This window comes from Chanodichthys erythropterus, chromosome 23, assembly GCF_024489055.1.
Source record: "Chanodichthys erythropterus isolate Z2021 chromosome 23, ASM2448905v1, whole genome shotgun sequence".
In the NCBI taxonomy this organism is placed as follows: Eukaryota; Metazoa; Chordata; class Actinopteri; order Cypriniformes; family Xenocyprididae; genus Chanodichthys; species Chanodichthys erythropterus.
The window spans coordinates 12,795,946-12,940,124 of NC_090243.1; the positions used below are offsets into that span (position 1 = coordinate 12,795,946).

General features: G+C 37.2%; 2 protein-coding genes across 5 annotated transcripts in view; one reads left to right on the forward strand and one right to left on the reverse strand.

Moving 5' to 3' along the window:
* Window positions 1-24,182: 24,182 nt before the first annotated feature.
* col11a1a (collagen, type XI, alpha 1a) lies at window positions 24,183-112,443 on the reverse strand. Of its 3 annotated transcripts, XM_067377592.1 has the most exons (68): window positions 112,323-112,443; window positions 109,171-109,173; window positions 105,224-105,388; window positions 103,815-104,028; window positions 101,211-101,373; window positions 91,038-91,163; window positions 88,469-88,555; window positions 86,128-86,217; window positions 83,867-84,175; window positions 82,839-82,901; window positions 81,107-81,148; window positions 80,882-80,944; window positions 79,215-79,289; window positions 78,001-78,084; window positions 77,515-77,571; window positions 76,018-76,071; window positions 75,880-75,933; window positions 75,705-75,758; window positions 75,548-75,601; window positions 74,456-74,509; window positions 74,327-74,371; window positions 74,117-74,170; window positions 73,988-74,032; window positions 72,859-72,912; window positions 71,137-71,181; window positions 70,700-70,753; window positions 69,759-69,803; window positions 67,091-67,144; window positions 66,959-67,003; window positions 66,099-66,152; window positions 65,894-66,001; window positions 65,675-65,728; window positions 60,356-60,409; window positions 58,738-58,782; window positions 58,583-58,636; window positions 58,457-58,501; window positions 56,917-56,970; window positions 56,779-56,832; window positions 56,178-56,231; window positions 55,968-56,075; window positions 53,873-53,962; window positions 51,125-51,178; window positions 46,868-46,975; window positions 46,539-46,646; window positions 45,498-45,551; window positions 44,875-44,928; window positions 44,682-44,789; window positions 42,536-42,589; window positions 41,295-41,348; window positions 41,108-41,161; window positions 40,411-40,464; window positions 39,660-39,767; window positions 39,471-39,524; window positions 39,292-39,345; window positions 38,462-38,515; window positions 35,202-35,255; window positions 33,935-34,042; window positions 33,260-33,313; window positions 33,079-33,132; window positions 31,404-31,511; window positions 30,493-30,546; window positions 29,675-29,710; window positions 29,530-29,583; window positions 29,199-29,445; window positions 28,615-28,727; window positions 27,161-27,229; window positions 24,459-24,692; window positions 24,183-24,369 (listed from the first exon to the last, which is right to left on the reverse strand). In XM_067377592.1, exons 1-68 carry the CDS (start codon window positions 112,441-112,443, stop codon window positions 24,223-24,225), a joined length of 5,451 nt encoding a protein of 1,816 aa, XP_067233693.1. In that variant the 3' UTR covers window positions 24,183-24,222. The 3 variants fall into 3 exon arrangements, with proteins under 3 accessions (XP_067233693.1, XP_067233691.1, XP_067233690.1); XM_067377590.1 differs by lacking the exon at window positions 109,171-109,173 and having other exon boundaries at window positions 83,879-84,175; window positions 105,224-105,385; XM_067377589.1 differs by lacking the exon at window positions 109,171-109,173 and having other exon boundaries at window positions 83,879-84,175.
* A 29,949-nt stretch (window positions 112,444-142,392) lies between these two features.
* rnpc3 (RNA-binding region (RNP1, RRM) containing 3) overlaps window positions 142,393-144,179 on the forward strand; it is a 17,055-nt gene continuing 15,268 nt past the window's right edge. For both annotated transcript variants that reach the window (XM_067377794.1, XM_067377793.1), the window contains exon 1: window positions 142,393-142,430. The gene's annotated coding sequence lies outside the window, so the exon portion shown is untranslated. The remainder of the gene's footprint in view (window positions 142,431-144,179) is intronic.

Sequence of the window (144,179 nt, forward strand, 5' to 3'; positions counted from 1 at the left end):
AAGTCGCAATTGTGTGATAAAAAGTCAGAATTCTGAGATATAAAGTCGCAATTGCGTGATAAAAAGTCTGAATTCTGAGATATAAAGTCGCAATTGCGTGATAAAAAGTCAGAATTCTGAGATATAAAGTCGCAATTGCGTGATATAAAGTCAGAATTCTGAGATATAAAGTCGCAATTGTGTGATAAAAAGTCAGAATTCTGAGATATAAAGTCGCAATTGTGTGATAAAAAGTCAGAATTCTGAGATATAAAGTCGCAATTGCGTGATATAAAGTCAGAATTCTGAGATATAAAGTCGCAATTGTGTGATAAAAAGTCAGAATTCTGAGATATAAAGTCGCAATTGTGTGATAAAAAGTCAGAATTCTGAGATATAAAGTCGCAATTGTGTGATATAAAGTCAGAATTCTGAGATATAAAGTCGCAATTGTGTGATAAAAAGTCAGAATTCTGAGATATAAAGTCGCAATTGCGTGATAAAAAGTCCGAATTCTGAGATATAAAGTCGCAATTGCGTGATAAAAAGTCCGAATTCTGAGATATAAAGTCGCAATTGCGTGATAAAAAGTCAGAATTCTGAGATATAAAGTCGCAATTGCGTGATATAAAGTCAGAATTCTGAGATATAAAGTCGCAATTGTGTGATAAAAAGTCAGAATTCTGAGATATAAAGTCGCAATTGTGTGATAAAAAGTCAGAATTCTGAGATATAAAGTCGCAATTGCGTGATAAAAAGTCTGAATTCTGAGATATAAAGTCGCAATTGTGTGATATAAAGTCAGAATTCTGAGATATAAAGTCGCAATTGTGTGATAAAAAGTCAGAATTCTGAGATATAAAGTCGCAATTGCGTGATAAAAAGTCCGAATTCTGAGATATAAAGTCGCAATTGCGTGATATAAAGTCAGAATTCTGAGATATAAAGTCGCAATTGCGTGATAAAAAGTCCGAATTCTGAGATATAAAGTCGCAATTGCGTGATATAAAGTCAGAATTCTGAGATATAAAGTCGCAATTGCGTGATATAAAGTCAGAATTCTGAGATATAAAGTCGCAATTGCGTGATAAAAAGTCTGAATTCTGAGATATAAAGTCGCAATTGCGTGATAAAAAGTCAGAATTCTGAGATATAAAGTCGCAATTGCGTGATATAAAGTCAGAATTCTGAGATATAAAGTCGCAATTGTGTGATAAAAAGTCAGAATTCTGAGATATAAAGTCGCAATTGTGTGATAAAAAGTCAGAATTCTGAGATATAAAGTCGCAATTGCGTGATATAAAGTCAGAATTCTGAGATATAAAGTCGCAATTGTGTGATAAAAAGTCAGAATTCTGAGATATAAAGTCGCAATTGTGTGATAAAAAGTCAGAATTCTGAGATATAAAGTCGCAATTGTGTGATATAAAGTCAGAATTCTGAGATATAAAGTCGCAATTGTGTGATAAAAAGTCAGAATTCTGAGATATAAAGTCGCAATTGCGTGATAAAAAGTCCGAATTCTGAGATATAAAGTCGCAATTGCGTGATAAAAAGTCAGAATTCTGAGATATAAAGTCGCAATTGCGTGATAAAAAGTCAGAATTCTGAGATATAAAGTCGCAATTGCGTGATATAAAGTCAGAATTCTGAGATATAAAGTCGCAATTGTGTGATAAAAAGTCAGAATTCTGAGATATAAAGTCGCAATTGTGTGATAAAAAGTCAGAATTCTGAGATATAAAGTCGCAATTGCGTGATAAAAAGTCTGAATTCTGAGATATAAAGTCGCAATTGTGTGATATAAAGTCAGAATTCTGAGATATAAAGTCGCAATTGTGTGATAAAAAGTCAGAATTCTGAGATATAAAGTCGCAATTGCGTGATAAAAAGTCCGAATTCTGAGATATAAAGTCGCAATTGCGTGATATAAAGTCAGAATTCTGAGATATAAAGTCGCAATTGCGTGATAAAAAGTCCGAATTCTGAGATATAAAGTCGCAATTGCGTGATAAAAAGTCAGAATTCTGAGATATAAACTCTATATAAATTGCGACTTTATATCTCAGAATTCTGAGTTTTTATCACGCAATTGCGACTTTATATCTCAGAATTCTGACATTTTATCACACAATTGCGACTTTATATCTCAGAATTCTGACTTTATATCACGCAATTTCGACTTTATATCTCAGAATTCTGACTTTTTATCACGCAATTGCGACTTTATATCTCAGAATTCTGACTTTATATCACGCAATTGCGACTTTATATCTCAGAATTCTGACTTTATAACTCGCAATTGCGACTTTATATCTCAGAATTTAGTGGCGGAAACAGGCTTCGATATAATCCTCTTCCGTAATGAAAGCATGTAAAAATGCAGTAAAAAGCCGTTAACAAGTAGCAAGTTCCTTATATACAGGGGGAAACTGTAATTGATCTAACCTGACATTTCATATAATTTTACAGTAAAATACTATTCAGTGTATCAGTTTGGAAGAAAAAAAAAGAATAAATCATGATATAATTTACAGTGAAAGCCATAAAATGACATTCCAAGAATTCCCTGACACTGATGGTTTTTCATTTAAAGTTGCAGTCCGTAACTTTTTTTGGTTAAAAATTATCCAAAATCAGTTTTTGTGTGTTCAAAACTATCTCCTTAACTTAGCCCGATTCACAACAGTAAGCTTGTAATAATATTTTTTAATTCAAGTTGTATTGGCCAGTTTCCGCTGGAAATTTGTACATGCAGCCATTCGTCTTTGCATCATTACGTCACATCTGTTTACATAAAGAAGCAGCAGCTGCAATAATTAAACTTATCATTTTGATGGCGGATTATAATCCAGAAAGGTCTAAATGACCATCATCAGTGACAACTGGAGATTCACCCGTAGTCAAAAGCAAACGTCGGACTATGGAGTGGCTACAGAGATTGAAATCTGCAGGTAACGCTAATACACACTAAATACACATAGTCACGCAATGCTGATGTTGTTAACATTAAAAATTTGAGAACAATGTATAACAATAATAATAATTTGCATTATTTGACATGATCCGAGCTAAGCGATCGTTAGATTTAATCACCATTGGCAGCACGATTTATTGTAATGCTTTTTTTCTAAGTTGGTCTCAACAAAAGTGGCAGACATGTTACTTGTTCAGATGACATTTTCCGTTGAAAATGTTTATTTTGGTCATACCATTCCAAGACGCAGAGTCTGTAATTCCGAAGTGACAGCAAACATTAAATTCATCCACGTTGAGGAGCCGTGCTGATGCACAATCCACGTAAAGATGATAATTCCGCAAATAACTGCAATTGCAGGTTTCAAACAGAGATGGCGACAAAGAGGCAAAACTTACAGATTGCAGCTTTAATAATTATGTCTTTTTTTGTTTTCAGTTATATATGTGGATTTTATGGTACATTTTATGTTGTTTATTGCATTACTTTAATGTCATGTATGTTACCATGACGGTGTTTTATATTTGTGTCCATGACATTGCCCGCACCTGTACATTATTATTTAACTCAGCTTGTGAAAGAGCTACTTGTGATGAATTTTGATTCATCATGTGACTTTCTCTTTGCCACCAGTGTTTTTATGGTGGATTTCGGTATATCTCAGACATTGTAGTAGCAACATGGCCTTGCTAATGCAGCTGAAAAGAGCAGTTGGATTTACTATTTTGTTTGTGTGTAAATTATAGTTTTAAATTATGAAATTTACTGTTTGCTAGAGCCAAATCAAAGCAAGTTTGACCTGTTTACTTACTAGGATTATAAAAGTGTGTTGAAATATTTTAGGAGGTTATTCATAGCTGGTTGCAGGTTTACATTTTGCTGTAATATTGCAGGTTATTATGTGCGTTACCCTTATTAAGATTTTTACTCCTACGAAGTGTATTGCTAGCAATGATATTAAAGAGGAAGGGTTTATCTTCTGACTTTTGGAATCTTAAAAAAAAAAAAAAACATTTAACGTTAATTCTGTAATTTCTGGGAAAAGCATATACTTTAAGTGCATAGTAAAAGTATGTGATGTCTTGTGATGTCAAATCTTGTGATGTAGACGGCATTGTTGATTATAATGGAGCAATCTTGTTGTCACATTGCTTGTATACACTTTAGACACAGTGTTATATATAAATTGAGGCCACGGGAGTCATTCAAACACAAACTCATAAAATATTCCAGACAGTCTGTGATACACAGCTGATTGATTTTTGTTTTTCAGTGTTGTTTGCCTCCTTTGACATAACTGTGTCTGGGATGTGCATTCATCAGCCATCTAATCTTTTTAACATGAGCAGGGAACTGCAGTCGGGCTGGAAGATGCCCTGTGATTGTCGGTGGTTAAAGCAGAGAAAGACCCTCCTATGGTTTGTGGCTCCTATGGTTTGTTATCCACACAAATGCCACATGTGCACATTTATTTAAATATGAATTCATGCAAATGCTCGTTATTCCATGCAAAAGACCTTGTGCATTTGCAAACTATACTTTAAATGAGGTCAATATAATTTCCTTGTTCCTGGAAGTGAGTTTGAAAACACTATTGTTTTCTTCCTTTAAATTAATCATTTTGCTTTTAGTTTCAAAACTGAGAGACCTTCAAATGAGTGAGAAGACAATAGAGATTTCAAACTGCTTTCTGAAACGTCTCGTGTATTTGAAATTAAATTTGATCCTATGCACGTAATTACTGTGCATGTTTCATCAGTGCACATTTATCCAAAAAAAAAAAAGTGTTTGTCTTTGTAATATTTCATTGAAATGAAATTACTACCTGACTTTTCTTTTTAACTGACATCATAGTTTACATGCATTGATATAAAGGGCAATGATGCTATGCTTTAATTTATTCATTCAAAAATACTTTAAAAATGCAAATCTTGAAGATACCTTTTCTATAAAGAGCATGTTTTTTTTAAATAATTAAATTAAATTAAAAACTAATTTTAAGTATTATTAATTCATGGTATTTGTTTAAAAAACCTTGAAAAATATAATAAGATAAGCTTAAAGATTTTAGATATTGTTTCTGTATGAAGTGTGCCAGGTCTGTGGTTTTTATGCGGAATATGGCTACTTTAACACTGTTGCTGCGGGTTGTTTTTCATCTCCGTGGGTTGAAGCGACCCCATATAACATGATATTTAGCCCCTGGAATGCAAATTTTATTAGAGGAACCGTGCCAAAAATGCAGATTTTACCCCCCGGAACACGCTTTTTTACCGTGGGACCCCCTGAAACGCAATTGGGTGGGTTTTGTAATGAAAACCTGTCCAGACATGATATGTGAGAAAAAAATATTGTGGCCACGAATTAACAACTCGTTCCCACGACTTACTAATACATCAGCATGTTTTAATTTGTTCCCTCGTTCTAAGTACTTTGCACAATGTAATAAAATTCCCTTATTTTACTATCGTGTCCACATAGTAATAATTTGTTTTAGTTAAATCAAAGCGAATGATACCCCTGCTTTCAAAATGAGTTGGAAAACGCATGGGCTAATTTCGCGAACCGCGAATTTAAGGTTTTCACATTTTTGTGCCTTTTTTTTCAACAACTATCCTAAAATGTCACATTACAAACGTAAAATGGGTTGCAGATAATTTAAACTCTTTGTGTTTACACTGAAGTAATCAACTTCCAAAGAACAATTTTTGCTAATGACACTGAGCAACCATGTTTAATTCTTAATACAGAGAGCAGTAATTACTAAGCCATCTAAACACAGCCTTTCATGGTCATCAATAATTCAGCCAATCAATTCCAACAGCACTTGGATAGCAGCAGTTTGGCAGAAGATTTATACTGATCTATAGAGCATAGCTAACTCTCGCAATGTCAAATAACCGCTGGATTCTGGCTTAACTGCTCTGAGACGACACAATAACACTCTCTCCACAGCACGTCACATTAGATCTTTTTGTGCCATTGTTTAATGTGAGTCTTAACTTCAACAGTCAGGCAGTCTAAAACTAGCCACTGATTCATCTTCAGACCATTGATACGGGTTTAATGTAACTTTAATGTTATGTATTGACTGCTGGCCGAGGGCCAGAAGTCAATTTTTCTTCTACTGGCTCTAAACCAACCTGGAATATAGGGTTATTTTCTCCCAAATAGGATCCAAACCATAATAAGGTTCCTGGAACATCTGAAAAATCGAAATTCTGGGTGAGTGTAATTTTGTAAAGACTGACGCTGTATCATATAAAAGTCAACCCAAGAGGACATCCTTGAAACATCCATAAAAAATCCTTTCACAGAATATTCTATGATGAGAGCCACTTTGCATTCAGAATCCTCCTACATGGACTCTCAGTTCCCCATCTTTTGATTCGTCCTTTGATCATAGTTGTCAGGTGATACGGCTCCTCGCTGGGCGAACACAATCTGCTCACCTGTCCTTTGCGTGCCCAGCGCTCGACCGTCCCGCTGGTGTTGCTGACCATCTTCTGAGAGCCACTAGCACTGAGCTGGATGAGCCTAGGGGTTTGAGTGTAATTCGTCTCGACGCTCTGCTGCATCACGTTACAGTCCGTGGCAGCAGGACCTGATTGAACTTATTCAAATGCTGGGGTGTCTTTGAAGAGGGTAGATGGGAAGCTTTGTAGGGCAGCCCAGTGGGGCTCCGTGTTGACAGTCTCTCAGGTCTCTAAGAGAGGGAGACCTTGCGGAGCGCCTCGGGCCCTGTTCAGCATCGGTTTTCTTCTTTCTCTGATCACCTCTCCTCTTGTCTCAGCTCTAGCCTTGAAGTCCGTGCGCGCTATGAAAGACAAACAAGTGATGAGGGCTCACTTTCTGCCAGATTCATGTCAGTGGCAGCATCTTCCTTGCTCCTCGAACTTGGTATCCTTGAGTACTCATGGTAGTACTTTGCAGAGACATCACATCTGGAAAAGAAAACTTTACAAGAAGAGAAGATGTAAGGCTTCTTGCAGCGTTTCGTCACCTACTTGTCAGGAGATGGCTATTTTTTCTTATAACTTCTGAACAGGTTTCTTTTGAATCAGTGCAGCATACTCAAGTGTGCCACACAAGTCCTGAAAAGTGAAGCGGAAAGATTTTGATCACCTCCAGGTGGCTGGATTCAGTATAGGTGATAAACCCCGCCTTCTTCATGTAATCTAATGAGACGTGAGATAAACTAAACAATCAAATTAGGCTTCGAATAATTTTTTCGAAAAATGGTTTCTGTCATTTTAGGCAGTTTTTATCATGCTGATGTAAGTTCAAGTGTTCATTTTTTTTTAAATTAGTTTGGTTTGAATTAGTTATTTGATGCAAATGGGGGTGTGACGTCATGATTGACAGCTGAGATTGACAGCTTCTCTGAGTTAAGTAGTCACTGAGGCACCAACAGACATTTTTTGCAGGATCTTCGGGAGGAGATTGGACCTTGATACCTCGGCTCCACTCCACTTCCGCGGCTCAGAGTCTGCGTAATCAGCGCAAGATGTTAGTGCCATAATGGGACATTGGCGGCTTCACTTTTCTAAAAAATGACCGTGATTTTAACAGTAAAAGACTGTAAAAATGCTGCAGTGAAAAACTGTCAATTGGTTTACAGAAAGTTTCCGTACTATATACGGTGAATAACTGTAATAGATCTAACGGTACATTTAATGTAGTTTTGCGGTAAAATTTTGGAAGTGAAAAATAACAATTCATTGTAAAAATTTACAGTGAAAAAACGTAAATTGACATTCCCACAATTCCATGCGTGACACTTCACATTTGATATATTTTCGTTGAAATAACTGTTTTTTCTTAGTTTTTCTCATTTTTTACTAATCAGTTATGTAAATTAGGGTTTTATGTTACATCTAATGTTGTTAAATTAATGTTTATTGCATTTTTTTAATTTCATGCATGTTACCATGATGGTGTTTAGTGGGTGTGTGAATGACACTGTGTGCACCTTCTGTATGTTAGTGTTGTCTTTCTCAGCTTGTGGAAAGTCTGCTTGTGATGAACTTTGATTCATCATGTGACTCTCATCGTCACTGTGTTTGGTGACCATCAGTGTATTATAAAGGTACAAAACAGATATTAGTACTTCATTAGGTTGGTAAATTAACATTATGTCACTTAATGAAATATGTTATTTTACCATAAATTAATTTTTTTTTTACGTTGTTACTGTATTTTTTACGGTAAAGTTCTGGCAACCACAGCTGCTGTTTTTTTACCGTAAATTTTACATTTTACGTATTTTTTACAGTGTATGGAAGAGAGTGAAGGTGTGTCGTCCATCTTTTTTTTACAGTCTATGAACATACCAAGTCGAATGATACACAATTTTCCCTTATCAGCCATTTTGGGCATCTGCCATTTTGAATTGAGACAAACTTGGAATGTATGCCCTGAATCCATGCCCTGAACGTACTCAAATAGTTGTGAGATTTTATCTATTTTATTGAACCTAGTGTTGATAGATTCCTTGAGTCATACCAAGGATAAATGTAACCAATTATGCCATAGTTGGTTGAAATGTATGTCCGCCAATTTGAAAGTTCTTGAAAACCTATTTTTTCGAACTGCTCTTAGACCGTTGGTCCGATTTTTCGCCAAAATTGCCTTCAGATCTGCCATCTTCAGACCATGCTTACAAGACATTATTAAAAGCTTTTTGATTGACTAAACCATTCTTGAATAACATCAATGAAATTGATGGCACGATGCCAAGCTGATTCTGAGGCTGTAAATCTGCATCTCTTTAGCATATTGACTCTAAACTTTGTATGTGTTATTATCATCTCACATTGTCCACAGCATCACCTAATGGTAAAAAGTGCTAATCAATGGAATTACAGTATATTAATGGTGGTTGTATATACGATTTTCAGCAGTTTTGCCAAAAAAATAATCTAAAAATGTCTTTTATTACTTGTTGTTGCAGTCTGACAATTCCACATAATGCCTCATTTGTGGTTGGACCCTTAATTGCTGTTTGCAGCTATATTTACATATGCTTTTGTAGATTATTGGAGGTGTAAAAAAAAAAGGGTGTTGGTCTAAATCGACTAATATGCAATTTTATTAATTTTTATTTTATTCATAATTTTTTTCATCTACCCATAAAAAACAGGAAAATTGCAACTCACTTCAGTTTACCCACAAAAAATATCCTATTTTTTATTAGTTTATAAATGGAAAAAATACATGCAAATTAATGTGGAAAGTGCAACAAAATCATTTTGTGGACATTATTTAGTGTTTGTTTAATATAATTTAGTCTAATACAAGATATATTTATATGCTCAAATAACACACATAACCAATTTGCCTAATTTATCTAATTTTAATTGGTCTATGTTGATCAGAGCGATATTTAGAGAGCGATCAACACATTAGGAGTGCCTTATTTAAATGTATGCATTTTGGAGCAACATTCAAGGTATGCGTTTCATTCAAGCTGTACATTTTACATCATCTTCCTCCTCTTTACATTTAACTTCTGCTGCAGTTTTTCTTTATTTATTCATTGTTTGTTTGTTAAAACCATAACTATTTAAAAAAAAAAAAAAGTGTTTTAAAAATGTGTGCTGATTGTGCCAGGACTGTTATTGCCTCAAAAAGCATCCGTGCATGACACCACTGGATGCAGCCATGCACAAACACCGACCCCATTGCTATCACACACTCTCAGATGTACACAAAAGCTGTGATTACTGTGTAGTTCAAAGATCAGATGCTGTCTTTGGATCTTAATGACATTTGAGAGCAGTAACGGCTCATTAGTCGATGCCTCTTCCATAATGAATGCTTTTCCACCCATTAAACTCATTCATTGTCCACATGAGAACACAGGGCAGGTGAAAAAGATTAGCAAATCTTCCCCACTAAATGAAAGCCATTGGCTGGTCCTCCCACTCACACTTGCAGTCTCTTAGCTTAGCTGCCCTGACCCTTAACAGGCTAGCAGATCATTTGTGCTTGTATCTGGGTGTTACAGCAGACTCATCAGAATGTGGCCATATAGTAGGGAAATATGTGATTTCGGATGCAGCTAGATTTAAAAAAAACTGTGACTGTTATGAATGGTTTGATGAATCATTGACAGTATACTCAACTGATTGATTCAAAACACTGTTTCATTCAATGTTGCAATGGTTTGGCTGTGGCTTTGGTTGAAAACTACTGTATTTTCATTGACACAAAACAAAGTAAATGTCAATATATTCTGTCTAAAATTAAGTCCCTAAAGGCCTGTTCACACCAAGAACGATACTATAAAGATAACGATAAAGACATAGTTCTAAATATAAAAGAATAGTAGGTTCTCACCACAGCTATAATGATAACAATATAGAAAAAAGATCATTGGGATCACTTTCAGAACAATTTGTTTCAGCCTTTGAACGATAAAACATTGAAAGCCAATCAGAATCCATTCTAAGTCAAGGGCTCACGCCTTTAAAATGGCCGACGACATTTTGGAGAAGTTCATTTCGCTTAGCTCTAGAAAAAGCGACCGCTGTTTGACAAGTAAAAAAATGATATTGTAATATGCCAGGCTAGCAAACGGTGTAATGTAAAATTGCCTCAGGTATCCAGTGCTAGTTTCAACAGCATTATCTTCCTTCTTTTGAAGTTGCAGTGAAAAAGACTAGCCATTGTTTTTATTCAGTTATGTTACTTTACTGTAGATTATATCGATTACACTAGCTATTCACTCGAAACATTGCATGCTGAGGACATCTGCTGGTTAAAGTCATATAAATGCAAGAAGAACAGCAAGAACATGTTGTAGCCTGCACACTTTGAAACCACAGCGCATAAGCTTAGAATAAATAGGCTGTTATTACAATTACCAATTGTAAAAGCGCTATATAAATAAATTTGACTTGACTTGACTTGACTGTTATCGTAATGCAAATATAGTTATCGTTCTTGGTGTGAACGAACCTTCACACCTGACTTTATTTCTGCAGTGTACAAAAGTTCTTGTTGAGAATGAAAAGAGGTTTAGATGTTGATGTTTTATTAAAAATAATAGTTAGGTTTGCAACCACCATTATGGAGATCAGTGTTTGCTTTAATTGGGCAGTTTGACCTGACATTGAAATGTTAGTTTTTGTTAGGCTGCTACAACTGTGTTTGTTATATAAAGAACAGCCAAAGTAATTGTGATCAGATGATGTTGACTTCTTGTTGATGATAAATATATGATCATCATAGTGGGCCAGAATCCAATCTATGTTATTAATTTAATATTTTTGATTGTGCTGATATTTTTCTACAGCATGACAACCAGCAGTGTTTTAATCAAATAATCTGTGTAATAAAAATAAAAAAATCACTGTACACAAATCATTTTGAACTACTGAGCCACTTAAAAACACAGAGACATCAAGAATCAGCATATGAATCTCAACAAAGGTGACACGCTTCATGCCACAATGCGTTCTGGGATCCATGGATGAGCTTTGTATGGTGCACCCATAATGCATTGCGGCATGAAGCATGTCACCATTGTTGAGAATCACACACTGATTCTTGATGTTTAAGTGTGTCTCAAACATTATAAGATCTAATACTATAGCATCACAGAGTTGTTATAACAAATAATGGGAAATGCCATAGATTGATTAATGCCATAGATTAAATTGGGTGAAATCAGATTATGAAACCATTAAGTGATGATAAAAACGTTATCAACAAATAACTAACATTATCTGAGCACCTTTTTTTCATTTTTGTTGTACTTGCCATAATAAACAATTACAGCAACCAAAGAAAAACTAACATTAAAAAGTTAAAGGAACACTCCACTTTTTTTGAAAATAGGCTCATTTTCCAACTCCCCTAGAGTTAAACAGTTGAGTTTTACCGTTTTCGAATCCATTCAGCCGATCTCCGGTTCTGGCGGTACCACTTTTAGCATAGCTTAGCATAGTTCATTGAATCTGATTAGACCGTTAGCATCGCGCTTAAAAATGACAAAGAGTATTGATATTTTTCCCGTTTAAAACTGGACTCTTCTGTAGTTAAATCGTGTACTAAGACCGACGGAAAATAAAAAGTTGTGATTTTCTAGGCTGATATGGCTAGGAACTATACTCTCATTCAGGCGTAATAATCAAGGAACTTTGCTGCCGTATCATGGCTGCAGCAGTGCAATGATATTACGCAGCGCCCGTGAGCCCCTGCTTGCACAGGGAACTTGCCTTGCAACCATGGAGACGTATTTGAGAGAGACGCTGCGTAATATCATTGCGCCTGCTTCAGCCATGATACGGCAGCAAAGTTCCTTGATTATTACGCCTGAATGAGAGTATAGTTCCTAGCCATATCAGCCTAGAAAATCGCAACTTTTCATTTTCTGTCGGTCTTAGTACACGATTTAACTACAGAAGAGTCAAGTTTAAAATAGGAAAAATATCTAAACTCTTTGGTCATTTTTAAACGCGATGCTAACGGTCTAATCAGATTCAATGAACTATGCTAAGCTATGCTAAAAGTGGTACCACCAGAACCGGAGATCGGCTGAATGGATTCGAAAACGGTAAAACTCAACTGTTTAACTCTAGGGGAGTTGGAAAATGAGCCTATTTTCAAAAAAAGTGGAGTGTTCCTTTAAGTCGAACTACCCAACTAATGCAAACACTGGTCTCCATAATGGTGACACCAAACCAAACTATTACTTTCAAACAACATCAGCGTCTAAATCTCTTTTTATCTCAATAATAACTTTTATACACATATGACAGAAATAAAATCAATCTGGTTTGTATTGCTGTTTTTGGAGTTGTTTAATGACATTGAAGCTTGGCGTCAAAACAATTTTGTGTTTGGACATCAACCTGACTTTCATTTTCGATTAAAATTTGACTTCTATGGGTGATGTCAGAGTCCACATCCAGTGTCCGATGGGAAACTTCCCTCTAAAAACGTATGTTAGGGGATAGTGTTCTAACAATGTTATCACTAAACATTTTTACAATGTTTTAAATAATGATATCCTACCTTTTTAGGAGAATATTCTGCGAACAAAAATAAAACATGCTGCTGAAAACATTACCAGAGCATAGCATAATGTTCTCAAAACAACAATAACATTTATAGCTGGGTTAAATCTATTAAATCTGCAAGTATTAGTGATAGCTTATGTTCACTAATACCAAACATCCTTAGCAAAAATTGGAATTTGAACTAGACAAAACAAGCTTATATTAGACATATTACTTGTGGTACAACCAGCCCCAGTCTCTTTTACAATTGTAATAACCTAGTTTTCATCATATTGTCCCTTTTATACACAGTGAGCTCTGCTTGGACTGTTTATGAAATTGTCTATGAATTCTGATACCCTGAAGTATAAAAGGAATATCTCAAAATTCTTTTTTATATTCCAGTATCAGGCCTCCAGTAATAAAGCCCAACCACCATTATATACAGAGAGCTGATGTCTCTCACAGTGACGAGATGTTAGTGGCCATGAAGTTCTGAAGGTTATGTGTAAAATTACATCTGCCCACCAGGCGTTAAATGCTTGTTTCTGTAAATGGCACCAAATCCATACACCACCTGCTGTACTTCCCATCATAATCAGTGTTGCTTTTACAACACCTCTCACTTGTGAATTTTTCTAATAGCCAGACTTAATTACCTGCATAGAGCTTCATATCCTCATGGCAGTAGTTAAGAAACATCCCGGTTATGTTGAATTTCTCGTTAAGTTAGCTTTAGAGTCTTTTAATGCACGGCTACCTTTTAGTTGAGCTATTCAGAATATCTGGTGCTTTTCTTTCAGCTTTTCTCTTTGAGGATCGCCTTGACTGACAGCGATGGAAACTCTCCTGCTTTTTATTGCTCAAAAAGGGTGGCTGTTTTATGATTTGAGGCTTACCGTTCCTTTTGAGGGAATTATGGGCTGGCAGTTACGGCGTCTTTCTGTACCCATGCAGCTTGAATATTCAAAGTTAATGCCATTGGCCAGCCTGTTTGATCTTTGTTCATCTGCCTTTGAGAAGACGGCGAAAAGACAGGCAGGTCCCATACGGCCCCTGAAGAGAGATGTGTGGGTGTTTTTCTCCCCTTCCTTAATAATGCCCAAAAGACAGCACATGCAGAGAATTAATTGAACATTTTCACTGTTGGACAGCTCAGGTAATCACTGACAGAGTGAGGAGATGAAACACAAACAAACACCACAGTTATGGTTTATCTTTTGAAACAGATTAGACAAACTATATCTTTCAAGTGTCCATGCACCCAGCAGAGCAGTGCAGGGGATGCAGGCTTATAGTCACATCATCTCGTGATTGGATGGTACACGTGTCAGTCAGACAGTGGAGTTCTGTTGGAGAGTGTCAGAAAACTGACATGACCAGAAATAGTTTCTTTTAATTTTATACACTGTAAAAAAAAATAATGTAAAAAACTGTGAAATGAATGGCATTAAAGGGTTAGTTCACCCATAAATGAAAATTATGTCATTAATGACTCACCCTCATGTCGTTCCAAACCCGTAAGACCTCCGTTTATCTTCGGAACACAGTTTAAGATATTTTAGATTTAGTCCGAGAGCTTTCTGTCCCTCCATTGAAAATGTATGTACGGTATACTGTCCATGTCCAGAAAGGTAATAAAAACATCATCAAAGTAGTCCATGTGACATCAGTGGGTTAGTTAGAAGTTTTTGAAGCATCGAAAATACATTTTGGTCCAAAAATAACAAAAAACTACGACTTTATTCAGCATTGTCTTCTCTTCCGGAATCGTTTCCATTGAACTGATTCCATTGAATCCTTTCATCTGTCTGCGTTGGTTTTCTTTTACATCGCTGTGGTTGTTTTTGGCGATTAGGACATCCACGACATTTTGAAGCATCAAAATTACATTTTGGTCCAAAAATAACAAAAACTACGACTTTATTCAGCATTGTATTCTCTTTCGGGTCTATTGTCAATTCGTGTTCACGACTCCGCTTCTCCTCCTTCTTTCCTGTTTTACGGCGGTTTGCATCCAGCTTATTGGTGCATTACCGCCCCCTTCTGCTCTGGAGTGTGGTTCACGACTCCGCAGTGACACTGCTGATGTAAGACGCTGCTGACGTGTTTTCTGGTGCGCCCGAGCTTCGTTTACAGTCTGAGGGAGACGCACACTGGATTCAAGCTATTCTACATTGTTTGTAATTTGGTATTGCTATATTTTTTTAAAATGGTGCGTAGGTGTGCATGTCGCGGATGTCCTAATCGCCAAAAACAACCACAACGACTTAAAAGTGCATTACCAATGCCGACAGATGAAAGGATTAAATGGAATCAGTTCAATGGAATCAATTCAATGGAAAGGAATCCAGAAGAGAAGACAATGCTGAATAAAGTCATAGTTTTTGTTATTTTTGGACCAAAATGTATTTTCGATGCTTCAAAAACTTCTAACTAACCCACTGATGTAACATGGACTACTTTGATGATGTTTTTATTACCTTTCTGGACATGGACAGTCTACCGTACATACATTTTCAATGGAGGGACAGAAAGCTCTCGGACTAAATCTAAAATATCTTAAACTGTGTTCCAAAGAAGAACGGAGGTCTTACAGGTTTGGAAAGACATGAGGGTGAGTTATTAATGACATCATTTTCATTTTTGGGTGAACTAACCCTTTAACAGTTAAAGATTGTTAAAAAAGAAACTGGCAGAAGTGTCTGCCATACATTTTACAAAAACTGTAAAATTCAGATAAAATATCCTAATTCATATCCTAATTTTCTTTAAATGTTTTACAAAAAAACAGTAACTTTTCAAATGTTTCTAAGAGTATTATTGTGAAACATTTTCTGTAAAATATAATATCTTGCAGATAACAATTAGGAGAAAACAACAAACATGAGCTGATATTATTATCACTGCATCAGCATTTACACCATTACTGTCTTTAAATAAAGCAACATGCAGCAGAACATCAGTGTTTCTGGATCATCACTGACTGAAGCACAGGCACTACTCTCCAGCACAATGATAACCTCACAAAACTCAATAACAACATTAAACACTAACAGATCTCTCTATATGTCAGCATCTTCACTTATAACAAACCACTCTGGCTTTATTTCTTTCAAAGCTTCTTATTAAGAATTAACAAAGGTTTAGATGTTGATGTTTTATTGAAAATAATAAAGTTTGAAGTCACCGTTATGGAGATAAGCGTTTGCACTCGTTGGGTTCTTGACCCTTGACTTATCAGTTTTTCTTCTTTAACTGTGTTTCTAAAGCCCGACAGTTATAACAAAATAAATAAAAAATAACTGAATCGTTTACTTTTTGATTATTTTTAAGTCATTGTGCAGAACTGATTTGGAAGAGATCACGTAGACACAAAGAGGCATAAAGAATCAGCGTATGAACCTCAACAATGGTGACAAAACTCTGAGCATCACAAAACAAGCTACTAAAGTCACAAAAGGCTTTTTATTGTCACCATTGTTGAGGTTCATACGCTGACTTTTGATGTTTGTGTGACAAAGACAAAGCTGAATAAAATTTGGAGCATCTGAATATCTGATTTTTTTTTTTTTGTCTGGTAATCTTGTATGACAAGGCTGCTTTAAAGCAAAACAAACAGTTCATATGCTTAGAGATAATTAAAACAGCCAAAAAAAGTAATAATGGTGACTTCAAACTTTATTATTTTTCAATAAAACATCCACATCTAAAAGTCAATCAATGCTTAAAGGTACAATCTGTGATATTTTTTTTCCGCTAGAGGTCGCTAGAGGCCTATTCAAAACAAAGGCGTAGTTTGATGACGCCAAGTTTTAGAGCGGAAACTTGGGACATGTGGTCTCCATCTCAACGGACGGTGCAAAAGAATAGGGATTGGAGTCTGGAAGAACTCATGTTCGTGGATGCGATTATTAACGTTACTGTAGTATGAAGCAGAGCAGGGCCGAGTGTTGCGGGAGCTGAACGAGGAGCTGGAGCGATTGATCAACACACGCCTCACGAGCAGCGGGACTTTTATTATGACATAGTCGCCGGCAGAGGTGGAGATTCCAGGGGTCAGAAAGTAAAAGTCCTGCCATATTTTTATTCCACCCACTGAAGCATTAATGAGATAAATAAGTGATTAATTGAGTGATGATTGAGCATTATTGAAGACACCTGATGATAACAAGCAGAATCACCAAAGGAGAAAAACACCATTTTTAAGTTACCATCATCGAGGTCAGGGTTTGTTTTAGTTGAGCTCTTGACCCTCGCCTTTTTAGTATTAGATTTTCTTTGGGCAGTTTTAACTGCATTAAAACCAACCAGACAAGCAAAGTTAAAAGATGATCAGGTGTTGGTTATTTTTTCTCAAAATCATTATTTGATCTGAATCATGAGCTCATTTAGAGCCCAATCTCTGAGTTAGTTTTACATAATTGATTACAGCAGCACTGTGATTGTACAGAAGATCAGCTTATACAATACAATTTATAAAAAAAAAAAAAAAATACTTTTAGGCGCACACAAACATCAAGTATCAGGCTGTGAATCTCAACAATGGTGACAAGCAACATATTCTGATCAACAGATCAACTCTGAACATTAGAAAACAAGCTACTAAAAAGTCACAGAAAAACAGCAAAATTTTAATAGTGAGAATAAATTAAATTACTAAGACAATTAAGCTCATAATTTATTCATGCAGCAATGCATGATGGGAGCCATGGATGAATTTTGATTGGTGGCTCCCAGAATGCACTGCAACATGCTTTATGATGGCCACCACTGTTGAGATTCACAGGATGATTCTTGATGTTTGTGTGTTTAAATGAGCTCTACTTTTTTTTAAATCAGAACTCTTAAAAAATCTGTATTGTAAAAGCTGATCTTGTGCTGTAGAATCACAGTTCTGCTGTAATCAATAATGTAAATCTAACTCAGAGATTGAGATCAGTGATTAAGATCAAATAATGATTATGTAAAAACATAACCAATAACCCCTAAATTAAATTTTTAACTTTGCTTGTTTGTTTGGTTTTAATGCAGTTTAAACTGCCCAAAGAAAATGTAATATTAAAAAGGCAAGGGTCAAGAGCTCAACTAAAACAAACCCTGACCTCGATGATGGTAACTTAAAAATTGTGATTTTCTCCTTTGGTGATTCTGCTTGTTATCATCAGGTGTCTTCAATAATGCTCAATCATCACTCAATTAATCACTTATTTATCTCATTAATGCTTCAGTGGGTGGAATAAAAATATGGCAGGACTTTTACTTTCTGACCCCTGGAATCTCCACCTCTGGTCGCCGGCGCCGCTTCCGCTTTTCCGGTCATGAGTTTACGGGAGCTGTCCTTGTCGACAGAACCAGCGGCAGATGGTAAACAGTAATTATGTTCCATAAGTAACACAATCCACCATAAAACGAGCAAGAAGTAAATAAGGAACTGCTTGAAGCAAGCTAGTGGTTTGCTGGACACTAGACTCTACTTCTGCATTTGTCCACGGCACTGTTGTCATGTGGTTTCTACGTCAGTAAAGGCGGTAACAAAGGGTAACTGACGTCATTGACAGGCGACTGCACTGCCCCGTGTCACTGTTTAGAATGGGAATTTTCTCATGATTTACAAGTAGTTGAAAACATTAGAGATATTGTTAGTAATCAGCTGGACAAAATATATAACACTAGCCTAGTGGTTTTTGGATATTTTACTGCAAAAATTTTACATATTGTACCTTTAATATGAAACTTTGAATAAAAGAAATAAAGTCAGAGTGGTTTGTTATAAGTGAAGATGCTGAGATATAGAGAGATCTGTTAGTGTTTAATGTTGTTATTGAGTTTTGTGAGGTTATCATTGTGCTGGAGAGTAGTGCCTGTGCTTCAGTCAGTGATGATCCAGAAACTCTGATGTTCTGCTGCATGTTGCTTTATTTAAAGGTTGCAGTAACTGTGTAGTTGCTGATGCAGTGATAGTAATATCAGTTCATGCTTGTGTTGTTTCTTAATTGTTAAAGGGGACATTGAATGCAAATATCAATTTACATCATAAATGTGTGTTAACAGTGTCTATGCAACCGCTCTATAATGATAAACAATCTACCCAGTGTTTTTTTTAAATCCCCATATATCAAAAGCACTTTTGCTGCGTTCACGCCACCTCATATTTACCGTAATCTTGAGATGACAACACGTGACGTTGTATTCGGGGCTGTTCACGTCCTTTGACTGGGAATTATGCATTTCTATGGCACCTCTATCAATGCCTAAATTAATATGCAGCGGTCAGGTGGTACATGTGGGAGCTTTCAGAAAACTCACAGCTTACAAGCTGTAATTACGAGCTTTACGAGGACTTGAGCGCTTTTTACGAGCCAGAATCTCATAGTCACAGTAATTGCGATATGGCGTGAACGCACCTTTAGTCAGATCAAGCCGTTCATAGATTCTTGGCAAAGTGACATCATTTTGCACAGGCCCCTCCCACGACTCTTGACGGACACTGCCGTTTTAGCATAGACCCACCCTGAGTGAGCTGTAAACAGTCCACCATTGTTTCGATGCCGGAGCAGGTGTAGACAATAAAACCAACCATTCAGGAACGTTCTGATCAAGCCTTACTTGCAGAAGTTCTTCGGAGGCCTCCTCTTGTTCCGGGTCTGACTCTGGCTCAAATAGATATGCACCGAAAAAAATTATAATTTGGACCAACCTAAAAAAATTACTGTAATTTGTTACAGCTACATTTATTTGTTTTTCTCAAACTATATTTTTGATTTGGTTAAAACTTAAAAATGTAATTTAATATCAATCAAAATAGTACTAAAAAATTACATTCACACAAAGTTAAAATATATTTTTTTAGAGACCATAAATTATTTATTTGTTTTATTTTAATACAACTTACATTTTTACTGTTAAATTCAAATATATATTTTTTAATACAAAGTAATTACAAACACAAATCTGATTTTGTTAAAGTTAAACTTATCTCAAATAAAATTTCTGAATCTGTACAGTTGGATTAACCGTATTTCACACCAGTATGCAAAATCCATATAACAAAACACTAAATAAAGACAGTTATTAGTATTGTGTCCACAGCATAAGCACAAGCACTACTCTTCACCACAATGGTAACCACAAAATTGGAAGTGGCAGTGGATCTGTAGTTCCCAGCATGCTTCATTAGGAGAGTAAATTTAGGGATTAAGTGTTATTTTATGTGCTTTTCAGTAAAGGGAAAGATGTTAGTAGTTTATGTTAATGTTTAGTGTTCAGTTATACATTTAGAGGAGTTTCTGTTATTGAATTTTATGTTACCATTATGGTGAAGACTAGCGCTGTCAATTTCGATTTTCTTTGATGCAACTTAATGTGTTAAATAAACCTAAATCATAGTTTCTTGTTGAAGCAAAATTCACAGCTCAGTATAGAGTAGGTGCTCATGTGTTGAATGTGTCAATCTTGAGCTTTAATGGAAACTCTATATTGTGTCAGTGTAACTCAATTAAATTAAAAAACCTAAGTTAATCAACAGACTAGGTAAGCAAGCAAGGACAATAGTGTAAAATGGCAGATGGAGCAATAATACCTGACATGATCCATGATATCATGATATTTTTAGTGATATTTGTAAACTGTCTTTTTAAATGTTTCGTTAGCATGTTGCTAATGTACTGATAAATGTGGTTAAAGTTACCATCGTTTCTTACTGTATTCACGGAGACAAGACTGTCAATATTTTCATTTTTTAAACACTTGCAGTCTGTATAATACATAAACACAACTTCATTCTTTATAAATCTCTCCAACAGTGTGTAATGTTAGCTTTAGCCACGGAGCACCATCAAACTCATTCAGAATCAAATGTAAACATCCAAATAAATACTATACTTACGCGATAAGACATGTTGCATGACGAACACTTTGTAAAGATAAATTTTGAGGGTTATATTAGCTGTGTGAACTTTGTTTATGGTGTTTAAGGCAAGCGCGAGCTCTTGGGGCGGGGAGCACGAGATTTAAAGGGGCCGCGTCCCCTGAATCAGCGAATTTATAATGATAGGCAGTTAAAAAAATCAATTAAAAAAAACAAAAAACTATGGGGTATTTTGAGCTGAAACTTCACAGACACATTCAGGGTACACTTAAGACTTATATTACATCTTTTGAAAACATGTTCTTTGGCACCTTGTACATGTTCACAGATACCTAAATACCCAAAAGAATCATAATAACTTGTGGAAAATGGGCATCTGACGTCCCCTTTAAGTTTTTGTTTTTTTCAGAAAAGTAGTAAAGTACAAAGTCAAATATTATGCTTTGGAAAGTAGTGAAGTAAAAGTTTTAAGATAAAGAGAAGATTCTTGAAAAATGTATTATCAATGTGATATCTGAAGCAACCAACCAGTTTGTTTAGGTTTTCTCTTCAATTTGTAGATATAAGTTTTGTGGAAAAAATGCTTTCCGGCGTTTTTCTTGGCTGTGTGCTTGGGATGCACAATGTCTAACCACCAGAAAAAATAACATAGAGAAGTTAGGATGCTCCATTACAACAGTGTGAACTGATTTTTAAGCATTAAACATGAATATTTGCTTTGGCTCTTGTGTTGTTTAAGAACAAACACACTCCCACAGACACATGGTCTTATATGCCTTTTCTGCTTTAGGTTTATGAAGTTGACTAAGCATGTATTGTAGGGAAACCATTTGCTTTTATTTAGACTGTAAAGAGGTTACCAGTCTTTGGTTGGGCAACAAGCCTCCAAGACATGTTTTGAGAGTGAATTTGCTCAATCAATTCCTCTTCCACCTTAATGTTATATTTTTCAGTCACTGTTACCAAACGTAACACCATACCTCATATAGCCTATATATATATTAGCAGTTTGAAGTCCTGTCATGCAGAAGAGTTCTTGAAGAAACTGAGATGCTGGCTCAAAAGGAGTCCATCTAGAGAGAGTTAAAACCTTTGAAAATCTTTTTAAATGCTAAGTAGAGAATGCCTGCCACAAAAGCTCATGGTGAAATGGCAAACTCAAAGTCTTTGCCTAAAGAAAAATATCAAACTGGCATTCCTTTGAAAGCTTGAATAGAAATGTCCAATAACAATGCAGAGAATTCATTGCTGAGGTTGAGGATACACACAGACATCAAACAGCGGATAGACAGAGCTAGATAGAGGCTGAAATGGAGAGGAGGCTTTCATATTAAACACAATGCCTAATGAGATGCCATGTGTAGGTGCCATCAGATTGTGTAGCTTCCAGCGCTCGATTAGGAAAGGAGCCAGAGGGACCTGTATGAAATGAGTATGAAAGTCTTTCTAAAGTAAACACGCTGTTCTCATCCTGTTCAGACATCCCAGATGACCTGCTAATGAGCTGTAATGCATGATAAATGATACGAGGAAGTAATTAATTAAACAACGTGTTATGCATGAGTTAGCAAACATTTATTTTAACCAGTGCATTTTTGGGATAACACAGCTCACTTATTGACATAAAACTGAAGGTATCGGTCAGACGAAATGCACAATGTTATTTGAAACCTAAAATCACACAACATGCACATATTATGTTAAGGACATTGTCTAGTAATGTTCCCAGAGATGGTCACGATGTTGAGTTCTTTTAAGGTTTGTGGGACATTATTTGGTGGACCTTCAGGGAACATTCAGCATGTTTTGGGACTATAGGACGTTCTGTTAACTTCCCAAATGTCCAGTAACATTCTCACGCAACCACAAAAAATAACCAAAATAGAACATCCCCCTAAACCCATATCTAACAGAGGACCATGTGGGAACATTCTGTTAATGTCCCAAATGTCCTCTTTGTAACGTTCTTATGTGACCATAAAATAACCGAAATGGAACATCCCCCTAAAGTCATAGAAGGAACCTTGAACCACAGCACTTTCATAACCAAAAGAGGATGTTTTAGGAACGTTGTGAACTTTCGTCACCTTTAGAGAACTTTTAGGGAACGTTGGCGCAAGGTCACGAGAATGTCGCCTTCTACATGGGTATGAATCAATACGGTAACCATCTGACCTGAAAATGCAAACAAACAATCCACACTTCAGTTTCATGGTTGGTTGGAATCCAGTTTTTAATAATGAAATGAACCATAAAAAGCACATTTAAAACAATTTCTCATTTTAGTTACAAAAATGGGTCACCGAAAAGGCCTTATCATTGCATTCACAGAAGGTTTTGAACAAAAAGAGGCCTAACAGATATGTATTTTCCCATTTAAAAAAAAAAAAAAAAAAAAAAAAAATCCCCACCCAAAATATATAAACTTAACTGTATAACCAAGGTATATACAGGGCACACCATACTTGCATCGGTATGGTTTTTTTCAAGAGAGATTGAGGTATACGACTGACCTACAACTGAAAAAAAAAAAAAAAATCCTAAAACAAACAAATAACAAACAAAAATTAAATTAAAGCGAATGGCAAGATTACTTAAATCAAGCACAGGAGACAACATTAGTTGCGTTGCATGTGCTGTTGAATCTTCCTCTTGAGGTGTCCAGTGGGCCGAACTGCGAGCGATTTCGGGATGGTCAATATATACAAATGACTTACATTACAATTAATAATAGGGAACTGTTTGAATGCTGTCTTTTATTTGCTTAATAATAAGTACACAGTATTCATCCACAAAATATCATTATTTAATTCTTTATTTATTCAGTTCTATAACTTATAAACGGAAATTTGAGAATTTAAGAGCCAGATGTAATTGTGATACACATGCAAGTTTTGAAAGTGGATTCAAAAACATCAACAATGTACAAAATAATAATTACAGTTTTATTAAAATACATCCTCTTTCTCATAGCACCTCTTTTTTTTTGTATTTTGAACAAGCACCATTGTTGTCGTCTTTTTTTTTCTTTTAATTTATTTTTTTTGCACTGCACCGATAGACTCCGGATGAGAGGTCCTCCCTTTCTCCAACTCGTGGACCTCCTAGGTTCACCGTTTGCCTTGGCTTGACGTTGTCCTTCACCTTTTCGTTCCATAACAGGTTTCATGTCATGTGATCCTTGCCCTACAAGGGCAACAAGTATTTTCCTGGGTAATACATACATACATGGTAAGACGTGTTCGCTACCCCATTTTTAAAATTCAAAACTTGCATGTGGCAGGAACAGGCTTGATGGTTTGATGACGTCAAGAAAAAAGTCTCGACTCGTGCGCTAACCCGTCCTACCATGCCAAGTTATTGGTATTTTTTTTCTTTGTCTGTGTTTTTTAGCCAAGGAAGCAGACAGGACCAACTTCGAATCCAAATTTCTGGTTGGGATCCCCAAAGTCAGTGAACATCACATCGATGATCGGAACCTGATCGATTTTGGGAGTGTTAATCTCCAGAACCGTCTTTCCGTAGCCCTTCCTCACCTGTGGGACGAGAAAAAGACCATCAGAACTGTGTGGTCGCGTATTTAAACGACTAATTCATTTGTACAGATCTGTGACGGAGGTCTTACCGCACAGCCGTCTGACAGGGCCGTGATGAAGGGGTTGTTGTCAAATGACATCTCCTCGTCATTGGAGCCAAGGAAGCGTAGTGCCCTGTCATAGTTGTCCGTAGTGGCGTCGTGCCAGGCGACCGATTGGTGGCAGTTGTAGGTCAGGTTTTGCCTGGCGGAGGCTGTCAGTAGTTTGAGGAACGTCATCTGGACCATGTTTATCGGGTTGCCTTCTGCGTCCACGTACGAAAGCTTGAGGGTGAAAACAAAATGATAGAAAGGTTTTCAGGACTTTATTTATTGAGCAGCAACATTTTTACTTGCTCCACCAAATATGTTTTTGCATATTTTTTTTTTTTTTAAGTTGCAAAACATAATAATAAGAAGAATAAGAACAATAATTATTAGATATACTTTATCCTTGTTTATGTTTTACCACAAAATAGTCCTGACTTTTTTAAAGAGGTGATTGTATCCATTCCAGCAACATTGTTTCTGTTATTGTAAGCAATCATACAGAGATAAAATGAAAAACAAAAGTATAATATAATATATTATATAATATAAAATTATAATCAGCTCTCATTAAGAAAAAATAATGAAATATTATCCATATATTTAATGCTAAAGGGATAGTTCACCCAAAAATGAAAATTTGATGTTTTTCTGCTTACCCCCAGTGCATCCAAGATGTAGGTGACTTTGTTTCTTCAGTCGAACGCAAATTATGATTTTTAACTGCAACCGCTGCCGTCTGTCAGTCAAATAATAGCAGTAGATGGGAACTTCAACTATAAGAGTGAATAAAACTTGCGTAGACAAATCAAAATTAAAACCTGCGGCTCGTGACGACACATTAATGTCCTAAGACACGAAACGATCGGTTTGTGCGAGAAACCGAACATTATTTATATCATTTTTACCTCGAATACACCACTATGTCCAACTTCGTTCAGCTTCCTGTTAGTGAGGTCAAAAAACGCGTTCTGGTGACGGAAGTGATGTCTCGCCCATATACTTCAATGAGCGCGAGACATCACTTCCGTTGTCAGAGCGCGATCAGACCTCACTAACCGGAAGTTGAACGAAGGTGGACATAGTGGTGTATTAGAGGTAAAAATTATATAAATAATGTTCGGTTTCTCGCACAAACCGATCGTTTCGTGTCTTAGGACATCAATGTGCCGTCACGAGCCGCAGGGTTTAATTTGGATTTGTCTATGGAAGTTTTTTCGACTCTTATTGTTCAAGTTCCCAATCACTGCTATTATTTGACTGACAGACGGCAGCGGTTGCAGTTAAAAATCATAATTTGCGTTCGACTGAAGAAAAAAAGTCCTCTACATCTTGGATGCACTGGGGGTAAGCAGATAAACATCAAATTTTCATTTTTGGGTGAACTATCCCTTTAAGGTAGGCTTTCAAGCTTAAAATACTGCATCTTCCCCACTCCTATAGAAATTTCAACTCATTTTGCACCACATGACATATTTTTATACAATTTTTCACCACATATTTACACAAATTTTGTTTTTCCCTCATTTTTAAATACTATATGGCATTTTTTTTAGTTGGTTAGGTTTGTGATATTTTACTTGAATGTTGTTTGTATGTATAATAAGTTTTGGTAATAAAATAAAACATTTGCTTATTTGCAGATACTGTACAATACAATGCAAATGTCTTCACTAATCTTTCTTGACTAGTGTATGATAGATTATACAATAAACATGGTTCATTGATCAATACTTTATGCTTTTAATACAAGAATCATGTACTTTTTGTACTTTTACTCAAGTAAATCTTGAGTAAAAGTAAATCTTTACTTTTACTGGAGTAATATTTGATTAGTTTTTTAATACTTTTACTCGATTACTTGATTTGTGTAAATGTTAAAGGGTTAGTTCACCCAAAAATGAAAATTCTGTCATTAATTACTCACCCTCATGTCGTTCAAAACCCATAAGACCTTTGTTCATATTCGGAAAACAAATTAAGATATATTTGAGAAAAAAAAAAAAAAAAACACTGCTTCATGAAGCTTTGAAGCTTTACGAATCTTTTCGACTCAGTGGTTCAGAGCGTGTATCAAACTGCCAAAATCACATGATTTCAGTAAACAAGGCTTCGTTATATCATAAGTGTTTCAAAATTTCAATGGTACACCACTGGGGGGCGTGACTTTGGCAGTTTGATACACGCTCCGAACCACTGATTTGAAACAAATGATTCGTAAAGCTTCAAAGCTTCATGAAGCAGTGTTTTGAAATCGACCCATCACTAGATATTGTTGAATATTATTGAATAGTATTCTCGTCACTTCTTAACATTAAGGTTGAACCACTGTAGTCACATGAACTGTTTTAAAAAATAGAAAACACTCAGAATAGACACCAGAAACACAAAGCTGTTGCGTTTCACAGAGGTGCAGCGATGCCTTTATAATTCTCCATTGCATCAAATATAAATGCGGCGTGTGTGTATGTGCACAGTTGTGTGTGTTTGTATGAGTGTTTGTGAGTTCGCTCGGCTTGTTGATGGATCCAGGGCTATGATGACAGCATCTTTTAAAAGCAGAGCTCTTACTGGTGTCTGTCCAATGGTTGAGTAAAGAAAAAAAAAAAGACGAGGCAGAACACTCAGGTCCTTTTAGTTTAGAAGGACAAGATGATGTTTTTCATAAAGGAGTAGATGAAAGAAGGACGAGAAAGTGCACTTACTATTTTGCCACGCTTAAATTCACTGAACCAGGAGCCGGGAACTTCTTTGGGCCATGAGGATATTCTCACCTTAAAAACCACACAAAGAAAACAGCAACAAATTAAATCCAGCTATTTTTTATACAGCCTCTGTTCCAACAATTGGAATGAAATGAACATCCTTCTCATTGAAATTACTGCTTTGTTTAACACAGCATGAGAAAAGCAGATTATTTTAATATTGAGAATGAGGTTTCCCACAAATTTGATTTAATTTTAATCTTTTTCAGATCTGAGTGCACAAATAAATATTACAAAATAGTGTTGGAAAGACACTCACAAAGTCTTTTAAAAAATATGTTCTGGACATATATTTCACTCCATATATACAGTGGGTACGGAAAGTATTCAGACCCCCTTCAATTTTTCATTCTTTGTTATATTGCAGCCATTTGCTAAAATCATTTAAGTTCTTTTTTTTTCCCCATTAAAGTACACACAGCACCCCATATTGACAGAAAAACACAGAATTGTTGACATTTTTGCAGATTTATTAAAAAAGAAAAACTGAAATATCACATGGTCCTAAGTATTCAGACCCTTTGCTGTGACACTCATATATTTAACTCAGGTGCTGTCCATTTCTTCTAATTATCCTTGAGATGGTTCTACACCTTCATTTGAGTCCAGCTGTGTTTGATTATACTGATTGGACTTGATTAGGAAAGCCACACACCTGTCTATATAAGACCTTACAGCTCACAGTGCATGTCAGAGCAAGTGAGAATCATGAGGTCAAAGGAACTGCCTTGAAGAGCTCAGAGACAGAATTGTGGCAAGGCACAGAAGTAGTGGCTTCACAACAACTCCGTGACTGTTCTTGAATTGCCCAGCCAGAGCCCTGACTTAAACCCAATTGAGCATCTCTGGAGAGACCCAAAAATGGGTGTCCACCAACATTTACCATCCAACCTGACAGAACTGGAGAGGATCTGCAAGGAGGAATGGCAGAGGATCCCCAAATCCAGGTGTGAAAAACTTGTTGCATCTTTCCCAAAAAGACTCATGGCTGTATTAGATCAAAAGGGTGCTTCTACTAAATACTGAGCAAAGGGTCTGAATACTTAGGACCATGTGATATTTCATTTTTTGTTTTTTTATAAATCTGCAAAAATGTCAACAATTCTGTGTTTTTCTGTCAATATGGGGTGCTGTGTTTACATTAATGAGGAAAAAAAAAACTTAAATGATTTTAGCAAATGGCTGCAATATAACAAAGAGTGCCCACTGTATATATATATATATATAAAAATCCCACCTCCAATAACCAACAAACATCTCTTTGAAGTGACTGCTTCATGTACTCATATGGTCTTTATGAGAAACCTATTGTATGTGACAGAGGTAAGCTGTTGTGATCATGTCTGGCTGTTATTGTCTAGCTCCTCCTTAGGGGGTTTCAAAATGCCACTCACTCCATTTGACTTTTTATCAGGGAAGATGCAGGTCTCGCCTCCCGCTGTGAAGTTGCAGTACACTTTGAAGGAGTCCCCGGAGCATCCCTGGTTGGGATCGATGTAGTATTCACCTGAGGGAGACAAAACCCATCAGACATAAGGGTCTAGAATGATGACAGATACAGTATAAACATCAAGAAATCATATATGAAGATATCTTCGCAGCTTTTTATTAATTTCTGCAGCTAAAAAAACACTCTTCATGGGCATGAGCAGTGGCGATGCCTAGTGTAAATAAAATAGCAGGCTAATGCGAGTGCGGTAAAAGCAGCTCTGAAAGGTCAGTGTAAGAGCTGGCATTTTGTAAGCCATGATTTGGGAGGGAGAGGTTAGCTCCCGCTGGAGTCCGCAGAATGCTAAACATCTTCCCAATCAGCCGTCGGCTGCTGCTGTTGTTATTCAAATCCTCCTGAGTGACGGGCTTGGAATTTTAGAAGCACAGCCAATACCTACTGAGTACCTCGAAAAGCAGTGAATGTTGCGTGTTTTCTGGATTCATCTGTTCAAGTCTGTCTCCTTTACCCCCCACCTTGCTCACTTACCATCTGGGAATTCTGGGTGAGCGAGCTGAAGGTCTTTACAGCTGCGTGCGGGGTTGTTTTGCGTGCCCATGGGGTACTTCATTCGCTCGATGTCCTGTTTGAGATTATTCAAAGAGCTGAAGATGTCCTCCATGCCCTCTCCGTAGTCCAGCATGGTGCCCGCCTCGTCCGCTTGCATGTCGATGGAGCGACGGGACTTCTTGGGCATGTGCATAGGCAGAGGCTGGATGATCTCACCAGGAGGACCCTAGGAAATGAGAAAATGAGTGTGTATCCATGCATTTATTGTATATAATAAAATTCTCCTCGAAGCATCCAAAAGGTCACTTACAGGAGGACCAGGAGGTCCGGCCGAGCCAGTGTCTCCCTTTTGACCGGCGGGACCCTGCAGGAAGATGATTTAAAAATCATAAGCGCATTTTCTAACACCATTATAACAAGCGTACCAGATCGATCGGCGATAAAGCGGTACTTACAGTCGAACCCTTGGATCCCTTTGGCCCTTGTGGACCCTAAAAGAAAATGGAAATGCATTCTGTTAAAACTGACTTACAAAATATGACTGAGCTTGGCAAATGCAGTTAACATTAGAAAATGTGTAGAATTTTAGAAAACCGAATAAGATAATTTTTTCCAAAAATAAAACTAATATCAGTTTGGGGTTTGCGGACTGTAAGATTTTTTAATGTTTCACCATAGCTACATAAATTTGATTAAATACAGTAAATACTGTGAAATATTATTATAATTTTAAATAAGTATTTACTATAGTAATATATTTTAAAATGTAATTTATTTCTGTGATGAGAATACTTAATTTTCAGTATCATTACTCCAGTTTTTCAGGATTCTTTGATGAATAGAAACTTTAAAAGAACATAATTTATTTTAAATAGAAATCTTTTGTAACATTATAAATGTCTTTACTGTTACTTTTAACCAATTTAATGTGTCCTTGGTATTATTATGTTATTTATTTTTTAATATCTTACTGATGGCAAACTTTTGAAAGGTAGTGTATGTCAAAAAACATTTAAATGGTGGATACAGTTAATATTGGCAAGACCGCTGAGGTGTGACAGACCAAATTCACAATTTTAAGAGGGGGAAAGACATATGATGTTGACTTTTTTCATGCTAAGTTAATTTTTTTGTAAGATCACAGTTTTCTAACACATCTAATAGTTAATCATGATGCTTTAAATAGGTAATGTGACACCAATTTGCACCTTGGTGCCATGTACAGTTTGACGATAACACAACATTGGATGCAAGCAACAGAGAAATGACTCACAGGCAATCCAGGAGGACCAGGTGGACCAATCGGACCAGCAGCACCACTGATACCCTACAGTTAAAAGAGCAGATGGTTAGAAAGCAGAACTTCCTATGATTGATATGTAAATGGATCTATAAGAAAAGCATGTAAGATGTTGGTTGGTGATGTGAGGTGATCAGTTTGATATTCTCTCAAAAGAATTTTTTTTATAAATTACTATTCTTTTGTCAGAGGGATGAAAATGACTTTTGCTAATCATATATTTCTCTGGTTTGTATTACACACTGATCATTACGCTTCATTAGATTCAAGGACGTTTGAGTTAATTCTGTGGGGAGAAATGCAGCCTCTGTTACTAAACGCAGTAACAGATCGCAAATCTGTCCAGTGGGAAATGTTAGCGAGATGGGATCGTTTTCGATTTTTCCAAACGCACAGAAGGGGAGACTACAATTTCATTAAGTTAAATCGTAATACGTTTAAAGCTGCATTGCTTTAAACCACTGAGAAAGAGCCATGGATGGCCAATGCAAGTTCTAATTGATTATTCAATCAACTTTTAAAGGTTTTCTATATATCTGCTGATTGCATTGGATATGTGTTGCGTGGTTCTTCAACGAGGCAAAGAAAAACAAACAGTTCACAGTTTGACTGTGAAAAAATGTAATCGCACTGGTGTTTGATGGGAACGTCTGGTGTAATAGAATTACTGCAGGCTCTGAGAACCTTTCATGACAGCTTCATCCATAACACGATTATGATGATGTACACAGATGCAATAAGTGCAGACATTATTGTTTCAGTCGGTCGTTACTTTAATTTGCAAGCATTACAAGAGGGGGGAAGTCCTGATAGGTGCGCTGCTGGAGGTACGACATTTGTTGTGTGGTGGGGTAGAAAGGACAAATAAATCATTAGTGACTCACAGAATCTCCCTTGCTGCCAGCAGAGCCCTGAGGACCAGGCAAACCACGATCTCCCTTCTCTCCCTGCTCACCGGGGGGTCCGATGAGGCCGATAAGACCGGGGTGACCCTGAAAGAAAAAACGCAATTTACATTACATTATACTAAAGGCAATTTACATTATACTAAAGGCACGTTAACACCAAGGACGATAACAATAATGATATAGTTCTAAAGTCTTTCGAAACAGTGCTTGACATTAACTTTTTGCTCAACAGCCACTGTGGCTAGTGGTTTTCCAAAGTTACTAGCCACTCAGCATTTTTACTGGCCACAATTTTGACATCGATACTATAGGGAAAAACTATATACCATATAGATATTTTTAATATTATCTCATAATTTGGCAGCAGGTATATTAGGCTGCTGTCACTTTAAGACCTGACATACGGATCCATTATGCTGTTTTCTTTCTCAACTGTTTATGTTCACTTAAAAAATAACTGACAGTGTATACGTAAATACTCGCCAAGACCGGCATTTTGACATTATTTTGTGCGTATTTGACTGTTTAAGCGCAATAAGCGGCAAAATAGTACTCAGTTTAGTACTGAGAGGTGGCTTTATGTGCGTGCACTTTGGGTGTGAGTACAAAATCTGTGGGAATGAGTAAAATTATGCACTATACACATAATCGTACACAAAATTTAAGTCCTGTAACATCAACAAAATTCGTCTGGAGCAAAAGAAATAAGTAAGTACGGAGAGGCGGGTTTGTGTGTCAATTCGCTGTCGGAGAGATGAGAGATCAAGAAAGCGCAGCTGGTATTGTGTATCTATTCTGAGGAAAATTATTATTTCGGTATCAATATCTATCGAAAAAAATCGATATTTCTGACAACACTGCATTGCACTTAGTTTATTATTTCAGATACCTTTTTAAAAGTATACAATTGTATATATGTTAACAAAATGTATATATTATATATAAAATTCAACCCGCCGAAGTGGCTAGTAGGAGTGACCGCGTCACATGCCACTGCTGAAATCTACCCGCATGTGGCGGGTGTTAATGTCAAGCTCTGGTTTTAAATGTACAAGAATAGCAAAGTTCACACCACAACTGTAACAATAATGGCAGAGAGAAATAATATCATGGGAATCACTTTAAGAACGATTTTTCCCAGCTGAATAATAAAAACATTGACAACCAATCAGAATCCATCCTGCTTTAAAGATCTTGAGCATTTAAAGACGACATTAGCAGACAATAAAAAAGTAAAAGTGCACGCTAAGAAAAAAACGAACGGTATCTTTATAGTTATCCTTCAAAATTACTTGAAAAAACTGAAACTAAACTACATAATATATTATATACTATATTTAAATAAATACATTTTCATGTATTTACTCCAACTTGTGACACAAAAAGACAAAAATAAACTAAAAAAAATGACGAAATGATTAGATACCTAAGAAAATAATCAGTAATAACTTCAGAAAGGATTCCTACATGTATTAAAACATTTAAAATGAAACAACAAGACTTCTGTACATTATACTGAAACTTTTCCCCTGCTGTGAAACTTTTCTTTTGGCTTCCTGCAGTGACCTAGTCTAGTCTTTATCTTTGACCTTGAGCCTCTTTGAAACCACATTAATAAAAATGGCAGGAAAAGAAATAGAATGTCACTCACCTTCTCACCCTTAGATCCAGGGTCTCCTTTCAGGCCAGGGAGACCAGGAGGTCCCTAAATATCAGAGAACCAATAGTGAGAATTCAATTTGTGCACATTTACACGCACACACAGAAAAAGAAAGAGAGGATAAAAGGTTGACAGAAAGAACGAGCAAAGGGAATGGGGTCTCTCCTCTTACCATTGGTCCAGGAGGGCCGTCTTGTCCAGGAGCACCAGGAAGTCCTTGTTCACCCTGTGAAAATCCATCCAATTACAAAAGCCATTATTGCATTGTTTTTTGCTTATGGTTTGCCATTGATTTACTCTGGGCTGGACAATGATTAATAGCCCAGATGCTACAAAAAGTATTGTCAAATAGACAGTAAGAAACGGATACAAACTATACAAGAGAAAGATACAGATACGTGATTTATTATTCCTTGAGGTGTTTCAAATAATTCTATTTGTGTGTATGTGTGTATTTAGGCTATTCAGTGGCCACACAAATTATTTGAATACTTAAAAATGTATGAATGCCATTGCATTGCTTGGCCGCAGTGTAAAGAAAAAAACCTCATGGCTACACCAACAAATTTAAGACCACACAAAAGCAAATAGCATTGGCAGATTGTTAGAATAGCATTGTTAGAACTACTAGGCAAATGCCATGTAACATAATTAATATTCATAAGCAATGCTGGAGAAAGTTTAGAGAAAGGTCAAGCATCATTTGTTTGCAGATGCACTTGGTTTCATATATATACAATATTACATTTGCAGTACTTCTAAGTGTTCTAAAAGTATTTGGGGCCACTGTATTTATGTATATGTGTAATGGTGGAATTATTAGGTGATGAGTGACATGGGGACCCACCACAGGACCAGGGATTCCTCGTAGACCTTCAGGACCAGGCTTTCCAGCGGGACCCTGAGGGCCAACTGGTCCAGTTTTACCTGGTGGACCCTCGGACCCTGCCTCACCCTAAAGATAAGGAGGAGAAGAGAGGATTATAGAAACTATTTCAATTTTTAATGCATAAAATTGGTATCACTGAAATATCACTGATAAAGAAAGAAAACTAAATAATGCAGCCTTGGTGAGCATAAGAGACTTTCAAAAACATAAAAACCAAAACTTTTAAAAGGTATATATATATATATATATATATATATATATATATATATATATATATATATATATATATATATATATATATATATATATATATATATAATATAATATAATATAATATAATATAATATGTAAGCAATAAGGTATGAGAGGCTGTGCTGTATCGTGAATAAGTCACGGCTGAAGGGCGTTGTTAGACACGACGCGAAGCGGAATTACCATACAATGGTTACCACACAATACAAACATTAAAGCCAAAAATATGTATCAATGCAACTTTCATGAAGTAAACTTTCAATAAAAGCTTTCCTTCCGCCGGAAAAAATAGTCCCCGACCATGAACAGCAACAGAAGTTACATTATTACGCCCTTAGATGGCGGCAAAGACTGTCTTTATGAGTGTGTCAGTCAGTAACGAAGACTTTTACATTGAAAAGACTGAATTGTTGTGAACACGAAACAAGACACAACTGACAAATGCTTTGATTAGCGCCGTCAGTCACGGGAAAACCCATAAATGTTAAAAGGATAAGATATTACATCGGACATTTAAACAGATTTTTTTATTATCAACATAGGACTGACCAGAAGATAATGTTAAATCTGAATGCAGGTAATAAACTCGCTCAATCGACCTCTTTCTCACAATACTCTTCTATATAATACAGTAATATAATATAATATAATATAATATAATATAATATAATATAATATAATATAATATAATATAATATAATATAATATAATATAATATAATATAATATAATATAATATAATATAAAAGACTCTGAAGGTAACAACATTGCATTACAAATCTTTGCATTCTTCTAATTTGATGAACTAAAACAACCTACACACTTCAATCCCACAGTGACAATCTTTCCACATGTATTAACAGTGAGTCACTCTGTCAGAGATGTTCTTTCTCCCAAGGCTCGCTGTGCTTTAATTATGGCAGTGGAGGCTGCAGTATGTGCCTGGGTTGAATTGATTTGGAATGATACGTTACCTTGGCGCCCTTCTCTCCTTGTCTGCCTTCAGCTCCAGCAGCCCCCGGGGGTCCCTGCGGACAGAGAAAAGGACGTTGTATTTGAGCATTTTTCTCTACTGGGCTATAAAACAAATGGGAAAAAGGTCACGGAGAGACATCACGGTAGCACTTGGGGGAACTTGCTTGATGGCTATTAATGGGCAAATGGATCCACTTGCATTTTTCTGAAGGTCTTTTGTGTGAGAAAACATTCACTGATATTCGTAAAGGTGACCGGGGCTAGTTGTCACACTGAATATTTCCTTAAAACATTGGTTATTGAAAATTTCAACCATTATATCCAGATTAAAAGCCCATTCATGATAAAACAGAAAAAATATTAAAGGTAATGTACAAAAAATAATATATACAATGTGACAACTTGCCCCGGATATTTTATGAAAAATATCCTTGCTCTGAGAACAGAGTTCAACGTTTCAGTTAAAATCTATTGTCATTATATTGCATTTGAACCATTGAATGTATATCAGACTTGGAAAAATGGTTGAATTTTAGTTGGATGATTAAAAAAAGAACTCCAATTTAAAATTGGGTTTGAACTAGATGTTTGAAACATATAGAAAATATAGAGAACCATCTAGAGAAAATATACCTTTGTGTAATTGAACTTTTGAATCTGAACTTTATAATTATTGAGATAAAACCAGGAAGCAGGAAGAAATCAAATAATAACAGTTGGAAGATTCAGCAAATTCAATAATTCTCAATAATTCTTAACAGTCTAAGGACTGTCTCACGCATCCAAGACTGAACAGAGTCCAAGAAGTAAACAGAGAGAGAGAAAATAAGCAAGGGAATCTCCATATTCATTTCCAACTGCGGTCCTTAAACTGCTGAGAAAGCAGAACGTCTCTGTGTTTGATGCAAAATAAGCTCCAGCCAGAATTATTGATGCAGGAGACTTAATTCCACGAGATCAGTCTTCCTGCGACCGTCTTTCTCTCGCAGGATTAAAACACCTTTGCTGATGAAATGGCAGTTTCTCTATCCACAGTCCGTCAGCCATTGCTATCCGTGTATGCTGATAGGGTGTATAATTTTCCCAGGGAGAGTTCCATCAAGCATATTGGGAAAGCGAGTGGTTTTTCCTCTACATTTTGTATGAATAATGGATGTGTGTGCACAAAGAGATGCTATAAAGCTTTATGAAGAAATAATGGGATAGCACAGTGTTGCAAATAAAATTCAACCAGGCCTGTTTGCCTTATAGCAGGAGGTTTTAACAGAGGGTTTATGCCCCCGAGGGGCTCCAAAGTGGCACTATAGGGGGTTCAGCAGTTATTTACACCTGGTATTAACATCCGTCCTGGGTGATCTGGTCAAACGTGGTATACAAAATAAATACATGGTTCAAAACGTCATAACAGGTGGCTACAGCGAAGAACCACCTACTAAGATGTCAATAAACCACTGATGATTACACTAGGTTAAGTTTTTATTTTAAAGGGATAGTTCACCTAAAAAGGAAAATTCTGTTATTAAGTACTCACCCTCATGTCGTTCCACACCCATAAGACCTTCGTTCATCTTCAGAACACAAATTAAGATATTTTTGATAAAATCTGATGGCTCAGTGAGGCCTCCATTGACAGCAAGATAATTAACACTAACACAATGCCCAGAAAGGTACTAATGACATATCATACGACTAGAGTGGTTCAACCTTAATGTTATGAAGAGACGAGAATACTTTTTGTGCGCCAAAAAAACAAAATAACGACTTTATTCAACAATATCTAGAGATGGGCAATTTCAGAACACTGCTTCATTAAGCTTTGAATCTTTACGAATCTTTTGTTTCGAATCAGTGGTTCGGAGCGAGTATCAAACTGCCAAAGTCATGTGATTTCAGTAAATGAGGCTTCGTTACATCATAAGTGTTTCAAAACATTTCAAAATGTCAATGACTCACGTGACTTTGGCAGTTTGATACACGCTCCGAACTACTGATTCGAAACAAAAGATTCGTAAAGCTTCGAAGCTTCATGAAGCAGTGTTTTGAAATCGCCCATCTCTAGATATTGTTGAATAAAGTCATTATTTCGTTTTTTTTGGCACACAAAAAGTATTCTCGTCACTTCATAACATTCAGCTTGAACCACTTTAGTCACATGAACTGTTTTAAATACGTCTTTAGTAGCTTTCTGGGCATCTGAAAGTGTTAATTATCTTGTTGTTGTCAATGGAGGCCTCACTGAGCCATCGGATTTTATCAAAAATATCTTAATTTGTGTTACGAAGATGAACAAAGGTCTTACAGGTGTGGAACAACATGAGGGTGAGTAATTAATGACAAAATTTTCATTTTTGGGTGAATTAACCCTTTAACTAAGGTTAAGAACCTTCATTGTCTTTCCACATTAAAATGTGGTAAGTAAAATTAAAATGTTCAATTATATGACTTTGTACATCAATAAAGATCACAAAGGATCTACAGCAAGTTCAGTGTAAATGCAGTAAAACCGATCTTGTGCAAAAAACAAGAGGAAATAATATTTCAGTTAAATAGACTGCCGTGAGAAACTTCTCAATTCTAAATTGAAAAAGTTAACTTTGTTCCTGTTCAGAAAAATTATCCGTTATTTTCATGGCCAGTGAAACAAAACTATTTTCTGCAAGGCGATGAGGTGTCATTTGGCTGAACAAATTTCTTTTGATGTGGCAGTGGGAGAGGATCTCTAATTCCTGTCCTGAATGTGACAGTTATATTTCCTCTTCCTCTGTAACATCCTTTACACCGCCGTCCCCTCATCACTGTCACTCAAACAGGCCCGGGATCAATATAACGTCTGGACTGATTTTCTTCTTTCATCCTGAGAGAGATGTAGGACTACAGTGGAGGAAATGAGTTCTGGCTCTGACGCCATTTAAAACGCTGTTTTCGATTTCAGACTGATGATTTAGTATGCGCTATTCATCACACTGTGAAGGACTTTGTTTTTTCACTTTGCCGTTGAGCGGTACGACCCTGGGTGAAAAACAACTGATCATCTGTGCTGATGAGGACGAGTCTTAAACAAAAATGGTGACTGTTTTACACAGGTCAGAATCTTCATTCAATTAATCAATAGCAAAATTTGTTCCATTCTTAGTAAGAAAAATTGTCTCTTGCTTGGAAAAATATTGATCATTGTTATCCATGCCAGAGATGAAAAAAAAACAAAAAAAAAACATCATTATGCTGCTGCTTAAGGTATAATAGTGAAGACTATACATACTCTTTTGCCAGGAGGTCCTGGTGGGCCAGCTTCTCCAGAAGGACCAGGAGGTCCCTAAAATAGAGTGAAGGAAGAAAATGAATCTAAAACAACTGAACCAGCCTATTAAACTAAATAACAGACTTTAGGTTTATAACTAAACTTTTTGTAACAAAACTTTCTTTCCTTTGCCTTGCCAACCTTAACCAATTTTGTGAAATTAACTGAACACAATTAAGAGACACTGGGGTTTCAAAAGCACGCCAATGTAGGCTGGATACAATTTAGCGAAATTATTCAGCTGTGTGATTGATTTGATTTTAAAATGATAAACTTCTAATCGGAAAAAGGAAGCTGTGTGTATTTCTGTGAAAGTTTGTTGCTCAAAACAAACCTCCCCTCATTAAACTTTCATAGAACTGTAGCTCATAAATGGGCCTTGCAATGAGACTTTCAAGTCTAGACGTTCGCATTTGTAAACCTGGAGATTCAGATACATTGAATTTAATGGTAAATTAACCAATTTCCCTGCTCTGGAAAATCCAAATTACTATAATAAATGTTAATAAGGACTGCAATTTATGGGCTGCCACTGTAGGCTCAGACAATTATGTTTGACTTCCGTATATCCAATTACAGTTTATTAATCTATTTGTACTGTATATATACTTATGCAAGAGAAAAACACAGTGCTCTGCAATTTAAATCATTATATTTTAAGTAATTATTGCCTGAATAAAACGACAAAGTATGCATACAGCAGGAAATTATAAAGGCGGTTTATAAAAAAAAGTAACATTTTTAAATAAACTATAGTCAAAGCTATTGCACCTAATATTGGTAATACTCACAGGTTGACCAGACTCTCCATCCTCTCCTTTTTCTCCTGGGCCTCCATCTATTCCCTGATAATTTTATAGACAAAAAATGTTAGAGACAAATAAACTGACAATTGACAAAACATTCAAACACCTTGCTGTGTATTTACCCTGCAAATGTTTTAATCATTTAAATGGATTTTGGCACTTACAGCAACACCTGGCTCACCAGGTGGACCAGGGTCTCCAGGAAATCCAACAGGGCCCTATAGTAACAGATTGAAAACAGGTTTTAATTGAGTAACATATATATAAAAAAAAAAAAAAAAAACTGAATTCTAATGTGTGCATAATTTCCATAAATATTAGGCTCTACTAAACTAAATAAATGCCACACTTACAGGGTTACCCTTGGGTCCATCATCTCCAGGGGGTCCTTTGGGACCCGGAGGTCCAGCAGCACCAGGGGGACCAGCTTCACCTTTCTCTCCTCTCTCACCTTTTGGGCCCTGCAGAATTTATAACAAAGATGAAAGGACCGGATAAAGAGCCCTGAGGCACTCCATGAACAAAAGCACCCTGAGAACAATGAGTGCAGCTACACTCTACATTCTGAGATTGCAATTCAAAAGAGTTAATCAACCATTCATGTCAGTATGGACAGGCTGAATTTCCATCTGTAATTCATACAGTATAATAACAAAGTTAACATTATAGCTTTATTCAGTAAATTTTGTCCCCAGTTGATTTTTCTGAACACCAACCAATCATTGTTGACATTAATGCGACAAGTCATATATTCTGATATCAGAAATCCAAGAAGCTGTTGTTTTTTCAGTTTAGTTTCAATAAATGGATGTTTGGAGTATATTTTACAGTATATTTTTCATGCATGCCAAAACCTAAAGGGAAATTTGATTCCTCATGATATGACCCTTTAAAGTTGACAACAGTGTGAGCAATATTTATTACAAATGTCACTGTATTAAGCTGTTCTTTGTATGATGAAAGGAAATACATTTATTGAAATCATTCCTGCAATTTAGCGACTCACTTAGTGTGGCCACTTAATTCAAGACAATCAATAAAGCCTGAAAAGCTTACAGGAAGTGATTACCCGCACCATCACACAGGTCTCTCCTAAGAACTTACCCCAGGTCCAGGCTCGCCAGGAGGTCCAGGGTTGCCAGCTTCTCCTTGTTCACCCTGTGAAGGATATTACTAGTTATAAGCTATAGCAACATAACATATGATTGTGCTGAATGTTGAGCTGTTGAGAATTTCCAGCTGTCAAACTTCCATTTTGGAAACTTCCAAATTCCAATTCAAAAATTTCTTTGACAAACACCGGCAAAGGTAACGGTATCATTTTATTTCCTAGTATGTCATCTTCTGTGCTTTGAAAAATGGAACACTTTTTGAAGATCAGAGATACCAAATAGGAATATGCCACATTTGACTTTTGAATAGATTGAATCAGAAATACTATCTACAGTAAATAAAGCTGCATTATATTTCTTAGCTAACAATATCTAGTCTGGGGTGTAGTGGACATAACACTCAACTGCTAATGGATGGAACATCATGGTGACCTGTTACATATTCTAAATTCATCTCCACAGCCAGCCAAAGCATTAAATATTGATGGCCTGTGGGCCTGCCAAATAGCAGTGAAATGGAGGGGTATTATCAGAACTGCAGTAATGTAGGCATTAATCGTTTTGTTATACTAATTCAAATAAAAGGATGACACGAATAATAAATTAATGAAGTCTGTAAAAGAGATTTGAAATAGGACTGTGGGCCCAATATTTTTGGGAATAAACACTGGAGCTAGGAATACTCTTACCTTCTCACCCACTGATCCCATTCCTCCTATTCCACCAGGGGGACCTTGTGGACCCTTCAATAAAAGAAGTCAATTTGTTAAAAGGCATACGTGAAGACCATTAACGCTAAAGCAATTAAGGTAAAGTAGTGTAATTTAGTGGATTTGCTGATTGGAGAAAACGTTCAATGTTGAGAGATGCCCTTACATCAGCACCAGGAGGACCCTGAGGACCTCTGGGACCAGGTGGGCCAGGGGGACCCTGTGGGGAAAGAAGAAGAGAGACAAATGAGATTTCACTAATAGTTTTAGGTCAATAAAGTAAAATAATAAAAAGGCAAACTAAAATTAAAATTAAAAGGCTTGATGAGCACAGTTATAGCTGCATTCACGGCATGTCGTAATTACTGTAATGATCCCTTTACGTGCTTGTAGAACTTGTAATAAGGACCTATAAACTTATTTTCACATTTCGAATGAATCAGGGGAACCAATGATTCAGTTGCCCATTCATAAAGAGAGCCATTTACTTCATTCCTGAATGAATCAGCCGTTTGAATGAATCGAATGAATGAATGACTCAATGACTTACTCATTTAGACATTTACCACCACCTATTGGCAGTTTTAGTTTCTTATTTAGAGTATTATTTCATTAAAAACATAACTCCATATTCCATATTAATAAAAAACCCATTACAGATATAGTTCAATAAAAAGTTCAATGAAAATTCTGTCATTATTTACATCATCATGGCCATTTTAGCCTAAAAGCTTATGTGTAATAAATGTGACCCTGGACCACAAAACCAGTCACGTCGCACAGGTATATTTGTAGCAATAGCCAACAATACATTCTATGTGTCAAAATTATTGATTTTTCTTTCATGCCAAAAATCATTAGGATATTAAATAAAAATAATATTCTGTGAAGATATTTTGTAAATTATCTACCGTAAATATATCAAAAATGTATTTTTGTGAGTGGATATGCATTGCTAAAGACTTCATTTGGACTACTTTAATGGTGATAGTTTTACCTCGGCCAAATATACATCAATGGAAATCTTATTAATTCAGATGAAGTATAAATCTCAATTTCAAAATTTCTGAAATTGACCCTTATGATTGGTTTTGTGGTCCAGGGTCACAACTTCTATGTTGAATCAAATATAATATTTCTTTCCAAAGCTACTTTTTGTAATCTCTATTTGATGCTTTTCTCTTTTAAAAACAATAATGACTTTAAATGATATTTTGGTGGTAATTTCTCAGCCAGATTTGATGTGCGATTAATGAATTGCCAAATGGTGTAATTAATTAGATTAAAAACTGTAATCACTCGACAGCCCTAATTTAAATAGTAAATTGGGGAGAGACATGTCAAAGGCATTTCTTTTAAAAACAAAACAGCAACAACTGTAGTTAATAACTGGTTAAATCATCTTACCATGGGACCAACATCTCCATTTTCTCCTTTCTCACCAGGTGGTCCAGGAAGACCCTGTAAAAACAAATAGATATTATTGTAGTTACATACATTTTCAAAATGTCCATACATTCATATACTAAAGTACACTGATGTCAGTAACTGTACAAAGAAATTTGTAAAGAGACTTTGTTGCACTGAGGCACCAAAATTACCCTCTGAAGAAAAGAGAAAAATAATCTGGCCCAGACGCAGTTACCGGAGGACAGCAATAATGCTTCATTTCAGAATTGGCGGAGAAAGGCAAAAGGGCCATATGGCAAATGGAAGAGGCAGAGGCGGAGTGCGGGAGTGTTTATTGAGTTTCAGTGTCTGTCATCTTGAAATCTAAGAGAGCAGCTAATATCCTTTGTCAGATTTTTAGCTCATGTTCAGTGCGAACACTATATTATTTGTCACCTTTTCATAGCTGGCACAAAGCGAGGGGTGAAAAACATAGATGACTTTCAACACTAAGCACAATCTGAAAGATATTTTACCCAGCACAGAATGTCATCTATGCACATTTGCCCAAATATATCTCCCCAGAGCGGCACAGGATTCATTTGAACATTTGGAGGAGGACACGTCCCTCATCTGACCATTATTACACCCTAAAAATGCACCTAGGACTTAAGAGCAATCCGGAACATTACGGGGAATTAAATGGGCAACCAAAAAGAAGTTAGACAGCCTGCAGCGTGCAGCATGCACTTCATTTCATGTGATGCTGCTCTCCGCTAAGGGGATACAGCTGAAAAATTCATGCCGTTTTTCAGCTTAATTAATGGCCAATTAAATGTTTTTCCCAGTAGGAAAGGTGAAACATCTATCAGCGAGAGTAATCAGGGAAGCATTTGTGTTTTAAAGAAGTCCAAAACACTATATCATCAGAGAACTCGGATAAAACACACCTGCATTGGCGAATAAACAAGCTAGGTATGTGACCCCGGTATCATACGTGTTTGATCCTTGACATTTACTCCCTAATTGCCTCACTGAGCGGCGACTTCGGGGGCAGCTCATTCAAAGGCATTTCTTCGTTAGCCATAACATGTCAGGAGTGAGGACATCTAAAGTCTAATTTTGTCTGATATTTACTCGCCCAATACCCACATGACCTGCAGACTTGGCAGACCGACACATTCTCGTGCTGGTAAGAGATCTCATCAGGGCAGAAGCCCTTAGTCAGAGACCATTAACATAAACACTCATTATAGCCTGAAGGGTGTGTGTGCACTGTCCTAATGTCTATTGGACCGGGTCACTAAATGCAATTAATAAAATCCAAATGGAAGTGCATTACGGCCAATTAAAACTCAATTGAATCAAATGGCTCAGAGATTTGGTGGCGTAAGAGGACTACAGGAGCAGTCGATGTTTCTCCATTACCACGATGACTTGCCTTCAGAGGAATCAGCTAATTGATGGATAGAGGAATAGCAGAACCTTGCTCAGAACACTGGCTTCAGATCATAATATGATCAAATAGAAAGAGAAAGATGAGATGATTAATATAAATCTTCTACAAATACAGCGTGTTTACCACTCAAACATGACATGACCGCTGATTTTAATGGTTTTCAAAATGGCAACCAAACTATATTCACTGACAGTTCAAAAGAATAAACAAAAAAAATTATATATATATATATATATATATATATATATATATATATATATATATATATATATATATATATATATATATATATATAATGATTTCTTCTGGACTGATATTGTGCAAAAAAAAAATGTTTATAAGTTCAATTATTCTTTAATTCTCTTAATTTCTTCTTTTGTTTTCTCTCTTTAATTATTTAAGTAGAATAATTAAATCAGTAGTAATTATACCACCAGCAAAGCAAAATTTGAACTGTTCATGTAATGGACCCTGCACGTCTATAGAGAGTGTGAACTTATTCACAGAGCAATTCCAGCAGAAGGGGAATCAAAAGGAAATCAATTCACATCTCAAACACCGCCCAGTGCATCTACTGCCTCGGGCCAACAGCTAATGTTGTTTGTGCTGCATTAGTCTGGGTTACCATGGGATTGGGGACTCAGTGCTACACAAAATAAACATGTTAGCTCGAACTTGGGCCTTGAATGGCTCTGTGGGACTCACTTGCAGACCAATGGGACCAGGAGGTCCAGGGAAGCCCCGGGATCCTTCATCTCCCTTCTGTCCAAACATACCCTGCTGTCCACGAGGACCTGGTTCACCATCACCTCCCTGAAATAAGCATTAGTCAGAGTCTCAATGTATTTCATATTAAAAATGACTGAAATAATATTCTGGATGTGCAGTCAAGACGTACAGCAGGTCCAGGAGCTCCAATAGTTCCCTGAAGACCAGGTGGACCTGGGGGACCCTAGTGGACAACACAATGAAGAAGGTGATCAGAACAACAGAGCTGTACTATGAGATGGGAAATTAAAAGGAATTTAATGATTCTGGTTCCTCAATAATTTGAGGAAATAATTTGATGGAGTTGGACAAGATACAGTAGTAAAGACTTCAGTGCATAAGTCTGAGAATAAAGTGATTTACAGTTCAATTGTGTAATTCATGTGTTCAAGACTGGCTCTTTTAGATCAATGAAATAAAAGAACCAGTTCATAATTTGTAAATCGGACTATACTGGTTGCGCTGCATGTTTGTTGTTGCGTGCAACCAGCAAGGACAACACTAAATAATTCAATTTAATGTCTTTGTTTTTTTTTTTTTTTATTTGTGGAATCAGTGAAAGAGCACATATGTAAAAAAAAAAACAAAACAAAACAAACAGTCTTTAAAATAAAGCAGCGGCTATTTGCATTAAAGGCATTTGGTAATGGTTTTTAAGTAGAATCAATTCTGCATACTAATTCTACTTAACTACTGTATGTATAAATAAGGATTTTGAAAGTGAAAGTGAATTTTATGACCGAATTTACCCACCTGTTCACCTTTGTCGCCTTTACTTCCCTTCTGTCCTGGTTCGCCCACTTCTCCCTGGAAAGAAGTTTAAAATCAGTCATGCAATATCAATTTTGTCTTTTAAAAACCATATGATGCATAAATCACACTCTGGTGATTCTAAATGAAAGAAACTCCATTTTGAAGTAAACCATGTGCAGTAAAAGATATGACATTGGCAATGACCTGCATGGAGTTTTACTGTAAATGAAATGTCAAATATTGTCTCTGAAGTAACAGACATGGCCAGATAAAGCATTGCTACAACATATTCTTGGCACGTAAGCCATGAAGCTTGTTAGAGGATACTGATGGAGAGACAACGTTTATGGTACCCTGCGCTAATTTGATTATAGGCTGCCTTTGCTGATGATGATGGATTGGCGGCAGGGGAGAGCGACTGAGAGATAGGCGTGCGTTTCAGATTGTTGTGCAGTGCGTGTTTGTGATGATGAAGAACGATCTCTGTCCAAAAAGTGAGGGTGAGGAATTCTGGGAAGATTTGTGAGATATACTAGGGCGATAGGAGAGAAATTATTTTCTTATTTTCTAGTACAAACATTTAAAAAACATTTAAAACAAGAAAAAAGCAACATCGCACAAGACTTTTATCTTGAATTAAGTTTTCTTACATGAATAAAAATTCATACTCTATTGGCAAATAGTTTTTTCTTATTTTAAGCACAAAGTGAGGGCAATTTAGTGAGATTTATGCTTAAAAATATTTGCCAGTAAGAAAAGATATATTGATGTACTGATTTACTGAGATTTTTCTGCGTGGTAAGCCTGTTAATGTAACTTTAGAAGTGTTGGAACAAAAAAACTTTCTTCCATTTAATTTGCATTGGTGTTAAGATTAAGTGAAATCCATTACGGTCCTGTCGTGGTGATTGTGAATTGGCTGCAGGAACGGACACATGAAGAGAAGCATTTTATTAATGTAATGTAATGTGATAATGTTTGGTAATGTAATGTCCACTCTACTGTCTAAGCATATTAATGTGAACTAAAACTGCAATTAACCTTGTCACCATCTTCTCCAGGTGGACCCTGAGGTCCTGCTGGACCCGGCAGACCGACTGGACCTTGAACTCCATCCCGACCAGCTGGACCCGGAGGACCTCTCTCTCCCTGAACAAAGACACAGATTTTTCAGTTCGTGTCGGATTACATTCTGAATTGACATTTTGATCATATTTTTTTTTTTTTACATTTACTGAAAAAAAGTGGTACTAAGTTCGAGAGTATGTGGTTGCTGTGTTGTAAGCAACCTTAAACTGTCACTAATAAATGTCTTATGTAATATAAGAAACAACATATTGATCATATTTATAATTAAAAAGTGCAATTACCGGTGCACCCTTCTCTCCAGCAGGTCCTGGGGGTCCCTGAGGACCAGTACGTCCAGACAAGCCAATGGGGCCAGCAGGTCCTGCTGCTCCTCTCTCACCAGGGGAACCCTATAACCATCACAGACAATACAATTGAACGTATCTGACACTGAGATACACCATACACATATACACACCATACACAAGTCTGATTTATTGAAGCATATACTTCATCAGGGGTTTTCAAAGTGTAGGGCGAGAGGAGGTGCTGGGCGATATGAGCTTTTCCATATAGTTTATCTGTATGCAAATATCTCTGTGCAGTGCAGGACTGCTTAAACACATTACAGCAGCAAAGAAACAGAAACATGAGAAGAAAGAGCGGGACATCCTTGATGAGGAGTTATTAAAAGCACAATAAACCACGAAAGAGAAGTGAATTTGGTACAGGCAGCTTAAATTTAGCTTATTTTCACAGCTTATTGCTTGTAAATGGTCAAATAACATGCATATCTATCAAAATGCCTGTCTTGGTGAGTATTTACGTAAACATAGCCAGTTATGTCTAAAGTGAAAGTAAACAGTTGGGTGAAATTATCATTATATTGGATCCATGCATGAGTCCTTAAAGTGACAGCAGCCTCATATATGCATACCTTTTATGTCATTAATGTTAATCAAACAACAAAAGAAAAGAAAATAATCCACTCCTCTTATATCTTTCATGAAAACATCACTCACTGCTCTTATATCATTCATAGCTTTATTAAGAAGGCAGGTCTACTGTCTTTGACTTTGAAAACCCCACCTCACTCATTAGTCATGTGTAAAGGATTTTCCCAAGTGAGCACTTCCTTTCAAGGATGTACTTTTAGTGCAGAAAATCCAAATGAGGAGCTTTAGCTTTTGAACGATTATGCTCTAGCCCCAAAAACTAAAACATTTTTGACATTTTTCAGATAGTTTCTTCTGTCAACTGCATAAACAACCCATGAAAGCATAGAAAGCTATAAACACCTCTCTGTAAAGGTATGGAACGTCTTCCTGATATTTTTCAACACTGTCAGAACTACTCCAGACTAGCTGAATATGAAGGACTCAAAACAACTCTGAGGAACTAGATGTTTACTAGATGTCTAATGCTGATGTTAGGGTGTTGCTATGCGGTTGCTAAGGTGCCTTCTGAGTGTTTTAAGATGTTACTCTGCAAATGTTAGGCTGTTGATATGAACCTGCTAATGAGTTCTCTGTGTTTTTTAACATGTTGCAATGTGGATGTTAAGACTGTTGCTGTGCAGTTGCTAAGCTGCTCTGATTGTTTGTAATGTTGTCATGCTGATGTTAGGGTGTTGCTATGCGGTTACTAATTTGTAATGTTATGATGATGTTAAGGTGTTGTTATATTATTAAGGCATTCTGAGTGTTTTTAACATTGTTATGCTGATGTTAGGGTGTTACTGTACAGTTACTAAGGTGTTCTGAGTGTTTTTAACAGTGTTATGCTGATGTTAGGGTGTTGCTGTGCAGTTACTAAGGCATTCTGAGTGTTTTAACATTGCTATGCTAATGTTAAGGCATTGCTATACAGTTACTAAGTTGCTCTGAGTGTTTTTAACATTGCTATGCTGATGTTAGGGTGTTGCTGTGCAGTTACTAAGGTGTTCTGAGTGTTTTTAACATTACTATGCTGATGTTAGGGTGTTGCTGTGCAGTTACTAAGGTGTTCTGAGTGTTTTTACCATTACTATGCTGATGTTAGGGTGTTGCTGTGCAGTTACTAAGGTGTTCTGAGTGTTTTTAACATTACTATGCTGATGTTAGGGTGTTTCTGTGCAGTTACTAGGATGTTCTGAGTGTTTTGAACATTGCTATGCTGGTGTTAGGGTGTTGCTATGCAGTTACTAATGTGTAATGTTATTATGCTGATGTTAGGGTGTTGCTGTGCAGTTACTAGGATGTTCTGAGTGTTTTGAACATTGCTATGCTGGTGTTAGGGTGTTGCTATGCAGTTACTAAGATGTTCTGAGTGTTTTGAAAATTGCTGTGCTGGTGTTAGGGTGTTGCTATGCAGTTACTAATGTGTAATGTTGTTATGCTGATGTTAGGGTGTTGCTATGAGGTTGCTAAGGCATTCTGAGTGTTTTGAACATCGCTATGCTGGTGTTGCTATGCTGGTGTTGCTATGCAGTTACCAATGTGTAATGTTATTATGCTGATGTTAGGGTGTTTCTGTGCAGTTACTAAGATGTTCTGAGTGTTTTGAACATTGCTATGCTGGTGTTAGGGTGTTGCTATGCAGTTACTAAGATGTTCTGAGTGTTTTGAAAATTGCTGTGCTGGTGTTAGGGTGTTGCTATGCAGTTACTAATGTGTAATGTTGTTATGCTGATGTTAGGGTGTTGCTATGAGGTTGCTAAGGCATTCTGAGTGTTTTGAACATTGCTATGCTGGTGTTGCTATGCAGTTACCAATGTGGAATGTTGTTATGTTGATGTTAGGGTGTTGCTGTGCAGTTACTAAGGTGTTCTGAGTGTTTTGATCATTGCTGTGCTAGTGTTAGGGTGTAGCTATGCAGTTACTAATGTGTAATGTTGTTCGGCTGATGTTAGGGTTTTGCTGTGCAGTTACTGAGGTGTTCTGAGTGTTTTGATCATTGCTATGCTGGTGTTAGGGTGTTGCTATGCAGTTACTAAAGAGTAATGTTGTTATGCTGATGTTAGGGTGTTGCTCTGATTTTGCTAAGGCAACCAGAGTGATTTTAACATTGCTATGCTGGTGTTAGGGTGTTGTTATACAGTTACTAAGGCATTCCGAGTGTTTTTAACATTGCTATGTTGATCTTAGGGTGTTGCTATACAGTTACTAATGTGTAAAGTTATGTTGATGTTAATGTGTTGCTATACAGTTACTAAGGTGTTCCGAGTGTTTTGAACATTGCTATGCTAATGTTACGGTGTTAGGATGTTGCTATGCAGTTGCTAATGCATTCTGAGTGTTTAACATTGCTATGCTGATGTTAGCGTGTTGCTATGCAGTTACTAAGGTGTTCTGAGTGTTTTGAACATAATATGTTGATGTTAGGCCATTACTATGCAGTTGTTCTAAGAGTTTCTCTGTGATTTTAACATGTTTCCATGTGGATGGTAGGCCATTATATGTGGTTGGTAAGGTGTTCTAAGTGTTCTTAATGAAAGTCTATGGGATTTAGCACCCATTTAAAATCTTAAGTCCCACACCTTTCCACAACTAACCGATACATTTGTTGTATCCTACCATGTTCATGGTACAAACCATTATGTGGGACAATTTATACACCAAAGTGCACCAGTGATCTTTTCCTTTGCAAGCACTGCAAAATAAATCAGTGCACAGGGTCAGTGAATTTATTTCAATGAAATGGCCTAAACAACCCTGAGGATACATATGTGGTCCTTTGTGGCTAACGAGTGCAATAAGCTACTGTGTGGTGAGGACAAATCAAACGATCAGAACAACACAGAGACAGCTCTGAGGGGAGCTGTTCAACGACCGTAAAACTTTCTGTTGGATGCCAAATCTACACTTACTAGTGGGCGAACATGCCCTTAGACTCTTTATCTCTCTTTCTAAATGTAGTTTAATTTGTAGACCCCTGCATCTTTATACAAATGCAAATGTATCCTTTATCAGACTGACACAGTTGAATTTAAAACTTCTCAATGACTTTTCATCCATCCATTCTAATCTCGCAGTGCACTGTCAAGGCCTGAAAAAGAGCAATTATAGGGTGACAATACTTATCTGTTTTTTCCTTAAGAGAAATTAACCGGTGAAGAAAAGAATGTGATTTTAATTCAAGAAGCTTGAGGACATTCAACATCATGCCTGTCACATAAAATCTAATGAAACAGCTATGGTATAAAATGTCAAGAGGAGGTAATTACAAATTGGTGCTGTGAATTTATCTCAAGACACTGTGGTGGTCACCATCACACCCTCTAGTGTTAACTAGTGCCACTGCATGTTCTTTTAAGAGACAGTGCGGGAGACATCGATCCAACTGTGTCCGATTCGGTATCTCTCATTTAGAGAGAGTATGAATCAGCTGTGCACTCTTCTTTGTTTGTGCGTGTATTCTGTAGCAAAGAACACTTTTTAAATCCTTAATGGTGTTTTTGAGCCTTAGATCTTTCTGACCACTCCCTCAACCCTCTCAGACTCTTAAATATTGAATGCCGCTTTTGCGAGAATGAGCTTTTCGCATTGAATGATGGGAAACCATGGAAACAGAGTACTTACAACAGGGCCAGGGGGGCCCTGAGGGCCCTCAGCTCCTTTCAAACCAGGTGGACCCTGCAGAGGGCAAAAAAGAAGAACAAAATATGGGTGAGTAAATAGGCCTAACAAACAGGTTCATATCAAAGTGTCAGTTTTGGCTATTTTCTCTCGCGCATTATTCAACACATCATCTATTCATGCTCAAAGACAGATATTAACATGTACTGTATGTTTTAGTGCACCATGTCTGAGCAAACAAAGCTACCTCCAGCTCATGAAATAACACATCTAACACACATGACCGACTCAGAAAAGAACTTATAATAGAAATTTCAAATTGAAAACTTTTGAGAATTCACACTGAAAGTGCTTGTGGTTGTTATTTTTCAAACTTTGGTTCTTGCATGTGTCGTGACCAATCACGGTCCACAAAATCCTGTGGACTTTGCCTTCATTTTTGACATTATACCTAGTTCTAAACATCTTTCATGCTAAGTTTGAATCTATTAAAGTATTAAAGAGATCTGTGAATTATGGCTTAAGTTTCAGATTGTTATAACACAAAGCTATCATATGGCTTCAAAACTTAGTGCACAAGTCATATTGAGTTTTGTCCTTTTTGGAGCTTGGTCACTGTTTGCTTTTGTTTAGAAAGGAGTAGCATAAATGGTGACACTTTATTTCGGCGGTCCATTTTAGACATTCCAACAACTATAAGTAACTTTGAACTACATGTCAACAAACTCTCATTAGAGTATCAGTAGACTGTCTGCTAACACTTTATTTTGACATTCTGACATTCTACTGACTATAAGTATCTTTGCAACTACATGTCAACTTATTTCTAACCCAAACCCTAACCTAACAGTCTACTAATACTCTAATGAGAGTTAGTTGACATGTAGTTGCAAAGCTACTTATAGTTAGTAAAATGTCTAAAGTAGACCATCAAAATAAAGAGTAATCACATAAACATTTTGTAAATTTCTCCTTATATATTAAATAAAACAAAGAAAGTCATACAAGATTGGAACGGCATGAAGGTAAATGATTTTTAAGATAACACACTTTCTATCTATCATTTTTAGATTAATTATTACTTTCAGCACAGGATCAAATTATTCAATTTTTGTGATTTTCTTGCTCATAGACTTAACTGCTTCAAATATTACCTGGAACAATGTGGGAGATACAAAATCCTGAGACTCTAATGAATTCTTATGAACTTCTATTCTGCAATTCCATAAATAAATCAAGAGATATGGTGGTCTCATGAAGCTCTCAACAGAATTGTGAGCTTTTTATTAAAAGGAATTGCTAACCTAAAAATGAAAATACTTACCCACATGTTGCTACAAACCCATATTTTCAAAGAATCTTTACATAGATTTGCTATCAAGCCCCAAAAAGTACGCAAACACACCATGAAAGCACCATAAACATATTCCACATGACATGTGTCCATACGTATGCTTTATTTCAAGTCTTCTAAAGTTTCACCAATGACCTTTGATGTTACTGACATCCAACCTGTACAATGGACACCATATTTGGTTCAAGAGTCAGAAGTATGTAGATGATGATATAAATTTCAGTTTGTTCCTCACAGAAGCTAACATGTGATTTCAGGAAACAAGTCATATGGACCACTTTTATGGCATTTTTGGAGCTTTTGTAGTTATAAAATTGTGTGTTCCATAGAAAAACTAACAACATTCAGGTTTGGTATGACATTAACGTGAGTAAATGATGACAGAATTTTTATTTTTGAGTTCATTATTTCTAAAAATGAGCGAAAGTTAATGAGAAAGCATACACATACCCATGCCATGACAGACCGTTGGGTTCTACTGCTTCTAAACTATTTTTTGTACTTGCACAAACTACAGCACAAACTGACAGTGGGTTTGGTCTCTTCTGAGTGTGGGTTTCATTAATCTCTGTTTGAGAGAGAAATCCACAGAACTCGACTGCCTGCTGGTGCTGCCTCCACACGATTGATATTTACTGGGCTCTTTTTCTCTCACAGGACAGTTGTCAACTGGGGCACAGTAAAAATCAAAGAGCTGACAAGAGCTCGCGTGTGTGTGTTGGGAAATTTGTGACTCTATGCATGTGTAAATGAACCTTTAGTTCCATAAACTACACTTATATACTAATATAAAATGAATTTAAAATACCCTGTAGATGTGTATGTTTCATGAATGTCCTTGTAGGTCCATCTGTGTGTGTGTCAGGGTTCATGGAGGTGCTGTCGTGGTTTGTGTGCTTATGTGTGTGAGGGCTTGAGATTGCCTCTCTAAAGGGCAGACACACACGGTGGCCTCAGTAATGACTGTTGCTGTCCTAAGAGAGAAAAAAATCGCCCCAGTAGAAAATAATCAGGCAGTGCATGGAGAGCCAGCCTCTGCCACTGACCTTGAGATCAGACACCAACAATGAACAAACAACCTCGTCTCCAAAAAACTTATTGGCAACATTTCCAATTAAATCATTCTCTGGGCAGATAATACATATAAAAGACAACAACCCAGACGCTTCAAAAGGTGGTAAAGGGATAAATGTGAACTGCAGCCAAATTAGCATAATGTACCTCTGCATTAAACAATGCAAAGTTAGCTTTTTTTAGAGGTTATACGCCCTATTAAAGTCTAGGGGAGTGTATTGAAGTCCAATTGTGTGGCTGTAATGAGCCAAGGCTGCTGTCTAACTCTCTGTCCACCTTTAAGATTAGGAGGATTTATTGCAGTGATTTATTCACAATCTTACCGTCACTCCGGGAAGACCTCTTTCTCCGGGGAACCCTCTCAGTCCTGGAGGACCGTCTTTTCCTGGACTGCCCTGAGGACCTGGATCTCCCTGCAGACAGACAGTTGGCAATTGAATTTTTTATTGAACTTCAAATATAATGAACAGAAAATTTATACCAAATGAATTTTCAGCTGATGCTAATGAGCTTTGAACTGATGAAATGGTTCTGAATTATTACTAGCTTCAAATCCACCGTCGCTAGCACTAGAAGGTCGATTCAATTAATATTTCTGACTTCACAGCATGATTAAAACTGTACATTTTATATAATGAAACACAGGAATAGTGAAAAAGTTTTTATATCACATTTTTTGGAGGAAAAAGGCTGGAATCGAAAAGAGTATTTAAGCATCAGAAAACACATTTGAACTTTTAAAAAATAATGAAGAGAACATTTAAACAAATATAAGTTGATATGTCCAACCTATGCTAATAAAATTTCAACTGAAAGATAAAATTTCGTACAAAGTTAGGTGATGGTAAGTTTTTTCAAAGTTTTTTCCTTTGCTCACTAGGCTGCACTTATTAGATAAAAAAACAGTAAAAACAGTAATACTGTGAAATACTAATACAATTGAATCTTTTTTTTAATACATATTTTAAAATGTAATTTATTTGTGTAATGCTGAAGCTGAATTTCCAGCATCATTACTGCAGTCTTCAGATTCACATGATCCTTCAGAAATCATTCTAATATGATGACTTGGTGCTCAAGAAACATTTCTTAATATTATCAATTTTGAAAAGAGTTTAGCTGCTAAATATTTTTGCTTATTTTTGTGACATTTTTGATTCTTTGGATTCTTTGATGAAAGGAAAGTTTATTTGAAATAGAAATCCTTTGTAACATAAATGTCTTCACTGTCAGTGTTGATTAATTTAGGTATCACTTTTTTAAGGTGATGTACTGTAATTACACTGTAGTTACACATTACTACATGTACTTATATAGTAATAACAGTATTATGCATAATTGCAAGTAATTAACACCTAAACCAAACCTTAACCCTAACCATAACTCTATAGTAGTTAATTAATATTACTCACTACTTATTTGAGTAAGTACAATGTAACTACGTCACCTTAAAACCAAATGTGTCATTGCTAAAAAAAAAAAAAAGTACTGACCCTAAACTATTGTACAGTAGTGGTTGCTCCAAATAAACTTCTGCTCAGAAAGCCTTAGTGCTGGTAAGTTATAACAATTAATATTACAGCACAATTAATGCAAGCCTGCCTAAATAAGTATAACAATACTAAATGTGTCTTGAGGGGCCAACAAGTGCAGTAAATTGCAATCAGACTTCCCTGCCTGAAGGGCTCAAGAGTGAATTTCGAGATTTAAAACTGCTAGAAAGCTTAACACAGTTTTAGCCCTTTGAAAGACCACCTCCACTTGACCTCAGTGTCTTTTCATTTTGAATGGACCACTGAAAGTGTCATATGTCTAATAAGAAGAGGAAACAAAAGAGCAAAATCAGGAAAATGTCTGCAGAAAGACCGTGAGTCTGACCGTTCAGACTGCAGCAGCGTACTCTGCCTCCGGGGTGTTCACTCACGTCTGACAGTCTGTCTAAAGTGGGCCGATCAAGCTGATTAAAGTGTCTCCGTTCAGGAGTGACAGAAATTGAAACCGAGACAAGAAGGTTGGACACTCTGAGAAATTCAGTTCAGGTTTTAAAAGCCATGTCTACTAACAATTTAGACTCTATTTAGAAAGGGAATTCAACAATTCTCCACAGTACTGATGTTATAGCACTGGAAAACTTGGATGCACTTGGACAGATCGAGTTTTTGGCCAACAAATTGATGTTCACTGGCTCTTTTTTTGTCAAGGCAATAATCAATGTGGGTCATAATCAATAGTTCTGTTTGATCTTACTTGGCACTTTGCTTTTGTTAATACATTATGTAGTTTTCCAATAAGAAGGGGTTGAATTTGAGCTGAGCTATTGATATTCCAAAACAATCAGTTATTTTCTGATTGTCTTTGCTGTCCATATATTCTATATGCAGTTTGGCTAAAAGTCATGTAAACATGAAAGTCATTCACCTTTGCACCTTCTTTTCCACCAGCACCTGGGAGACCTTGCTCTCCGGGGGGACCAGGGGGTCCAGGATGTCCTCTCTCACCAATAGGGCCGGTTTCTCCTGTTGGACCCTTTCAGGCCATTACAGATATATTAGGGTGATGTTGAAGGTCTTTCAGCTTATCTCAAATGAAAAATACAGTAATAAATACTGTGAAAACATGAATGCCAACCTGTGGTCCAACAACGCCTCCAGGTCCTGGCGGGCCAGTTTTGCCTTGGAAACCCTAGGGGGGGAAAATAATCAATAAAATCAATCAATAAATCAGTCAGTCAGTGATTCATTCTTTCATTCAATCAATCAATCAATCAATCAATCAATCAATCAATCAATCAATCAATCAATCAATCAATCAATCAATCAATCAATCAATCAATCAATCAATCAATCAATCAATTAGTCAGTCTGTCTATCTATGGATCTTCTAATACAACTATAACTTATAGACAGAATTTCCTGGGCAAAAAAAGTAGTTGCAGTACTTCACACTAAATTTATTTCTCTTAAATGTGACAAACAAACATCTCCCACTGCGGCACATCATTATTAATAAAGCCTCTGCCTGGATCAGACAGGACCTCCATAACTCCTTCAGGTTTACACATAACTCAGAGAAAGAAGGCTCATTCAATTCCTGGTTGGTTCTTTCAACATGCTTAGTCTCTCTTTCCAGATTCTCGAGCACCTGATCAGTGATGTCTGCCATAGGTTATCGTTTAGATACAGCTATTTGGGCAGCACATCTATAAACGTGAGTTACTGGAAACTCTTACAGTTTCTCCGCGCTGACCAGGGTGACCAGGCAGCCCATCCTTTCCAGGTGGTCCCTAAAACACAAAAAGTGATGGTGAATATTGTAAATGACACTTTTAAATTCTTATAGCATCTAAAACGGTATGGATAATACTTACAGGGGGGCCCTTTGGTCCTGGGAAACCAACGGGACCCTGGGGCCCTTGAGGTCCCTGGAACAGACAGGAAAATAAGTATACTTGGTGAAAAGTCTACTCTTTTACTTGGTCTTACTTAAAAAAATCAGCATCTGATTATGTATCAGAATATATAAAGAAGGTTAAAGAATATATAAAGAAAGCCTTTGAAATTTGGAGGCCCAATTCAAAGAAACAGTCCGAGATCCCCTCCCCCCATAGGAAAAAAAGACAGACAAAACATTGCATGCAATGTGACTACAATTACTTTACCTCTGTTATATTTACAATGTTATCTCATATCTCCCTTCTAATAGTCTATTTTTAAACACATTCTATCTCTTTAACCAGAACTATTGTTACAATCATGACCGAAAACAGAAATAGCAATCTTCATCCCTCAGCTAAAATGAAATGATACTAAAACAGCCAGTAGGTGCCGGGGTTAGTCATTGAATCATTCAGTCAAATGATTAGTTTAAAACGACTGATTCATTCAGGGACAAAGCAGAAGTGACCGAGTGAGTCGTCAAGTCATCATTAGAACGATTTGTTAAAAAACGTGGATTCATTCAGTAACAAAACTGAAAATGTGTTGCTCTGAGACACGCAACGGCTCTACAGTTCGGAACTATTTTCATTGGCAAAATAGAGGAAAAACATACAATATTGACAATATTGTGTTTAAAATGTAAATCATCTAATAGCCTATTATAACATATTGTTTATTGAATTGTTGTATAAATCAACATCACATTTGCAAACGTGCTGATATTTGGGAAAACGTATTCGATATTGCTTATCAATATTAAAAAGGAGAACTTATATGGAGACTTTTTTGCACCACACCTTGGTTTCTGGAAGCATTTTTATAAATTTGTTTGCATTTGGAGACCCCTTCTGTTGCGAGGCCCGTTTCAAGAGAAACGGGTGAAACAGCAAAGGCCGCTACTGGTTATTAGAATCTGAAATGTGTGCTAGATGTGAATGTTTATCCATCTTATAATCTCATTTAAGGTGGAAAAAAGGAAGAAACATTTATAAATACTCACACTGACAAAACATCAATAAAATATTACAAGCTGAAACTATGTTGAAAGTGCAATGTAGGTACAGTCTACAGGCATTTGACATGCTTTAAACAAATCCTCCAGATTCAGACAGACAAACGGAATAAATAAAGAGGAAAACACTGAAAAACAGAGGAAGAAACGAAAACAGGATTTCATAGCAGAGATAAACAGCGCAACATCAGATTTCAAGTGATGTGAGCCTTGGACAACAGCCTTCCAGTGGTCTAATGCTCAAGAGCTCTTCATAAATCTATAATAGCTTCCAGACGAAAACACAGGTCTGGTGGTAAGTCCTCTTATCTGGAGTACACCCACATGCTGAGCTAATCCTCACTGCGCTTCCTGCAAAAGCACCCTCTCGGAGCGCTTCAAGCCGTACACCATCTCACTGTAGATATAAAGATGGGATAAAATGATTTCTGCTGCAATGCATTCTTGGTGGCACTTACTCTCTCTCCGGGTGGGCCAGGTGGACCGTCGTTGCCCGCTGTGCCCTGTGGGATAATGAGAGAGGAAAGCATAAGGGCTATGCAATGGAAATGACTGACACAAACACAGTCTGAAGGAAGTAGTACCTTAGGGCCTGGTTTTCCTGTTGGGCCTCTGGCACCGCGTGCGCCACGGGGACCCTAAAAATGCATAATTAAATTCAGCATAAATGCTTATTATTGTAATGCAAATTTAAGTGAAATTGGAAGGTGATTGGGGGACGTGCTGAAGCAGTACATACCGTCGGACCTCTCTGCCCTCTTGGACCGGGTTTCCCTGCCACCCCCTTTGAAAAGAAAGAAAAATGAGTGTGGTAAAAAATTGAGGGTGAATTCAATAGCTACACAAAGCAAATCCAATCGCTGCAGCTGTTGCCGTTATTTTTGCCAAGATGAGATGGCAGTGTGTACAGGGGAAAACAAGCATTGGATACCTTCCACTAGGATTTCTGGGAGCCACGGCAATATTTGTTTCAGATGAGGTGTAGTAAAAGCACACAAACATACACACATACACTTGCATTTTGCTCCCTGCACATGATCTAAACACTCGGAAAAATAGCAGCTAACTTGACATTTAGTTATGAATTATCATAAATGCTTAGGGCACAGTTGCTTTCATTGAGAGGTTTCCCATGAACAATACTGGACAAATCTAAGGTTTGTTTCCAAGTGAGAGCAATTCCCATTACATAAATAGGGGGGACTCTCTCAAGGGAAATACTTGATTACTTTTCCTTGGTAGTAGTCAGCACCATTACCCTTTCAATGCCATATATGGGCTTCCAGAGCATGATGTACAGTACGCAGAGTCAGTGTTTTTTTCTGGATATGCAATTTCAGTCAGTATGTGTTGAAAATGTTTTCATAGTTTCCATCTATTGGGAGAAATGACTGAATTTCTGGAATTACTTAACTAGTATCAGGCAATGGCATTGTATTGGTACAGGTACATCGCTCTTGTTAGTGCTTCAGGTTTACATTTAAGTATGTAATGTATCTTTACCATACTGAAGAAATAGTCACAAACATATACAGTATACACATATTCATTGCTTTGATAAAGAAAATGCAACTAAAATGTAAATGTAAGTGGAATTTTACATAGTAAACCACAGGCTCTCTTTAGCACAACAGTGCTACTGACGTAGCTCAATGCTAACACATGAAAAAATGCTGATAACTCTCTAAATAAGGTAATTTCCGTGTTGAAAGTGGTAGCTAATTAAACAAAACAAAATAAAATGTCGTTTAAAAACATCATTTGCAAAGGGATAAGCTAAGCTAGCAGGCTAATCGGCCGGTAGTAATGCTAAGCTGGTACACTAAGCGGTAGTTTGAAAAAAGGAAAGATAAGTAAAAAAAGAAAAAACATTTAATTTCATCTACAGCTTTAGTTATATACTATTATAAGCAAAATATAATTTAAAAGACAATAATGGTCATAATAATATAGTTTAGACAACATACCTGTACATCATGTGATTTTGTAAGATTTCTAACATTGAGTTTACTGCTTACCATGTAAAATGGCCTTAAAGGTTAATTTAGGCTAAGTATGAAGGTAAATCTAAAGGTAAAGGTAAAAATGAACAGAAATAGTAAGTATACATGTAAAAGTAAATGTAAAGGAGAAAAAGAAATGACCTTTGACTTCATGTATTCAGGCACTTTTGCACACTTTCTGAAAGTGAATAGATGCATGAGCATCTTTTGTTGTCAAATATTGATTTGTGTCCATGTTTTGTACAAAGTCATCATACAAATCCTTTCATAAAAGGAATCAATCAGCCTTTTTCATGTGTTTGTTATAATGCAGTGTGCACTTCACACAAAGCAAGTTGGAAGAATCCATCTCACCCTGCCTCCTTTCTCTCCATTGGCTCCTGGGAATCCGGGGAAACCAGTCGAACCCTGCAAATCAAAGAAAAAGACTTAAGGGAGGAAGGGAAGGCAGCAGGACCTGCATATTAATGAGGGATGAACTCCAAGAGTCCCGACTCTCCTACTGATTCCGACAGTTAAATGCCATTACAATCTGTTAGCATTAGCATCTTTGGTTTCGCTACTTCCACTGTAGAGTTTTAAATAGCTGTGAGACTGCTTTGTCCCCACTGTTGGCAAGCTTTTTTCTCAGAATAATAATTCAGCGAGTGGTAGACTTGAATGCGTATGATGTATCCCAAGATAAACAAGGCTGATCTCGATTATGAGTTTCCTTGTTTTGTTTGCACAAGACTAAACGTAGGAGAGCTTCGGGAAGGGATCACTTGTCAAAATGGAAATACAACAGGGTCCACCAAGGATGGAGGACGATAATCAACCAAAACAACAGATGCTGGACGAAAACAAATGGCCATAAAGTCAGATAAACAACCAGAGTTAAGAATAAGAGTCTCTACTGATGAGTCTTAATCGCTCTCATTCTCACTTCCTGTCTGTTTCTTTCTCTCATTCTCAATGCAGTAAATTAAAAACAGCTTACCCACGTTCCTCAATCCTGGCAGCGGTATAAGCATTCAAGAAAGAAAATCAATACACTGTTTTACACATTAATTTTAAGGCCAGGCCTCAGAGTCATGCCCTGTAGAAATCAGATTTGATTTACCACAGAAGATATTATGAAACTGTAAAGGTGAGACACTGACGAATAAGCAATGACACTCTATAAAAAATGCCACAACTCAGAAGCCAGTAACCACTCAGACAGTGATGGGCTGGTCTTCAAAAGTGCACTTTTATGATAATTTGAGAGTTGGCAGGCTGTTTGAATCCATTCCAGAGATGATGGCATGTCAAAGTGCTTGTAATCACATCACTTGTCTGTCATTCGTTAATGCTGCTAAATAGACGCAGATTTACGAGACTGTAAATCTACTACTGTAGTCAGCACCTCTGCTAGGACTGGGCTTTACTCCATATTATTCCAGTCAATTCAAAATAAGCTTGAGGTGAAATATGTCATTTGTTCTCCACTATTGGCACAAAAAGGAAAAATACTGCCATTATTCGGAGAGAAACAAAACCCCATGCCACTGGTTGAGCCTGTCATCATTTACTCGCCCTCATGTCCTTCCAAACCCCGTAAGACTTTCATTCATCTTCGAAACACAATTTGAAACATTCATCAATGCACACATCAGATATGGTAAACGGAAGATCAAGCATGCTTGTTTGATATGCGAGAACCAATGAGGTTCATTCTCATGTGTTACGCAGCACATTTTAGTTTCTGCAAGAACCAATGAGGTTTTTTCTCGCGCATCAAGCAAGTACGGTTGAGCTAGTTTATGTTTGCCGATGAATGTGAATAAAAGCCTAAATTCAATCAGATAAAATATGGACTAAACCGCTCGATTCATATGGATTAGTTTTACATCCTCTTTATGAACTTTTTGAAGTGACAAAGTGGTAGTTGCGTGGACTGTCACTTGAGGGACCGAAATCGGTCAGGTTTCATTTAAAGGTGACATAGAACGCTTTTTCACAACATGTAATATAAGTCTAAGGTGTCCCCTGAATGTGTCTGTGAAGTTTCAGCTCAAAATACCTCATAGATTTTTTTAAATTCATCTTTTTAACTGCCTATTTTGGGGCATCATTATAAATGCGCCGATTCAGCGTGTGGACCCTTTAAATCCTCGCGCTCCCCGCCCCCGAGCTCGCGACTATATAGACCCTTTTACAGCCCACGTGATCAAATAGTTGCGCACGCATTTTGGCAACGGAAGTGGTGTTGTTCCCCAGTGGTTCTAACGTGTTAGATATGATTTATATGCTCGTAATTTCTCTCGGGTGTACACGCTCGGTTTCTCAACTAAATACGTATATATATCTGGCCACTGTATATTTGGCCATCTGCTAACGTCTTCTATCCACTCCACTATAGTACACGGATCTGGTAGCCGGATACCATTTGTTAAAGTCAACTTTTTAAAATAACTTTCTCTGTCTGTGTTGCTTAATCCGCTCGTGTAGCTTGATAAGCTGCTGGTTCTCGCCATGGTTTTGTTGCCAAAATGCGCGCGCATACGTTGCTACGTCATCATTGTGTACAAACAGTAACAAAGGGACTGGACTGGCAAATGCAAATATTCGGAGGCATGCATATTAATGATCCTGACTGTTACGTAACAGTCAGTGTTATGTTGAGATTCGCCTGTTCTTTTAAACAAATGAGATTTACAAAAGAAGGAGGAAACAATGGAGTTTGAGACTCACTGTATGTCATTTCCATGTATTGAAGTCTTGTTATTCAACTATGCCATGGTAAATTAAATTTTCAATTCTATGGCACCTTTAAAATATCTTCATTTGTGTTTTAAAGATAAACTAAAGTCTTCCAGATTTGGAACAACATGAGGGTGAGTAATTAAAGGATTAGTTCACTTCAGAATGAAAATTTCCTGATAATTTACTCACCCCCATGTCAGTCAAGTTGTTTATGTCTTTCTTTCTTCAATCGAAAAGAAATTAAGGTTTTTGAGGAAAACATATAGTGGACTTCAATGGCTACCAATGGGTGGAAGGTCCAAATTGCAGTTTCAATGCAGCTTCAAAGGGCTCTACAAAATCCCAGCTGAGGAATAAGAATCTTATCTAGTGAAATGATCGTCATTAATAAATTAAAAACTATATACCTTTTATTCACAAATGCTCATCTTGCACTAGCTCAACGATACGCCACGCATTACATAATCACGTTGGAAAGGTCACACGTGAAGTAGGCGGAATTAACGAGCAAGTGTTTACAAAGCAAACATGCAAAGACTAAGTCAAATGGCCTTTACAAAAAAAAAAAAGTAAAACAACAATGTCAGATGATTTTGAAGAAAATTAGATTTTCAACTTCAGCCTACGTCATGCGTGACCTTTCCAACATGATTACGTAATGCATGACACATCGCAGAGCTAGTGCAAGACAAGCATTTGTGGGTAATAAAAAAAAAAAAAAAAATGTATACAGGGAGTGCAGAATTATTAGGCAAGTTGATTTTCTGATCATATTTTTTTTCCAAGCACATTTTACCAATTCCAATCCACATCAATCTTAATAACTACTATTAATATTGTTTTTAATCATTTATAAGTGATATATAATTGTTCATGAAGGCTGGAAATGAAGAATGCCCTATATTCAGGTGTGCAGAATTATTAGGCAGGGTTTCTTTTACAGATAAAATGAGCCAAAAAAGAGATTTAACTCAGACATAAAAGTCAAAAATTATTAAATACTCATGAGAAGGATGCAATACTAATGTAATACTAGAAATTGCAAAGTTAAAGCATGACCATTGGACAGTGAAATGCTCATTGGATCAGCGGGGTCATACAAAAACAGCTGGAGAAGAAAAGACACGTTAACTGCAAAATAATTAAGAATTAAGGTGAAGAATTAAGTGTGAAACCATCAGGAACCCTTTAGTCTCCAGCGCCACCATTTCCCAGTACTGAAACCTACCTGGAGTCTTCAGAAGTGTGAGGTGTCAGGATCTCAGAGACTTAGGTTAGGTGAAGAATCCTAAAAAATGACCCGCTCTTAATAAGAATCACAAGCTGAAGTGTTATAAAATACATGAAGACTGGGTTTTTATAGGCCTTATAAACAGACAGCTTGAGAGTGACTCCTGAAGGACCAGCACCACATCCTCTTGTACCACTGTTTGAAGAATTTATCTTCCAGAATCTGGCAGTAAGGTGTGGGAGTTCACTTTTAGTCCATCTCTTATCCTGAAATGTCCATCTTGCAGAGATGGACTAAATGATCTTCCAAAACTTACTGCCAGATTCTGGAAGATAAATTCTTCAAACAGTGGTACAAGAGGATGTGGTGCTGGTCCTTCAGGAGTCACTCTCAAGCTGTCTGTCTATAAGGCCTATAAAAACCCAGTCTTCATGTACTTTATAACACTTCAGCTTGTGATTCTTATTAAGAGCAGGTCACTTTTTAGGATTCCTCACCTAACCTAAGTCTCTGAGATCCTGACACCTCACACTTCTGAAGACTCCAGGTAGGTTTCAGTACTGGGAAATGGTGGCGCTGGAGACTAAAGGGTTCCTGATGGTTTCACACTTAATTCTTCACCTTAATTCTTAATTATTTTGCAGTTAACGTGTCTTTTCTTCTCCAGCTGTTTTTGTATGACCCCGCTGACCCAATGAGCATTTCACTGTCCAATGGTCATGCTTTAACTTTGCAATTTCTAGTATTACATTAGTATTGCGTCCTTCTCATGAGTATTTAATAATTTTTGATTTTTCAGTCTGAGTTAAATCTCTTTTTTGGCTCATTTTATCTGTAAAAGAAAACCTGCCTAATAATTCTGCACACCTGAATATAGGGCATTCTTCATTTCCAGCCTTCATGAACAATTATATATCACTTTTAAAAAACAATATTAATAGTAGTTATTAAGATTATATATATATATATATATATATATATATATATATATATATATATATATATATATATATATATATATATATATATATATATATATAATATTTTTTTTTTTTTGGGGTGAACTAACCCTTTATGTTTAACTCCATTAAATTAAAAATATTATGAAAGTACAGCATTTCAGATGCAGCAACAGTGTGTGTAAGGACCATGTTTTAAAAATGTAATATTCTCAAAAAACAAGTCATTATATTATGCAGTTTTGCTACTTGCTACTGGATTTTTAGATATTTTTGAAAAAACAAAAACAAAAAAAAACTGCTTATAAATTATAAATGACCATGCAGAGCAATTCACAATAATGTGAACTGAAAACGCAAAATCTTTCCAATTTTAACTAGCTGCCTGAAATGACGTCAAAGTTATAGAAGGTTTCCAGACCTCCAAGACCATTTAAGGTCTAATTTGGGGCTGGCCTGAACCAGATTGGGTACTGCTGTTACAGCTGATGCTGTTGTTGATGAAAGGCGCTGAGGTCTGACACATGCATCTGTGCTCAGAGTTCTCCTCACTGCCTGCGTGACCAGCATCCCCAACAGCACAGGGAACAATCCTGGCATGAGCTCCTCATTTTAAAAGAGCCTTACTCGGTGCAGCATGCATAATGCATTCTCAGGAGGGCATTAGTTCATGCTAATGAGCCAAGTTGTTGTTTAGCTCATAAGTGAAACAATCGTGATGCAGATACAGGTGTCATGTTCAATTTAAGTGCATACCTTTGGCCCTTGACGTCCTGGATAGCCAGGCAATCCTGGAACACCAAGTTTGCCCTGGAGGAAAACAAACCAAAGATCATTAGTGCAAAAACAGCTTTGGACAAACAAAAATCTCATTTAATATTAATATTCAAAACACAAACACCGCATCACTTCCTGACTCCCCACGCCTCGCTAATCATTTAATCACGGTAAACCCGAAATCAACAAGCAGTGTACCTTTTCTCCAGCTGGTCCCAGGGGTCCAGGTTCACCGTTGGGGCCTGCACGACCTTTCGGGCCCTCCGGTCCATCCTCACCTCTGGGTCCAGCCAATCCAAGTTCACCCTGAACATACACAGAAAACCACCCAATCAGTGGAGCCCTTTATAGGATAAAATTAGCATGGGCTAGAAGCCAGCAAGGCTGGATGCTGTTTATTTACCCTGTCGCCTTTGAGACCCATGTCTCCCTTGAAACCCGGGAAACCGTCCTCACCCTGAAAAGTTGAATGAGAAGAAAATACATTATGGAAAACATATAGTGATGAAGCTATAGCTTCTGCATATAAATACAGCAATTAATTCTTTGGAGTTGTACTAGACCTCCATCTGCTGACAATAACGCAGTACTGCAACACTATCAATGACTTTTATTCAGTCTGGAAGGTACAATATTGTCTATATGGAGCTTTTTAGCTGAAATACACTTAAATAAGAGTGTGTTAATGGCTAAAAGTGAGCTAACCGCTAAAAGTATGCTAATTGTTATGATTTATGATTCTGTCACTAAGCATCAGTCTGAATCTTTCACATTCATGTGCATGATGCAACTTTGTGACTCAACTCAACTAATGCTTTATTTATATGGATACAGACACAGCTAGACACTTCAGTTTTTTTTATGATGGCACTACAGTATCAATCCCACTGTCAATTGAGCATCATTCTCAAACTTTTGAGACTGCAATCTGATTAGCATTCATTTAAAAATGTGTTGATAGTTTTTAAAAAGGGGAAAGAAGAGGTTTGTGCGGATCTGGACGTACTTAATGGTGCTGAAGTGATTTTGTGTCTTGAATAAGTGTTATGACACTATCTCTGCATGATTAAACAGCACTTATGATGTGATGTTTAAGTGGACAGAATGTGTAGTGGCTATTGGACTCTTTTTATGCAGATTTACTGACCAGTATGTGTCATTGCATTGATTCTACAAGTTGTAACATCTAGCTGAGGGTACACCATCACAACGCAGACACTTTCTCCCTATCTTTGTTCACAAAAGATGTAGATTTATGCGTACCTTCTCTCCTTTGCCTCCCTTCAGACCACGAACTCCATCAGCACCCTGTAAGACGGAGAGCATATGATCAAGCAAAGCTCACAAACTCATCGCACACCAATAAATCTCTATCAAACACAAAAAATGCTTTACCTTCACACCACGAGGGCCAGGATAGCCGATGGGGCCCTGGGGACCAGGCTGGCCCTGAAAGTGACAACATTGAAAAATTATGAAATGTGTGTGGCGAGGAACGAAAATCTGTGGCTGAAGTAATCTTGCAAGAAGTTTATAGCACTGATCAAAAACTTTCAAAAACAGATTTCTTAATCTGAAATTGTATGTGAAATTGTTTTACTGCAAAAAATGAGAATGAAATATGACAAAACTAGCATGTTTGTGGCAATTAATATATGTAATTTAGTGTGTATATATACAGCGCACAGCATAAATGAGTACACTCCCTCTACACAAAAGATGTATTTTTTTTTTTTTGATCACTAATACAATTCATGGAAAGATGGCAAAACTAAAATGTATTAAACATAAACATAATAAAAACTGAGAAATATATGTCATTAATAGCCATAAAATAAGAAAATTAGCCCATTTTGTTTTTAATTAAAAAAAGAGTACACCCTAGATTTTATTCAACAAATGTATAATATTCTAGCACTTAGTATGCCCTCCATAATTTTGAATATACTGCTCTGACCCTTCTTGGAAAGGAGTGTACAAGTTCATGACAAATTGTTACATCTGTCCTGTTTAACTCCTGGATGATGAGCTCTTTAAATGCCCTGATCTTTAATGGGGAGTGTTGCTCAACTCGTCTCTACACAGTAAAATCCACAGAGTTAAATCAACTCTGCTCAGATAACATTTGGTCCCTCTCTGAATAGTGTTAAAATAACACTGAAGCAGAGTTAAAATTAATGGGATAATTAAGCTATTAATTAAGGGATGATTGAACATTAATGATGAACACCTGCTGTTAACAAGCAGAATAACTGAAGAAAAGAGAAACACAAGAACTACAAGTTTAGTCATTTGTACATTTTGGTTTTGCATTAGCAACCCTGTGAAACTACAGCATGAGAAGAAAGTGCTGCAGCAAACAGATATACTGTTTAATTTTAAAGCCATGCAGTGCATAAAAAAAAAAAATTGAACTACTACATCACTTAGACACACACAGACATCAAGAATCAGCATATGAATCTCAACAATGGTGATAAAAATAAGATGCTTCATGCTACAATGCATGCTGGGTATCACCATGGGACAAAACTCCCATCATGCACTGCAGTATGAATAATTATTGTCACCACTGTTGAGGATTGTATGCTATATTTTCTTGTATAAGCCTGAGCTGTAATAGTTGCTCATTTTTATCACTGAAATACGGTGGCATTTGTTTAATGGAATTTTTTTTTGTTTTTGTTGCAATTTTTTGATAGCTGAATCTCAGTCAAGAAACTAAAGAGAACGAGACCTCTTTGTGTTGCTTATTTGAAATGGCTTTCAAGCTGCAAATTTATGTGGATCTGCTCCTTTAGTCTTTTGATTTGGTAATGCACAAGTGTTTGCTGTGAAACACTATTGCAATTGCTCAAACACAAATTATTTTAAAAACATAAAAAGGTCAAGACCCAAACTAAAACAAACCCTGACCACCACGATGGTGACATAATTTATTGACCAATAAAACACCAACATTTAAACCTCTGTTGATTCTCAATAAGAAATTATTTAGACATGTGACAAAAATAAAGTCAATATGGTTAGTAATAAGTAAATCATATCTTGAGAGATTTAATGTCTTTTGATTTCAATTAAATGGTTTTGGCTGAAGTCACTTGTAGTTCTTGTGTTTCTCTTTTCTTCAGTTATTCTGCTTGTTAACAGAAGGTGTTCATCATTACTGTTCAATCATCCCGGAATTAATAGCTTAATTTTCTCATTAACTTTAACTCTGCTTCAGTGTTATTTTAACACTATTCAGAGAGGAATCAAATGTTATCTGAGCAGAGTTGATTTAACTCTGTGGATTTTACTGTGTACAGAATCCCCCACAGGCACTCAAGAGTGTTAAGATTGAGTGCAATACATGTCCACAGAAGATTTTTCACCTTGGGAGAATGCATATCCTCATTGTCATGTTGAAAAATCTTCTGTTTCAAGTTTGTGTATTAAATTACACAGTGGTGTGTGAATTCATGACAGCATTGATAAAGCACAACACCTTCATACCTTTAGCACTTATACATCCCTATATAAGAGCTTTACTACCACTGAACTTTACTGTGGGAACCAGGCACTTCTCACTGTACTCCTCCTCTAGCAACACCATAACATTTTGGATGCTGTTAGATCCAAAATTATTGATTTGGTCTCATGAGACCAGAGTATTGATTCCCAGAATCTATATTTTTTTAAATATGGGCTTTGGAAATGGCTAACTGACTTTATTGTGCTTTGGCTATAGTAGGTAGTTCCAGTGAGAACAACAACCATGCATGTCATTTCTGCAGGCTGCATCTTACTCTGTGAGATAAACAGTCACTCTTTTCATAGCTTTTGCTGGCTCTGAGACACTCGCTTGGTATTTCTCCTGCTCTTTGTCTAGCAAAAAAAATCCCTCATCACTAAATGAAAGCTTAAAATGAAGGCCTGATTATTTCAGGGGCCCTGTCACAAGTCCAATATATATATATATATATATAGCCATCACCATAAACTGATCATTAAAAAAAGAAAAAACATCTGATTGATCAATACATATTCAGTGTAAATACTCCCTAAAATTGTGTTTGCTTACCAAAGCTCCTTTCTCTCCAGGTGGGCCCTCTTTACCAGGATGTCCCTGTAGAATAAAGACAGATATTTAATATAAAGTGACAGATGAAAGGCATAACTGACTGTTTAGTGTTTGACAATAGCTATAGTTCTCAAGGTTTGCTATCACAAAACACATTTTCTTTGCTGTGATGCGAGTAACGCATTACAAGTAACACGAGTTATGTAATCAGATTACTTTTTCAAGTAACAAGTAAAGTAATGCATTACTTGTAAATTTACAACAAAATATCTGAGTTACTACTGAGTACTTTCTTTTCCCATTTATTGACTGACATCTCTCCTATCGCCATGTTGAGAGAAATCGGGAGTAAGTGCAGAGGCGTTATGTGCGCATGATGGTTACTGTAGTTCTAGACTAAATAAGAGCATGCATTTACTCGTGTCACTTGCACAAATCAGATTGAATATTCCTCAAAATGAAGTGAGAGTGTTGAACTTTCTTCTCCTGTATGCTATTCTTCTTTAATCCAGAGGTTTGTTTGAGCTGCGCCCTCTACTGTACAGGCATGAATTTGCATTTCCTTCAGCCTGAGGCTTATTCATTTTACTTATATCACTTAATATAACTTTTTTTGTGTGTTATTAAAAAACAAACAAGCAAGTCCATCCCAGTTGAGAAAAAGTAATGCTAATGCAATGTAACACATTACTTTACATAACAAGTAACTAAGTAACACTATTAGTTACTTTTTTAGAAAGTAACACAATATTGTAACACATTACTTTTAAAGTAACTATCCAAAATACTTCTATACTATCAATAATATAGAGTATGTTAGTATGCAAAATGTGAATGAAGATAAAGTCTAATTTTTAAACAAGTCTAAATCACGATACTATGAAATGTATTTCAATCATCACCTATCAGTAGTTTAGTAGACATGAATCACTGATACTTACAGGAGGTCCATCTGCGCCAGGCAATCCAGGCAAACCAGACCTTCCCTGAGGACCCTGTATGAAGAGACAGAGAAAAAGAACTTCAATTGGATTAAGAAGGATTTCTAAGAGCACAGATGCCCTACAGGAAACAACATGCACTGAATCATGAACCAGCTGTCTTATGAAAAAAGAAGTATGCTTGAAAATAAATGCTACTGAAAAAAAATGCATGTTCCAATGATGTTTTGAGACTAAATCACATCTATCCCGCACTGAAGCTCAATTTGACATTTGCATTTATTAATTTATCCAAAGCAAAAGAGCAAAAAATACACATATAAGGGATAAATAATAAAGAACCAACAGCATTATCACCATGATATGTTGGTTATCTTTCCTTTTGGTCTCATTCTGTTCTCCTGAGAATTATATGCATGAAACTATGAAAGACTTACTTTTTCTCCAGGTGGTCCAATTGGGCCCTGCGGACCTGGGAGACCCTGTGCAACAGAAAACAGACAGCAAACGTCAAGATTTGTTGCTATGGCAGCAGGGCGGGGGGAGATGGAGCGGTAGGTGTGTGGTAGAGAGGAGTCCTATCTGATGACTTACACCCAATAATGGACTTATTGTATTGTCCCTGTGTGTGTGTGTTGGCAGGGTCATTGGTGTTTGCACTGTGTGCTTGAAGTGTGTGTGCATACACGCGTTATTACTATGTGTGTGTTTACAGTGTCTGATTCTGTGTATTTGTGAATGTAAGAGTGTGTGTGCTAACCAGGAGTTCACTCCAGGGAAATTTGAGCTCACTGGTCTGATTCGACCACTGCAGGTGGGGCTTTATGAATGAGACGCTTTCAGCTGCCCACTTCCTCTGGGCCCAGCAGAGGCTTACAGAAATATTTCAGATAATTCCACCGTGCCCGCTGAGATTTAGTGCGACGAAGCCGTTCAGAAGAAAGATTGAAAAATTATGATGGGGATGAGAAATGAGAAAAAAAGAAATGGGGTTCAATGAATTGGGCTGAATAATAATAATTCAGAATTCCGCCTGTAATTTAGCAAAATCAAAGCTATAGTAGATTGTAAGAAAATTATTTTTTGAAACTGTAAATAAAACAGTAGATTACTAAATATTTAGTTAATATTTAGTATTTAGTGCATTTTACAAAATATGATTTTAGTTTTTCTACTTCAAAATTCAGTGTGTTTCCGTTTCTTTCTCTACACCAATTTTTTTAATTTAGAGACTGAGAATGAAAGAGAATGAAATATGAAACTAGCATGTTTGTGGCAATTATTGCAAAATTAATATATGTAATTATATATATATATATATATATATATATATATATATATATATATATATATATATATATATATATATATAAAGTCTTAATGTAATATATATGTTTATTTTTTAGATATTAAATATATTTATGTATATATATATATATAGATATATATATATATATATATAAATTTATTGTTACACTTGTTTACTTTAGTGATATATATATATATATATATTTTTTTTTTTTTTAATATATTTTTTATATATGTTTTTTGTAATTCTAGAGACAATTAAATATGATGAAACTAGCATTTTTGTGGCCATTATTGCAATATTAATATATGTAATTTTGTGTATATATAAAGACTTAATGTAATATTTGTTTATGTTTATTTTAGTTTTTATATATATAATTTATGTAACTATATATATAGTTACATAAATTAATTTTTCTTTTTTTAAATTATTGTTCCACTTGTTTTCTTTAGTGTTTTAATGAAATATATTTTATATATTTATTTTATTATATTAAATATATTATTTATATTACTATATCTATATATTATTGTTCCACTTGTTTACTTAAGTGGGTTTTTTCCCCCACTTTTTTCCCAAAATATTAAAAGGACTGCACATAAGATGTATTTTAGAAATTATTAAAAGACTAAGAAATCCCCATGACATTTTCATGACCTTTAAGATTAATTTCGGTGACATTTCCAGGACTTTGGGAACAAAAGAAAAAAAGAAAACTGCAATGCACATGACTGATCTAAACTCAACCAAACTGGATCTTGCATATGAGACACAATTCTCAATACTCAAACCTTACAGTAAAACCTGCAAGGTTGTGTGTCTGAAGTGTGTGTGTGTTTGTACTCACCTGTGTTCCTGGGATTCCCTGCTGTCCAGGCGGGCCGGGCTCTCCCTGGGGTCCCTGTTCAACAGAAAAAGATGGAATACATCAACTGCACCCTGAATATGTCAAATATCCAGCAATGTTCTATATATTTTTGTGTGGGTTGACATATGTGCTTTATTTGCTGATGTGAATATGATGCTAAAACTTTAATAAGGTGAACACGATGCTGACAAAATTATGATAATTTTTTTATGTTAAAGGTGGCAGGCTATTATACCATGTAAGCTTCAGCCCAGCAATCAACACTTTGCTAACATTCCCATTAAGTTATGAAAACATTATTTCTCTGAATGTTCAAAGCTTCCAGTTTTTTAAAAATGTTAAAAGCGTTGAGAAAACCATTTTTATCATTTTGCAAATATTATGGGAACATTACTTTTGAATGTTCTCTAAACATTCTGAAACATTTGAAAAACATTAGATGACAGTCCAACTAAAACACTTCAGAAAAAATTAATTATTTCAGGAATTTTGAGCTAACATTTTGAGAACATTATTAAAGACCAGATAACGTTCTATTAACGTTACTAGAAGAATGTTTGCTTATAACTTTAAGAGAACCTTTTCCAGAACGTTAAACGCTCCCTGTTAGCTGGGAGAATGCTAATACTACATTATGATTAAACTATCCTCATATTTGACAGTTTATTCACCTGAATGTTTAATGTGTGTTTAGTTACTGTACAACATTAGCTGCTATCGGAGTAGCTTCAGATAATATCAGTTCATTTCTGAAAAATAGCTCTTGAATATATCTGAGGGGTCATGACTTCGCATTTATCCTTCAGCAAACAGATGAGTCAGTTGTTTTCATTAGTCATAATTCGATTCCGAAAAACAGAACATGTTTCGGATTTGATACGCTAAATGTAGAGTTATTTTGTTACACAAGGTTTATTCATTCATCGGTGAAGTCAATGTGGCAGTAAGAAATGTGATTTAAACTTCAAACTGTTTTTGGTCTACAGATACATCAAGGACAAAACACGTTCAAAACCCACAGAGATTTACTCAACAAGTATTATCAGCACCTGCTACTACTCTGATTTTATCTACAAAATGCCAGGTTTACAAGATATATGTCTCTTACCATGTTTCCTTTGGGACCCTGTGGACCATCAACACCAGCAATGCCCTGCACAAATCAATTGCGAAAGATTAGAAGCGAGCAATCAGCATCAGATCCACAAGATTATAAATTTAAAGTTCAATCTCTTACGGGTTGTCCAGGAGGTCCAGGAGGGCCTCTAGGGCCGAGCAGACCTCGCGGCCCCTGAGATAAAAAGAGATGGGAAGGTTCTGATTAAAAAGAGCAAGTACTCTCATCTGAATTTTAATAAGAATCATAATAGGCTGTTGGGTGTCTCTGCCCCCTGGTGGCAAACTAGAAATAAAACATTTCTTCTTCTAAAAAAAAGCACACACTTACGCTCTCACCAGCAAGTCCTCTTGGTCCAATCTCTCCATCTTCTCCCTGTAAAGGAGGAAGAAGTGAATATGATTATTCTAATAGGTGAACCAATGAAATGTTCTTCAGGTGGTTCGGAAAAGCACTTACTCTTGGTCCGTCCTCTCCAGTAGGTCCAGGGGGACCAGGAGGACCATTCTCTCCCTGTCAGAAAGAGACAGACAGCAAGTGTCAAACTTTATTACATCTAACCTAATATATAATCTTTTCACCTTTGCTTGCAAGTGATCTAGGGAGCCTATAATTATTACCTTTGTTGAGATGGGAACAGGCTGGAAATACCCTACTGTAGGGTTTCCTTAGTAGAAGGCTCTTTCTACTTCTTCTCACTATCATTATTTATTATATATCCTTTGTACAACGAAGAGCAAAATTGTCAGCTAATGCCAAGTGTCTGTTGGGGATGTACAATAAGGGTGCTAAATATTTGTTGTTGTTGTTGAAAATAAGCATTTTAACAATTTTTGGTTTGTTGATGCAGATTTTATGCATCTAAATAATGATGAATTATTGAATTTGATGTACCTTTACTGAATTATTGTCAGTTATTGCAAAGAAATATACAATTTTTTCCTAAAATAAATTTGTTTTTGATTTTTGATAAGGGTACTACTTTTTTTGTTGTTGTTCAAAATAAGCATTTTACGAAAATTTTATTTGTTGGTGCTTATTACTGAATCAGATATTATGCACCTAAATAATGATGAATTATTGATTTATGTAGCTTTTATGTTTTTATTGAAACTTGTTTGCCAGTTATTACAAAGAAATACAAAACGTTGCTAATATAAATTTTGAGAAATATAAAAATGCTAATCAATAGCATTATGATAATAATCTGCAAAATACTTTGATAAAAAGAAGCCATTTGAAAGTTTGAAAGCAAGTTAGAAAAATTATTGTGGGGATGGATGGGAAGTTACTAAAAATGGGAATAAAACGAATTAGGCTAAATAATCATTCAGAATTCAGCTTTTGAATTAATGTATTTAAGCCTGTAATTTAGCTAAATCAACGCCTGAGCAGAGATAATTAAAAATGAAGAAACAAACGTGTTTGTGGCAGCCAATTTATGTATATATATTAATATATTAATATATATTAAAGGAGCTGCACCTAAAAGATAATACCTCTTCATCTACCTGTTGTCTATTGAATTGTTCTGTATGTGTTCATACTCACCCTGTGTCCCTTTTCACCAGGCAGACCTGGAAGCCCATCAAAACCTCTGTCACCCTGTGAAGAAGACCAGGTAATATTTATACGTACTGTATAAATGCACAAAACTGTCTATAACGGCATAGTGAGGCATATATGTGGGTGAGAATATTTCTTGTACCTTAGATCCAGATTCTCCAGGCATTCCACGGGCCCCGTCAGCTCCAGCACGCCCCTGTCACAGAGATCACAGATGATATGACTATTGGGAACCATTATGTATTTATCCACTAACCCAAAAAATTGCATATTTAAGCAATGTGTATGTGTGTGAAAAATAAAGAGAAATCTCTTACTCTCTTGCCAGGTTTTCCTATTTGCCCTGGTGGGCCTTGTATACCCCTTGGACCCTATGGTGGAAAGATACAGGATTATTTAGGTAAGTAGATAATTATATAGGATGACCTTGGGTGGTGAGCAAGGCTGTGTCTTACCTGAGGGCCAGGGTCTCCACTCTCTCCCTTCAGTCCAGGAGGACCTGGAAGACCCTGAGTGTGTTTAACACCAGAGAGTGAGATGCATTAGACCAAGACTAGACCAAATCAACACATTTTAACAAGTTACAGAATGATTGAAATACCTGCACTATATACAAATAAACAGCAGGTGGCAATCTTTCACAGCACATACAACTCCTCAGTGTTCTTTACTCTCATAGAGAATAAAAATAAGCCCAGAATAAAAGTACAGAAGGTAGGTAGCATGGTTGACATAATCAGTCAGATTTGTTTTAAGAGGTAGTTATTGCACTTTATTTTAGGGAGTTCTGATGTGTTTTTTTTAGAGCACAAGCAACTGAGAAACTGATGATTTCAAAATTGCTGCTATCCCAGACAGACAGTCCTAGTTTTTTTTTAAGCTAATTTAAAAGATAATTTAAGAGTTGGGATTTGCATTTATTCCTAAAATTGTACCCTATCATAAAGAATCATTTGGAAACTCAAAGATTCTCATTTGTCTGCTTTTCAAATGACACATCTGAGGATTCGCAACTAGACATTAAACAGTTGCTGTGTTCTTTTCCTAAATAAAGATTGTGATTTCAAAGTCTCATTGATTCAGGCTCAGTCTGTTACGCAGGATAAGTATGTCATGACATGGCTGTGGTTTTCATGCTTATTTTAGATTTTATGCCATTAGTTTTGTTCAAAGCAGGATCATTTCTCGCCTGAAGTGGTTAGGCTTGAGTTCACTGGCCCATCGTGTTTCAACAGGTCAGACAGTTCATTAATCTGGTTAGCTGGCCTCTCTAACTAATTGAATATGTAGTAAAAGAAAAGATATTGTGATATTGTGCAGAGACAAATGGGTGATCTATTTCATGGAGGATATTGCCCCCTTGGTGTGATGATCTAAGTTATACAAATTATTTTGCATCATATTTGGCGAATAAAATCCAATACTTGTTTCGCTCTAGCACGTTGTACTTTCTCACAAAACATTTTTTGCTATTGACAACCATTTTTAAGGTGAATAAGTCTTGTATTATCCATTGAAAAACTGCCACAAAGACATGATTCCTATTTGTAAGATGAAGAAGTTACACATTTCATGACAAAAAGCTTATTTATAAACACGTGTTTACGTGAAGGTCTTTGCAATTAAGTATTTAACATATTTTCCGACTCTTTTCCAGATTATAAGTTAAATGATACATTTTAAATACTTCTTTTTGCCATAAATCATTTATGATGAAAAGATTTTATTGATATTTTTAAATTCAGCATCATCAAATTTTTGTAAATGATCATTTGAAGATGCAGGGCTGTGTAACGAATGGGACAGTGATGGCGTTTTGCATATAATTAGTGATGCTCAACTTTGAATTATTACATCACATTGCATTGCTTAGATTTTCAGTCAGTCAAATAGTCATTCACAGGCTGATTGGGTGGGACTTTTGCAGAGGTCATGGGGTCATTGACACTCACCACTGGGCCAGATCTTCCGGTGAGACCCATTGGACCTGGTGGACCTCTCATGGCGAGCTGCGGACATAAAGCAAAAAAATCAAAATCACCACAATACCATCAATCATACACTGTGACTGGCGGACATCTACTCTCTTTAGCCAGAGGAGGTGGGGCCGTGTCTGCATTTGCCAAGGACAGATCTGAGCGCACACACTAATCTGCAACACCTGTCAGGGTCGCCCTCCTGCGGGTCGTGAACCTTGCTAGTATTTTTAACTAGTCTCTCCGCATGAGTCAAAGCAGTCTCTGCTGCTCCGTTTCACTCTTGTTTTAGCGCAAACAAGGCCAGAGCAAATCCCCTCCCCACCTTCTGACCTATCGCTCCACCTCTTCACTACAAACAGTCAAGAGTCCCCCACCTCCCTCCTTAGCAAACAGCTGGGTGAAGCTCTGGGGCCATTTGGCCCTTTACTTCTGCTCGCCTGGTCCTGGTCTCGTACTCACCCTGGCCTGAGAGAGAATAGCCTGAGCCTGGGCCTCTTGAGCCGACACCACTGGACCCTTTTCCCCATCACCGCCAAAACGGAACTGTCAAACATAAGCAGAGTATTAATTATTATAATTTTCATCAAAAAAAACCCCACTTCATACTATCATATTTATTGTATACTATAAATATTAAGTCAGTAAAAAAATAAAAGCAATATTATGAATATTTAATTGGGATTTGTGTGGTACTTTTGAAAACTACTAAACAATTAAGAAGAAGTATGCAGTCATTATTTTCATATATGTGTCCTTATTATTCTATAACACTTTATACTTTACAATACTGTAAATTCTAGGTTAATCAAACACAAAAAACAAAATTATGAATATTTAATTAGGATTCAATATTTTAAAGTCTACTATTAAAATATAAAATATAAACATAATATTACTAAAATCACAACAATTTGTTCTAAAGTTTAGTATGCAGTCATCATTACATTACATTTTTTTATCATCATTACATATATTACTACATACTACAGTATACTTTACAGTAAACACTGGAAGTTATTCAACTACAAAAAGCAATATTATAAATATAAATATAAATATAATACAGCAATATGCTCTAAAGAAGTGAAGTATTCAATCATTAGTGTCATATATTGCAATTGTATATAATCTTATAACATTATAACTAACAATCAAATACGAAAATAAATATTATGAAAATTTTATAAGGAATTTAGATTATCATTATTACATATAACACTTCATTCAACAGTATACTATACTATAAATAAGTCAATCAAACACAAAAAAGCTGAATATCTAATTAGGATTTAGATGTAAAGTATGCAGCCATTGTTTACATTTATCTACATATAACTCTTCATACTACACTATAATGTAAGTCAATCAAATATAAAAAGCAGCTTTATGAATATTTAATTAGGATTTACTGTAAATGTACTTATGTACAACAATAATATATTCTGAAGAATTGTCCATTAATAATCATTATCCATTTAAATGATTTTTAACTTACAAACAAAAAAGCAGCAAAACGAATATTTCATTAAGATTTAGATTTAGTTTTAATACTTTTAAAAACTACTACACAATCATATATTCTAAATAAGTATGTTATTATTATTTTAATGTATGTATTATTGCCGAATACATGCATTAAACTGGACAAGCTAGACAAATTAAGGGGGTCTTACTGGCAACATCAGCATAGTACCAGGGGGTCCTGGCAAGCCATCCGCTCCGGGAAGACCAGCGCGGCCGGGAGGACCCTGAGGAAGCAGGAAGAGAGGGAGAGAGAGAGAGAGAGAAGGGATAAATCAGTAACTTGACACTTCTTGACTTGACAACACTCAGGTAAGAGAATGCCAAGAGAGGAATGAGAAAGGGAGGAGGATCAAACAGAGATAGAGAGAGACCCTCTCACTTCCATTACCCTTAAGTGAAGTTGCCCGTTTTAAAGATACTGATTGGTGCCAGCACAGGAGGGACTGTGTAACAATTACTTTTGCCTAAACGACACTTCATATACCCGTCCAGATACTTCCATGTTGTCTCCACCATGTCCATTTGCAACAAACTACAACACTGTTTTACTTTTGCTACATGTTTAGCTTGGGCAGATGTTAAATAACACTAATAAAGGATACTAAAAGTCATTTTAATATTCCGTTCACACATAATGTGCTTTTCCATTCCACTGTGCTACTTTTCCACTATTTTTCAATGTAAACATTAGCAAGACGGATATCTTTAACCGCTGCGCTCACGTCATTTTTACAGCGTCTCAAAGTGGTGCTCAAGTTTAAAGAAGTTAAACCTTTTCCAAAACGAGTCTCTAGACTTTACACTTTTTTCATTCCACTGGACCACATCAGTGAACGTAATTTCACCAAGTACAACACATTTTTGTTGATCCTGGAACAACCTTCCAATCAACCAATCAGATTTGAGAGACAAGTTTACAGTTTATGTCAAGTTTTGGCTTACAAACAGGTTTAGGTGCGTTTTTAACAGTAAACACATGTTTTTTGTGAATAGGCCCTTAGTTTGTTTTTGCATGATGGACAAAAAACATTAACAAGAAGTATTCAAGATCATATAATGTTCATTTCAGTCCCATTTTTTAATTTTTTTTGCTAGGAATTTCTGCATTTAGTAGTTTAGAAATCCTCTATTTGAATGTCCTTTCCTTTATTTTTACTTATAAAACTAACTGTATCTGTCTACAACTGAAGGATATTCTGAAGCAAGCGAGTTATTTAGTTTCATCATTAGCATTCTTGTGTATGTGTGCTGTTCAGTTAGAGTGTGTTTTTACGTAGACGTGTAATACTCACAACACAAACCTAACATCAGATCGCCAGACAGACTTTGGAGTTGGTTTGGGAATTTCTAACGATAATTATCCTCAAACAGTTTAAGACAGAAGATGTTTTTGTAAGTATTGTGCATAGAGAAATAGACAGCAGTTTAGTATTGTGCTGTATTTAATCAGAAATTTTGTCACGATTTGCCCATTGAACAGTGACTACTCATTCTGATGTATTATGTATTATGGCAATTCACTATTCCTATTTTGCTCTAATCTGTGCTTCTAATTAAAGCTGCTTAGAGTTTCACATCTGAAAACTAAATGTGTCAGAGAGGGTGTAAATGTGCCCTTATAGGGTCAGGAATCTGCCATGACCCTGTTCAGAATAAATTCGCATTATGTACTGTTTACTGACACATCTTCATGGGGCCAAAAACCAAACAAAAGCCAAAATATAATAGAAAAAAGTTTGAGACCTAAACCTGGTTAATATCCTGAAAATAACTGTGATCATCATATGTAAACATAGCCTGGATTCGAAATTCTTACCCTGTCACCAGGATCTCCGGCCGAACCAGGAGGGCCTTGTAAACCTGGAGGGCCTGGAAGACCCTAAAGACAAAAAGAAAACAGAAATAAATAGATCTGATCACAATGATAAGTCAATTACCAAAAGATTTTAGGCCATATTGTTGTTCAGAAAACTCATTAGAACACATTGGTTGAATATTACTATTATATAACGTATGCAGGTAAAAAATGCAGGTAACTTACAGCAGGCCCAGGTGGTCCAGCAGGTCCCTCAATCAGCATTCCCTATGAATCAGACAACACAATCAGAACTACAATCAAAAACTGACCAGAATAGATTGCAGCATCAAATTAATAAATTAATATTCGTTTATGACTATTAAAGTCATTCTTAATTACTTTGGCTTTGGCTTAATTTCTTGAATTATAAAAAAAAGTTCAGATCTCTGAACAATTACATCATATCAGATTTGAATTTCTTAGTGAGTTAAGCAGATGTGTTTTGTCAGACGTGTGCAAAAAAATACAATTTGCACAATAACTAAATGCACATGGCTTATTGATCAAAACAGTTGATACTCAGTGAAACTGTCAAACTGCAAAATGATCCATTCAGTTATCGAAATCTGTTGGACATGCATGTATTTTCCAAAAATGTGTGACATGGAATGTTTGTAATGTCTGTTAAATTGGCAAATGGCCTGCCATTATAATGAAATAGGAATCCCAATCTTACTAATCTACCAATCAATTTTGGAATCATATATATGGAGTTTGCCCAGCACAATCACTACCATTTATGAAAATGGATGAATGTCAAAGCCCTAAACAGCAGCAGCTACAGCAGTACAGCACATTTATTTTTGCATAAAAATGTGTGACATGTAAACTGAAAATTCACAGTTTTGAATTCACAATTCAAGAACATATGTAAGAATGTGTGGTGGTGTTAAGGGAAGACATAATAGAGTGTGTAAAAATGAATAAGCAAGTGTGAATTTTCAGTTTACATGTAACACATTTCTACAAAAAAAAAAATAAATACAAATATTAATTTATTTTTGTGTACTACAGTATCTTCCTACTAAATTTTTTACCTACTGTTGAAGTCTGCATCTTAAAAAGCTCAGTGAAGCGTTGTCAAAAGTACCAAACGCTATACCAAGTCGATACTGAAATTTTAAAAATGTGACACTTTGAGCGCTGTTGAGTGGATTTGTAAACTCCTCTGATTGGTCATAGTGTGTTCACATCATGTGTTCATCAGATATGTCTGTGATTGGCTACAATGATCAACGCTTCAAAAACATGTTGTAAACAGACATCAACGACAATAGACAAATACACATGAAAGCAGGCGTCTATCAGTGGACCAGTCTGCTGATATACACCTTCTTTCAAACGCTCCCACTTTTAAAACACTTTCAAATTCAAACACTCCTGTGCGTTGATCATTGTAGCCAATCACAGACATATCTGTTGAGTGCGTGAACACAATGGCCAATCAGAGGTGTTTACGAATCCGCTCAACGGCGTACCGACTTGGTATCACGGTTGGTACTTTTGACAACACTAGCTTAGTGTAATACACAAGAGCATTCAGCTAGACAAAACTGACATTCTTGTATAGTATAGAAAGCAGTCAGTGTCAAAACAACAACAACAACAACAAAAACACATGACATTTTTATATAAGGTAGAACACATCTAAGCATTTGACCAGTATGGCTAAACACTTTATAATTTTGGTGGCACTGGCCAATTTACTAACACAATATGTTTTGGAGCATGCATTTTTGGGTGAGTTAATACATTTTGCAGACCTTTAATAGAGTTCTGATGTTCCAGCAAACAGTTGTGACACTTGAACTTACAGTTTAGAGAATGTTAAGACTGTTTTGAAAAATGTGCCAAAGCAATTGAGAAAAACTGTAATATTGTGGTGAGGAATGTCCAGAATTCCCCTCTCACTCACTGGCTCAATCACCGCAGGCTCTCCTTTCTCTCCTTTCTGCCCCAGAACAGCACCTCCACCCACCTGCAAACATACAAGAGAGGTTAAAGAGAATGTCAGATAGAATGATAGAACGATAGATAGGACGATAGAACAATAGAACGATAGATAGATAGATAGATAGATAGATAGATAGATAGATAGATAGATAGATAGATAGATAGATAGATAGATGGATAGATAGATAGATAGATAGATAGATAGATAGATAGATAGATAGATAGATAGATAGATAGATAGATAGATAGATAGATAGATAGATAGATAGATAGATAGATAGATAGATAGATAGATAGATAGATAGATAGATAGATAGATAGATAGATAGATAGATAGATAGTAAACTATTAGGGTTAGTGCTGGTGCAGAGTGCTGAGTGTATGAGGTACACTTACTAAAGGAAAGATTCTGTATTCATACATTATTCTCTCTGAGATTAACAAGAAGGGAAGTGTGTAACCAACATTTTTATGGGCAGGATCTGATGCCATCAAACCTTTGCTCATGTGGCTCATAAGATACAGGTACTGGAGTGTTTGACAGAGGGGAAGTATGAGCTTCTTTAGAAGGAGGAGGTGGAGAAGGGTGTGTCTGAACAGACAGCTGGGACTGTGGTATGGGGTAATTGCCGTGTCCCGGGGCAATATGGGAGATAAGGTGCTGACAGTCAGGGAGTTCAATCTACAGCAGCTCCATGGGTCTCAGGTATGAGAGTATGTTTGTAGATGATCTGTGAAATAATGTGATCTATAATATACGCAGAAATGGGAGGGAGAGGAAACTAATACGGACAAGAGGAAAAAGCACTGTGTGCTTCAAAACATGCTAATGACATCCAGTGGGGAAAGATTAGTATGAACAAATGCAATGAACAGAAAAATGGATGGATCCCATGCAAAATGGTGCACTACAAAGCCAACAATAATGCATGCTAAATTCCCACATCCAACACTCCCGATTTGTGCTCATTCCGAGGGAGTAATACTTACATCCGACGTCACTTCTGTTTCAGCAATGTCGGTTTCGGCGGCGACCCCTGGCCCAAAACTGTCCTCATAAGTGGACGTAGGGTTCGGAGCCGCATTGCCAAACTCATCGTACGCCCCGTACTCATACTGATTTTTGTCAAGCCCAGTCACATCATATTCCTTAAGATCATACTCCTTAAAGTCATATGCATCCACTCCGACGGGGTCGGCGGTGCCGCTGGGCAGCACGGCCTCCGGGGCAGCGGTCGGATCCAGACCAGCCTGGGCCGTCTCAGTGACATAGTCACCGAAAACTTCCTCTTCCACAGCCTTATTATACCCAAGCAATGCGGCCGGGCGGAGGGGAAGGGAGTTTGAGGGAAGATGGATGTTAGTTTAAGCAGTTAAAGCAAATACTACTGTATGTAATCTACTACTGTATGCAAAGCATGAGCAAAATGAATTGCATGAGAGATATTTTGCAAGAATATCACATACATTTTTGGTCCCTGCTAACAAAATTGTGTTCTAGGATCGTTTTGCCCATTAACATTCCTGTTAAGTTATAAACTACGCTATTTCGGAATGTTCTCTGAACGTTTTTTAGATGTTTTAAAAATGTTTTTTCTTGGTTATGCAAATGTTAATGGAACATTCCATTTTATCATTTTCCAAACATTATGGTATTGTTACTTTTGAATGTTCTCTGAACATTCTGAAACATGTAGTAACCTTTAAAAAATGTTAAACTAACGTTCAACTAAAACATTTCATATAAAAAGTTCTATTAACAATGAATAAATAATGTTTTTGTGTTAGCGTTTTGAGAACATTATTAAATACCAGATAACTTTAAATGAACATTCTATTAACGCAACTGGAAGAACCTTGCCACAATGTTAGCTGAAGTTCTGAGTATTCCCTTTAACACTACTGTGTCTTGTTCAATGGAAATATTTGGGATGATTTGGATTGCATAAAACAATTTTGATTAATTGATGAGAATTTATGGCATAAATTAAATGTAGTTGGGTAAATGACAAATTTAATCAGTAATGTGCATGTTCAAATTTTGGGGGCATTTTTGTGTGTTATAAGCAAAGATACAGATAAAGTGTTAATTATTTAAAAAAAAAAAGTAAACATTATTATTACTAATTTAATAATCACACATGCAAGTCTATGACAGACTTTAAGATATTCCTATCTTTTGTCCACAATAAACATAATGGTAAAGTGGCATTATGTTTATAGGTGAAAAAATAAGACAAAAATTGTGTTTATGAATACACAAATGCGATAATTGTGCAATCAAATGCAGGAAAAGATCATATCATAACAATTAAAAGTGTATCTCTTAAAAATCTGCATTTGATTACAACAGCCAAGATTTACAGTATGATTTACAACATAACCATGAAAAAATAACCAGTTTTTATTTGTCCTAAAAATTTTGTTAGCACAAGGGTCGGTTTTCTATTGCATTTCCATTGAGAAAAACACACTCATGCTTATTATAAGATATGCAATATCAAATATAAACAAAGAACTGCATTGTAAATACATCAAAATGGCTGTGAAAGAGCTCAATTGTGTTAAATATAGTTCTGCTAACTATTGCCAGAACTAATTAACCAGACTACAACAGGGACTAATGCTATGATGTTTTGTTACTTCATCAGAGGTCCACATATTAGCATGTGGCCGCTTTAACATCAGCCCTCTTTGGATCATTCACTGATGGAACTGTTTTGAATGGGACGAGCCATATTATCAATGATATTCAGGGCTAGAAAATAGGCAACCTGTCAATATTTTAGCCAAAAAGACAAAAACATATAGATATTCACTGCATTAGATTTGATAGGATGGTTGATCGTTCCTTTTAATTGAATGCAGCCTTAAACATCATTGACATCCACAACAGAAAGCTGAAAACCAACTGAATGACAATCCACTGAGAAATATCTACTTGATATTCTAGACATGTCCAAAGTTTCAGACATGACAGGAAGTGGATTGGCTAAATTTAGAACAGGCAGTTTTATGGTGAATATTAGCTTAATGTTGTGGGATAAAACAGTTCCATTGCAGTGACAGTACCAGAGTAAAAAAAAACAACAACAACAAAAAAAACACAAAACAATTGCCATGAATTGTTTTGTCTTTGTCATTTCAATAAAATACTTCCTTATGATATGTGTGCCTGGAATTTTCCTCTTTCTGTCCAACATTTTAGAGACCCTCACCCCTACCGTCATAGTATATAATCGAATGATTACCTGGTTTGGTCCAGTGGTTGCGACAGGAGACCGAGTTTTGGAAGCATCTACTGTTCCGTAGTCATAGTACTCCCCATCTACATTGTTAAGCTATAGCAGTTTCAAAGTGAGAAAAAAGAGGAAGAAGACGAGAAAGGAGGAATTAACACAGTTCAAGCAGTTCCACAAGTGTTACAGGCTGGATCTGCAAGGTCGGCACCTAGAGAAAAGTGGCGGACGGCACGCTCAGACTATCATCAGAGATTTCCCTCACTGAAAAGAGAGATCTTGATGGGTTCTGACATGAACTACACTTGTACTGTTACCCCTAGAATGACATGTCCTGATGGCGATGGCTGGTATCCATATCTCTTCTTCTTAGTCGCTAACTTTTTAGCCTGTTTTGGCTCCTGGTACTTATAGGGTTTGGAAAAAGACTTAGGGGACTTTCTCGTCCTCTTCGTTTTCATGGAGACACTACGTTTCACTCTCTGGAAAAAGGTTATGGTGAAGGGAAAAAGACACAACACATCAAAGCATCCATGTTAGAAGGTAAATAAGATCCTTTAAATTTGGATTAATTGGTATACACAACCATTCAAAAATGTTGGGGTCAGTAAGATTATTAATATTATTATTTTTGAAAGAAAATACTTTTTTCAGCAAGGGCGTATTCAATTGATAAAAAATGGCTTTTATATTGTTACAAAAAATCTATTTTAAATAAATTCTGTTCTTTTGAACTTTATATTCATCAAAGAATTCTGAAAATGAAAATGTATCAAAAATGCCTAAAAACAAAACGGTTTTCAATATTAATAATAATAAGAAATATTTCCAAATCAGCATATCTGAATGATTTCTGATGGATCAGGTGTGACTGAAGACTGGACTTATGATGCTGAAAATTCAGTTTTTCCACCACAGGAATAAATTCAATTTTAAAATATATTAAAATAGAAACGAGTTATTATAAATTGTAATCATATTTCACAATATTACTGCTTTTACTGTATTGTTGATCAAATATATGCAGCCTTGGTGAGCATAAGAGACTTCTTTCAAAAACATTAAAGCATCTTACCAACCCCAAACATTTGAACTGTAATGTAAATCTGGGATTTATATCAGAAAAGTATATATTTATTAGGTTTGAGTAGTCAAAAATGTTGTTTTGATATCATAACTGAACAGATTTCAGGCTTGCTTCAAAGAACAGTTATCCTAAAACTTAACTAAGTAACCTAGGTAAAAAAAAACAAAAAAAAAACATCCATTTGAACCTTTAAAGGTGCTAAAGAGGATGTTTTGTTTTATACGTTTTTGCAATATTACTTGAAACTGTCTTTACTAACTGATAAAAGACTATTTATTTGGTGCACTGAAAGGAATAATATTAATATACATCATCTGTGCACGAGGTGCATAAACGATTGGCCCTCTGGCTTGTCAATCACTGCCGTGACGTTCCTTGTGAGAGACGAGCACGGCTGCGCGCTCCAGTAACTTTCCACACTCCACAGGCGCCGCATGCGATGTTTTTGTCAGGAAACAGGAGTAACAACTGCAGAGTTACCTGCGGTGAGTCCGACATAATGAATCCACTAACACGACACAGCGAATGCCGGTGGTAAACACTCGTGTTCCAATACTCGTGCACGAGTTTTGGGAGGCGTTCCCTCGAAATGAGCAGTGAAGGAGGGGGGTTGTTCTTACGCATGCGCTCATTTCAAAAACTCACTAACGGTCTTTGGTTTCTCAGTCGACGAAAAGATCCTCTTTAGCACCTTTAAGTTCACAGATTTTTTTCTTTTTTTATTAAACCCAGTAAAGACACACTAGACATTAAGTTTACAGGTTCCAGTAAAAACATGGACAGACACACGTGGGCAAACTTATGTGAACTGCTACAGTAATTTATGGGTCTGGCTATTTAAGCTAACTAACAGGTGCTTAAAAGCTAGAATACAGCCATATAATCTCCTTAAACAAACATTTTCAGTAGTACAGGGTGTAACAAAGTGCTTGTTGAGTTGTTAGAATCACAGAACGCCAAAAGGAAACCGGTATGGAATAACTTGACTGACTCAAACCACATACTTTTACCCATGTACTGTATAGACCTTATCCAGCCAACTTTATAACTTACGTTTTGCAATACCTCTATGGCATCGCTTTCAAATAGTAATTACATGTAGCTGGTGAAGTGGATTTACTCATTGTAGAGTTAACTAAAGTTATCATGAGCGTTCGAATGTTTGAAGTGGGGCGGGGCTACATAAGGTCTATGTAGGACAAGGAAAGGGGGTGGGGCCACCTCATGATTGACATAACAAACACATCACACATTTCCTGCATTTACCTGCGGCTCAGAATATTCCTCTGTCGCTGTGGGGGTCGCTCCCTCATAATAATCATATAAATCACCATATTCAACAGCAGTTGTGTACTGCACACAGGGAGAGGATGTGAGAGAGGTTAGCAAAGCATACAAAATTAATGTAGAATGTAATCAACCCTTGGGTGTATTACATACTTTGATGGTTAGATATACTGTATAGCAGGTTTATACAGTACCGATGAATTAGATACAGCAATCCTGATCACAAGTTTATCATACACAGCATATTTTCATTATTGTTGTCCAATGAAAATAGAATAAAGGAAGCACATTATTAAGCTTATGTTACTGGGTTGACTAACTGTGTGAGAGTTCAGTACATAAGAACATACTGCATTAATTACTTTAATGTATAACATGTGATGTACTTATTCTGATTTACAGGTGGGTGTTTAAAACCCTATAAAAAGGCCCTGCATGTCTGAAACAGAGATAACAGCCATATGTTGGCTGCTTTCTTCAGTGAAGCCCCTTTTTTTAATTCTTTCTCATCTTTATTTGAGTGTAAAATCCCATCTGTATTCTAAAGCAAAGGCAGATTAATGGCTCAGACCTATTCAAATCTATTTGATTTTCTATTTCGAACACATTTCAAAGTCCTATTAGCTATAAAACTTCCTGTGTCTGGTATGAACTTGTGCTAGGACAAAGTTTTAAAGGTATATCTAGACTTTATAATTAGAATCATATAGATGTTAAGTGTTAAGTTAAGAATATTAAAGGATAAGTTCACTTTCAAATAAAATTTTTCTGATAATTTACTAACCCCCATGTCATCCAAGATTTTTGTGTCTTTCTTCCTTCAGTCGATGAAAACATTTCTTTGATGAAAATGATTATTCTCCTTATAGTGGACTTCAATGGACTCCAAACAGTTGAAGGTCAAGCTTATTCAGTTTCAGTGCAGCTTCAAAGGGCTATAAGCGATACCAGATGAGGAATAAGGGTCTTATCTATCGAAACAATCTGTCATTTAAAAAAAAAAATTCAACTGTATATGCTTTATAAACACAACTGATCGCCTTGCACGTGCTTCCGCTTTCCGTATTCTTCAAAAAGCTTGCGCTGTATGTCCTACACCTTCTCTATTCTACTTACGAAAAAAAAAACTAAACTGGTACTGCGTTCATTACATAAGTTGAATAGGGAAGGCGAATACGGAAAGTGGAAGCACTTGTTTATTTAAAGCATATACAGTTGTATTTTTTTTCAAAAATGACCGATTAAAAGACCCTTATTCCTTGTCTGGTATCGTTTAAAGCCTTTTGAAGCTGTACTGAAACTGTAATTTTGACCTTCAACTGTTTGGAGGCCATTGAAGTCCACTATAAGGAGAATAATCCTGAAATGTTTCATCAAAAACCTTAATTTCTTTTCGACTGAAGAAAGAAATACATGAACATCTTGGATGACATGGGGGTGAGTAAATTATCAGGAAAATTTTATTTGAAAGTGGACTAATCCTTTAAGTTTAATATTAATAAAAAGTGTTAGATTTGGCTATTTAAAGGCAATTTCTTTATGCATTCATCAATTATGACACATTTTTAATTCATGAATGGATATTTTGCTTAAATTTGTGTATCAGCTTCTCTGTTTCTGCTTCTTCAACACAAATAAATGGCTGTTAGAGGAGCAGAAAGGCCGATAAAACCACTGAGCTGGGCTCTTCAGAGCTTCATCAATCAAACATAAGTATATGTTAATTCTCATACAGCATAAGAGCTCATAAAACAGCCACTGCGCTGATGATCAGGCCCTCTTCCATGGCTGGTGATCACTCAGCGTTGATTGGACCCCATTCAGCCTGGCCCAGGGTGATTTATGAGCAGAGCATCTCAGGGTTATTGATTTCTCACATACAGGAAATGACCCTCTCCCTGTTTCAGCAGGATATAATGGGTTAAAATGGCATTTGGTGTCTGCGCTTACAGGAGTCATCACAGGGGTTAGAAGTGTCAAGGTGAGGCTGACCTTTGACCTGTGATATGTTTTTATAATATAAACAGTATCATAAAAATGTTTGGAGTCATAATTTCTTATCACACCTTTTTTCTTTTGTCAAATCAACTTCAGTAATTAATTTGGTTCAGATAACATAATATTTTGAGTTTCTGTTGATTAAACCAATCGGCTTCATTGTATTAACTCAAATTTTAAATTTCAATGAACTCAAATTTTATGGCAACCAGGTAACTTAATTTTTTAAGTTAAATCAACAATTCTTTTTACAGTTTTCCATACTTTATCAAAAAATTACTTCTTTTATAGTGTCAAAGCATGATTTTAATTAACATTTTTGGTCACTACATAACTCCTGTTCTTCTGTGCTATTTCATAATTTTGATGACTTTCCTATTATCCTAACATGTAGAAAACAACTATTAGTCTGTGTGTCCAATCGTTTGACCGGTAGTGTCAAAAGTGTTAACGACGTGTCAGACTTCCAGAAACGTTTAGCCTTCTGGATACTGCAGGAAAGATTGTTTCCTTTGCAGGTCAGCGTAAAAGGCTTATGGTCTATACTAACCTCCTCCTCGGGCTCCTGTGCTTGCAGTGTGTCCTTGTGGGGGACGTCACAGTCTGGGCTGTAGTGTTCACAGTAGTCGTAAGCCGCTTTAGGGTCGGCCACAATCAGCAGTTGTTGGATATCACCCTGAGGGGGCGAACGATAGAAAGATACATGAGATACATGTGCTAATATACCAAAAATACCTCTATTATTAGTAATAAGACACATATATGTAATACTATTAAGTATAAAGAAGGAAATGACAATGCATTTTATCCTGCACTCTTAAAAATAAAGTTTCTTTATGGCCATCTATGGTCCCCTGAAGGTTCCATTCATTGCACATAAAGGTCTTAATAGTGGGAAACTAAAATTGTTCTTTTAAGATCGGTTCACTGAAAGGTTTTTTGGGGAACCAAAAATGGTTCTTCTATGGCATAATTAAAAAAAAAAAAAAAAAACACCTTTTGAAATCTTTATTTTTAAGAGTATTGTTGGTCAAAACAACATAAATGCCACTTTTGGATTGCAGAAAATGGTGGAACGGCAAGGCAACAAAACAACAAATCAAATCATCAACCACTTTCACAAAGAGGAACGCAGGTCAGATGGTTCAGGAAATTGCTGTTTTCTAAGCAGGTAAATAAAACGTGTTTCATCACGAAACACCTGGTAACAAAAAACCCACACAGGAAGTTTCCTCTCATATAAAATGCAGCTTGGTTAGACAACAGTACATGAAACCTTCTGGTCAACAGAACATTAAACACACATTCATAAAGAACACATGTATAGCCTTTCTTCCAAATGATTGAAATCTGTTTCTAGCCATTGTCATGTCAGAAACAATAGCATACATTCGAACTGCTGCATGATCAACAGCCTGATGATTAAAACATCATTTACTGTATGAGGTTTTGATTGAAGATATTATATTTGTGCATTTTTAAGCCACATGTAGGCTGTAACTGACAGATCCAGATCTTTCTATCCAGCTGCTGGGTTAAATTGGTTCAGCGTGACCTGGGTCTGTTACGTGGAACGTGCATGGCTTTTACAGTGAAGCCCACAAGTAGATCTGGGGGATGTGTTCGAACCTGAGGTCTGTCCTTGGCACTGTCACAAAGAGAGAGAGACTGTGTGATTTAGCAGCAAGGCAACCACCGAGAAAAGAAAAAAAAAAAAACCAGCAGGCTCGGACTTGTTAGGGGCATGTGTGTCTGTGTATTTTTATACCGCTCTCTGTAAACTCAACTGTATAAACAGCAAAATGCTCAGGTGTGCCCACAGTAAAACAGAGGTGTGCTTGACCTCCTTAATTGAACAAAATATCACCTCTTATGCTGTTTGTGAAAACAAAATAAGACATTTAAAGGGTTAGTTCACCCAAAAATGAAATTTCTGTCATTAATCACATAGAAAGCAACATAATTATCGTCATTCAAGGTCCAGAAATGTATTAAAGTCATCATTAAAATAGTCCATGTGACTACAGTGGTTCAACCTTAATGTTATGACACGACGAGCACTTTTTGTGCACAAAAAGGGTCAACTCCATAGGAGACTGACATGCAAGAGAAGAGATTGTTGAATAAATTAGTTATTTTTGTTTTGTTTTTGCACAAAAAAGCATTCTAGTCGCTTCATAACATTAAGGTTGAACCACTGTAATCACATGAACTATTTTAACGATGTCTTTACTACTTTTTTGGACCTTGAATGACAGTAATTATGGCTGCTTTCTATGGGGGATTAAAAAAAAAAATCTTCATCAAAAATATCTTAATTTGCATTCTGAAGAATAATGACGGTCTTGCAGGTTTGGAATGACATGAGGGTGAGTAATAAATGACAGAATTTTCATTTTTGGGTGAACTAACCCTGTCAGGAAATAGTGTATCCGTCCTTATATATCCACCATCGCATGACTATCTTTTTTCCATGGGACACAAAAAGTGAACTTTTGAAAAATATCAAAAGTATATCATGTATATTCTATTTTAATGTAATGGAAGTGAATGAGAAAAAGGGCTTTAAATCTTCAAATTAACAAGTAGTTCAAAATAACGTCATCTGATAGCTTTGTGTGAGGAACAGGCTGAAATTTAAGTCTTTGTTCAGTGAAAATCTTGACATCCACCCTAGATATGAACTCATGACAGTTCACAAGAGAAATAGAATGTGGGCGAATTGTTCAGTGAGTCAATGAACCTTTAACTGCGTTCAAATGTGTAAATAATTTACAAATCTGATTCTTTGGCATGAAATGGAAGTTATGATAGTCTGTTCTTCCCTATTGTGATGTATATCAGAGTGAAATGGCTTCTCGGACAAGAAAAAATGCTGGATGGGACTGATTTTGTAAAATTGGTAATTGATGTTGTGGTTTGCTATTACTGTGATTGACAGGTTGTCCCGCCCTCACACCAGTAAACACATCATCAGAGAAGAGATGTCGCTGATGTTATATTGATTAAAGGTTATGAGGGCAAATTAAATAATGATAAATAATTATATAATAATAAATAATTTATAATAAATACTGTAATATTCCTTGAAAAACAAGAATTGTCAATTTCAAGAATTTCAAATTCATGATGATTTTCAGTTTAACTCAATGAATCAATGATTCGGTCACAGCAGTGCAATATTATCAGTGGAAAACTAACCTTAAATTGCAATCTATTCATCACACAAATCTATCAAATAGCTTCAGAAGACTGTACATGAGTCATTAAGACTATTTTTATGCAGCCATTTTGTAGCCTGATCCTCAGTTTTCTATAATTTTCATTAAACATATCACCTTTTGCTAACCAAAAAGAAAGTCATACAGGTTTGGAATGACATGGGGTGATTAAATGATTTTCATTTTTGGGTAAACTATCCCATTAATATACAGAATGACTTCCAAATCCTGCATAATAATCATAATTATTTAAAAAAACAAACAATATCATTAGTTAATCACACATTTGCTGTAGTCATGTAATTCCAAGCCGTATTTGCATTGATCACCGGTTGGCCCTGTAACATACAGTACATTTACCAGACCATTAAAGCCAGGATTGGCCCCAAAAGCCAGTCTTGGTATTAGAGCCTGGTGCCAAGATGGAGGAGAAAACAGAGAGATCAACCCAACGGCTGAATAAAAGTGACACGTATTACCTCATTTGTCACCCATGCACCTTAACAACTCCCTGGACCCTGCAGAGGTCTTATTACTTATTCTGAGCAAGATACGCATGAAAGCCTGGTCTAAGACTGGCACTGAATCAGCTCAAACAAACTTAAGAAAACAAGCCCACCCAGTGGTTCACATTAAAAAGTCACCATGAAATCAAAATTGACAATTCTTGTTTTTTTATGGAATATTGCAGTATTTATTATAAATGCCTTATCCGTACAGGTCATTATTTTTTTTTTATTGATGAGCCTTTGTAATCTTTTACCAAATAACTTCCCCTCTCTCTTGCAGTGACATCTCTTCTCTGATGATGCGTTTACTGGCATGAGGGCGGGGCAACCTGTCACTCACATGAGATTGATGAATAGCAAACCACAATGATCCAATAAATTCCCAATAGAAAAAAATCAAGTTCCGCTCTATATTTTTTTCTTGTTCGAGAAGCCGTTTCACTTGGATATACGTCACAATAGGGACAAACAGATTCTCTCAACTTCTGTTTTATGCTGACTTTAAACAAAGTCCCTTTAAGACAAGTCATTTCACTCGGCGGCCATCTCTGAAACGCCTCTCGGGCATCCTGGGCATCATGCAATCTCTTTGAATGGGGAAACATCAAATTCTTCAAAACTGTTCGCCAACCTTATGATTAAATTTCATATTTGAAATCACCAATGAAATCTAACAACAACCGACTCATAAATTTAATTTCTAAACGCTCGAATCATGACAAAAAACTGTATTTTTCAGGCTGGATCAAGCTAACGCGCATGCGCAGACCTAAATGCGCGTCTCTTCAGAGGCGCGAGTCTGACTGTTTCTATAGAAACTGGTAATTCTAACGGCCGCTGAAGTGACGCGATGACTTTACCAGTCGGCGATTGGCTTTTATTTAGAAGGCGGGACTTATTCTGCCATATTGCGCGTTACACTTTCTCCCATTCAAAACAATACGAGTGATACGTCTTGTGTTATTCTATAGTCTTTGCTTTAATGCAATTTAAACTCACTGGCTTGCAATGTATATTGTAAAGTATGTTAGTAAGGTAACTTTAAAAATTGTGAAAAATCTCTATTGTCACAGATACAGTATATAAGTACTCTTTGCAATCTATAGAACGGTGTATCAGAGGTAAAATGTTCCAGAAAAATCTATGCTGTAATGTACCAACTTCTTTAAACAACATGAATCAATAGCATCACTCAACAGCTTTTCGCTAATGACCCATGAGTCATTCGTAAACATCTCAGCTTTGTACTAAAAAGGTTGGTTGTCTGTAAGGCCCAGTGTGTGAAAAACTATTTAAGATGCAGACCCCCAGCATGAGTATACAGTAAACTGTTCAAATAGCAACGTAGCACAGTAGGAAACCTGTCATTAAGTGCCATAATGCCTCAACTTTACAACATGAGAGAATTTGGTCAATTTTCCTCAGTCATTTAATTGTACTTAACTGCACTAATTACAGAACTGGAGGGAGCCAATGGTGGTGAACACCAAATCGGAAACAAGAGGAACAGTGACCTTTGATGTACCCAAGCCTAGAGCCGTGAACTCAGCTGTGATCAACACTATTTCCTCACCTCACAGACAATATAGTAATTAAGATGGCCATTCAGAAAAAGTGTGGATGTGTTTCTGAACTGTCATTCAAAGTGTGTCAATGACCAATGCAACAATTCAATCAGGAAATATTTTTAACTTTTATATTTTCAGTTTAATTTTAGTTATTTTATTTTATTTATTTATTTATTTTTTTTTTAAGGGATAGTTCACCCAAAAATGCAAATACTGTAATTACTCACTCTCATGTTGTTCAAAATCCATAAGATTTTTGTTCATCTTCGGAACACAAATGAGGACATTTTTGATGAAATCTGACAGATTTCTGTCCCTTCATTAAATTTCTATCCACCCAAAACTCTGACACTTCAAAACATTTATAAAGAGGTTGTAATATGAATTTAGTGGCTTAATCCAAGTCCTCTGAAGAGACACAAACACTGTATATGAAGAACAGATTTAATTTAGGCTTTTCACATATAAACATTGATGAGCAAAGTGAAAATTTGAATTTTTACCTTGGCAACTAGCTAAAATAAAGTTATTTTATTAGCATTTTATCTTACTTCAGTTAATATTTATTTTATTTCAAGTAACAAAGATGTTTTTTTAATGGTTTTTGTTTTAGTTAACGATAATAACCCTGCTATAAGGAACCCTGGTAGTTTAAAGAAATGTTCTTATTCATTATGAAACATGGAACTAAGTGCAGCAAAAAAAATAAACTCTATAAGTCAACTTATATCCGTTTTTGGACCACTATCCTGTAAATATAGCACATTGTACACTCACTAGAATCTGCAAAAATCAAAGGCTTCTTTACAGGCCCAACAAAGTGTCGATTCATCCAGGGCTAGTAAGGGATGTCGCTCCTATGAGTCTGACCAGGTATTTCCGCCATATTTCCCAAAATACACTTCAGAAGTAGCCATACAGTGGGAACAGTCATGGTCTCACACAGAGAAGTCAGTGTTTCCAACCATACAAATCCCAGATGACACGCCAAATCTAAATACTGGGAATACCTCTCATAGCTTTATGCAGCAAGAGGTAAAAAATTACGAATCTATCTGGGATGAAACTCTAAACTAAACAGGTAAACTGTATGAGACCACTTCTAAACTACCTTTATGACAACCCTCTTTACATTTGATTGCTTTTATGAACAAAAACCCAATACGGAGCCTCGCACATGACATGTGGAAGAAAAATAGTTATCATGACCACAAATTAAGAATTTGTGTTTTATTAATTCATCCACTAAAACGAGGGAACAAATTAATAACATGTTAATACGTGTGAATTAATTCTTAATTTGTGACCATGATATTTGTTTTTTCCCTGCTTGTCATGTGCGGGACTCCATAGATAATCAAATACTGAATAATAAAGTTTGACATATACCAAAGATCACAGCCATCATAGATTTGTGAAACATCTGACAAGCTCTGTCAGCAAAACCTTCTGATAAAATAGGTTTTAGAACAATGCATGAGGAAGCAAGATTCACAACAGCGCAAAACTACAAGTGTAAGGGTCAATCAAATATATAACCTCACCACACAACGAGAAGTCCCAATTAAAAACACTTGCAGCAATTTTAACAACAATATGGGCTAATAAGTAATAATTCCCATCACCCAGTAAGTAAGTTCTCCATCACACAGGCAAACACTCACTAGCCCTCCTCCTTAACAAGAAGCCATTTCAATATCACCTGTCAATCGTCCCATTGTACATCATTATTTACAGCTTTAACTCATTTTGACCCTGCGCATTCCACGCTGCCTCAATTGTGACTTTTAAGAGAGCTTAAGAGAACAAACGCACACATAACACTGAGAAACAAGTTACCTAAAAGAGAAGTTTGCACCAAAAACAGTCAAACTTACTTTATATGAGAAGTGTTGATATGATTAAAAAGTGCAGAAACAAGTTGCTAAGCACATCTATATATGTTATAATGTATCATAACATGCAGTCATGACTGTGAAAATACTTTAATAATTAGCATTAATTAGTGTTTTCTGCTCTAAATCGAGGTGATGGCAGGGCTGCTGACTTTCCTTTAAACTTGTCGTGTCTGTTAATTAATGCTTCTGACATAAATATTCCACCCCTACAGAAAACTCTATAGTCTGACACAAAAATGTGTTTTTGTAAAGTAATTTGGCAAAGAAAGTACAGTGTTTTCTACGTTTGCTAATGTAGACCTTTCCAGTAATTAAATAAAATAGATTTGTGTCAAATTATCCTTATATTGCTCAATAATTGCTCAATAATCAACACTTTTCAATACCTTAAACCACTAAATGAATATAATTGGGTTCATGTTTAAAGTACTTTGTACTAAGATGCAGATATTATAGTTTAACTTTGGAAAATTCACAACATCAGCCATGTTGAATGAAGGCCTCGGCTGAGGCAGTGAGCAATCCGTGCATGAAGAGGCTCCTCTGGCTTTGAGTAGCTTTAATTACAAGGTGAAAGAAGCCTTCATAACAGGAAGCGAGGGGAAAACCCCGACTGCTTAAAGGTAAACAGTGACACAAGGCTTGTCTGTGTTATACTGAGTAAGCCCATGTCCAGAGGAACACATATTCACCTTTGCCATTATGGAATTGATCTCTAATACTGGTCAAATCTGAGTATTGTGTCTTTAATATGCAGAGAAGTAAGTTTCATGGTCTTTAGAACAACTTAAAGTTAAAGGTGCCCTAGAACTTTTTTTAAAAAGATGTAATATAAGTCTAAGGGGTGCCCTGAATGTGTCTGTGAAGTTTCAGCTCAAAATACCCCATAGATTTTTTTTTATTCATTTTTTTAACTGCCTATTTTGGGGCATCATTATAAATGAGCCGATTCAGGGCTACTGGCCCTTTAATTCTCGTGCTCCATGCCCACGGAGCTCGCGCTTGCCTTGAACAGTGCATAAACAAAGTTCACACAGCTAATATAACCCTCAAATGGATCTTTACAAAGTGTTCGTCATGCATGCGTCGGATTATGTGAGTATTGTATACTGTTATATTGTTTACATTTGATTCTGAATGAGTTTGAGGCTGTGCTCTGTGGCTAACGGCTAATGCTACACTGTTGGAGAGATTTATAAAGAATGAAGTTGTGTTTATGCATTATACAGACTGCAAGTGTTTAAAAATGAAAATAGCGACGGCTCTTACTGAATACAGTAAGAAACAATGGTAACTTTAACCACATTTAACAGTACATTAGCAACATGCTAACGAAACATTTAGAAAGACAATTTACAAATATCACTAAAAATATCATGATATCATGGATCATGTCAGTTATTATTGCTCCATCTGCCATTTATCGCTGTTGTTCTTGCTTGCTTACCTAGTCTGATTATTCACCTGTACAGATCCAGACGTTACTGCCTGCCCTTGTCTAATGCCTTTCATAATGTTGGGAACATGGGCTGGTATATGCAAATATTGGGGGCGTACACCCCGACTGTTACGTAACAATCAGTGTTATGTTGAGATTCGCCTGTTCTTCAGAGGTCTTTTAAACAAATGAGATTTATATAAGAAGGAGCAAACAATGGAGTTTGAGACTCACTGTATGTCATTTCCATGTACTGAACTCTTGTTATTTGACTATGCCAAGATAAATTCAATTTTTCATTCGAGGGCACCTTTAATTGCTTAAAGGTGCAATTAAGGTGCATAAAGAGAACAATGTTACCACAAAGTTCCATAAAAATATGCTGAGAGGTTGCCATAGAAATGTAAACACTGAACTATAAAAGGCAAAACAATGAATGGGACGCTAATGCAAGTAGCGGTTAGCTTGTGGTAAACTCAAAGCATAGGTCTACATAACATGCCACAAACTTCACTTTTATGACAAATGCAAAGAAACTCTGCTTTCATAGTCTGAACTATACAAGTAGGCAGTTGTTTAACCCTCAGAAACCCAAAAATTGCAAAGCATTTGCCATTCATCTAAAACGAAACATGGGGAAAATGTTACAGGCATATATTTATTTGCAGATTTCACAACTGCAAATTTAGATCCTGAAAAGTTACCAAATAGGCAGTCTCAACATTTAGCATGAATGAATTTAAAGTCCCCTGTGGTGAAAATGAAATTTTTAATGTTGTTTATATGTCTATGTGGTGTTTTTAATATGCTTTAAAAACCATGTGCAAATTCATAAGTCAACACCATTGCTGAGTATTTTCAACTTAAAACTGCAGTGATCTTAAGACAGTTTCAAAAAAGTGGTTTGAAATCATTTTTTTTTTTTTACATCACAAACTGCCTTGTAACCAATCCTGTAAACGTGCTGGTGGGCTTTAGCATGTCATTAACTATGACTGCTCTGAAGCAGATCTTAAGAGAAGCCAGGTTAGCCCGGGTAAATTTTTCTGTTGATATGAAAAATAGGGTCGATTTAGCAATATAATGGGTGTATGATGTATATTAGAAGAGTAAAATACAGTAACTAATATCTAAGGACGCATGTTACGATGAACTATATGACTTCGTTCAAAGCGTTTCTAAGGATACTGATTTTTAGAAGGAAGAGTGAGATGCCGAAAAGGAACATGGTTTGTGTAACATTAGTAACACATAGCAGTTTGATAACGTAGTCAAGCAAAAAGCTAATCATATTATTACCGTTATGTGTTAGACGTTGTAAGTTGACCGAGTGGATCTCTGAGCTCGTGTGAGTGAATGGAGGCGGGGCTAATTAGTATAGTCATAGATCCAGGTATACTAAATGAAGCAAGGGTGTAGAGTCACATTCAAGCTATTTTAAGGTACGAAGAAATGTTTTTCACAGGAAAAACATTTAAATATGTCATTTTGGTGATCAAAGATTTGTTTTAAGAGATAAAATTGTTGACTTCAGGGGGACTTTAACAAAATGCACATACGAATATTCCTGCTTAAGTTTTTGTGATACATTTCCCAATGTGAGCTGTTGGTGTATGCAGATTTAACATTTATTTAATGAAAAACAGCTATTATTTAATTGATTTTGATTAAATTTTGCTGCAGTGGTCAACTGAGGGTTATATATGTTAGATGTGGTGTATAAATGCATGCAAGGCCTTGCAATCCACAAAATGGACAAAAGGAAAGACCGGATTTTAGTCTCAATCCAAAACATCTCAGAAGAACCTTTTTTTTTTTTCTTCTTTTTTTTTACTTATAGGTCAGTTTATTTCTACCACATGGTAGTTTTATTTGTCAGTAAATGGGCTGAACAGAGCATTCAAACCCCCCTGGAGCCTGACTATAAATCCAGCTCTGGTTTACTCTCTTGTTCTCAAATGAACAGATGTTGTTCTCATAATGTTAAACACAAAATACACATCAATTTATACTTGATCAAGCATCTCACACAGTCAGACCTTCGGAGCAACATCCTTGTATTGCATTAATGCACTGAAAACAGCTTTACCTCAAAAGCTTCCTCATCCAGGATCCTGGTGCCAAAAACAGTTATACCATTGGTGTCAATACTGGCATGGTCACTCCTGCCCAAGGGCTTGGTCAGCTTCTTCTTGCAGTCGACAACGATGGTCACAGTCTTCTTCTCAACACTGATGCCTACGCGATGCCACCTGTGAGGAACAAGAAGAGCAGGCGATTACAAACCCAGCAAACGGTTAAAGGCCGCTACACGTGAGATGTGCCTTACTTTAAAACCTTAGACAATTTGCCTCCATTCTTGAGATATAACATTCCTGAGTGGACCACATTCCAGCCTTCAAACTTTGGCCTTGTTTAACACTGGATTAAACTCATTAAACCCTAGACCAAATCCCCTCCTGTGAGTTTTTCAGCATGACAGACACTGTGAACATTGTAGAAAGTGTGTGTCAGGAAGGTACGGCAGAAAAACTGAACTGTAGAGTCAAAACATTGAGCTGGGGAGGGAAACTGTTGGACAGGTTTGCGGCAAGAAGCCACAGCGAGATTTCAAAGGTGTATCAATAACACCCACAAGGGTGATCAATTTCCCATAATCCACTTCATTAGAAAGAAAAACCTTTATTCTGGCTCGTGTCTTTAAAGTACTTGGCAAACTTGAACTGGGACAGGCTTTACTGTGGCTAGAAATTAGTGTTTCGGATTATGTAGGCTACCCGCTAACGGAATAAAAAGATGCAATTTACATGGTTAAGACTTGAGAGCGATTAATCGAATGATTGATAGGTGTGTGACGGTGTAAAACCACAATATCGCACTTCATGCCTTCAGGCATTAAAAACATCCTGGGAATATTTTAAAACTTTAATTATTTCTCAGACTTGCCAAGTGCAATGGTTTAAAGTCACACACATTTTTACACAAAAAAATTACCCATTTTCCCTAAGGACATACAGTGGTGTAATTCATCTTTATATGTGATATATGCATACATTATGTCAGCAACACATTGCACTGTATGGTAGAGCAACACATTTTACACATTTATCATAAATGCATTTCAGATTCTTTATATTAGATCAAATTTCCATCATTACGACCAAATGATTTTTCAAAAGCCACATGCAACTATATTTTTTCCTGCACAAGGGAATTGGAATGACAGAATTAGCCTAATCAAGGTGCATTTAACCTGAAATCTCTCTCAGAAACATAAGAGCTTTAATCCTTAACAGAAACATTGTTGTTTTTACAGCAAAACACCCCAATGAACTGATATCTACAATAAAGCCTCTTAAAGCTAATAAAACAAAGCAAGTTACATTGTGCTGACAATTAATTTTAGCACTTGAGGGTGTCAAAATAAGGCTCAAGGGGTTTCTGAACAATAATGAGCATTGCAAATCATTTCCCATTTTTAATAAATAAAAAAAAAGTCAAATACAGTAACTAATATCTAAGGAAGCATGTTTCCACCTCAGACTACAAAAAGAAATTCACAATTGCGACTTTATGTATTGTAATTGTGACTTTAGTTCTCATAAATGTGAATTCATATCCCATAATGTGATTTTTTATCTCATAATTATGACTTTATTTCTTGCACATGTGACTATACAGTATCTCGTAATTATGATTTGTCACAACTATAAATTTATACCTCACGATGTGACTTTTTCTATTAATTGTGAGTTTATTTCCTGAGAGCTTCATCTCACAATGTGACTTTTTATCTCTTAATTGTGTGAGTATTTCTCAAAACGGTGAATTTATCTCACAAATGTCACCTGTGACACATTTATCTCACAAATGTTTATCTTTATCTTTTATGTCTTTATGTCTTGCACATGTGACTTTATACAGAATCTCACAATGTGAGTATTTGTCACAACTGTGAACTTTTCTCTTAATTGTGTTTATCTCATAATGTGACTTTTTATCTCATAATTGTGACTATTTCTCACAACTATGACTTTATATCTCACAGTAAAACCTTTTATCTCTTAATTGTGACCATTTCACTTGAATGTGACATTATCTCACAAAGTTATCCCATAACTGTGACTTTATTTCTCACAACTATTATATATCACAATGTGCTTTTAAAAATCTCATTATTACCTTTTACTTTGACGCAGGAACAAGAATCCAAAAAGTTTTTGCAAGAGCTTTCTGATGATGTTATCAAGGAGGTTAATTTCTGAGGTCAAGCTTTGGCCCCAATGAATCCAACTTTCCATCTTTCTAAAATAACAGAACTCTGAAGGATCACTGCTGAGGTCAGATCACCTACGGCCCTGTCTGCTTCACTCCATCAATCTAGAGTCACAGCAAGATCTCCTCTGGCTCGCCTCGCAGAAGAAACCACACATAACTAACGCCTCAATAGTCACCTGAAATTCTGATTTGTCTACTTGTCAACTCTAAAATGGTCCAGAAATATCTTCCTACATATATAATGGCTCAGGACTACTGTGTAAAAGTCTAGGCTGCCAACAAATGACTTCCTGCTGGTACAGGCTGATGACTGACCTCCGTCTGACCCTGTCTGGAGTCAGTCTCAGTCTTACTCTCTGAGGATGGATCTAAACAGGTCTAAAAAAAGCTGCTGTACATTCAGATTTAGACTTACTTTCCGTCGGCCAGGTTGAGAGAGCGGAACAGAGGGTAATCCTCTGGGGCAGGCTTGCCTGTCTGATCTTCGTACAGGAAGAGAGGTGAGCGGCCCAACTCGACGCCTAGTTGCTGGACGCCTTTCTCGTTGTAGATGGACAAAAGGAAGGACTGGATCCCAGCTTTGGGCTTGATGGTGGTTAGGATGGAAAAGTCTTCAGGGAACACTCCATCTAGAAAACAGCACAGGAAACAAGTTCATTGAAGAGTTCATTGGGTTTTTGAGGTCCATCCAAACAGCTAATTGCTTTGTTGAAATGGAGGACTAGGAGTGCCAATTAAAAATAAAATAAATCAATTGGAAAAATTATATAGAAAAGAAACTGGCTAATGCTTAAAAGTTGGATGTTTAAAAAAAAAAAAAAAAAAAAGACATTTACAAAAATGTATATATATTTGTCAAATTGAAAAGTGATGTAATATTTAACTGTTTTGAATTAAAAAAACAGTATTAAATCTATTTATTTGTCAACTTTACCATAGATACATTTATTTACATTTTTTTGTTACATTTAAATCGATGGATTCCATTTCTTTGTCCTCTATAAAGCATTTTCTGGCTTTAATAAAGCATGCAATTCTTTGATTATTTGAAAATGTTTTATTAGGGCATATGCATTGTTTAACTAAAAAGGCCATTAATGGCACAAAATGAGAAAAATGTTGAAATAAGATTTGACATTAAATACAGTTTATCAGACGTAATCCTTTATATCCAGCTAAAAATATGAGATGCAAGAGACTTGATAATAAACACCAGATATATGGCATTATCTAGGCTGAACAAATATTAATAAACTGAACAAATAGTAATAAACATGCATCTGTTTTCCACCATATAAAGAAACATCTGCAACCTTATAATCACATTCCAATTGCATAATGCATCTCAAACTTATCGTATAAATTCAGAGGACTTGGAATGTAGTACACAAGTTGTATGGGGTACTTTTATAGGGTTTTTTTTTGGGGGGGGGGGGGGGGGGTTTGATTGGTCATTAGTCACTGATTAATGTTTATTGAAGAACGGCTTGGACATTCTGTAAAACATCTTCTTTTGTGTTTCATGGAAGAAAGAAAGCCATGTGGAATGACTTGACTGACAAGATTTTCATTTTTGGGTGAACTATCTCTTTAAAAGTTTCTGTTCATTTCTTATACAACTAACAGACGAGCCATGCTGTGGTCAAGAGATTTCAGCCAAGTTCTCCTGCCGCTTAACAATACAAGCGTCTGAGTGAAACATGGCCCTGCACAATCAGGGATGGCATCTCCTGTCAAAAGCCTTGGCAACAGCAACAAAGGGCACATTTAAACGCAGCTAAACGTAGGCAGGATATGGAGACATGTTCATGGGGTTCAGCTTACCTGGGAAAAGCTGCTTGGTTGGGGCACTGATCTGGGCATTCTTGCCTATTTTGTAGGCCGTGTCTGGCTGTGATGCTCTTCGGTTTGTGCAAAATCCTGAAGTTTTCTGTACTCCTTCTGGGACAGTGGGAAATTCTAATACTTTAAGGACATCCACATGTTCTGCTGCATGGGGTAGAAAAGATACACAAGAAATTAATAAATAAAAAAAGAAAGAAAGAAGGAGATTGCAGATAAACTTTTTTATAATAATAATTTTTGTAATAATGAAAGGTAATGCATGAAAGGTAATGTAATAATTACATTACCTTACAGCTTGTTTCCAACACAAGCTGTAAGCGGTAGACCAATCACAACAGACTGTGCCGTCTGACCAATCAGAGAAGAGTAGGCTTTCAAACAAACCGTTTGCAGACTCTTTGAGATATGAACTGATGTGCAATTAAAGTGTTTTTGTATGGAGCCCCGGACATGACATGCAAGAATTTTTTTTTTTTTTATTGTGCACACGATTTACTAATTAATTCCCTCGATTTACTAAAACGTGCGCATGATTTACTGTTTCGTTCCCTTGATTTACTAAATCATGCGTACTATTTACTAAAACGTGCACACAATTTACTATTTAATTACTATGCGCATGATTTATAAATTGAGGGAACGAAACAAAAGTTTTAGTTAACCGAGGGAGCGAAACAGTAAATCATGCGCACGTTTTAGTTAACGAGGGAGCGAAATAGTAAATCATGCGCACGTTTTAGTTAAGGAGGGAGCGAAATAGTAAATCATGCGCACGTTTTAGTTAACGAGGGAGCGAAATAGTAAATCATGCGCACGTTTTAGTTAATCGAGGGAGCGAAATAGTAAATCATGCGCACGTTTTAGTAAACGAGGGAGCGAAATAGTAAATCATGCGCACGTTTTAGTTAATCGAGGGAGCGAAATAGTAAATCATGCGCACGTTTTAGTAAACGAGGGAGCGAAATAGTAAATCATGCGCACGTTTTAGTTAATCGAGGAAATGAAATAGTAAATCATGCGCACGTTTTAGTTAACGAGGGAGCAAAATAGTAAATCATGCGCACGTTTTAGTAAATGAGGGAGCGAAATAGTAAATCATGCGCACGTTTTAGTAAACGAGGGAGCGAAATAGTAAATCATGCGCACGTTTTAGTTAATCGAGGGAGCGAAATAGTAAATCATGCGCACGTTTTAGTTAATCGAGGGAGCGAAATAGTAAATTATGCGCACGTTTTAGTTAATCGAGGGAGCGAAATAGTAAATCATGCACACGTTTTAGTTAATCGAGGAAATGAAATAGTAAATCATGCGCACGTTTTAGTTAACGAGGGAGCGAAATAGTAAATCATGCGCACGTTTTAGTAAACAAGGGAGCGAAATAGTAAATCATGCGCACGTTTTAGTAAACGAGGGAGCGAAATAGTAAATCATGCGCACGTTTTAGTAATCGAGAGAGCGAAATAGTAAATCATGCGCACGTTTTAGTAATCGAGGGAGCGAAATAGTAAATCATGCGCACGTTTTAGTAATCGAGGGAGCGAAATAGTAAATCATGCGCACGTTTTAGTTAACGAGGGAGCGAAATAGTAAATCATGCGCACGTTTTAGTTAACGAGGGAGCGAAATAGTAAATCATGCGCACGTTTTAGTTAATCGAGGGAGCGAAATAGTAAATCATGCGCACGTTTTAGTAAACGAGGGAGCGAAATAGTAAATCATGCGCACGTTTTAGTTAATCGAGGAAATGAAATAGTAAATCATGCGCACGTTTTAGTTAACGAGGGAGCAAAATAGTAAATCATGCGCACGTTTTAGTAAATGAGGGAGCGAAATAGTAAATCATGCGCACGTTTTAGTAAACGAGGGAGCGAAATAGTAAATCATGCGCACGTTTTAGTTAATCGAGGGAGCGAAATAGTAAATCATGCGCACGTTTTAGTTAATCGAGGGAGCGAAATAGTAAATCATGCGCACGTTTTAGTTAATCGAGGGAGCGAAATAGTAAATCATGCGCACGTTTTAGTTAACGAGGGAGCGAAATAGTAAATCATGCGCACGTTTTAGTAAACAAGGGAGCGAAATAGTAAATCATGCGCACGTTTTAGTTAATCGAGGGAGCGAAATAGTAAATCATGCGCACGTTTTAGTTAATCGAGGGAGCGAAATAGTAAATTGTGTGCACGTTTTAGTTAATCGAGGAAATGAAATAGTAAATGTGCACGATTTTGCCTACTATTTTTTTCCTGCATGTCATGTCCGGGGCTCTGTATTTTTGACCTTTGATGCATGTAAATCTATTGTAGGAGACGTTCCAAAACAAAATTATGAACTTTTAAAATAGCATAATAGGGGCATTTTCAATATTGAACCCTTAGAGAAATTGAAAAATGCGGGATTTTTTAGATTCTCTTAGACTTAATTAGGATAATCTGCATATTATATATTTATATATACAATTTTATTACATTTTTAAAATATGTGTATATACTGAAATTATTATATAATATCAAGTACAAATCTAGGATCAAATCATATAAAACAGCTACTGCATTTTTAATACTTTTATTAATATTTGGTTTGTCATATAACAGATTATATATATATCAGAGTGACTGTAACAAAATTATCTCTAAATATCATTTTATGACCCACAACCACTAAAAATAGGCCCATATATGAAATTCAATCTGATTTACTTGGCCAAATGATCAAATCTCAAATCAGTGGTCTTCATTCCTATGAGATTTGACCCTTGTAAAATTCCAACTTCAACTCTTCACAAGACACTTCAGCAACAGCTGGGTTAAGTAAACTTGAACAAACGGTTTCATTATGGTTAACGAAGCAAGATGAAAGATAAACACTGTTCACCTTGGATCACCCTGGAACCTCACTGAGAGGAAGAACTCAAAACCTTAAAGCACCATTGAGAAGGATTTCTTCATGATTAATTGTGAATGTAGGGCACATGTTTGGCAGCTGGATGTTATCCAGAATCTACCAACAGTGCCATATGTGTCTTCTGGGACTTGAAGTGAATCTTTGGCATCTACCACATAAAACTGAACGCTCAAACCGCCAACAATAAAGGCATGTTAAATCACAAAAGGATTGACTGGGAGGTCTAAAATGCTATAATTAAGATGCTGAGGCATTCCCAGTGCTGAGAAAGTATTTACCACCCCATTTAAAACTATGAAAAGCAAAGGCGACACACCATTCTTCTGCCGGTTCTTTGTGTTGGGTGCAATGATCCCCCACCATGCGAGACACTCAAACTGCTAGAACATACAAGCTAGACAAAAGGAAAACCACAAACTCATCTAATACAATGAAAGAGTTGAGGAGATGTTCTTCTGGAGATGTTCTCCATATCCTCAGGCCTCATATATTCCAGATGTGGTGCTGTAGCCCGAGTATGACCTTTTGACATGCAAGCGCCAAAGAAAAATGTCAATACTGCTAAATACTTCAGAATACCAACTGAGAATGTGCAGCCATTAGGTGAGCACAGCTGATGACCTGGTGTGATTTTAACCAGACTGCTGTGCAAACACACACGCTGATCTTTTTCACTGTCATTCTTTGCTTTAGACAGGCTTGTGTGTGTGGGAGAGAAGGTTGATTAGACATCGAGTGTGAATGTGGAGGGAGGTACTAACTGAGAGAGAGTTGCACATCATCAAGATCATAAACCTGCCATCATTACTATTCCAAGGGACACCCCAAAGTGGGAGGGGCTTCTTCTACAGGAAGTTCTGTAATTTGCATAAATTATTTCATTATGAAATTCAGGAAGATGTAGCGTTAAAATAACGGATGTCCTAATGGATGAGCTCTCATTGGTTCTAGGGAATGTACTGTCAAGTTTTTAGAATTTCGTTTTTTGGGGTGATATTAATGGAAAAAGCTGGAGACCTTTTTACCTGCTGCTCCTTGAGACTCGAATAATGAATTCAGTCAGAATCTCTCTCTCTCTCTCCCTTTTTCATCCTCTATCTCCCCCTTCTCCCCTCACTCTCCCCTCTTTGACACATGCGTGCCGCTTGAACAAGAAAGCATTATGCCACAGGCTCTCTGAGAGGCAACCTCACTGACGGAATTTTTTGCAAAAAAATTTTCCCCATGTCTTTTCCCCCCCTTTCACGACTGTAGAGAAACATCAAAGAACAATAAAGCCTTTCAACCATCTGCTTCCCAAGAAAACTGTTCAGTTCACCTAATATTCCTGTATTAAAGAGACGGTTCAGCTAAAAATGAAAAATTTATCATCATTTCCTCTCCCTCATGTTGTTCCAAAATCATTCTTTCTGGTGTGGAACTCTTTAGGAAGTAGAATAGATGGGGACCAGGTACAGTATGAGTTTCATCTACAACATAAATATCTCCACGTTTGGAACAACCTGAGGATGAGCAAATGATGACGGATTGATTTTTTCTAACTGAACATTAAACAAGTAAAAATAAAAATTCTTTATTGGCATCTGTGGGAACCTTTAACTTCCATGGAACCTTTCTATTCCACTTTATAGTGGAAGAAAGTTTTTTAGATTATCACGTTCTTCACATTAAAATGATGAAGAATTGTGCACTGAAAGGTTCTTTGGGGAACCCAAAATGGTCCTTCTAAGAGGAAAAAACCCCTTTCCATGTTTGGATAGATATCTCCATATTTGGAACAACCTGAGGATGAGCAAATGATGACGGATTGATTTTTTCTAACTGAACATTAAACAAGTAAAAATAAAAATTCTTTATTGGCATCTGTGGGAACCTTTAACTTCCATGGAACCTTTCTATTCCACTTTAGTGGAAGAACGTTTTTTTAGATTATTACATTCTTCACATTAAAATGATGAAGAACGGTGCACTGAAAGGTTCTTTGGGGAACCCAAAATGGTCCTTCTATGAGGAAAAACCCCTTTAGGAACCTTTATGTTTGAGAGTGTACCTTAAAGATACAACAGAGAGAACCGCATGCAATTATGTTACATCAAAACATTAAATTAATTTTTTTTAAAAATGGATTGAACCACATTTCTACCCAACAAACATGCATAGAGTTGACTCGCAAAAGCATGACTCTTGAATAGCCCAAATGGTCTTGATACCTAAATGGCACCATCTACCATAAGAGTACGGAAAGATTTCTAAAATGTGTGCATTGTCTGAAGGAATGCACATCTGAGGTTCCTCAGCCCCAGGGGCTGAGAAAACATGTCAGTACACTGCCAGCTCAAGAGGGCACCCGGCAGAAATGCCTTCACAAGCCACAAACCGCAAGCGATATAACATATTGCTTTATAATTCCAATTGGATTAATACATTTTAAGATTCATTATCAGCTTTGATAGGCAAAAAGCAGGGGTTATTAAGCATGCCATATCGCTGACACTTCAAAGAAAAGAAATCTGGTTTTTTTCAAGCGGCTTCAGGAAATGTGTCAAATGCAATGTGTCGAATACCAGCAATCCATTGTCTTTGTAATTTTCAAACAACATAAATGCCTAATTCAATTTTGCAAGGACCTTTGTTCCTGTAAGGGTGAGTGAGACCTATCATAAGGCCAGACTGGGGCCCCTGGATGGCTCTGGGCCCTTTGAAGCCTCCAAAATAATAGGGATGAGCAGAAAGGACAGTCATCAAATAACGGGAAGGCACTTAGAAGAGAAACATTCCCACTGGGAAACTTATCTCAATAAGTCACAATGTTGCGAAAGCCACCACTTGGGCTTCGGTGGAGCTAGGGGTGAATGGGGAAAGGGTGATTTTGGCTGTAGCCCACCGTGATCTACAATAGTTCATTACCACGCAGCAATCTCTAATGTACAGTATAAAACGGCTAGACTCATAAATGCAAAAAAACCCTTTAAAAAGAGACAGATTTTACTTACAGTATATATTGTACAGACATATATTGTTAAATTTACACCATATATATATATATATATATATATATATATATATATATATATATATATATATATATATATATATTTTTTTTTTTTTTTTTTCAAGTGCATTATTCACATTTCCATATTTCTGTAACCGAAAAGAGAAAATCATTTGTTGCACTTCTTATGATCAGTCACGCCCATTGTAAATTGGACCTCCCAGGTTTCAGTTACTATAACTCTAATTCTTATCATAATTAAAGATTGTAAGATAGCTTATAAAACAAAAAAGAATCATGCCAATGTGGTCAGAACTTCACAATGAAGTCTTATGAGCATAAATTAATATATCAATTACAGATAGTCTCATTAATTCGCCTCTCTTTGAATGAACATCATTTGGCACACAACTTCATCCCCACAATCACACCATTCAAGCAGATACTTTTCCATTTTCTTTTCCTAAATGTAAGGCATGGATGTAAAACCCTGAGGAATTCCACCCTGCTAACCGTGTCCACACACACCTAACGGACCACAGGTTCAAACAAAGAGCTTTTTTTCCCCCAAAGTAAATCCTAAACTGTCTCTCCATGACACTCTCTTGACACATTCCTCATTCACCCTCTCGTGGAGTGCATTAGAACATAAAATACATAGACATAAAATAAAATCACAAAAGTTTCGGTATATGTAAATTGAATGGGCAGAACAAACCAAGGCATGCGCAAAAGTCTACTTGTAGGTGAATAGTTACATACTTTCACTACTAACTATTTAAAGACTCAGACCTTTTCTATGCGTTTAACGTTGCAATCACGATCCAATCAAAGTCTAGTCATGTTACATATTGTAGATAAGTAAGCTGAAGCATGATAAACCTGTTCAGAAAATTGCATTATTAATTGTATTTAACGCTTGTGAAATCCTTTGGGTAACTGGTGGCTTTATTTAAACGAATTCCACACACTACAGTCTTCTTCATTTCATGATTACAATGTCTTTTGATTTCATGGGCACTTGTACTATTCTATCTTGTAGCACACACACACACATATATGGGATGCAGATCTAAGATCACCTGTCTAAATCAAACGCGTTAAAATCCGCAGGCGCAAATGCGCATCTCCTATCTGACAGTCCCTACAACTTCATCAAAAGTTTGGAAGTCTATCTTGCCTTACCTGCTCTGACATGTGGAGCCTGCAGAACCAGGACGAGGGAAACTGTGATGAATTTGAAAACAGTGGAATCCAAAAGCCACCTTTTCGTTTTCCACATTGGGGACCACCTTGGCCTCTCCATGGTTGGGGCGCCCACAAATGTGCACAAAACCCGGGGCGACCTCTGCTTATTTGTAAATGATCTCCCTTCTACAATCCCAAATGTGCCCGATCTGCTCTAAACAGCCATAGGTGAAGGGTATTTTGTTTCGCCGGGCCCCCTTCGATCCTCCTTTCCTTGCGCCCAGCCTTCAGACTGGAGGGAATCGGGCTTTAATCAAAATGAGACGCGGAGCGCTCGATCGCCTCACCGTCAAGAGGGCTGGACCCAGACCCTGGATCACAGGAAAATGACAAGGGAAAAACACCCCGATTAGCAAATCACGGAGCTTGAAAGTTGGCTTGGGATCCACCCATCAGATTTCCAAAGCCTCCCCTGGTCGCCCTCTTGCGCGTCCCCCAATGAAAGCCGGTAGAAATTTCCCTGGAGTAGCCTGGGAATGAGAGAGAGGGAGAGAGAGAGAGCCAACATGCAAGCAATTCCAAATCTTTGTTAGTTTTAGGATTAGGCATATTTGTATTACCAACAAAATAGTGAAAAATTATAACTTTAATGATAACATAAACAAACATGCTTACCAGATAATGTAACCTATATTGTTTTATGTATATTTTACATTTAACTATAGGCTATATTAGTCTATATTTCTATAGAAATACAGCGTCGCCCAGGACAACGGTCATTATTCAGAAATATTTCATACTTGGTGCAGCGACTGACCAAGTATCAAGTATTCCAGAAAGCTGTGTAATAATGTTTCATCATGAGTCAACATTTTTAAATTAGCATAGAACTAGCATACCGGATTTAACATAGGCCTACCTTCGTCAACTATTTTTATTGTTATTACGAATTTCATTAAGGTTATTGAGAACCTTTGATGAAATCCATGAGAAATTCAACAATACTTGGCGTTTAATGTCAATAAGCAGGGGACAAGTATAAAAAGACGATAAAGTAGGCTAATAAAACGAAAACACCTTATGTTTTTCAAACGTTTAATCTTCAAGAGTGCATGTAGAGGTTGTGTGGGAGGGGCTAAGTTTGACTGACAGCCCATCACTTTTCCCAGTTTTATTCCTTCACACTCAAGCACAACGTAAAGGCAGCGAAATTAATTAGCCACATAATGACTGAAAATCAGAGTCAAACATAAACAAACCAAATATGAATAAAATTATGGTATATATATATATATATTTGTGTTTCATTCAGTTTTTGAAAAATATATTTGGCATGTATTTGGTTTGCAGGAAATTCCTGTGTCAAATGTGATCAATAGGTGTTTCAAATAGTGTAAAACCTAAATGCCATGCTAGTTTGAAATGGAATAGTTCAGCATTATAGCCTATATGAACTTGTGAATGAATCAATCATTTAGTTTATGTGCTTTTAAAATGTAAAATGAACAAATGGCACGCAGCCAGCTTGTGATCCATGCCAGAAATCATTTTTGTTAGCATGCCAAATCTCTTCTTTACGAATAAGTAATGAGTCAATTAATTAAATAATGGATAAAAGAAATAAAGAATAAATGACTGTGGCATTTACATTAAGATTAAAAATCAATAAAATGATTAATACAAAATCAGTGAGGTAATTAATCTTCATAAAAATACAAAAGCATTATGTCATCACCGCAGGGCAAGTTGGAACTGCATGAACTGTCTGCAGAAACATGCACAGTATCTTCAGATTCTACGATAAGATTATTTGCATGCAATAACGCCTGTGATCATGATTATATGGTCTGATTTGGTGACAAAGTGATTTATCAACTACCATAACAGAATATTACAATATTTATCCTTTACATATGTCTGTTGCATCCCAAAGGGCTACATTTTTTGACTCTTATTAAGTTATTGTTTATGATGAAGTGCATTTCTAAATTCTTTGCAGGAATCTTTCACTGTGTTGATGGACGCTGCCAGATCTCAAAGGTCGAAACACATTCTGACAGTTACATGACTCTGATATATATCATGTGTGCAGTGCTCTGGTGTGACCAAGGTGGATAAGGTGGAAAGTTATCATAATTACATAAATAAAAACGTTAAAAGTGCTCCTCATTGCCAAGAACATGTGTTAAGATGTGAGCAGAACAAGATCTTATTCAAACATATATAATCCTGACATATCAAATGATGTAGTTATGCATGCTTTGAGCAAGAAGCAACTTTTAAGTGTGTTTGCATTTTTATCTGCAATGACACATGACTTGGCTCAGTCCTTGTTACATCTCTTCGCAATAGTAAATTCAGAGATGGTTCAAAATCTTATGATCTTATGACCTTAAACAGGCAGACTATAACTAAATAAATAAATCAAATGAATGCATATACTACAATACAATTAATTATATGTTTTATGTTTGTGGAAACACACATTGCTTTTTTTTTTTATTGGCATCTGCTGTATGGTTCCACAGAGCACTTTTTACTTTCCATTCCACAAAAGGTCAAAAGTTTGTTTATAGTGGAAAAAGGTTCTTTAGATTCCTAAAACATTCCTCGCATTAAAGGGGACCTATAATGCCCCTTTTACAAGATCTAATATAAGTATATGGTGTCCCCAGAATGTGTCTGTGAAGTTTCAGCTCAAAATACCCCATGGATCATTTATTATAGCTTGTCAAATTTGCCCCATTTGAGAGTGACAAAAACACGCTGTTTTTGTGTGTGTCCCTTTAAATGCAAATGAGCTGCTGCTCCCAACCATTTTCCAGAAGAGGGCGGAGCTTTAACAGCTCGTACTTCAGTTGCTCAACAACAACAAAGCTGGAGAATCTCACACAGCCAAAATGAGAATCGTCAGTAATGGTGTTCAGCCTTACATTGTTCAAACTGGAGTCGGACACTGATGGAGAGACTCAGGAAGAAGTTAAAACTTTTAGAATGAAACCGGACGTTTCTGAAAGGTTAGTGGATAAATTTATGTAGTTGCTCTGGAGTTGATTAAACTCATAGACTAGCATGTGCCGTCATGTTAATCTTTTGTGCAAATCCAGTGTTGAACTGAAAAGATGCAAAAGTATCAACGAGATGAACAAAAACATAACATGATATACAAACACGACGGATATATTCACCTCAGAGAAGAAGGTACGTGAGTTGTATTTCATGTCGTATTTTTGTTAATCTTGATTTTTCTGGGTGAGATGGAGTGAACTCAATAATTTAGTTAAAAAATACATTCAATTTCAGTTTGTTTTTAACTAAACCCTATCATATACCCCCAGAACACTTGGAATATATGGTACATGCCACATGGGATCATTCTGTGATACTTTTTTAAAAGGCTTGATGCTGGTTGCTGTTCACTGCCATTATATGGACGAGTGCGAGCAGGACATTTTTTTAAATTTTTTTTTTAATTCTATTTTTGTAGTCCATTAAAGAAAGAAAGGCATACGGTATTAGAACAACACCAGGGTGAGTAAATGATTACTTAATTTTCATTTTAGGGTGATATCCCTTTAATATGAAGAACAATAGCATGATAATTCAGCATGATTATTTGACCTTAAAGGGTTAGTTCACCCTCATGTCGTTCCAAACCCGTAAGACCTCCGTTCATCTTTGGAACACAGTTTAAGATATTTTAGATTTAGTCCGAGAGCTTTCTGTCTCTCCATTGAAAATGTATGTACGGTATACTGTCCATGCCCAGAAAGGTAATAAAAACATCATCAAAGTAGTCCGTGTGACATTATTGGGTTAGTTAGAAGTTTTTGAAGCATCGAAAATACATTTTGGTCCAAAAATAACAAAAACTACGACTTTATTCAGCATTGTCTTCTCTTCTGGAATCCTTTCCATTGAATTGATTCCATTGAACTGATTGAATCCTTTCATCTGTCGGCGTTGGTAATGCACTTTTACATCGCTGTGGTTGTTTTTGGCGATTAGGACATCCGCGACATTTTGAAGCATTGAAAATACATTTTGGTCCAAAAATAATAAAAACTATGACTTTATTCATCATTGTCTTCTCTTCCAGCTCTGTTGTCAATTCGCATTCACGACTCCGCTTCTTCTTCTTCTTTCCTGTTTTATGGTGGTTGGCATCCAGCTTATTGGTGCATTACCGCCCCCTTCTGCTCCGGAGTGTGGTTCACGACTCCGCAGTGACGCTGCTGACGTGTTTTCTGGTGCGCCTGAGCTTTGTTTACAGTCTGAGGGAGACGCACACTGTATTCAAGCTATTCTACATTGTTTGTATTTTGGTATTGCTATATTTTTTAAAATGGTGCGTAGGTGTGCATGTCGCGGATGTCCTAATCGCCAAAAACAACCACGTAAAAGTGCATTACCAATGTCGACAGATGAAAGGATTCAATGGAATCAATTCAATGGAAAGGATTCCGGAAGAGAAGACAATGCTGAATAAAGTCATAGTTTTTGTTATTTTTGGACCAAAATGTATTTTCGATGCTTCAAAAACTTCTAACTGACCCACTGATGGACTACTTTGATGATGTTTTTATTACCTTTCTGGACATGGACAGTATACAGTACATATATTTTCAATGGAGGGACAGAAAGCTCTCGGACTAAATCTAAAATATCTTAAACTGTGTTCCAAAGAAGAACGGAGGTCTTACGGGTTTGGAAAGACATGAAGGTGAGTCATTAATGACATAATTTTCATTTTTGGGTGAACTAACCCTTTAAGTGAAATTGTACGGGGAAAACTTTTCACAGGCACACACTAACCAGCCACTAGCTTCTGTCCATCAGAGTCTAAACACACAGAGCCTGAGGGAGTATAAAGGGCTCTTTCTGTCTCAGCTCAGGGCCAGAGCGGACCGAGAGCTCAGTCACTCAACATACAACCTGTGCTCTGTGCTCAACAAAGAACTCCCACAGAACACATTCCCTTAACCTGGGGAGTGAACTTTAACATGGGAAACAATCGAAAATTGTAAGTTTGAGAAGACTCCCTGAGGTAAAAATTTCTAGACAGCGGCAGGACTGTCATTCTGGAATTGTGAGCCGGTTATTTTCACTGTGGTCTACCATGGTGGCTACCAGAATGAATACTGGTTAAATATCGCTTCCATTTTAAGAGCGTCTACATCTGTAATGTCCACATTGTGCATGGTGGAAGCCAAAGGGGGGACTGTTGCTAATTTTATTTGAGTAAATATACATAATTAGCCTACACAAGCTCTAAATAGCTGAGGTTCATAAATGCGCAGACCTTTGTTGTGATGCCATTAAGAATTTAAAAAGCCCATGCTAAATGTTTGAGAAATCAAAAAATGCTAGGGTTGTTTCAACCCATGTTTGGGTCAAATATAAACATTTTTTTAAATAAATTTTAAACCAAACAGCTGGGTTTGTCAAAATCTCCATTAATATACCCTCCTTTTCAAATCGTTCTTACACCCTTGATCACAAACATACTACATTACAGGTGGTAATGGCTCTCTTCTCATGTTTAGCAGTGGTTGGAAACTCACCTCAGGGCCCTCACAGTTATTCATATGTGGGTTGCAGATGTTAAATCTCACAGTAGTTCATTCACTCATACTCAGGAATACCATTTTGTCTGGGCAAGCATTCTACACCTAAGGAAGCATCAAGTCCATTACTTCAGATGTATAGAATATTATTCCAGACTCAGTGGTGTTAAAACAGGGACCTTATATTTGGTTGCATCTAATACGTTTATGAATGAACTGTTTTCTGTTGGCCCGTGGAGGTCAGAGGTTAAAACTGAGACTTTGAATAGACACTTCTGTAACCATAACTTAAAGGTACAATTTGTGATATTTTTTTCCGCTAGAGGTCGCTAGAAGCCTATTCAAAACAAAGGCGTAGTTTGATGACGTAAAGTTTTAGAGTGGAAACTTGGGACATGTGGTCTCCATATCAACGGACGGTGCAAAAGAATAGGGATTGGAGTCTGGAAGAACTCATGTTCGTGGATGCGATTATTAACGTTACCGTAGTATGAAGTAGCGCAGGACCGAGTGTTGCGGGAGCTGAACGAGGAGCTGGAGCGATTGATCAACACACCCCTCACGAGCAGCGGGACTTTTATTATGACACAGTCGCCGGCGCCGCTTCCGCTTTTCCGGTCATGAGTTTACGGGAGCTGTCCTTGTCGACAGAACCAGCGGCAGATGGTAAACAGTAATTATGTTCCATAAATAATTAACACAATCCACCATAAAACGTGCAAGAAGTAAATAAGGAACTGCTTGAAGCAAGCTAGTGGTTTGCTGGACGCTAGACACTACTTCCGCATTTGTCCACGGCACTGTTGTCATGTGGTTTCTACGTCAGTAAAGGCGGTAACAAAGGTAACTGCGTCATTGACAGGCGACTGCACTGCCCCGTGTCACTGTTTAGAATGGGAATTTTCTCATGATTTACAAGTAGTTGAAAACATTAGAGATATTGTTAGTAATCAGCTGAACAAAATATATAACACTAGCCTAGTGGTTTTTGGATATTTTACTGCAAAAATTTTACAAACTGTACCTTTAATAAAAATAAAACATCTAGAATTTAAGGTTGGACAAAATTCTGAATTTTTGAACTGGTTCCCTTTCAATGTATGACTTTGAGAATTTGAACTCAAACTGCCATGACCCAAGCTCAGGAAAAAAAAAAAAAAAAAAAATCAGTGTTCAGTTCAAGAAAAGGAATTTACTGAATTGCAATTCATAAAAAGGGTTAGTTCACCCAAAAATGAAAATAATGTGATTTATTATCCCCCATCATGTTGTTCCACACCCGTAAGACCTTCGTTCATCTTCAGAACACAAATTAAGATATTTTTTATGAAATCCGATGGCTCAGTGAGGCCTCTATTGAGAGCAAAGCCACTAAACTTCTCAAGATCCATAAAAGCATTAAAAGCTAAAAACATTTTTAAAACAGTTCATGTGAGTTTAGTGGTGACCTTAATATTATAAAGTGACAAGAATACTTTTTGTGCGCCAAAAGAACAAAATAACGACTTTTCAACAATATCTCATGATGGCCGATTTCAAAACACTGCTTCAGAGCTTTACAAATCTTTTGTTCCCTTTCGTGGGAACTATCGACGCTGCGTGAAACGCATTGGGAACCTTCTGCGTGATATCGTCATTGAAGCACTCCTGTATCCAACCAATCGTGTAACGAGACGTCAGAGGCGGGTGACGTCACGGACCAGGAAACTATAAAGCATGCCCGGATGCAGAGAACGCTAGCTTCTGTTATCTTCAGCAAGCGCTCTATGTTATCCCGTGTGTCTTATTTATTGTTGTCTGTCCATATATATATATATATTTCTCTGGTCTCACTCTTCGTCTGAGGACAAGAGTTGCAGCAACAAGTGTGTGTGTGTTTAAAGATCGCTGTTGTGCGTCTTATTGTTTGTCATTCTCTCTCTCTCTCTCTTTGTCTGAGGACAAGAGGTGCAGTACAAACATACATACATACACACCCATAAGACACAAATATAAAAGTAAGAAATGGCGGATGAAAGCAGCAAGCGATTCAGGAAGTGTGTGCATCCCTGTACTCGCTTTATCCCCGACGGGGATACACACGATATGTGTGTTATTTGCCTGGGGGTTGAGCACGCGCAGGCAGCTCTCGAGGGAGCTGTCTGCGTGCATTGTGAGAGGCTCACCCTCAGAGTGCTGCGATCTCGCCGGGCACTCTTTGATAAAGCGGAGGGTGCCTCGGTTGGTGTCCCCCGCGGATCGGGTCCCGCTGCTGCCGAGGCAGAGCGAAGGCTCCATTCGTGGGGTTCACAAATGGATCTGGCAGCGGGGGTTGAGACGGGCCCCGCCCTATCTCTCCCTTTAGCTGCCAGACCCACTGTCTCTCCTGCCGTGGTGGAAGCACGCCCAGCGGTTTCTTCCCCTCGGGGAGAGACATCGGCACTTCATCTGTCTTCATCTGAGGATGTTGACGTGATGAGTGTCGAAGCAGCGGATGAGGAACCGCCATCCTCTTCTGCTGCACATGAGGAGCTCATGGAGGTAGTGGCCAGAGCTGTTGCCAAATTAAATATTAGCTGGCCAGAAGCAGAGCGGGGAGATGTAAAGCCCAAAAGCAAACTCGATGAGCGCTTTCTCCCCGCGCGGTCACTACCTCCACGTCGGTGCTTGCCGTTCTTTCCGGATCTACACACTGAGGTGTCTAGATCTTGGAACAGACCGGTTCAGCATAGAGTGCTCAGCCCCCAGACCTCGGTCTATAGTAATATCGTGGGGCTGAAACAGTGTGGCTATGCGGCGATGCCCCGGGTTGAAGAGACGCTCGCGGGCTATCTCTCACCCGAGTCGGCGTCGTCCCTAAAAGCACCGACGTTGCCCACCAAGCCCCTTAAGACTACATCTAACTTGGTGGGCAAAGCTTATGCGGCAGCAGGGCAGGCAGCAGCGTGTCTTCACACCATGGCGCTGCTGCAAGCTTATCAAGCTGAAGTGCTGGGGGAAATAATTGCCAGCGGGGAGGCCACATTTGAGTGCATCCAGGAACTGCGCATGGCGACAGACCTGGCTCTCCGTGCCACCAAGGAGACGGCTAAGGAAGTGGGCCGTTCTATGGCAGCCCTGGTGGCCACGGAGAGGCACTTGTGGCTGAACCTCTCCGACATAAGGGACAGAGATAAGTCTCCCCTTATGGACGCGCCGCTGTCTCCTGCGGGCCTCTTCGGTGACGCAGTTACAACTGTCGTCGAGAGGTTCCAGGAGACCAAGAAACAATCTGCGGCGTTTCAGAGGTTCCTCCCCCGCCGGTCTAAAATCCCCGCCGAGACTGTTGGGCGGGAGCAGTCTCGGCCCGCAACGAGCTCCTCAGCGCACCACAGAGCGCAGCAAAAGATCAGTGTGGCCGCCCGTGCTCCCCCACGTAGATTCTGGGGACAGGGGCGGGCTGCACAGAAGCCTTCTCAGCCCAAGACCGACCTGCGGGCTGTCATTGTGGCGCGGAAGGCCTCTAAAAAGCGGTCCTGATATCTGTGGGTCAGGACCCAGGAGGGCGGCCCCCGTCTGGAGGAAGCGTGGTGTTGAAACACCTGGCACCCGCTTCCATCCAGCGCCCTCCGGGGACCACGCTATCTTCACCATCCAGTGTGCGTCGGGTCCCCGCCAATCCTCCGAGGAGGGTTGGACTGCACTTGATTCGGCTGACTTCTGCCGGCACGCCGTTTCAGAGCGCCGAGCCATGTGCTCAAAAAACACCAGAGGCCAGTCTCGAGAGACTGGTTCCCTTAGTAGATTTTCTAGAAGAATGGAAAACTCTACCGAATATATCAAATTGGGTGCTGCTCATGATAGAAAAGGGGTACAGAATTCAGTTCGGGTCTCGCCCGCCCAGATTCAATGGGGTCCTTCCCACAGTGGTGACCCCCGAGCAGTCTCTGGTTATGGAACAGGAAGTTATGACACTTTTGCAAAAAGGAGCTATAGAAAGGGTTCCTCCTCCCAGCAAGCTGTCAGGCTTTTACAGCCGCTACTTCATAGTTCCAAAGAAGGATGGGGGACTTCGTCCTATCATAGATTTACGGGTGTTAAATCAGTCTGTACAAAAACTGAAATTCAAGATGCTTACACTCAAACAGATCATTCCCCAAATCAGGTCCGAGGACTGGTTTGTGACGATAGACTTGAAAGATGCATACTTTCATGTGTCCATCCATCCTTCTCATTGGAAGTTCCTCAGGTTTGCTTTCGGGGGCGAAGCTTACCAGTACAAGGTTCTTCCGTTTGGCCTATCATTATCACCCCGCACATTCACGAAGTGCGTGGATGCAGCCCTGGCTCCTTTGAGACTCCAGGGCATTCGCATACTGAATTACATCGACGATTGGTTGATTCTAGCTCGCTCAGAGCAACAAGCAGTTCAACATCGAGATGTTGTTCTGTCTCACATGAAAAGGCTTGGGCTGAGGCTCAATGCCAAGAAGAGTGTGCTGATACCGGCTCAGACCACCAATTATCTAGGTGTTATGTGGGATTCCACAATAATGCGGGCACGTCTGACTCCTGCCCGTGTGAGCTCTGTTCTGTCAGCCGTAAAAGGGGTGAAGTTAGGCCAGTCTCTCACTGTGAAACAGTTTCAAAAACTGTTGGGTCTAATGGCAGCTGCGTCCAACATAATTCCTTTTGGCCTCCTGCATATGAGACCCCTACAGTGGTGGCTCAGGACCAGGGGGTTTTCCCCGAGGGGGAACCCTTTTCGAATGATCAAAGTCACACGGCGATGCCTTCGTGCTCTAGCCGTGTGGAAAGACCCCTGGTTCCTGTCCCAGGGTCCCGTGTTGGGAGCCTCTGGTCGTCGCGCAGTGCTTACGACAGACGCTTCCCTCACGGGCTGGGGAGCGATCATGAGCGGTCGCTCAGCTCAGGGTCTTTGGGAGGACCATCATCTCTCCTGGCATATAAATCGGCTGGAGATGATGGCGGTGTTTCTAGCACTAAAACACTTTCTCCCAGACCTGAGAGACCATCATGTGCTGGTCCGCACAGACAATATGTCAGTGGTCTCTTATATAAACCATCAGGGGGGTCTACGGTCTCGCCAACTAAATTACTTGGCCCGTCGGATCCTCCTGTGGTCTCAGGGGAAGCTGCTTTCGTTGAAGGCAGCCTATATCCCCGGGAGTCAGAATGTGGGGGCGGACGCCCTGTCGAGGCAGGGGCCGAGGCCCGGGGAGTGGAGACTCCATCCAGAAGTGGTGGATCTCATTTGGAAAAACTTTGGTCAAGCACAAGTAGACCTGTTTGCTTCGGGAGAGTCAACCCAGTGTCCGCTCTGGTACTCCCTCACGCATCCAGCACCCCTGGGTCTGGATGCCATGGTACAGACGTGGCCGAGGCTACGTCTGTACGCATTTCCCCCGTTCGCTCTGCTCCCACGAGTCCTGGAGAAAGTACGCCAGGAAGGGGTCAGCCTGATACTGGTGGCCCCATACTGGCCGACCCGCATATGGTTCTCGGACTTGGTGTCCATGATAGACGGCGCTCCGATGGAGCTCCCCTTGAGACAGGATCTTCTATCTCAGGCGGGCGGCGCGATAATACATCCCCGCCCAGAACTATGGAAACTATGGGCCTGGCCTCTGAGGGGGACAGGTTCATAGAAGCTGGTCTCTCATCTGAGGTTGTTGAGACCATACTTAGCTCCAGGGCTCCCTCCACGAGGAAGCTTTACTCTTATAAGTGGAATCTATTCTCTACCTGGTGTAGACAACATGAAACGGACCCTGTCCGTGCTCCTATCAGCTTTGTGCTATCTTTTCTCCAAGAAAAATTCTCGGAGGGCTTATCCTATTCAACCTTGAAGGTTTATGTTGCGGCTATATCAGCCTATCATGTTGGGGGGGATTCCTCGGTCGGTCGAGACCCCCTCGTGTCACGCTTCCTCCGTGGTACACTGAGGCTGAGGCCTCCAGTGCGCACAAGGACCCCGGTCTGGGACTTATCAGTGGTTCTACGTGGGTTAGCTGAGGCTCCCTTTGAACCGCTGGAGGAGGTGTCTGCAAAGTTTCTGACTTTAAAGACGATATTTTTACTTGCTATTACTTCTCTAAAAAGAATTGGAGATCTTCAGGCCCTTTCAGTGGCCCCCTCGTATCTGGAGTTCGCTCCTGGAATGGTGAGTGCATTTCTTCATGCTAGACCTGGCTATGTGCCTAAGGTCCCCACCAATGTCCCGGGTCCCATTGTGCTTCAAGCTTTTCATCCTCCTCCTTTTATATCCTCGGATCAGGAAAAACTAAATCTGCTTTGCCCAGTGAGGACTTTGGACGTTTATGTCCACAGAGCTGCCCTGTGGCGTAAAACAGAGCAATTGTTCGTCTGTTACGGTTCTCCTAATAAAGGTGGACCGGCGTCCAAGCAGAGGATGAGCAAGTGGGTGGTTGAGGCCATCTCACTTGCATATAAAGTGGTCGGACAGTCCTCTCCCTTTAACGTCCGCGCTCATTCCACAAGGGGTATGGCGGCATCAAGAGCTTTGATGTCTGGCGTCTCTATGAGTGACGTTTGTGATGCAGCTGGATGGTCAAGCCAGCACACATTTATCAAATATTATAACCTTGATGTGGGCTCCACTCCGGGGTCCTCCGTACTGTCGAGCTAACATAACAAGCATTTGAAGTACGGCACAGTTGGGATTGCATTCCCAATGCGTTTCACGCAGCGTCGATAGTTCCCACGAAAGGGAACGTCTCGGGTTACGGATGTAACCCTGGTTCCCTGAGTAAGGGAACGAGACGCTGCGTCTCTCGCCGTACCCCTGCATGCTTGCGAGAGCTTGCTTCAGATTTTCCACAGAAGCTAGCGTTCTCTGCATCCGGGCATGCTTTATAGTTTCCTGGTCCGTGACGTCACCCGCCTCTGACGTCTCGTTACACGATTGGTTGGATACAGGAGTGCTTCAATGACGATATCACGCAGAAGGTTCCCAATGCGTTTCACGCAGCGTCTCGTTCCCTTACTCAGGGAACCAGGGTTACATCCGTAACCCGAGACGTTTCACGTGACTTTGCCGCTCCGAACCACTGATTTGATTTGTAAAGCTCCCAAGCAATGTTTTAAAAATCGGCCATCACTAGATATTGTGGAAAAGTCGTTATTTTGTTTTTTAGGCGCACAAAAAGTATTCTCGTTGTATTATAATATTAAGGTAGAACCACTGTACTCACATTAACTTTTAAATATGTTTTTAGTACCTTTATGGACCTTCAGAGGTTCAGTGGCTTTGCTCTTAATAGAGGCCTCACTGAGCCATCTGATTTCACCAACAATATCTTAATTTGTGTTCCAAAGATGAACGAAGGTCTTACAGGTGTAGAATGACATGAGGGTGAGTAATTAAGGACAGAATTTTCATTTTTTGGTGAACTAACCCTTTAACATTAAAAAAAGACTAATAATTAATCATGCCATTTATCCTCTGATACGCAGAACATTTACATCCTATTTGATGCTTCAAATTTGTGATTGAATTGGAATTCAAAAGTCATTCTCAATTCAGTTCTGAATGGCACACAACCATGGCAGACTTTTGGATCAGGCTGACAAAAAGCTATGCAACAGCAATCATATGAAGAACATATGCTATGATACATAAACCCACTATATTTAAAAAGCAGCTTGGTTTTAGCAAAGAAAAACCACACCAGGTTTTACATAGCTGTGACTGCTACAACACTCTGGGGTTGTTGAGGAGCACCAAGGACGTATGGTGAGTGAAAAAAAAAAACTGTAAAAAGGTCAGTGAGTCCGTCGTTGGAGGTCAAACAAAATGATCCCAAATGGACCGCAGGAAGGGTGAGGTGAGCAAGAAGCACCCAGTGTCTTAGGACATGAGGTCCCAGGGAAAGTAGATGGGTGGTCTGGCACTGCAGGAGGGCATTCACAACCCCCGAAAGTAGCCGAAATGGACAAGCCCATGAAAGATCCATTCGTCAGGCCTTTTAGAACATGAAATACGATCTTGGCATCGATATGATCTGCCAGCGTCAGGGTGTCAGGGCCTTGGCACCACTTTCTAGAATTAGTCAAAAAAGACATCATATGAAAGATCAGATCATTTACTCTCCCATTACACACTTCAGTAAGGCCACAGTCCATCAACCTCATTTTTTCCCTGCTGTCACTCTCTCCACTGCTTACTCACACTTTTTAGAAATATATCCCATAAAGTTTAACAAGTGTATAATTCAAACACACAAAGGAAGAAGGCTCTTGAGTGCTCCTGCAAACTTTATGTTTTATTTATCCAAGCAGATAAAAGTGTGCCTGTCTCCAAGCGCTTATTTAAAGAACTTCCTTAGTAAACATTTAAGGGGACCACACATTGTCTACCCATCTGGCTCAGGGTAATGGAAATGCATTTACATTTCTTTGGAAGTCTTCACAAGTAGCCTAACCTAACCTAAAATCCCAACATTAATTTAAGTTGTTTCTTTAAAGGTTATTAAATACTCTTGTCATGACCATAAACATTTGTGGGAATGTACAGACTTTAATATAACTTGAATTATATTAAATATCATATACATATCTTTAAGTCAGCATGCTTATAAGTGTTTTTAAAGTATAGTCAAGTTCTACAACACCGGACTACCCAGGTCTGGAGATTTATTAACATAATTTTGTAATCACAAAAAATATAGATCAAGGATGACAATTACAGCATGGGAGTCTTATATCTTCAGGATTTTTCAACACTCTTGCAGTTTAATGTACACAACACATTCCTCTCCAGCCCTTACAAATGAAGAAGTGCCTCATATACGCTCCCCTGAGCCAAGACAGAACCTCTCCCTCTTTGTGTTTAATACATTACCAGATATATAGATAGATAGACAGACAGACAGATAGACAGACAGACAGACTGGTCAAACACTGGAATGACAGACAGACAGACAGACAGGTCAAACACTGGAATGACAAACAAACAGACAGATTGGTGTCAAACACTGGAACAACAGACAGACAGACAGATAAATAGACGGACAGATTGGTGTCGAACACTGGAACGACAGACAGACAAACATATTGGTGTCAAACATTGGAATGACAGACAGACAGACAGACAGACACATTGGTGTTGAACACTGGATCAACAGACAAGCAAACAGATAGACAGACAGACTGGTCAAACACTGGAATGACAGACAAACAGATAGACAGACAGATTGGTTTTGAACACTGGAAAAACAAACAGATAGACAGACGGACAGATTGGTGTCAAACACTGGAACGACAGACAGACAGATTTGTATCGAACACTGGAACAACAGACAGATAGACAGACAGACTGATTGGTGTTGAACACTGGAACAACAGACAGATGGACAGACAGACAGACTAGTCAAACACTGGAATGACAGACAGACAGACAGACAGACAGATTGGTGTCAAACACTGGAACAACAGACAGACAGACAGATTGGTGTCGAACACTGGAACGACAGACAGACAGACAGACTAGTCAAAAACTGGAATGACATACAGACAGACAGATAGACTGATTGGTGTTGAACACTGGAACAACAGACAGATGGACAGACAGACAGACTAGTCAAACACTGGAATGACAGACAGACAGACAGATAGACTGATTGGTGTTGAACACTGGAACAACAGACAGATGGACAGACAGACAGACTAGTCAAACACTGGAATGACAGACAGACAGACAGATAGACTGATTGGTGTTGAACACTGGAACAACAGACAGATGGACAGACAGACAGACTAGTCAAACACTGGAATGACAGACAGACAGATAGACAGACAGATTGGTGTCAAACACTGGAACAACAGACAGACAGACAGATTGGTGTCGAACACTGGAACGACAGACAGACAGACAGACTAGTCAAACACTGGAATGACAGACAGACAGATAGACAGACAGATTGGTGTCAAACACTGGAACAACAGGCAGACAGACAGACTAGTCAAACACTGGAATGACAGACAGACAGATAGACAGACAGATTGGTGTCAAACACTGGAACAACAGACAGACAGACAGATTGGTGTCGAACACTGGAACGACAGACAGACAGACAGACAGACAGACAGACAGACAGACTAGTCAAACACTGGAATGACAGACAGACAGATAGACAGACAGATTGGTGTCGAACACTGGAACGACAGACAGACAGACAGACAGACAGACTAGTCAAACACTGGAATGACAGACAGACAGATAGACAGACAGATTGGTGTCAAACACTGGAACGACAGACAGACAGACAGACAGACAGACTAGTCAAACACTGGAATGACAGACAGACAGATAGACAGACAGATTGGTGTCGAACACTGGAATGACAGACAGACAGACAGACAGACAGACTAGTCAAACACTGGAATGACAGACAGACAAATAGACAGACAGATTGGTGTCAAACACTGGAATGACAGACAGACAGACAGACAGATTGGTGTCAAACACTGGAACAACAGACAGACAGACAGATTGGTGTCAAACACTGGAACGACAGACAGACAGACAGACTAGTCAAACACTGGAATGACAGACAGACAGATAGACAGACAGATTGGTGTCAAACACTGGAACAACAGACAGACAGATTTGTATCGAACACTGGAACAACATAAAGACAGACAGACAGACAGACAGACAGTATAGTCAAACACTGGAATGACAGACAGACAGATAGACAGACAGATTGGTGTCGAACATTGGATCAACAGACAGACACATTGGTTTTGAAAACTGGAATGACAGATAGACAGACAGACAGACAGACAAACAGACAGATTGGTGTCAAACACTTGAACAACAGACAGACAGACAGATTGGTGTCGAACATTGGATCAACAGACAGACACATTGGTTTTGAAAACTGGAATGACAGATAGACAGACAAACAGACAGATTGGTGTCGAACACTGGATCAACAGACAGATAGACTGATTGGAGTCAAACACTGGAATGACAGACAGACAGACAGACAGATAGACAGACAGACAGATTGGTGTCAAACACTGGAACAACAGACAGACAGACAGACAGATTGGTGTAAAACACTGAAACGACAGACAGATTGGTGTCAAACACTGGAACGACAGACAGATAGACAGACAGATTGGTGTCAAACACTGGAACGACAGACAGATAGACAGACAGACAGACACACTAGTCAAACACTGGAATGACAGACAGACAGATAGACAGACAGATTGGTGTCGAACATTGGATCAACAGACAGACACATTGGTTTTGAAAACTGGAATGACAGACAGACAGACAGACAGATTGGTGTCGAACACTGGATCAACAGACAAACAAACAGATAGACAGACAGACAGATTTGTGTTGAATACTGGAATGACAGACAGATAGACAGACATACAGATAGACAGACTGGTCAAAAACTGGTATAACAGACAGACAGACAGACAGACAGACTGGTCAAACACTGGAACAACAGACTGGTGTCGAACATTTGAACAACAGATTGGTTTAACACCAGACAGACAGATGTAAAGATGTCTTGATGGATTAATTTCATGCTATCTTTAATTAATTTCTTATTTAATTTCTTTTTGATATCCAGTTTCTGGAGGTTGCATCTAACCCAGTTCTTTCTCAGCATCCACATACCAAAAAGTCAAGTTCTGCCACTGGGCATGATGTTTAGTTGGCATGGCTGTGCCAATTATTTCATGCTCTCTGATGATGTCAAATGCAATAACATAATCATCTGAAGAGAACGCTGCATGAAGTCTGAGGTTAAAATTTAGCTTAATATAATTACAGCTCATTGATTAAGAAGTCAAATGATGTGGGAGACTGACTCATAAAACTCATAGCCAGAAGACATTCATAAATTAGTCAAAGTCTTTAAGCCTTTTTTAATTCCAATTATACAGTAGTATTAAAGGGTTAGTTCACCCTAAAATGAAAAAAAAAAAAAAAGTATTACTCACCCTCATGTTGTTCCACACCCGTAAGACCTTTGTTCCTCTTCGGAACACATTAAGATATTGTTGATGAAATCCGATGGCTCAATGAAACCTCCATAGACAGCAATGCAATTCAAACTCTCAAGATCCATAAATGTACTAAAAACATATTTGAAACAGTTCATGTGAATTCAGTGGTTCTATCTTAATATTATAAAGCGCCAAGAATACTTTTTGTGTGCCAAAAAAACAAAATAACTTTTCAACATATGGGACAAATATACTTTTTGTGCGCAAAAAAACAAAAACAAAATAAAGACTTTTCAACAATATCTATATGGGTGATTTCAAAACACTGCTTTATGAAGCTTCTGAGCTTTATGAATCTTTTGTTTCGAATTAGTGATTCGGATCTCCTATCAAACGGCTAAACTGCTGAAATCACGTGACTTTGGCGCTCCGATTCACTGATTCGAAAAGCTCTGAAGCAGCATTTTGAAATCGGCCCATATAGATATTGTTGAAAAGTCTTTATTTTGGGTATTTTTTTTGTGCACAAAAAGTATATTTGTCACATTATAATATTAAGATAGAACCACTGAACCCACATGAAGAGTTTGAATGGCATTGCTGGCTATGGAGGTCTCACTGAGCTATAGGATTTCGTCAAAAATATCTTAATTTGTGTTCCGAAGATGAATGAAGGTCTTCCAGGTGTGGAACGACATGAGGGTGAGTAATAAATTACATTATTTTTCATTTTTGGGTGAACTAACCCTTTAAATCAACTTCAGTGAGCACCTTCTATCTGCAGTATTACTGTTAAACTTAATTCTTTAACACTGTTAAAAACACATAGGTGTGGTCTGTCACCCTTCTCCCTATGCAAAACACAACAACTCTGAATTTATCTGACCACTCCAACAGCTAATTATTTTTCATTCTTGATAAACTCAGCTTGACTGAAAATTTTGGCAGCATCTGGAGGGTAAAGCAACAGCTCACTGATACAGGAAGCATCTGATTAAACACATCAGGAGCTCCAGACTGATTCAACAAAGCACTCCGACACACCAGGAGATATTTGCCCAGCCTCGGATACAGAGGCAGTGATGCACATGGTTCCGACTTGCTGATGTTACTGAGCAGTTGCTTGTGAGTGATTCCAAGAAAAACCTAAGGAACATCACAAAAGCGACCTCTTTAATGTCTTAAAGTTGTTTCAGCATAGACCAAATCTCCTTCTTCTCAGATGTTTTTATTTTTTTTCTGAGGAAAAATAAACAGTTAGCTCACATGTATCTTTTCTAAATTTTCAGAACAATTTCTCAAACTGTGCTCAGATTGGCTAAGACACTAAAGTCTGTAATTAAAAGTGAGAGATTTCACTATGAACTTGACTATTTCTCATCAGATTCTTTCAAAACCAAATGATCTGGGTTATACACCCTGAATTCATTTTATAGCCCTGCACATTTGTGTCAACAATCTTTTCACTTGGTTTACATTTAATATATCTTAAGAAACTTTAGGAGAAACATCTGAAAGTTGATACTTATACAATATGTAACAACCTAAAACTCTTGCCATATAAAAGAAAAACCACTAAGCAGCATTTTGTCTATGCCCTCAACAGCCTAAGACAGTTTGCAAGTTTTAACAGGTTTTTGGAGGTTTTAGGTTTTATAGCCTAATGCCATAGAACAACCTTTCTAATACCTTCAAGAACCATTTATACTCTTGTTCTTTAGAAACAAATCTATGTTCTAGAGCTTTATAGAACCAAAGACTATAGAATAACACAAGATGTGTCACTCGTATTATTTTGAATGGGAGAAAGTGTAACGCGCAATATGGCGGAATAAGTCCCGCCTTCTAAATAAGAGCCAATCGCTGACTGGTAAAGTCATCGCGTCACTTCAGCGGCCGTTAGAATTGCCGGTTTCTATAGAAACAGTCAGACGCGCGCCTCCGAAGAGACGTGCATTTAGGTCTGCACATGCGCATTAGCTTGATCCAGCCTGGAAAATACAGTTTTTTGTCATGATTCGAGCGTTTAGAAACTACATTTATGAGCCGGTTGTTGTTAGATTTCATTGGTGATTTCAAATATGAAATTTAATCGGTTGGCGAACAGTTTTGGAGAATTCGATGTTTCCCCATTCAAAGAAATTGCATGATGCCCAGGATGCCCGAGAGGCGTTTCAAAGATGGCCGCCGAGTGAAATGACTTGTCTTAAAGGGACTTTGATAGAACCCAGAAATAAATATGCTGATCTGAAGAACCGAAAATCAACACTACTTCAACACTGAACTGACTTCAGCTGAATAATAAGACTATTGTCTTTCTTTTTTTCTTTTTTCCCCTGTTTATCATGGTAGAGGTGCTTTGAAACTATCTGTATTTTATAAAGTGCTATATAAATAAAGATGACTTTTCATGGCTTGACTAAAACACATCATCAAGAACATTTTATATTTCTAGAACCATGCCAATTCAAAAAGCATCCCTAAACAGCTAATAAATGTTCTTGAAAAATGGTTCCTTTTTGATTAGATGATAATGGTTAACAGAAAGGACAAAATCATGTCTGAAGACTAAAGTTTTGAAGCTTGAATACTTACTTGAAACAAAGGTTAAAACTGTGTAGCGGCATTTTATATATTTATTTATGTATATATAAATTATGTCCTGCCTTCAGTATAAAGGATGTATAAAAGACAACAGTGTAATAACATCTTTCCTCTCAGAGTCACTAAAATAAAACCAAATCTCAAATTTGATCACTGGGTGGCTGTAATCACGGCCTCTTAAATTACTATCCCTTTCTAGAACTGTTTCCACGATTGCATGTTAAGTGTTTTCTTTAATTACAAATGCTTATGCAAAGAAAAATCTTTTGCAAAGATAGAATTAAAACATTTGATGGTTCATTACTGAACTGTAGCAGAGACACTGTAGGAAGAAGCGGACCACTCATAGTAAAATGTATGCGTATAGTAAAAATCATAACATTCAATATACTGGCTGTAGCAATGGAAGTCCCGCCTGTCAGTTTAAAAGAGCCGACTTTCCATAAAGGGACTTTGGCGTTAGTGACCTAAGCGCTGTGACCCATGGCAATCTAAGTCCCGCTCTCTTAGTCTAACTGCATTGCCTGTCTTGGCTCTGTTCAGACCTGCACTGCCTCCCCCTCCCCTCTCTTCCTCTCCCAGCAGCCTGATCCCTGCCCTATCCCAGTCATGCCCCACCCGCTGCAGGCCACTTCCAGCCCCAGCCGACTCCTTGATTTAGTACACTGCCAAACACAGTCAGACATTTAAACACTAAGATTATAGTTCCTGCAGGTGCAGTGTCAATTGTGCATCAATTTCAAAACCTACACAAATGAATTAGTATTATTATTAGTATATAATTAGTCTATGATTAGTGAGTAAGAAACCCCAAATGCAACAAGCCCCATAAGTTAGAAAACGAATTGTAAAGTTATTAAAGAGATATATCGCCACTCTTTTCAATATAAATTTGGTGCAAATGAATATCATAAAGGGTTATTTATTTGACTAAACCAGTATATAGCACCTAGCAACCATCCAGAACACCCTAGCAACCACCTAGAAATAGCCAAATAATCACATGGTAACCACCTAGAACACCCTATTGCATTGGGTCAGCAGTTTTTTCAGAAAAAGTAGTACATAAGTATATTCAGTGCATAAATATAATATGTATTTATGCCATATTATATTTCCAATATTACATTATTTTCTTAGTACCGTCTTTTTATTTGTCTTTTTACAGAAAACTGTATAAAATTCAGGACAAAATTACATTAAAACCTTACATCTGAAAGAAAACAATATACTAATAGTTTAGTGTCTGAACTTTGTCTAACATAGGCTACTCACAATCATCAAAAATCAACTAAATATATAACAGAATAAACATAATTTCTGATGCACAGGGGCTAAAGATTCCCACCCAAAACCATTTTGCAAGGCAGACTATAAATGTACAGTTCTGTAGGTAGCCTCATATTTATGTTTGATGTTGTAATCAGTAATTGGTGTCCATGGGGATGTCAGTCCAGCTAAAATCTAATTAATCACAGAGGAACTTGAGTTATTATCCAATTTTGACAGACATATTCTCACCAAAATGATGCGAAAGCCTATCAAAGTGCATATGATGGTAGCCTACTTAAGATTTTAGTGCTTCAGAGAAGATATTACGGAATTGGGCTCAGCTTTAAATGAAAAAAAGTATTTGCATGATTTTAAACTGAATAATGGAGTCATGTGATATGCATGCAGACAGTCATGACCCTTAACATTTTCACTTCTCTGTAAAGGTAATGAGTGGTTTGGGGAGTAAAAAAGGAAAAAGGGGAAAGATAATATTCACATCCCTCATCCAAACACACCCCTTGTGAAAGAAAATGTCTCCATTGAAGTAATCACAACATTCCAACAACTTCAAATACAGGGGGAGTAGCCCCTCAAAACATAACTTTCTGACATTTTCATCACTAAAGGGCTTTAGCAACAAGTATGGCAGTTTAAACAGTGAGGAGGCAGACCCTCATCTTTCAAAAGACTTGAACCACTAGCATGTCTATGCTTGTTAGTTTCAAGTGTAAAAGCTTACACTGTGCAGATGCTTCAAAATCCCTTAGGGCTGTTCCTCAGTGTACCATATACATTTATGATGGTTATATGTTTTAACTGCAGTAAAATAAAACCTATAAGTCACTAAGTAAGTATGGATGTAGTGTAAACACGAGCTAGGTTGAGCTAGCAACATTTAAGCTACAGTCCAGCTAAATGCTAATGGACAAGTTTTTACATTGTACTTATATTTGAAAAACACCTGCATGTAATTACATCTGTAATTAATTTCTGTAATTACATTTATAATTACACTGTTGACCCATCCCTTAACCCTTACCCCTACCCTTAAACCTACCCATACCACCAAACCTGTCCCTAACCTTACCCATATCCCACCTCAATAGCTGCAAATGTGTTTTGCAATTCAATATGAACCCAATAAGTACATTGTACTTATTTTTTGATGTAAGTACATAGTAGTTAAGGCCACTTAATATAAAGTGGGACCAAATCCCGCTCAGAGCGGTTCGAGTAGATCTGGAGGGGTAACATTGGTGCCGTGACCCACATGGGAGTGAGGTTTAGGGGGGTGAGTGTAACAGAGGCCAGCTAGTAAGAGCTGTGCAGGTAAACCTCACTCCATTAGCCACCAGAGAACCACTAGCGACTGATGGTATACCACGGTCTTTAGCGTCCTTGCTAACATGCTCTCCTCCTTAAATCTGCTTATCTTGCAAGGCATAGGACAAAACTCCCAATTTCCACAGGTGGACAGGTGGTCCAAGAATTTCAAGATGGTCTGCCCACTCAGCAATGAAGACATTTTCAGGAAGGAAAAAAAGAGAGAAAGAAATCATGTGTGCAACATCAAAGTGATCATTTATGGTCTAACCAGGTTGAATGAGGAGACCGCTAGAGTGGTTATGGTGAACGTGTTCATGGCCATGTGGTCCATGCTGCTCTGCGGGGTGGGGCGCAGCATCACCGATATAATTGCTAGCTGGGATAATGCTGCCTGGTAGGGCCTATGCATTGGGCGAGGTGCATGAAATGTAGATCAAAAGAAAATATACAGCTAGACTGCTCAGCAAATCGCTTATTAGTGGGGCTCAAGAGCCAAAATAGCATGTTCTCCGCATGCATGAACATTGTGGTCACCTTGAAGCTTTATGCACTGCTAAGTTGAGTAATAAATGACGTCGCTATAGCAATTAGCTGTAGTTAGGGTTTGGCATCGAAGGGTATTCCTTAATTGTTAATAATTCAGCCTTGTCTAATTCTAAATCCAACAAGGCCCTTCTTTGTTGTGGAAATTTAACCTCATTCAGACTTTTTATGTACATCAAATTATGTACATAATTTCTAGTCTATAAACATTCTGAGTATAACCACAAAATGACTTCACAAAATGAAAACTGCAAAGTCCTCATGGCTAGAGTACAACACCGGGTACCTCCCAGCCCAAAGGACATGGTTTGATTTGTGAATCTCCCATTTTTCTGAAGTGTGGAGCGCACTGCCTCACATTCCTTCTTAAAAAACTCAACTCATATCCTCCACAAGGGGACTTCGAAACATGAGAATGAGGTCAGCCATTTAACACATCAAGTAACGTGTGCATGAGGCAAAAATTTTCTGAAAACATCCCAAATGATTCTAATCTGATATTTCATGTTGATGCAGGGTTCGTTTTGAGCCTGGCTGATCTGTCAAAACAGTTCTATGATAAATTTAGTCAAAGCCACACAGTTCAAAGCTCTTGTGATCAAGGAAATGATGCCACAGAGCTTAACTCCCATAACTGATGGCATATGAAGGGGGGGAGGGGGATCTTTCCTCCCCAGGATCTTTCCTACACTTTAAAAAGACTGCTGTAAATTTTAGAGTAACTTACTTGCAGCTGGAAATGTCCCAGAATCATTTGAGTTGGTCCAACTCAATTAAATTAAGTTTTGGGCTAAATAAATTAAGTTGGTCCAACTCAATGAAATTGACTTTTGGGCCAATTAGACTGAGTTGGTTCAACTCAATGAAAGTAAGTTTTGGGCTAAATAAATTGAGTTGGTCCAACTCAATTAAATTGAGTTTTGGGCAAAGTAAATTGAAATAGTTTACTCACCTGTAGATGTTATCACCATTACGACGACAATCACAAGAAATGAATCCAAAATACACCTCCGACTTTGCAGATGACATGCAGATCCAGACCACAAACCTGAAAATAAATCAAAACATGTACTTCAAAATAGTGTTAAAAAATATTTTAAATAATGAAACTCTTATGTAATGGTGTCATCTATTTCACGTTAGTTCGCTGCTGTTAACATTAAGTTACAGACGACTCTGCTTGATGATTACTAACTTACATTTAAGAGGCAGCAAAACATATAAACATACAAGAACTTAACTTACTCACCAGTTAATGTTACCACTGTCACGACGGCGATCTGACCGACAGTCAGGAAAAAGGCACCAAAACCATTCCGACGTGAAAAATGACACGATAAATCATGTTAGATTGCCGTCAACATTATAAGTGAAAAAAACTGGAAATGTTTGTTTTACATAAAATAGAAATAATATAGGCCTACTAACCTTTTTGGTGAGTTACCCGTACATCTTTTGTCCATTAGCCGCCACTTCCACCATACAGTTTAAAAAAACAAATCTCTCTTGCCATTGGTCAGTTTTTTGCTTACTGTAAATGTATTTACAGTAGACATTGCTTTCTAATCTTAAACATTACAATACAATTATTTAAAACATTGGAGCAAAGTCACTGTGCTTTAAAAAAAATGGAACACAGCTTAAAAAAAGCATCCATATTTTTATGACCATTTGCCAATTTGTCTTTCAAAATGGAAAATCTGTCTGGTTCACATTCTGTCACAAGCCTCTGTGTCTTTTGTCATATCAAAACCAGAGAAAACATCATAAAGGCTTGGTTGTTCCTATTGTATTAGACTCACATCTGCATGGCACATTGCTCAGGAATCTGGCTTGTGCTGATATCATATGGACTTGATTTTCTGTTGTTCTGGGACTAATTAAAGAAGTGATAACTTGAATCCGCTCCACTGGCGCAGTGTTTCATCTGTCGTAATTACACTATGTGTCAAAAGCATGTTGTTTATACATTGGCAGGTGCCGAAAGCCCTTTTGGAGAGAAAGTTAAAGAAACAGACAGAGAGAGGGGGCTAGAGAAAGATGGAGAATTAGGAGAGATCTGAAAGAGGTGGTTTAGATAATGACAACAGCACAGTGGATCTCGGCTGTTTTCTTGATGCATGCTTGTACCCATTGATATAAGGAATTACTCCTTCCTCTGTAAATCTTTACTTTCACTTTTAGAGACAGCAAAGGGAAGCAACTGAGTCTCACTGTCAATGAGATTTAAAGGTGTTGTTAGCAATTAGTCATTTTGCTAACTTCTGCCATTTTGCTAACTTCAACCATACACTTTCAAAACAGACATATTGATGCTTTTCCTCAATTAAAGGTGCCGTAGAACATCTTTTTAAAAGATGTAATATAAGTCTAAGGTGTCCCCTGAATGTGTCTGTGAAGTTTCAGCTCAAAATACTCCATAGATTTTTTTTCATTTTTTTTTAACTGCCTATTTTGGGGCATCATTAAATATGCGCCGATTCAGGCTGCGGCCCCTTTAAATCTCTCGCTCCCTGCCCCCGGAGCTTGCGCTTGCCTTAACCAGCATAAACAATGTTCACACAGCTAATATAACCCTCAAAATGGATCTAATCGTGTAAGTATGGTATTTATTTGGATGTTTACATTTGATTCTGATTGAGTTTGATGGTGCTCCGTGGCTAAAGCTAACATTACACACTGTTGGAGAGATTTATAAAGAATGCAGTCTGTATAATTCATAAACACAACTTCAAGTGTTTAAAAATGAAAATAACAACAGTCTTGTCTCCATGAATATAGTAAGAAAGAATGGTAACTTTAACCACATTTAACAGTACATTAGCAACATGCTAACGAAGCATTTAGAAAGGCAATTTACAAATATCACTAAAAATATCATGATATCATGTCAGTTATTATTGCTCCATCTGCCATTTTTCGCTATTGTTCTTGGTTGCTTACCTAGTCTGATGATTCAGCTGTGCACATCCAGACGTTAATACTGGCTGCCCTTGTCTAATGCCTTGAACATGGGCTGGCATATGCAAATATTGGGGGCGTACATATTAATGATCCCAACTGTTACGTAACAGTCTGTGTTATGTTGAGATTCGCCTGTTTTTGGAGGTCTTTTAAACAAATGAGATTTACACAAGAAGGAGGAAACAATGGAGTTTGAAACTCACTGTATGTCATTTCCATGTACTGAACTCTTGTTATTTAACTATGCCAAGATAAAGTCAATTTTTAATTCTAGGGCACATCTAGGACTATAATTTGCAATTTGCTATTCCAGTAGTTATTTTTTAGGGGCAGAGACATTTTAGAGAGAATTTAATTGGACAAAAACACCTGTGAGTGCAAAAGGAATCATCAATATTTTAGTTTAGTTTTCAATGCACATATCTGCTACAAAACAATTTTGCATACTTTTAGGAGCTAGCATCACATACATGGACTAAAAGCCACAAAATTCCAAATTTGATGCAAGTTCTGTTGAAAGCAAGACAGCATGCATATGCAATTCTTTGAGAATGTTCTAAGAGGTTCTTCACTTCTGTGCAGGATAACTGTTTATAAGCATCTTAAAATAACTGTATAAAAAATAGGCTGTGATGCCTTTGCTTCCCTTTATGTATTATGAGATAAAAATGTCTTAGCCAGGAATTCATGAAAATGAGAAAAACACATACATTCCCAAAGAGAATAAACAGGAAATTTGGGATTGTTTATCTGTTTATTTACTTTCATGTGGACATAGGACCCTGGCTGCTTCTGAACATTTGGGATTAAGAATTCTTTGCCCTTAGCAAGGACAGCAGGCTTGTTTTAGAGCTGTCACATAAATTACAGCTAGAGGAATGTGGTGTCTTTGCTTGTGTTGATCCAGAAAGCACTTTTACTGCAGACAGGCCTGCTACACTGATCTCTAACCCCCCCATCCCTCACCCAAATTAATGTTTGTTACTAGCAAACAACTCAGACTTGCTCTGCTGCCCATGGCACATTGCAGTGCGTCTGTTTGTAAAGCTCAACCCTGGATGTTCAAATACGAAGCTCACTAACAAACACTTTCCTGATTTCAATGGTCATCACATTTCAGGTACACTGGTACAGTTCAATCTTGACTTTAAACTCTTTTATGGTTTATGTTCTGAATGGGTTTGTTTTATAGTCATCTCTAATTTCATCTCTAACATCTCTAATGTTTTCAACTACTTGTAAATCATGAGAAAATTCCCATTCTAAACAGTGACACGGGGCAGTGCAGTCGCCTGTCAATGACGCAGTTACCTTTGTTACCGCCTTTAATGACGTAGAAACCACATGACAACAGTGCCGTGGACAAATGCGGAAGTGGTGTCTAGCGTCCAGCAAACCACTAGCTTGCTTCAAGAAGTTCCTTATTTAACTGTTACGTCTTGCACGTTTCATGGTGGATTTTGTTAATTATTTATGGAACATAATTACTGTTTACCATCTGCCGCTGGTTCTGTCGACAAGGACAGCGTAAACTCATAACCGGAAAAGCGGAAGCGGCGCCGGCGACTGTGTCATAATAAAAGTCCCGCTGCTCGTGAGCCGTGTGTTGATCAATCGCTCCAGCTCCTCGTTCAGCTCCCGCAACACTCGGTCCTGCTCTGCTTCATACTACAGTAACGTTAATAATCGCATCCACGAACATGAGTTCTTCCAGACTCCAATCCTTATTCTTTTGCACCGTCCGTTGAGATGGAGACCACATGTCCCAAGTTTCCGCTCTAAAACTTGGCGTCATCAAACTACGCCTTTGTTTTGAATAGGCTTCTAGCGACCTCTAGCGGAAAAAAAATCACAAATTGTACCTTTAAGAAAATACTAAATAAATAAATAAAGATAGATAGAGAGTTGTTATTACAATATTTTTTCTTTTGTCAAATAAACTTAGATAATTGATGTTGTTCAGATAACATAATATTTTGAGTTTCTGTTGATTAAACCAATCACCTTCATTGTATCAACTCAAATTTTAAGGCAACCAGGTAACTTACTTTTTTAAGTTAAACCAACAATTCTTTTTACAGTGTGGTGGTGTATTCGTCAAAATTCATTTGTAACATTTTTACAGTCTATGGTAACACCACATGAGCTTTAAATGAGCTGCAAAAAAAAAAAAAAAAAAATTAAGATAAAACACAAATAGAGAGAGACTACCTGCAAAAATGAATTTGTAACGCTGTAGGACCATTTAAATAATCTGCAAAAAATAGAATATATATATATATATATATATATATATATATATATATATATATATATATATATATATATATATATATATATATATATATATATATATATATATATATATATATATATATATAAAAATGAAAAGACATGCTTTAAAGTAATATTTAACACATCACAGGGCCATTTAAATACAATATAACAATATAATAATTTTCTTGCAAACCACTTTACATTCACATCCGTCACCACCATCACACAATGATCGACAGGCTTTAAGAAAGTTCACAGTACAGTCTGACCATGAGTAGTCAGCATGAAAGCTGATTTATGCTTCACAAGGCAATGCTGATGGGGCACAAACCTTTCCTTTTTGACACATTTCTGTCACTAGCCAGGCCAGCTGACAGGGTGGTCAGAGGCAGGCAGCCCCTTTCCCTGCTCTCTCCAGGCTCTGTCTGTTCGGTCAGGGATTAGATACCTTCCGCTCCTCCCTTCACCTGTGAAATTTCAGAGCTAGCCAGACTGAAAGGGGGCATTGTTCCCCCCTGTAAGGAATGCCCATGTTGTCCGCAATGGAAAAAAAAAAAAAAAAAAAAAAAAAAAAAAACCCTTCATTTGCACTGGAATTTGGAGGCTGCCTGACAATGGTGAGGATGATCTCCAGTTTGCCCATAAACCAGGGTCACTTCTCTGTGATTGTTCCCAGAGTATGGCACAAACTTATAAAAGGCTGTCATCGAGTTTGAAATTATATACTAATAAAGTTGCAGCAACTACCTTTCATTACTCAAATATGAAAGACTAATGGGACATGGGACTGGAATTCAGCAAGGAATTTGTATTTATAAGACACAATGGTGACAACCAATCCAGATCTGCAATCACGAAGCCACCCTAAGCAAATATAAACTGTTGCCAACTTACCACACGATCCATTTATCTTTCAAGCTCATTGAATATGGATTTTTAAAAAATGTGAAAAAGGGGTGTCATGGGAAAAAAAAAAAAAATCCTGAATAAGTGGGACTCAGGAGACAGAGGGGCAGTATGACTAGGAAGGAGGAAGGGAGGCAAAGATTTGGCTTGGTCATATGCCAGCCATACACACATTTGTCTGATCTCCACATAGTATGAGCATTACAGAAAAAAAGATATTAACACTTATAAATAATTATAAAAGGTATTAACACTTATAAATGAAGATATTAACACTTATAAAAGTCAGATTGTGTTTGGCACACTGACACACATACACATTGACAGCATTCATCAAGCTCAACCATTGAATCTAGTGAAAATAAATAAATAAAAACAGCTCATATAATTTAGAATTTGATGATTAACACTGTCTGAAAGTTAAGAATAAATACTGAAAAAACTTTGACCAAATGCTGATACTGATTAATTTCGTTACCAGCAGTGCCATCTCCTGGTCCCCCCCAAAAAAATGTTTTCTGAAATTTGACCGTTTGTGATTGATGTGCAGTGCGCACCAATCAGTGAAGGAAATGACCCTCGAACAACCAATCAGGTATCAGATTTCCTTGACCTCATTTTTGACACGCCCACAACATTAGTGCGGAACAGGGTGAATTTGAATCGGGTATGTGTGTCTCATATCTCTCGCTCTTAACCCATCATATGTGTCGTTTAATATCTTTATGCTCGTCTATATTTCTTTATTAGCGCATTGCTTTATTTATAGTTTTTTTTTTTAACCGTAAGTGCTCGTTCATCTGTACTGGAGCTCTGTTGCTGTTGATGCTAATGTTTTGTCAGGCTCACTTCACAACAAATCCTCTCAGCATTTGCTAATTTTGAAACTGTTTACTTACGAACAAAATCTTAAGCCTGTTAGTCTTTTTAACGTACTGCTTTCAAATTCAACGTGTGCTTCAGTCTTTGATAAGGGCAAGTTATGAGATATGAGATTAGCCTGTGCAGATACTGTGTTTCCAGAACTTCATTCCCCCTGAACAACAATAGATACTTAAATTCAGTTCCGGACAGATACGCTGCAGTTTTAATGACATGAAAAAAAAAAATCTGTCATAGTATTGAAAAGAACTAAAATGAATAAAATGAATTAAACCATATATATATATATATATATATATATATATATATATATATATATATATATATATATATATATAAATAAAAAAATATGTTGAAAATTAAAAAATAGTAATTTTTGCAAAACTTTTGACTGGTAGTGTATATATATATATATATATATATATATATATATATATATATATATATTTCATAATAAATACAGAAAAAAAAAAAAAATATTGTGAAAAATTATTACAATTTAAAATCATGGTTTTCTATTTTAATATACTTTAAAATATAATTTATTTCTGTGATGCAAAGCTGAATTTTCAGCATCATTACTCCAGTCTTCAGTGTCACATGATCCTTCAGAGATCATTTGAATGTGCTGATTTATTATCAATGTTGGAAACAGTTGTGCTGCTTAATATTATTTTATAACCTGTGATACTTTTTCAGGATTCTCTGATGAATAAAAAGTTGAAAAATATCAGCATTTATTTAAAATAGAAATCATTTGTAACAATATTCACTACCGTTCAAAGGTTTGGGGTCAGTACATTTTTTTTCTTTCTTTTTTTTTTTGAAAGAAATTAATGCTTTTATTCAGCACGAATGTGTTAAATTGATAAAACGTGATAGTAAAGATTTATATTGTTAGAAAAGATTTATATTTTGAATAAATGCTGTTCTTTTTAACCTTTTATTTATCAATGAATCCTGAAAAAAGTATCACAGTTTCCAAAAAAAATATTAAGCAACACAACTGTTTTCAACATTGATAATAACTGAGTATCAAATCAGCATATTACAATGATTGCCCTGTGACACTGAAGACTGGAGTAATGATGCTGAAAATTCAGCTTTGCATCATAGAAATAAATTATATTTTAAAGTATATTACAATAGAAAAACATATTTTTAAATTTTAATAATATTTCACAATATTACTTTTTTCTGTATTTATTATGTAATAAATGCAGCCTTAATGAGCATAAGAGACTTTGTTCAAAAACATTAAAAATAGTAATGTTTCCAAACTTTTGACTGGTAGTGTATATACATTTTAATATATAATAATGAAGGTAATTCCGGTCTGGATGAATGTTATGAAACTTTTGAAGCTCATTATTTTACTGACAGTTATGCATGTTTCCCTCATAAGTTCTCGTTAATTTAAAAATGATTGTTATTACTGTAATGCAAAAATAATAATACTTTATTATTTTATAATATAATGTTGAGATATTATTCAGTTTTGCTGTTTTTAATGTGTCTGGGTAGGATTGATATA

Bases quoted from the DNA above. Each gene is read 5' to 3' on its own strand.
- col11a1a (XM_067377592.1), bottom strand. From the start codon at position 112,443: ATGGAGAGGCCAAGGTGGTCCCCAATGTGGAAAACGAAAAGGTGGCTT. The intron at 82,902-83,866 runs GTAAGTATTACT...GTATGTTTGCAG, and splicing joins AAACAGAAGTGACGTCGGAT to GTGGGTGGAGGTGCTGTTCT. The intron at 45,552-46,538 runs GTTAATTGCAGT...ACTTCTTTCCAG, and splicing joins CTGGAGAAGATGGTGACAAG to GGAGAAGTGGGCGAACCAGG.